The sequence below is a fragment of the Glandiceps talaboti genome, chromosome 16 (genome assembly GCF_964340395.1).
Source record: "Glandiceps talaboti chromosome 16, keGlaTala1.1, whole genome shotgun sequence".
NCBI classification, from domain to species: Eukaryota; Metazoa; Hemichordata; class Enteropneusta; family Spengelidae; genus Glandiceps; species Glandiceps talaboti.
The window spans coordinates 19,953,482-20,058,106 of NC_135564.1; the positions used below are offsets into that span (position 1 = coordinate 19,953,482).

Here is a 104,625-nt window from a genome sequence, read left to right on the forward strand (position 1 = left end):
AAAAATTCAACCACCCGGGATTTTGGACAGAAGTAAAAGCACCCCCCCCCCCCCCAATCATTATTACTATGGCAACGTGTTGTTGATATACTGTGACAAAATGAACTTGTACATGTTTTTGTTCAAATATGTTATAACTTATAATAAAGAGTGATTTCACGGAAAATTGCCAACACAAATAAAGTGCAAATATATGAAAATGTAACAGTGTATCAAACCGGAAACAGATTGGAGTAACGATTTCCGAACAAATGTCATTTCCGGTCAGTTAAAAGTTGACGGCCCGACAATACCAAACTTGGTTTGCCGATGATGCCTGTATCTCTCGTCTTGCGCTGCACCGCCAAGATGATCGTAAGTTTTTCGACCTCCTACTTTTGTACTTGTGGAATGTTGCTGCGTTATTTTCTTGGTTATTCAGTGTTCATGCCAGTTCTATTTTGATGCAATACCGACTCTTCCTGGTAACGTTGAACGCAAAAATGGCGGTTGTGAACGAACGGACTCGAAACGAACGGGACCTTGTTGTGGTGTCTATATTGTTATTAATTCGTCAAAAATGTCATCACCTGCCTTTGGAAAGATTATACATTAAATATTGTAGCGTGCAGACTTTCGTACATCTGACGAATGGGGAATTACTACGTTTTGAACCGCGGTTTGACATAACGGTCTACTAATATGAGATGCAACGTAGTGAAAGTGATTTTTATGTTTATACACGATTATCATACTTTCGATTTGCAAAATTTAGTACACTTTCGATTTGCATAATTTGTGTAAAGTATGCACCGATAACCAGAAAGACGCTGGCTACAGCTTGCAACGTGATGCAATTTTGCATTGGGTAAATTAAAGCATGCCTGTACTTCCATGGGTATCAGATCGGTATCTGACCTTTTTACTGACCTTGGATGGACAGTAATATGCTAATTTTACTTACCTCCTTGGTGAAAAGACTGGCTCTGGTTGGGAATATATATATGCATTGTTGGGCAAAGTGTTCTTCTGTCGTGTCTTGCTGCATGTGCCATTGTCAAATGTATTAATGTACATACTAGTTTTCCAACAAAACACCTGTATCTGTTAAATGTGAAGTCCATCAAGAATCAACAACTAATGACTTGCAGTAATAATATGGTAGTCTTACACTACTCTGACCTTACTACTACTAGAATCAGGTGTATTTGGCCAATTTGACTTCATTCTCAGTCAAATTCAAATTCATGTTTTGTTGCAATTATTATTTTATTTTTATTTTTACTGTTTTCTGAAACGATCGATAATGGATACTATTTCTATGACACCATGTTGATATTTTCAACATGTGTTGTTCTGAAATTAGGTAACAGTGTTTGTTGACTTTACTGAGATAGATAAAAAAAACTATAAAAAAAAAGAATCTGTCTTAGTTTTTTATGTGAATAGAATGGCCCTACAAAACCAATTCTTTCAGATATCACCAAAGAGATGTTGTAGGTTAGAATAACTCTGGAAATATGCAAATTTTCACTCCCAACTTTTCTTCATTTCAAACAAAAATGTGTCGGAGTGAATAGTGCACATATTTCCAGAGCTAAGGTTAGAACTGTACGACATGTAGCTCCTGTGTGTGAGCTATTGAAATATTCAGCTGATAGTGGAATTTAGAAATAGTCACTGCAAATACTTGTGTATAACAGACTACAATAACTGGTTAGAATTATCTAGGATTGAGTTGCATCACCATGTCTGTTACATTTGCAATGATAGTGGCATACATTTGTGTTGAAACACTTCCAGGTTAGAGTACATGTAACTCATAAAAAGACTTGTTTTATTCTGTTTACTTCATTTAGCTAGTAAACAGACAAGGTCTGCTGTAGCATGGAAAATTGTCAGGGTGGCTCAAACAGACAAAGTAAAGGTTTTCATTCAGGTACTGGAAGACGTTATGGAAGACAATATGCATATATGACATACAGACCAATGCTGTCAGGAGATAGTGTCAGTGATTGCAGTGAACACAACACAGAGGTAAAATTTGTATTTATTATGAACTATTACCAGTACCAGTAATTGAGTTTCAATACACCAGTGTGTGCCCTCTTAGGTCAAAATGATGGAAAGTGTTTGTTTTTGTTTTTTGTGGCAAGTTACCACATAGTATGAAGCTTGGGAACAGACAATATTGGTGTGCCACATAAGAAATTCCTGTGTATCAGTGGAGCGTGAAATTGGCACTACTTGTGAGTCACCACATACTTAAGTAAGACACAGGGTAGTCTGTAAGGTACACTGTGACAGGGTACCCTCACATGTGACATACGGTAGGTCAACCCCAGAGGGGACACCAAATTTTGGTGTGTCCTAAGAAAGTATCAAATTGACCTTGAGGGCACACTACAGCACACCAAACTATTGAGACAGATTGAGAACATGTTCTGATTGGTGTTGTCTCGGAACAAAACAAGGGTACATTTACCTGTTATAATGTCTGAGTACCCAGGGCATGCCTTTTGAGGCGAGCGATCGCACCGCTCGCCTACCACTCGCGCAAACTAAAATCCACGAGAGCGATTTTCCACTCGCCTGGGCCCCAACGAACCTGTACAACAGCCTGATGTTATTTTATATCATTTTTCAATATGTGGTTACCATAAAAATCAACGTTTATTCGGTAAAATTACGTGGTAGGAGCGTGGAACACTTCCATGTTCATAATCGTCGATCTCCAGCTGAAGTCAGCGCTGTCATTCATGACCTATATATGTATCTGAAATTTGCATTGCACTACCCGTATATGGGGAAAATAGTGACGTATTCGAAGCGGGACATGCATGATGTCATGGCATATCATGAATATTGATCAGCTCAGTATGCGTGGAGATTTCAACTTTCGCATCATTGCAAATTGTGCAATTACGATTGATACGATGACTGTTTGTAGTTCTCGTTTTCAGCAATCCATCGATGAGTTTTTAGTTTTAAATTCCGATCGGCCTACTTTTTGTTAAAACGGGGTTTTTGGAGACCATCCGGCATCCGGCATCCTACGTGAATGTCTCCTCCGGAACATGAACAACAACTGCGATTTATAGTCGCTACACAAAGTACATGCCCAGAGTTCCGACAATAGCTTGGCGATGTTTTGGAGGGCATTGAAAGAATGACAATAAAATAAGATCGATTATTTTACAAAATAAAAATAAAAATAAGCTGTCGATATTTTTCCCACCTTATCTTATTATTCTTGTGCAGTTTTCAGAGAAATTCCCGGGTTTTTATTTCATAATCTCCAACACGCAGTTTCATTGTTTTTGTCCGATGATCTATTCAACTGCCGACCACGTCTGTTTTACCTCCATGACTTTATCGACTGCTGTAACATATAAAATATTTGCTCGAATTTTCGCCTTGTCGTGATTTCTAAAACAAAGTAGGTCTGCTGCTTAGACGTGAATGGATCTAGCTACTTTAGTCGGCGACACCGGTCGTCGGATCCGTGTGCAGGTACTAGGTGGGGTTACGTGTTTTATTGTCTCGGATCGAGTGAATGGTTACAAATTAGCAAGCAATTTAACGTCAACGTCAAAGCTCAACATCAGGAGGCATTTGTCATCTCTGGGGTACGTTAGTTTTTGTCAATTCATTGTAGTTTTGAACAATCTCAAGTTTGAATTAGCTGCATTTTAAGCGAAATAGAAGTGGTGGTTTCTTCAATGCCCTCCAAAACATGTACTTTGTAGCGACTATAAATTGTTCCGGAGGAGATATTCAGGTAGGATGTTTTTATAAAAACGTTCTAAGAAAACAAGACCAGTTAGAATTTGTAATTAAAAACATATTTTTGTATTGTACTACTTGTAGTCACAACAAAAAACTGAATATTTTTTCAAGATTTTGATGTGCACAGACTTAACAAAATTGTTGCAATAATAATTGTTGTACAAATAACCAAACGAACTGTTACTTATAAATATATTTTTGCATACATTTTTTAAATGTGTGTTTTTTTATTCTATTTTATTTATTTGGAGCCGACTGGCCAAAATACAAATAGAAATGAAAATGAATTTTTTTTCTTCACTCGCCTGACTATTTTCAGGAGAGGTATTAAATCACTCGCCTACCACTCGCCTGGATGGTTTCAGGAGAGTGATTTTTAGCTCTCCTGCCATTTTCAAAAGACATGCCCTGAGTACCCTGTACTAATGTTTATAAAATGGAAAGAATAAGTACTCTAAAACATCATGATTTATACAAAGTGGTAACAAAACAGCAACAAGAACATAGGCAATGTTTTCCTGACCTCCAACATAGTTTTCCAGACTGGTTGAATTGCAATATGAATAAGTTTAAAATATTTCTCGACTATAATTCTAAATTGCATGCAATATTTGTTCAATTACAATTTTACATCTAAATGTGGCCATATGGATGAGAAATGGGTATTCAGTTTAGATTTTTAATTTATAAAACAATTTTATTATAGCTTCCTACTTGAAAAATCAATATGAAACAATAAAGACCTTGAGTTCTTGTTTGTAACTCAATAAATTGTAAAAGCATGATAAATGTGTATATGTTTGTTATTGTATGTACACTAACAAGCTTTTTACACATTTTTTTAGCTTTTTGCAATGTATTGAGTTACAAACACAGACTTAGTATTATTTCATATTGATTTTTCAAGTAGGAAGCCATGATAAAATTGTTTTATAAATTACTACTTAAAGATAACAATGACAATTACTGTATCTTGTGTACAGCAGAATCTTTAAATCTGATATATGCTTGGTAAGTAATATGACAGAACCCCATGACATGCGAGTGCAAGTGTGGCACGCAGTGTTCTCTGCACGTGTACACAAACATAGCAAGTGAGAGTGCAGCAGAACACACTGTAAGCACGATTGCAAATACCCCAGAGTATACCCACACTGGAACTCACTTGGCATAGAGTTCTGTTATTTTTTACATGTTTATCTAATTAATCTAAGACAAATTTCCTTAAAATCATAAAACACAATTTTGTATATAGAAAATGATCGTGTTCTCGTGTGCATATCATTTGCATGCAGGTATGCAATCAATGATTTTGTCGGTATTGCACTGCAGTAAAAAATCTCTGGTACATTATGTAATAATACTTTGTTTTTATTCTCACTTTGTAGAAAGGATCAAAATCATTGCACCAAAGTAAGACCACAGTAGAGAATGTTGCTTCAGAATATGCTCAGTTTGGAGAGTCAAGTCCAAAGATGAAAAAGAAAGAAATAAAGAAAGTTGCTAGTAAAGTTACTTCAGATGGGTCTCACAGTGGAAGTGGCATCAGCAGCCCTTCTAGACATAAAGAAAAGAACCATGTAGACAAAGATAGGGGCCATAGCAAGAAACGAAAGGGTTCCAGTGGAACATTGAAAGGACCTGCAGAAGCCAGTAATGCTGATGTAGAAATAAAAGTAAAAGGTAGAACTAAAAAGACAGGTCCTGGTGATGGAGGAAGTCACAGTTCACGATATGAAACTAATGGCCAAAGCTCTGAAAGAAATTGGAACAGTGAAGGAGGCAGGCCTAAAAGTTCAAAAAAGGGCACTGCTAAACCAAACTGTGATCCTAGGGAAACAGTTAGACATAGCAGAAGACAAATCAGACGCAAAAGAGCTGTTTCTACTAGTGAGAAACAGGAATATCCAAAACAAGTGAAACATGGTGCAAAATCTTCTGTAGCTAGTACTAGTGGGTCATCATCTAGCACCAGACATAAATCAAAAGCTATAAAAGACAGTCCGAGGAGTAGCTCCAGTGGACCAGAGACACAGAAGTCAGCCAATACTAAAAAAACAAGGAAAAATCATAGATCCAAAAGTAGTCATAGAAAATCCAAAGATGACAATCATACAGCATCAGCTGGAAGCAAGAGCTCTGTGAGAAAAAAGACAGGAAGATCTAAAAAAGTAGGAAGTGAGTCAACATCATCTCAAGTTAATCCTGCTGTAGATAGTGTTGCTTCTCTCCCAGCCTTATGTGACAGCTCTGATTCAGAATCAGATTTAGAAAGTCGTCTAATTGCAGAGGAATATGTACATAGATGTAGATATATAGATCGAGAAGAACCAAATAGGGCCACCAACGATGGTTTGGTATATCAGATGATAAGTTCTATAATGACAAATGTCGTGTTTGGTCCTGACAGTGAAAATGAGAGTGATAGTAGTATAGAGAGCAGAGAAGATTTCTTGCCAGAGTTAGTACCATTAGAATCAAGTTGTAGCTCAGATAGCTCTGACAGACACTCCGATAGAAGTCACAGTTCTTTGCCTTCTCTGTCATCTGATACCAATTCCGACTCTGATCTTTCAGAGTCTTCCTCTGGGAGCCATAGCAACAGTAGCCATGACAACGTGAGTGCAGGGGCTGCAAGTTGGAATAATCTACCTCCCCTGATTTCTGACAGCAACTCAGAAGATTCAGAACACACAGCGGAAGAAATGTCTGACATGGAGGAAGAAGAGGAATTCTACAGGTACAGTCAGGTTAAACAACTTGTTGCCAGTGATCTTAAATCCCCTTTCCCCCTCCTTAGTTTGAGAACATAATATTGCCTGCCTATGTATGTCAGTAAAAAGATATGATAAATCATATAAATATAAAACTCCAGTCTGTACAGTAATTTGAGTAAAGGCCCAGTTCACAGTAGGATCACAATTTTGGTTTGAGAAAAGGTCTTGCAGACCTATAGAAAGGTTGGTGCTGAACACCAGTATGATCCTATGCCATCCTTATGACTTCACTTATAAGATAACAATAATGTGAGTACCTAGGATTGAATAGTGGGCCTTTAACATTGTCTATCAGTTCTCCTAGACATTCTAGAAATATCACTAACCCTTTCAGTGCTATATTTATCAAGAAATGTTGCATTTTCTTGGCATGTTTTACAGAGCTGCTGCTGAAATCCATGGTGACATAGAGGAAGCATTCTTTCCTTTCATACAGCTACCTACACCAACTAATCCATTGGAGTTGATCATACAAAATCGTCTTCAGTATACTCAAGACGTTATGCAAGCATTGTTTGAGGTATGTTTTTATTTCCCTTGAAGTAATCTATATTGTGGATGGGTAGCCCAGATTTCTTCCAATACAGATTTAGTCGGAGATTATATTTATGTGATTATGCTATACTGATGTATGAGTATTTCATAGACTTCTCTGTGAAATCTAGTCTTGTAGTAAGATCTCAGATCTGTGCTTGGAAGGTTGTGAAAACAAAAGCTGAGGATGACAGTATCTCTACTCTAGTGAATAAACACCCTTGATATGCACCTACACCCTAATGTGACATTCAGTGGCCTAATATCAAAGAGAAAGCCCAATGATCTATATGGTAGACTATGTGGAATTGTGCCCTTTTTGTTGGCACCATTTCTGATCTTTTCCCCCTCTGAAAGTTGTAAGTACGAGATTGGGTTCAAGAAAACCTATGGTATTGTGTCAGATGTTGGTAACGGGTGCTCACAAATGGACAAATGACAGGAAACGTAAGATTTAAAAAGAAATCACGCCGAATACACTACATCGGTTTTTAATCAAATTGAGGAAGTGTAAAAGGCCTTAGTATCATTCTAGGTTACATTAGTATTCAAGTTAGTAATTAAGAAAATTAATTTACAATAAGATTATGTTCCTCCACCCCCCCCCCCCCCCCAACCATGTGGCTCACACCCTTTTTGGGGTCAGTGTGTATTTTTTTTGAACATTTGTTTTGTTTCAGAATGCTATTCTACAGATGTTAGCTCTACATCCCGATTTACAAGGTGATCAAGCCCCACCTGCTGCAACACAGCAAACTATTGATGCCCTACCAAAGGTTCTCATCCTTCAAAAACATATTGGTAAGTTCAAATACAATCCACAATCTACTCTTTTGCATCACAGGATTGTCAATCTTTACAGAAACCTGCTTAGTAATAAGGAACAGTAGATGTTTGTCTGCTATACATTTAGCAATTATTTTGTGTATGTCCTTTGTAAAGAAAAGAAAACAGCTATTGGGGTAGATTTTACTGTCAGTGAAAAGAAATTTATGTAATTTCCTAATTTTCTTCAATTTAAGTTTTGTGGTTTTGGAATGGCTATTTTTTTTACCAATCATTAATCATGAAACTGACAATCATGGTTGTATGCAAAAAGTATGGATGAAATGTAAAAAAACCCTGTTGGTTTTAATAACAAGAACCACAAAAGGGTGATGGTATATTAAGTAGCTGTAAGAGTTTGCTATCACACAATTTTAGTGTGTAAATCACTGATACCAGTAGAAATATTGTAGGAACATTGTATTAAACTATATTTTATAGATTGTTAGCTTCACTTACAACACTTTGAAAAGTGAGGCTGACTTTGTATGGTCGTTACCTTTACTCCCATACCCCACAACATATAAATACATGCAGGCAGGCAGGCAGGCAGGCACGCACACACACACACACACACACACACACACACACACACACACACACACACACACACACACACACACACACACACACACACACACACATGCACCTAAATATGATAACAGTAAATAATTCAAGAATGAATTCTTCTCTTATAGATGATGAGTTGACTTGTGCTATATGTCAATGTGAATACAGTGTAGATGACACAGTCAACAAATTACCATGTGAACATTTGTTCCATCCTATGTGTATCACAGCATGGCTTCAGAAGGTAAGTTAACATCAATTAATGATGAACTTTTATAAACAGTCAAAATTTCACGACCAACCCAACCCCTAAAAAATTCAATATTTTACCACCAACCTATTAAAACCCAAAAAAGTCAACATTTCAATACCAACCCAAACCCAAAAAGTCCAAATTTTCACGACCAACCCAAACCCAATAGTGAGGTAAAGTGAACTATTTTATTTTGTCAATGTAGTTACGTACTTCAAGATGTCTATTCAAAACAATTGAAAGTGTATAACATTTATTTGTTGAAGTTATAATGAAAAACAGGATATAATTGACACAATCTTGGAGGGGGGTCACGGTGTATGTATAATGTGGCTGCATCTGCTAATAAAGTATAGATTGATTTAGGAAGTCTACATAGCCTTCTTTAGACTGCTATTCAAGGAATAATTGTTGAAAATGATGAAAATCTGATAGTTTATTCTCCGGAGTAATGGAGAATTAAATTTTAAAATGTGCATTCTATAAAACAAAAAAATAATAATGTCATGATATCAAATTTGCTCTGACAAAGTTTGGTCAGAAAACTGCTTTCTCTGTTGTGAACTACACTCATCAGGTTGGTATATCATATCAATAAATAGTTCTTGTTTAGTATAATAGGGACGATCGCACAATGTCACACAAGCTCAATAAGTGAACATCATTCATTTAGGACAAAACCCCCTCCCCCTAAATGAATGTTCACAAGTACGACATCACACTTTTATATCTGCTAAAAACCATAATGCAAAATGTAGCAGTCATACCACTACGATCGATGTGATGTAAAAACATGATGGTAAACATAAAGTTCCAACCTTACGAACCTGTTTACTGAGAAGCTAGCACACATCAAAGTACTAACGGAAACTGACTATATCTCACATTAGAAGTAAATTTTTATAAACTTATCAACATCTCAGTAGTAAATACATAAGCTGTTATCATTGAAGGAGTGAAAATTTTGTCAGAATTTGGTTAGAAGTGTGTGAAAATGAAGTTCAGCAATCTCATTGACACCAGACCCCCTCCCCCTAAATGAATGAATTTTGCTTATTGAGCGTGTGTGACATTGTTACATGACTATTAGTTGACAATCATTTCATCACCACTACAACACCTTGCTGTAAAGTTAACCAGCAAAGCCAGTAAACACACAGTTTAACATAATATGTCAACTTGAACAGGTGAAACATTACTTGCAATTAATTAGAACTCTTGAACATGTAATAAGATTCACTTATTAAATGTACAGTGGTTTAAAACAAAAATGATGCAAAAGTTCTCTTTTTTCTTGTTTTTTTTTTCAGTCTGGTACCTGTCCAGTGTGTAGACACATTCTTAATGCTGACAGTTGAAGACTTCCTTGCTAAAGACAATATGCTAACATGTCAGTGGAGAAATATTTCTCACAATTATTCTGAAGGACAGTCAATGAGATGGTGCAAATTCTTCAAAAGAAAAGTTTACTGAAAACTCATAACATACACATTTCAGTAGCCATCTTGAATTTAGCTCATTTGCATAGCTATAAATATCAGCTCTACTCAACCAATCAGTAAACGACTGCAATTTGGTTGTTAATGTGACCTTCGACCTCATGCGAATAGAAGAGCTTGAAAATGATGATTGAAACATATGATGTTTGCATTGGATTTGGTACTAGCCAAATACAATAGTGTGTGTATTGTTTTCTCCAGCTATTGGCTTTGAGTTGACCAGCTGTGAGCCAGAATACTGTCAGTGGGATTAATATTATGTTGGTGTGATTGTTCATGTCAGTAAACTGTGAGGTAAAAGACTAACAAACCTTCATGTGTTGTAACAGCACCCCAAAATATCCAAAGTATCCACTATAATAATATGTATCAGAATCAACAGAGTGTTTTATGTTTACTGTAGTGTATGTACTTATTCATTAGATGTCAGTTTACATCAAATTGTGGTAGACACTGAAATCTGAACACAAGTTGTTTCTACCAATATATCCCCCACTGAAATATCAACACCAAGGATGCATTTATATATTTTCATTATTTTCTGAATTTTACAGAAAAAAAAGCATACTTCATTGTTCTGTATATTTATAGTGTATTGCTAAAACAAATTGATACATGTACTGCATGATATGAACATAATTAGTACTTACTGGTCAATAGATGATTGCACTATACAGTTTGTATAAACCCCGTTATTTGTGTAACTATGCTGTTTGTTAGTTGTTGTTGTTATTATTGTGGCCCTTTTTTTGGTATCTATACATTCCAGGACTATGTATAATCAAAGCATGAGTTTGTAATAGTACTTCAATGGTGCTGAACCATGCGTTTGAGTGAAAGAATTATTTTTAATATTTTGGCATCACCAGATTTACATTATTGTAGTAGTGATTCGTTCAATTGAAATATGAAAAAAATGGTATTCAAGCCATTAAAGTATGACAGGGATAGGTTGTGTGGTTGTCTGATTAAAATCTGATGTAGTTGGCATCTGTTTCTTTATTCTAAGTACCACCCACTCTGTGCTCCCAAGCTCTAAGCATTACCTTTGCTTTTTGCTTGAATATTGTCCTTTGTATTATGTGTTCATGAACATGAACTCCCATGGTAATTGGTCAGATGTAGGTAGGAAGGAGAAGCACACTCTCGGAACAACAAAATCAAAAACAATGGTAAACAGAGGAAATAGAGGTAGATAAAGAAATCAAACCACATTTACTATGTCAGATTTGATTGTGGGTCTTAGTGTATGCATGGAGAGTGGTCTGACATTACTACACTACTGTAGGCACATTATTGTAACTTGGTACACTTAATATGAGTCAGTGTTTTCTATGTTACAAACAACACACAATATCCAAAACTTTGGGTTTATAAAACAGTCCAGGACAGATAATGCATACTTTGATTTTTATCTCGTAGAGAATTCTTCAAATATTTCATCTACAACTTGTTCTCAAAGACTACAGGTATATTTTGTGCTGTATTGAGTCTTGTGTATTGTACAATCTGGTTCTAAAAACTATGTTATGGAATCTGTTTTCACTTTTTTGTTCGTCCATAGATAAATGGAAATTTAATGTTTTCATAGACCCTCCACCAACTTGCTCTTTGTATTTACACTCTAAAACTTGGGAGTGTTAATGTAGTATGTACCTCAAAAAATGAAATTCGTAAACTTTTACTCATACTGTATTCAAGAAAACTTTATTCCATTCTCAGTTTTAATGAAGAAGAAAATAATCATGGGGTCACCACATTTTTTTTTAGATACGGGTCAAAGTGATATCAAAAGTATGGTTACTCATTTTAAAATCCAATATGGCCTCTAGAGTACTGTAGGGAGAAAAAATGATGGTCTGTTGCCTTGAAAATAAGATAATACATCTCTAAAAATTCTTATATTACATCAAAAGGCCCAAAAACAAGCTGTTGTATCTGACAGTTAGGAGATATTTGCAGGGAAATTGGTTTGAGATGTGCATTCTAAATAACTACATTTTCATATTTTGTTCCTCTGTGTTAATAAGGAAAATGTTGTTATTGATAAACATGTTGAGGTGGAAAGTAGATATTAACTCAGTGGCTTGTATTTGTGTCATTGTAGACTTTATTTCTTACCAGCAGATCCTCAAATATGACATCATATAAGTTTATGGGGCTTTTAGGTCCTTGTATTACATATGTTTCAATTGTTTGTCCTTTGTTTACTCACATAATAAAGATGTAGTGGTACTGAAATGTGTAAGGATTTAGAGAGTGGTGCAGTGTTGTGACTGACATGAAATACATAAATATATACATATATCATTAAAACTACACTAGCTGTTACTGGAGTAATATTTTTTTGATCAGTCAACTAACAATATATTCTTAAAATACCAATAATTAGACATTGTATATGTTTATTGGAGGTTGATTTATCCATAAGCAGTACACTAACAGGTTGAAATTGTGATCAGGTCGGGAGTGCTGATTTTAAGGAGTTGACCCAAAAATCAATTTCATCGAATTCATAGTACCATATTATGCGTCAGCTATACACAAATACATTTAGCCACAGATGATTCTATACCATTTAGGGTGTAGGATACTACAAGGATGTTGTTCTTTCAAAAAGAACACTTTGAAAAATCATTCCAGTTGCAGCTAGTGCAGCCTTAAAGCTACTAGTAAACAGTAAGAATAGACATTGTCAGAACTGTGAATGTATGATAATGTATGAATTACAATGTCATGTTCACAACACACAATTATTATCCGTTTTTTTTTGCAGCATCATTTATCCTCTCCAATTTTTTTTGGCAAATTTCAAAAACCTTTGAACAAGCATTATATTATTCTCAAAATGTATTTGTTTATATAATCAGAAAGTACCTCAAACACTTAATTATTGACAAGACCTAGTTGTCACTGAATTGTATTTCCTCAGACTGGAAATATTATTTGCCGAAAATGTCTATAAAATTATCCAATGTCACAACGTAGTCAAAACAAATCACTGACTTACCTTCACAATTAAAGTAGTATGCTCCTCACGAAATAACAGATTTAAACTTTTGCTGTTACTTTGTTCAAGAATAGTCAGACCAAGATTGCAGTTGAAATCAAGAAAAAATAATCTGGGGTCACCGTACAAATTTTTGTAATAGAGGTCAAAATACTATAGACATTTTAGAATCCAATATGGCCACCAAATCCAATATGGCCACCAAGTACATTGTTCACATTGTAGGAAAAGATAGGATTTTTTATCTCCGTGAAAACAATACAGTGAACCTCCAAATTTTCATTTATTATTACAAAAGGACCAGAAACAAGCATTTGTATGTCAGATTTGGCCAGATTTAATTTAAAAACATTTTTTTTCAGAGAAATTGATCCCCAAGTTGCATTTTACTTTAAGTGTGTAGATATCAAGACATTCTTGTACTCTATTGAGGTATATGTCAACTCAACATTTAATATGTGTTTCTATGTATGACCATTTTTCTTTAAAAAACTGTGTTTATTTGATCTTTATTATTTGTTTTGATTTTGTGCTGAAGGCAATATGTACTGAATCAAAGTTTGCATTATTATTTTTTATCATATACCTAAATTATTACACCTGATGAGTGTGATCCAATTATTTTTCTGTATTCTGTAAAAAGTTGAATTGGAATTAAAGTATCATCCAAATCAGTACTTCCAAAGCAAAACTGTAATGAGTATTGTTTTATTGTTTTTATGTATTAGCACAACTGAACTGATATGGTTCAGTAGTGTTATAGGCATAGTGAGGTCTCTGTCCGTCTGTGTGTGTGTGTGTGTGTGTGTGTGTGTGTGTGCGTGTGTGTGTGTGTGTGTGTGTGTGTGTGTGTGTGTGTGGAGGACTTAAACTAGTTGCGTCTAGTTGGGAAAGTGTTCAAATGAAAATAATGATCGCATCAAAGATGTGTGTTTTGTCAAAAAATGTGATTTTTGATCAAAAACTTGTAACTCCAAAACTACTGGGCAGATTGGGCTGAAATTTGATGGGAATATTCTTTAGAGGTGTTTAGATTAAGAAAAGTTCATGAAATGTGAATAAGTGATATGCAAATTGGGGCAAAAAGATTAATTTTGGTCAAAAATCTATTCCAAAACTACTGCGAAGATTGGGTTGAAATTTAATGGGGGTGCATCAGGGTATGTGTAGATATGAAAATGTATTCACAACATGATAATCCCATCAGCAATATGCAAGTTAGGTCTAAAAATCTCAATTTTGGTCAAAAACTTATATATAAAACTACATGGTGAATGGGGCTGAAACTTAGGAATGTTTCTGGAGGTGTTATTCTGCAGTTACAGAAAACATTTTAATACAACTTGCCCTAGCAACCATGACCACACCCTTAGCAACAATGAAATGGTCGATACATATTACGAAGAAAACAGGGATGGATAGGTAAGTGAGCATTAAAGATTCACAAATTGTTTGCAAATATGCCTAGCAACAAGACCATGCCCATAGCAACAACCAAATACATGTGCTAGAATGCCATTGGTGCTATTTTTTCAATCAATGTCTATTTTTGGAGGGAGAAATTGTCCCCCCTGGACCCCCACCCTGTCTCTTTTGGTTTCAAAGTAAAATAGAAAGTAAAAAGGGGCCAAGTCAATGCAAAATGATGTATGTAATGCATGGTATATACTATGTGGAAGAATTGTTGTTGTTGTTTTAATATTAATAATGTCTTTCATTGTTGTGATAAACACATAATCACTACATTTTGAGAAACACATATTTAATTGATAGTGGATTCCTTTTCCTTTTTCACCCCTGTAATAGCGAGAGTGGAATATTGCCAGCAAGAATGCAGCAAATCAATGTCATGGAATGTGTGACATATATGTAATATCAGCGTCTGTATTGACATTGAGATAGCCATGTTTGGAATTTAGTAGTGCAAAATCACATTGCTACTGTTTGGCACACTAAATGATTGATGCAGACATTTGAAAGGAAAAGTGACATTTACTCTGATTTAAGAATGCACAAAACAATACGTATGAAGAATAACGACTCCCTCGTGCAGAAATGCAGGTCTCATCTCGACAGAAAATCATGTGGAGAGTCATTTGTGATTGCGCCCTCAATCGGTCATTTAATCGAAAATGGCGGGTGTTTCGGACGACATTGCAAGCGACTGGAACTCTTTTTCTCACAGTCTGCAACTTGCCAAACAGCTAAAGGAGCAGAAAGATAGCAAAGTACTCTGTGACATGACGGTGAATATTGAAGAGCATGAATTCGTGGCACACCGATGTGTTTTAGCTGCATGCAGTCCATATTTCGAGTCGATGTTCCGGAGCGAACTGAACGAGTCAAAATGTGGATTGGTGAAACTGCAGTGTACATCTGTGAACGGTATGAGAGCTATCTTAGATTACATGTATACTGGTGACATCTCGCTGACTTTAGACAATGTAGAGGACATAATTCAGGGGGCTGATCATCTAATAATGGCTAACTTGAAAACGCTATGTGGTCGTTTTTTAGCTAAACACATCACGATTAGAAATTGCTTTGATTTGAAAGGATTGGCAGAGCTGTATGGCCTATCTGAACTACAAAACTCTGTACAGGCAACCATCGAATGCGGACTAAATGAAATGTTGAAAGAAGCAGACAAGTATCTGATGAACTTATCAGCTGACGAAGTTCAGTCATTAGTGTCAAATGACAAGATCAAGGTCAGGGAAGCAGAGCTTTTTGAGTTTGTAATCAAGTGGTCAAAACAAGACAAGACAAGACAAGAGAAGTTACCTGCTCTGCTTGATCAGATTCGCTTTGTCGATATACAGGAAAAGTTTATGCAACAACTTCTAGGAAAAATAGATGATGAAGAATTAAAGGGAGTTATTCAGGGTGCAAAGAAAAAGAGTCTCCCTGCAAAAGTTGAAGATTCTCAAAGTGAAACTGAAAGTGCTTTACTAAAGCCACGACAAAGTAGATTGGTGGATGTAATTTTCACATGGGATGAACTTCTCATGGGAACGGAACCCTTCGGATTTGTTGTCCAGGATGGAAATTGGTCTCCTTTGCCAGGTTTGAAGGAGGGACTGCTAAGTACATTTGTAATGGATAATAAACTCATCACACTCAGTAGTCAGCATAGGTTACCACACATTTACAGTTACTGCTATGATCCACTGAAAAATCAATGGAAACCAATTGCCAAGAATGAGAGTAGTCATTTCGGTGGGTCAGCTGCTGTGGTCGCCAATAAACTATATGTTTTCGGGGGAGTTTCTAACTCAGTAGAGATGTATGATCCCGAGAATAATTGCTGGGCACAGAGATCAGCTTCACCGGGTAGCACATATTCCACTGCAGTTGCACTGAATGATAGGTATATATATGCAATACCAGGGGGTGATGGACAAGTAATGGATTGCTACGACACATGTAACGATTCCTGGGAGACTATCGAATCAGAAGCCTTCACACGGTTGAAGGAAGATGTGTCTTCTCAGATATGGCCACCACTTATCGTGAAAACAGCTGATGCAATTGAAATAACAAAACTTGGAATTTACAAGATCACAATTAGCACGAAAACAAGAGAAATTAATTGTGAAGAATCGCATGTACCTCAAATACCGGAAGACTATGCGTGGAAGGCTGGTCCTTCTGTGTGTGATGTCGAGGGTGATATCTTTGTGTGTGGAGGTCGAACCAAGGGGGCAAAGTACCCTGCAGCATATATGTTTGAATGTTCAAAGAAGACTTGGAAAGAACTTCCCAGTCAGCCAGGGCAATTGCTGTGTTCTAAAACAAAATGTGCATTACTTGAGATGCCGTATGAATACCTTTATCAGGTCGTTTCAGATGACAACGATGATGATGAAGAGGAAGAAGAAGATGATGATGAGGATGATGAGTTTGATGATGAAGGTAACAGCTTCTTTGGTTTCTATGGCCCGTTCGGTTACCACCAAGATGATGTAGAAGAAGACTGGTACTTTGATGATGAAGATGAAGTTGAGGATGATATGGAAGATTGGAATGAAGATGAGATTGTAGAGGAAGGAGGGAACAATTAGTCATAATGTGATTCACTAGATCAGAATGGAGTTTACACATTAAAGGGATACAGTCTGTAATTGAGAACCCATTTTTTTGGCTCAAGTTGGTGTATGCAATACATTAACATAATGAACATATAAACTTCTATAAGTTGACAGGGTTAGATACAAGTGGTTTGCTGTGTACAAAGAAGGTTTGAAAGTGAGATGTGTTTTTTTGAATTTATTGGTAACCAATAAATTACATCATCACATTTATCTGTGATAATCTGTATTCCTGGTAAGAGTTGTACCAATACATGTAGCTCAACGGTTCAGTATGTTTTAGTACATGTAGTTAGTATAAAGTATTCATATGCTTTACAGGTGGATTTTGGAACAATTGTATTACTAAAACACCATAAAGTTACAGACTGTGTCCCTTTAACATATCTTTCAGCTTGAAATCCTTTGTCATACAGCTGGGTTGTTTAGAGTCTAGCATGGCGATTTGTAGCCTGGAATCCATACTGTCCTGTTCTACAGTATAGTATGGCTATTTGTAGCCTGGAATCCATACTGTCCTGTTCTACAGTATAGCATGGCTATTTGTAGCCTGGAATCCATACTGTCCTGTTCTACAGTATAGCATGGCTATTTGTAGCCTGGAATCCATACTGTCCTGTTCTACAGTATAGCATGGCTATTTGTAGCCTGGAATCCATACTGTCCTGTTCTACAGTATAGTATGGCTATTTGTAGCCTGGAATCCATACTGTCCTGTTCTACAGTATAGTATGGCTATTTGTAGCCTGGAATCCATACTGCCATGTTCTTGTGTATACAACATGCATGGATTCCAGACTAAATGTACTTATATAATATCTCAGGTATTTATTAAGACTGACACACTTGTAGAATGTATATGTAAAGTGGCCAGCCATTCTTGCTTTAATACTTGCTCACATACATATTGTGTCAATTGCTTTTGTTGATTTCCTTATTTTCTGTTGAATGTCTTACACTTTAGACAATATTCCAGAAATGGATCTCTAAACTGCTTGAAGGCAAATTCTATCTGATAACATATGAAGACAATCTGATTAAAATCTGATGTAGTGAACTCGACACAATGTCTTTATTTAGCTGTTACTTTATCATAAACTGTTCTTTTCTTCATTTTTTGATCACCTGATACCTACATCTAACACAGTACCATAGGTGTTCTCCTACCACATCTCATACTTCTGTGTAGCCAATCAGAATCTGCCTGAAATTGAAAGAAAGAGAACCACCAAAGAATAATGACAACATCATTATCTGCAATCTCTGCATGTGAGCTCTTTTTGAACAGAGTGTTCTGAAGAGCTGTACTCGTATTTTTCGGAACATTACGCATTCTCATACATTGAGTAAACTCACTCATTTGACTCAAGAATACCTATGGTATTGTGTCAGATGTAGGTATCAGGCACTCACAGAACAAAACAAAGAACAAACAACAATAAACGTAAGAACTTAATAAAGAAATAGCGCCGAGTTCACTAGAACAGATTTTAATCAGATTGGTATGAAGATTGACTGTTTGATTATATAATGATATACAATCACAACTTTAGCAGATGACAATTCAGATCTCGGTCAAATTATTTAAAACGATTTATTTCAAATATATCCATTACCCATTATCAGTCTTATAGCTGTCATCCAAACTCTGCATTGAGAAAACACAGTAGTTTAGAAAATACAAATCATTATGATACAAAGTTATCTTTCATGCAAAGCTGCACAACCTGGAATGTTATATGTTTTGTTAAATATAATAATTACTTGTAATATTGTACACCCTGAACAGTATTGCATCACCTGTGGGTAAACACATTTAATGTAGCTTTATACATGATATGAATTAATTTATACAATAAATCAAATCAAATTAATTTTTGGGTCCACATCATAAAATCAGCGCCCTCAATTGATAAGATTGATCACTGATTAATATAATATGTACAAGGTATTATTGTTGGTATTAGCAGTTTTCAGTTAGTATATTGTGGTGTGACAATGATCCTCCAGTTACAATTAGTTCAGTTCTAACATGGAGACAGATTCAACAAGCTTTAGATCAAGATTTAAACTTGTCACTACACTACCTACAGATAATATTGATCCCTAAATACTAGATACAATGTCTCTCTCTAAGTAATTGACCAATTTTTAGTGAATATGTCTTTGGTTACTTGATGACAGTTGCAGCTTGTGCAGGTTTAAATCTACTCTTTTCATACTAGACTGATAGTTAGATATCTTTATACTTATATCGTGTACATCTTGAAGTAGATGATGATGTAATATTACCTTATACATTATCCGTCAGGATCATTCAGAGACAGAGTAGTCTCCCAGTAGATAGCCAGACATGTGGTGTAACTTGTTAGGTCATACTGTTACAGTGTTGTGATTAGTTATGACAAAACATTCCACTGTGGGCTGTAGCAGACTACATAAATGGTAGACTGTAAGATAAAATGTTGTGTCATTCCACCCTCTCTAGCCTCCTCTTTCCGGTGTGTGAGGGCGCCCCGTGCACAGCGTACCTTACAGAGTAGGGGTTGACGGATGTGAGAGGGCACCCCGTCACGACATACCTTACAGACTGCATAAATGGGTAATAGCAATGATGATGGAAGCTTACTGAAATTAAGATTGTGTAAAGTTTAAAGTCTGTAAAATGTACACAGGGAGTTACCCAAAGATAAAATACTGCATGGGTCTTATCATGGACTAGCTGGTAAACCCAGAAATCTTGCAGGTCTAAATGTTTATAGTTTATGTCTGTCAAAACCAAACATGCTGCTATGAATGATATCATCATGTGATTGCATGGAATTCTTTATGTATTACCAATGGGAAGTTATTATAGGTTTCCTCACAGGAGCAAAGTTTATGTGACAATTCATATTCAACACTCAGGCCATAGTAGTGCTTGAATTACTGGTAATTGCATTAGCTAATTTCCACTTTGTATCTCTTTGTTATGGTTTGTAGGCCAGATACTCAAAGTGTAAATACACAACATGCAATTATATCATTCACACTAAAGGTATACTAAGATGTGAAAATAAAGAGATTTAGTAGCAAAGGTTAGGATCCGTATAACAAGCAATTTACATATCGACAAACTGAAAGATACCAGCATTAAATTGAATCCATGCCAAGATTTTGTTTTTACCAAGTTCACAATATTTCAATTCAGTGATAGTTAAGTATCTCATACAGTATTATGAATGTAATGGGTTAAAGCGTGAACTTTGAACTGGATGTTATCTTTTCTCCAGAATGTGTATTCTTAACTCTAGAGGGCGCCATACATCAGCAACTTTATAGGTAGACAGTACACACTAGATGTAATATTGATGGTTCATACATTGAGCTATACTTCATTATAACAACCCCTCCCCCACTAAATAAATGAGTAAAAAACCTTTATTTCATTCAGTAATATAAAAACTAGACAACAAAATAGATGATTAAGTCCAAAGAAATATTCAATAGGACATTTTAGGGCCAAAGTTTGTCAATTTAATTCAAATTTTCCAGTAGTCATGTAAATTATAGAAAACTTACACATGTACAGATTGTATATGTAGTTACCATAGAAACACCTTGGCAAGTACTAGTATATCGGATATGCAGTAACATATTGATATTGAAACCCATTTTATTTCATGGCTTGTACATGACTTTTATAACTTATAAGTATCAACCAGTATTACAAATTAATAGTAAAAATTACACATCCACAAAATAGCCTAATTCTGTATTCCAATTACTCTAATACTTTTACTGGTTTGCATAAAGTGCTATGCTCCTTGTTAATGTATCATTGACATGTATAATATTATGGCTGTTTATATGTTTTTCAAATGTTTAATATTAGACTCCTTTTGTTAAAATGAGTTCAACTCTGAAGACCATCATCAATGACTTGAAGTAGCAGCCCTGCTGTGACATAGATGTAAACCCAGTTAAGCAAACTGCCACTTTGCGGAACTGATGTAGCTATATCATTATAAGTCAAAGTCTAGTTCCAATATGATCCATGTTACGTTTATCTTCTCATATTACGTATAGTCAATGTCGTTACTCTAGGCATTAAATGTTGTTAAACCCCATGCTGGGCAAAGCGTAAATAGCACGTCAGTAGTAATCCATCACAATTTGACAGGCTGTTGTAATTCAGACAATTGCTCATTAATATTCATTTGGTACAGCTGTTTTGACTATGTCCAACCAAACTCCACCTCCAGTTTATATGAATGCCGCGCTGTCAGTGGTATCACAGATTTCTGTGCTCAAGTAATGACTTTGACTAGACGTGATGTGTGAAGATAAACATATACATTGTAACATGATCAAATTGGAACTAGACTATGAGTCACAGCCTAAAGCCAAAAATGTGCTTGTTGACACATTGTGCAGCACACTTGTTATTCATAATGATTTATCCATTGATTTGCCATATGGCTGGTTAACTCATTTCTAGAATACTGCTTGTTTATTTTTTAAGACTTGAGTGTTAGTATAGTGAGTATTTAGTGGCAAATTGTTATGTATCAGTAGTGTGATATCAATTACTAAAACTGGTTGTGTCTTGAGTGTTTGCCCTCTTTTATTATACTTGTAAACTACTCTTATTGGCCATACAGATTGGTTGTTTGTTTTGCATGAAAATCAATAAATTCTTCTTTGAATTACACCATCTTGTGTATGTATGGTCCAGTTCACTTATTTTATTTTTGTTATTTGTGTGTGTGTGTGTGTTTGTGATTGCATGTGTCATCAAGTTTGTGGTATTCAAGTTCTGAATTCCATGCCAACTAAAAACTGACCACTGACCATGTATTTGAACAGCGCCCTCTTTCTTTCTGTTGGTAATGATTAGTTCAATTTGCTCCAGAATTTGCCCAATCATGATCAAGAAAATAGCTCCTTTATCTACATTGGCATTTCCTTGAACTCTTTTCTGTTTTCCATTTTAAGACAGAAACATTCAGTTAAACTAACAACTCAATAAGCCATAGTCCAGTCCTGAGAAAGACAAAAGATTGTGTAGATTGGCCACTGGGTGTGCTGTTCAGAAGCAGAGTGTGATTTATAGCCTCAATTGAAAAATCTACTATTCCTACTGTTTTACTACACAATTTGGTAGTATTCTCAGCCGCAACACAAATTACTAACATTTTTTTCAGATGACTTAATTTTTAGAAACTTGCTGAGTTGTAGTAACCACATTTTCTTGATTTCTTGTATTGTTCATGTTAATTTAGCCCTCATATGGTGCACCCTCTTGTGACACTTTTGGGAAAATAACTGCAAGATGGTAGCTGTTATATGGTGTATCAGCTTATCTCATAAAACTCCAAGAATACAGATACACAAGTCACATGGTTAGACAGTGAATTTTGGGGCTAATATCAGAGAGTATAAAAAAGCAACACTGCTGTAAGTCATACATCTTGTGTCCAGCAATTGGCATTTTTATTGACTGTCAATTACACCCCACACAATAACAATATAGGAAAAAAGAAATGTACTGAAATAGGTGTACTGTACATAATAAAAACTGTGTTACCAGCATTAAATGCTAGCAACTATTAAAAGTTTTATAAATAATAATTGTGCATTTCCAGAACATAACTTGAAAATTGAATTGACCATGTACCAAGGGTAGTTATTAACTCTCCAGTGTTATCCAACATTGGATTTACCAAGGGTAGTTATTGACTCTCCAGTGTTATCCAACATTGGATTTACCAAGGGTAGTTATTAACTCTCCAGTGTTGTCCAACATTGGATTTACCAAGGGTAGTTATTAACTCTCTAGTGTTGTCCAACATTGGATTTACCAAGGGTAGTTATTGACTCTCCAGTGTTATCCAACATTGGATTTACCAAGGGTAGTCATTGACTCTCCAGTGTTATCCAACATTGGATTTACCAAGGGTAGTTATTAACTCTCCAGTGTTGTCCAACATTGGATTTACCAAGGGTAGTTATTAACTCTCCAGTGTTGTCCAACATTGGATTTACCAAGGGTAGTTATTAACTCTCCAGTGTTGTCCAACATTGGATTTACCAAGGGTAGTTATTAACTCTCCAGTGTTGTCCAACATTGGATTTACCAAGGGTAGTTATTAACTCTCCAGTGTTGTCCAACATTGGATTTACCAAGGGTAGTTATTGACTCTCCAGTGTTATCCTTGGTTTCATAAATGATAAACATATTGCTAATACATTGTATAAGAATACTGATTATCAACTCAATTATCTAATCCCAAACCAATTGACAATTTCTATTTTTTTTACAAAATCTTAACTACTCTGACTGTTACAAGTTGTAACATTTTGATTGAAGCTCACTGACTGATCATGGAATAATTACTGTGTTCCCAAAAAATTTGCATTGTTCTCACAAATCTTTATTTGAAGTTCTGATCTCTCTCAGCATAAAACACAAAATCAGTGATGTTCATCCTGCCTGTATAAGTATCACATTATCTTTAGTTAACTATCAGTGGGGTTAATCTTGCTATATGGTAATGGATGAACTTGACCTTGGTTAGACTTCTTTTCATGTAACTATATTCTTACATGCAAATTTTGATTGTCATTCAAATTGAACCCAGCAACTTGCTCAACAATGTCTTGCAGGTTTCTGTGAAATTGATTTCTTTGAACTATTAAAACCAATGTGATGTACCAATGTCTAAGTAGTTTCTTGTTGCACAGCAAACTTTGGTGTTCCCCTATCTTTTACTATGCAGTAACCAATGTGTGTCCCCTCTAAGCTAATCTGATGCACCACTGTCACAATCATTTCTTGTCACACCAAATTTAGTGTTTATCCATCCCTTATGCTGTGATTCACAAAACAAAATCCATGTTTTGTAATTTTGACCTCTATCAATAACATTTGTCCTTTATTTAGTGGGTATATTGCTGGTCACAGTTCTATGCCCACGACAGATTTCTATTTGAATATTGCAAAAACATGGTCTGTAAACAAGGATTGATTAAACGTCATTTCGTTATCACCAGCTATATCTCACTAATATCTTACACTAACATTGTGATATTATATACAGTATGAGGTTTGGAGGTGACTTTATGTGGTCAAAGGAGGTAGAACTGATAGGATGTTACAATGTGTATACACTTAGTCTAGTTCCTATACGACGTATTACAATTACTACCATCATCACCACTCACATATAGGGAAAGTCGTTATTCTAACACAGATATCTGTGCTACCCCTGACTGCGTTCATATAAACGTGATGACGTTATTATGTCTCCACAGGATTTTAGTTTCAAACTGGAGAGGTGGAGTTCAGTTAATGAGCAATTGTCTAAATGAACTAACTAATTACAACTGTCTGTCAATTTGTGATGGATTACTACTGACATGTGTTGTTTACCTTTCACATAGTCAGGGGTAGCACATATTTCTGTGTTAGAATAATGACTTTCCCTATATGTGAGTGGAGATGATGGTAGTAATCATACTGCATCGTATAAGAACTAGACTAGTATACATCATACACTTCACTATTCATGGAAAACAGAAACAGTAGTCTTCAAGTAAATAGTATTCAAGCAACTTAAGCTTAACATGCACTGGTACAAATGAATCACAATTGCATACAATAGAATACATTTTAGAAGATACAAAACTCATGGCTTTGCCAGTGTATCTTCACCCCCTCCCCTCCCACCACCCCTGTAATGAACCGAACCTCTCAATTAACTAAGCTGTTCCATTAATTGATAAGTTTCAAAATTTGAGGGAAAAAACCATGCATATATCAATTCTCTAATTTTCTTCATTTCAAGTTGACAGAAATTTGATCTCACTGATGACAAAGTCACAGGAAATCTGATTCTCATCCTAAAATTCTTACAAAAGTAACCTTACTCTATTGAGATATTCTGAGTTTACTTCTATCGATAAACAAAACCATGTACATTGTAGATTTTGTCATGTGTAAACTTACATTATGTTCTAGTATAACAATAACCATGTAATATGTTATTTTCTAACTAACCATTCATTTCAGAGTTGAGACACTTATTTCTGGAAGGAATATAGCACAACTGTTTTGAGTAGGAGAGAATTAACAAACAAACAAGTGGGTTCAAATTCATCAGAACATTACAAAGAAAGTGAAAAGTATTCAAGAAAAAAAAATTGCCCAATTTTTTGGCAATATCTGAATGTAAAATGTGAAAGAAGAAACAGAAACTGTAGTATGTCTGTTAACTAAGGTCATTGACCTTGCCATAGCCTGATTGCTAAACTCTTCTCTTTGTGACATCACAAAATTGCATGGTCTAGGTGGGACTGGAAATCCCCGAAAACTCAAAGTAAATTAGACCAGAATCAAGTGAAAAACTTAAGGTGTTTACAGACACTTTTTTTGAGTTTTAAAAACTAGAAATAAATTCTTTACAAACAAAATCATTTCAAAAAGGATTGGATATCAATTATTCTGTTTTGTCATAAAAATCAGAGTCCCAAAAAAGTAAAATATTACACAGCTCTACTGTAACAGTAAAACTGGGAACAACAGTTTGAATAATAATACTAACATCTCTGCTTACAGGTTCCTAACAGAAATCAACATTCACTGCATTGTACAAGGAATCTATCTCTGTACACAAAATATCATGTAGAATTACTTTGTGGTAAAACTAGCATACCACACTTACCAATATAACAGTTTATTTCTGTACAAAAAATATATTACTGAAAATTAATTGTCTCAGTGTTGTGTGTAATCAAATGATGGAAAGACATTTATACATAAGGCAAAATGAAACTTTTAAAACTATTAGGTTGGATTAACAAAAATCCACAATATAATACAAGCAATTTGTCTGCAAGTAGTAAAATAAAATCAGTCTTCCTTGCATGGAATTATCACTAATTCACGGCTAGATACACAGTTGTACCTTGATCTGTAAATATTACAGTGGTACCAACAACAAGTTGGTAAAAGACAAACAAAATTTGAAGGAAAATAGTTTATTCTTGCAAAAATACTACTTTTCTTTTAAATAATCTGAATAAATCAAAACTTTTTATTAGACCAGTCGTTGAGGGCGCTCTTATCATCCCTTTCCTCAAAAGGGGAAGGGATGACAAGGATGCCCCAGTGATGTATTTTACCATCTAAACATTTACTTCAAGTTGACAAATTGTTACTGATTACAGTCCATATGCAGTAACCTGTGTGTTTACAATACTCTGGGTTACTATATTTTCAAGGGCTGAAAAGAGAAATTGGCTGTCTTGGACCTAATGTTCAGTGATTTAGGAAGGTACACATGGTATCTAGGAATAAAAAGAACATTCACAGGGTTTTATGCAAAAAACACAGCTGTGAAAATTATGAAAATAAAATTCAAACTATGTGAACATTTAGTATTTGATAGTATTGATTATCATATATTGAAGTGACGCCATTTTCTTACTAATGTTACTATTACTAGTTTCTAGTAATTTGAAATCCTTGGGTGTTATAATAATTCTTTTCCTGGTAGGCAAACAGGTATGTGATATCTTACTAAAAATAAGAGAATTCTTAACAATTACTGGGGCTGAAACAAAATGGTGGCCTTATTTGAATTGTGTTTCTATAGTAACAACACTGTTGTTAAATCAATAACTTGGACTTTGCTGAGAGGATTGTTGGATATATAAAATTGCACATCTCTGTTTAACTAAGAGTATTGTGACAAGTGACAAATAATTAAAGGTATATATGGTGGTATACAGTGGCACACAAATTGACAATCAGTCCATCAAGAATAATACTCTAACGTATATTATGTGAAAAAATAATTACTCAAATGTACCATTTTGAAAAAACGAAATTTTCAATTTCACTTTACTCAAAATTATGTGCAGTGTTTTAATTTGCGTTATCACGCATACTTTCGTCGTCAAAGACAAATCCGTGTCTTCTTGCTTCATCGATAAGTCTCTTGCTATCTAAAAGAAACGTACTGTAATGTATGCGCGGAAACCTCGTCACTAATTCTTCCACCGTTTTATGTTGAACTCGATCGCATCTGGTGAGTCCGAGGTGTTCCAGTTGTTTACACGTCTCCGATATCGCCGTCGTGCCTCTGTCCGTAACTCCCTGACACCACCCTACATCAATATGGGTAATACTTCTGCTGAACCTTCCGATATCTATCAACGCTGGCAGAGAGAAAAAAACAGAAAAAAAAGGCCCATCAAAAACGAATTCGTCTTAATCGTCGATGCTTGTACTGTAGTGAATAGTTGGAAACTTTTCCTTTAATTCCTCCAAGGTTTCCAATTTCACTTGATTGCATCTTGCAAGGCCCAGATACAGCAGCTGAGGACGAGATTTGGAAATTTGTCTAGCTCCATGGTCGGTTATATGACGGCACCAACCAACGTCAACACGTACTATGGTTTTAGTGTACTTGCCAACACTTATCAAAGCTGACAGAAAAGAACACAGAAAAGAAAGAGAAAAAACACAATCACAAAGAATCCGAAGTTTCAGGAAAGAAAACAAAATGAATTGTGTTTTCCCCTAACCACCTATAGATAGTGTGACAAGTTGATTGGTGTATCAGAAGTCTGCCGAAATTGAAAAGAAGTTATCCACGACAGGACTAAGCCAGTGTTAATGAGAACATTCCTGATTATCAAGAATATGATACATGTAAATGGAAATAGTGGAAATTGAAAAAAGAGTTCACAGCCTTTAACATATTTCATATAGTAATATATATCCAGTCTATCTATGTATTCTTATACATACATACATACATACATACATACATACATACATACGTACGTACGTACGTACGTACGTACGTACATACACACACATACATACATACACACACACACATACATACATACATACACACATACATACACACACACATACATACACACACGCGCGCGTGTGTGCACACACACACACACACACACACACACACACACACACAGACAGACACACACACACACACACACACACACACACACACACTACATTTGATACACACTTTACAACATTCCAAAACAAAAAATCAACTTCAATTTATGAATGGAACATATTCCAAACTGACCAGTTAGAAAATGTTGATATCTAATTTCTAAACAAACAATTCTAAAATGAAAACCCATGCTATGTCAGATAATACTGACAGTATCCATGGTTACGTTGACAAAACACTGAGTATTGTGATACCTTTATACTCAACATAATCCATGTAACAGCTTGAAGTAATATGGTCTTTACAAACAGACATACAGTTTTATATTCAGTACATTCAAATCAAAGCATTTCATGGAAATTAAAGAAAACATTTTAAACAGTAGAGATAGACAAACGGAAATTTGGACAAACAGGGTTAACACACATGAGTTGAAAAGTTGTCTTGGGTCAAAGGTTACAATGATGGAAGGGGTCAACATGGGATATATGTACATGTATTAAAATACTGCCATAATATCGTATTACCTTCATCAGTAACACTGCAAGACACAAGGAATAGGTTCTTCAACTTCTTGCCATTTTTAGCAATGAATGCAACACACTCATCATTAACTTGACTACAGAGACACAGGTTTAAAGTAATCATATGCTCACACTGGAAGACTACCGTTTTGATTGCTTCGGTTGTTACTGTGCGTAGATAACTCAGATCTAGACTTCTCAGATGTGCCAACTGAAAAAAGTCAAATATAGAATATTATTTTGTTACTAATACTTACTGCTATAATACATAATTCACTAAACAATGACAACTTGATGATTGTCAACAGTCACTTGTACATATTTGTACTGTACATGGTATACAAAGAGTTGCGTACTGCAATTTTGTGAAAATTCATTCACAAAAAAAATTCATTCAAAATTCAAATTCAAATTTTGTATGGCAAATAGTGTATTGTACTTGTAGGCTTGATTATTTAACATAGAATGCACTTGAGAAATAAACTTTATGAACTTTTGCTGTTACTTTGTTCCAGAAAACTCTAACATATTCTCAGTAAAAATCAACTAAAAAAAGTCTAAGGTCATAATACAAACTTTTTATATAGCGCAGGATTCTATATCCCATGGAATGATTCTATGAATACTACCAATACACTACTATCTCACCTTGGCAATTTCATGAACTCCAAATGAAGACACACCAGTGGCATGGACACACAGTGTCTGTATTTTGGGACAGCCAGCTATGAGTTGTTTCATACAACCATCAGTCACCTAACAAAGATACATATATGACAGATATAATATTAAATACATATCAAATACATAGCTGCTGAAAGGAGTCACATTCAGTGATACTGTAAAATTACTCTACAGTAAAAAAAAACTTCGACAGCTGCCAGTTATACGAATACAAAACTGGCAGTTTAGATTTTACACTAATTTCTCAATCACAATAATTTTTATTTCACATTATGGTTGTAATCTTATGCCAAAAAGAGTTGTTCCATCACAAGATTTTGTTGATGTCAGAACAACTGTCTATGGTCTATTAGTGACATACGAACTTCAATTGCAACCAAACCCTGTAAAGAGTAGTTTGCAAGGTATGCTATGACAGGGCGCCCTCATGCAACAGCTAGCAGATAGGGCTGGTCTGACCTGTCGTATCTTACAGACTATGGAAAAAGCAATCTGAAAATAATTTATGCATGCCAAGTAGTAGTTTTCTACGAGTCTAGTGATTTATACTGATGTCAAAAACTCTACACTTTTTTATAAATTAACATTGATACAACTGGGGTGGATGGAGCGGTTCTTTGAGAAATTTGGAAATAAAATCGGAAAAAGTAAACATACAGTACATGTATTCCTTGGGCATTACCATATGTTGCATGTCAACTAAGTGAAATATCAAAGTACACTGTGCAATTGTTCATGGTTTATACTTACATTTGTATTGTCTTGGCATGTTAATAGTAGTAGTTTTGGGGCATGTTTACCAACAGCTACCAGCGCTTGATTGGTGATACTGGAACAGGCATTTATTCTAAGATGTGTTAGTTTACAACAACCCTTTACAATCTGTAAAAGAAACCAATAACAAGTCAGTTACATGGTCTACAAACAAATAACAAGTCAGTTACATGGTCTACAAGCACAAAGTCTGTGAATTGAGGTACTTTTGATTTTTTTTGCCAAGACTTTGTAAGTGCCTGATAAGCAAGTTGTGCAATACTTTCTGAGTTGTGATACAGTTATTTGAACCAGAATTTTTCTTCAACTCTTCACGATAAAGATACTTCCAAATATTTATGAAACCAAAACCATGAATCTGTTAACACCTGAGGCAACCTTTGTTAGAGAAATGTCATTAAATGGCCAGTTTGAAACAACTGCAATTCATCTACTTTTGTTATCCAGATGATTCTTGGAACCTTGAATAATGTGAATGTTTCTAGACGCAGGATATCTCCCCAGGCCTAAATTACACCCCACGATTTCTTGAGAATGAGAGATATATTTGCATAACAATACATTCTTTTGTTATCAATATTTCTTATGAGGCTATCAAATGTGTTATTGGAAAGGGGGGGGGGGGGAGGGGTTGTCACCGAGACTAAAACCCAATCTAACCCCACCTTCTACATGTAAAGTATAGTATGTACTATCAAACCAGAGTGACTTTACCATTTAGGCAGCATGATGTTTCTTGTATCTCACGTATGCTTTTTTGTTACAAATTACATAAAACAAATTACAGACAGTGATAAATTGCAAACAAACAAAATATTACATTTTATCTCACTATGAACACACATCAACATCTGTGTATCTGCCGTAAATAACAAAAACATCTAAACATCTTAGTACTCCTGGTGTACATCAAAATAACATAATGCACTTGGTGTACACAAAAATAACAGTGCACCTGGTATACACAAGGAAAATTGAAACACAGTTTTACAATTTAGTTTGTGTTCACAGTGAGATAAAATGTAATATTTCATGTGTGTGCAGGCTATCAGTGTCTGTATTTTGTTTGTGTAATTTGTAAAAATGTGAGATGTAAAATCTATGTGAGATGTAAACAGCATTATGCTGCCTAACTGAAACTCTACAGTCTCTCTGGTTTGGTAGTAATGTGTAGAATACTACTATACTCTTTACCTTCCATAGATGTGGATCACACAGACCTGGACATCCTGATATGTTTAAACTCAATATCTTTGGACAGTTTTCACCAATGGCAAGAAAGCTTGGCCCTGCAAGCTGAGTGCACCTGGAATACACAAAAATAAATTAGTGCACCTGGCATACAGAAACATAATGTACCTCAATAGCTAAGTGCACCTGGTGTACATCAAAATATATTGGTGCACCTGGTGTACATCAAAATATCTTAGTGCACCTGGTGTACATCAAAATAACTAAAGTAATTTAACTTAAACTATTAGTATTATTGTATCTGACTGAAATTTATGATATTTATATACATCGTCATGTACAGGACCCCATAAAGTGACTTAGCTGGCACATTTTAATGATAATATCATTAGTGAGGTCATATCTCTGATATTGTTAATGTGAATACATGTACTGTATCTTCCTATGGACAGCTAATACACTTATGTAAATTCCTCCTTTAAAATGTTGAACTACTCCCTCCCTCTATGTTTTAATTGAATTGTACTGTACTGCACAAGTTAGGATACTAATTGTACCAACTGCTATATGAATACACATTCTTGGTCCTTTTGAAATGACACAAGAAATTCTGGACAGGAGTCTTGTTTTCCAGGAAATCAACAATTTCATATTTCCTCCAAGAATTAACACAGTATTTGGTGGCCATATTGTATTTGGTGGCCATATTGGATTTGGTGGCCATATTGGATTCTAAAATGACTTACAAGTTTACACCATTTTGACCTCTATTTCACAAATTTGTACAGTGACCCCTGATTGTATTCCTTGATTTCAACTGAGAATTGGTTTGAGTTTTCTTGAACAATGTAACAGCAAAGATTAACATTATGATACTTTATTTCTGAGGCATGTTATGCTATTTGAAAATATATGGTTAAATTGCCCTACCTTATGATCCTCAGTTCCAGCAGATTTGAACATTGTTTTGTCATGGTAACAATGCCATCATCTGTCAGCTTCCTACAGTCAGTAAGAATTAACGAGACGACATTGTCACTAATTCCAGTAAGTCTTATCAAATGAGTGTCCATCACGTTTTTATAGTCTTCAAGGTTAATTCTCCTCCAGAGTGCAGGATCAAAACAGAGTTCATTCCAATATTTACAAACTAGACAAACTTTGTTCAGTAGTATAGGTTTTGATAGGTATGAAAATATACGCACAAAGATTGATCTTGGTATTGTATTGATGTGTAGCCCTTCATGACTCGCGTCTAAATGTGAATCAGTAGTGGGCTTGGCTTCTTCTCTTCTTCTTTTCAGAGATTCAATCCTCTCTTCTTCCACTTTCCGTTTCAGAGCATCTGCTTCTGCAGGACTCATTCCGGTTATATCAGTTTGTGTTTTGACACTTCTGACGTAAATGTATTCCACAGGTTGACTCTCACCCTTTGTATCTTTTGCAGGATCCCGATTTTCATCATTTTCTGATGATGCAGTATTTTGTTTTTTATCAACATCTGATGATGAGGGAACATTTGGATTTTCATCAACATTTATTGACATTGCAGTCTGTTTTTCATTAACATCTGATGACGAGGGAAAATCTTGTTTTTCATCAGCATTCAAGGACATAGTGCCATCTTTTTCATTAACATCTGACGATGAGGGAACATCTTGTTTATCATCAACATCTATTAATGTAGTATCCAGTTTGTCATCAATATCTGATGACATCCCTTCCTGTTTCTCCTCAACACCTGATGATGTGGCTTCAAGCACATCATCTTCTACAAAACTCTCTTTGCTATTATCACTATCGCCATACTTCACACATTTTTGGGGTTTCTTTGTTTCATCCTCAACTTCACAGTCTGACGATCTCTTCTCCCCACATCTAGGGCCATCCAACTTTTGTGTTGCCATGGTAATCAGTGTTACCAACGACAACAACTACAACTGTGTGGACTGAGCAGAATAACCGATGTTGGAACTTTATGATACTTCCATTTTCTTTATTCTGTATCAGCGACGTTAGATCTTCTTACAACTTCATCATTTGATAAGGAATAACTCACTGTAAAAAGTAATAATTGAATAAAACAGAGAAAAAGCTTCTTAAGCTCAGCTGGCTATATGAACTGGTTAACTGTGTGTGTGTGTGTGTGTGTGTGTGTGTGTGTGTGTGATAGTGTGTGCATGAGTGTGTGATAGTGTGTGCATGTGTGTGTGTGCATGCATGTGTGTGTGTGCATGCATGTGTGTGTGTGTGTGATAGTGTGTACATGTGTGCGTTTATGTCGACACACTGTGTACTTAATTAAAGTGCAAGTTTGTTATCTAAAGGGGATTCTTATAAGGCAGAATTTAAACAGCCTCCTTTAACAGTAAGTCACCATTATTTGAAAGGCAGAGAGCTATACAGACAAAGTTGGTTCTATAACTTCCAAACAAAAGAATCTAATCCTTATCACATTACTGATAAGACAACACTAATGAAAGAATCTAGTACTGAATCATGGGTTTTTAAAGCGAATTAATTAAAAAATACTAGTAAATAACAAACTAAACAAAAAACTTCAGAATTTCAGCATGACTACAGTATCACTCAGACAAGTCAACAAATGAGTCATCATAAATCATGATACCTATTACATTATTTTTAATGACATGGTGAATTTACAACGTGGTATTAAATTCATGCCTTCATACCCATGGATTCCTTTCAAAATAATTTTCTGACAGTTGAAAACTGAAGGATACATAAGCAAGGTATCACTATTAGGGCCTATGACACATGACTGCTTGATTCTTTTTTAGGAGTCATAACGCTGAAAATGGATGAATTCTTTGAGTAATTCTGGGGTGGTACACCCCCCCCCCACCCCGCCAAGGTAACCTCTTATAATTAATATATTACGTTGCCATTAAGTTTTCGAACCCTACAAAAATTGGTAATATATATTACATGAATTTCTTGGCCAAAGACGTTATTCTGTATTAAACTGTAATTATTGGCAGTAATATAGTCTAAAAATTCCCACATCTTATGATCAGTGAAATAAATTCTTACACCTTCAAAATGGCGCAGTTTGTCCTTTATACCAACCACAATTAGCAAGACTAAACTCGCGAATAGCGGTACGTACATGGGGACGAATTAGATCGATTATAGTACCCTGAACTATGAATCTATTTGTACAATGTTCTATTCGTATAAACCCAACCCAAGCGTAAGGTCAACGAAATTGTACCCTTCCTATTTGTTCTACGTATTTACGATATAACATGTGCGATACTGGGAGAGTTATCTCTCCGCGCTATCCTCTTAAAATCGCATATTTCCTTATTTCGGAGAAAATATGGCAAATCTTTACGAAAACGCAAGAATAATACTCAGGCTCACCTATCCATTTGCAGTGTACGTCATAATTTTGAGGGCGTCTATTCTGATGACGTATTACACACATCCAGGAAGGCGGAAGAAACTTTTTGTAAACGACGCCTTTAAAGTTTCCTGGAATCACTCCCGTTGCGTTTTCAAAATACCACCTGTGTATTTGTGCGCTGGTGTATTTTCATTGGATTTATTGGTGCCAAGTGACTTGATACGACTTTCGGAGAAAGTTAGAGTTTGGTAAGTATAGTTTTTAAAGCAAACTGCAGGCTTCGATCTGCATACACAGACAGCTCATTTGGTTAACAATGCAAGTCGATAACAGCGCCACTACGATTAGTAAACTGTAGCTTTCACTCTCAGCTTAGTTTGTACGTCCAAGCGATCGCCATTACTGTGTTGCTCCCACTTCCTCGTCAGTGTTTTGAGTAGGCCGAAGGACTTACAACCAGAGGTCAGAATGTCCGGCCCTGGTGGATATAGTTTACCGGGGATGTCGACAGGTGGGCGAAAAATAGCGTTTGGTGGAGCATTTAAAAGAGATAAACCCGAGGTGAAGCCGAAACCTGGCACACTGTCTCCAACGCGAACGGGGTCAGCTGCGAACGAAGGGAATTTCGATGGAAATGGTTTGGAGCGGTCATCGGTCGCTTCCGGCGTGTTCAATGAACTGAACCAGAGTTTATCATCGGGACGTTCAAACACGGTTAGATAACACATTCTTCAAGTTACCGTTTCTTTGTGTTTTGCTGTGATTGACTAGAACGTAGATGTATGTAGCCCAAACCTGTTGAGTTTAGACAGGCCATCCCAGTGTCACTAAGTCAGTGTTTGTCAACCTTTGTGTTTGTTTTAGATGATAAATTCCATGATTTTGTAAACAGTAACAGCAAAATATTTATACTGATAATAACCATGGAAATATTAACCCTCACTTATGTGTACTAATCATCTGTACATCTTGTAGATCACTGAAGATATAACTTTTATAGATGTAGTAATCAAATGACAGTGAAACAAACGAGGAAACTTTCAACTGCTAAATTACATGTAACTTCTCCCATCATATTCTAATTCAGGGTACGAACACCAATATCTCCTTTGTAAGAATACCAGTGAACACAATATAATATGTTTGTGATAAATGACATGAACTAAATGCCACACATGTACAATGCCAATCATAACATTTTGGTCTCAAAAATAAAGTAAAATGAAACACACTCCGGTGGTATTACATTTGTACGTATGTAGTTCAATTTAGGGAGCATGAAAGATGTACTTTTTTTAGGAACTGAATGACAGCCGTTATCCTTCCTTCTATTTCCATGCATTAACTGTGTTTATGGGTTTTCCCTACCCTGTCATTTCCTTCACAATGAGAAGGAATACTTTGTTTTTATTATCTAACATGAAAACAGGGAAGTCCCACAAAGATGTACTTCCATATAATATTAAAACCCATATACTGATGAGAATATTTAATAGAGACACAGAACATTGTCAAAATTTCCTGTGACAGCTAACCATGGGGTGAGGGAGGGGGTGTCAGTGTTTTGTTGCTAAAAGTCCATGTCTCAACATATTAGTGACCAGAACAAAGTTTTACATAGGTTAAAGAGTACATCCTTTTATTGTTTTGGCCTTCTGTTAAAATATGTTAGTCTATTTAGGGACATCAACCACTCCTTTATAGCCATAAGTCCTCCACCATATATATATATTCCTCAGTATGCTAATTTTTTCAATGAAATGACCCAGGAGAAGTCTTGGTAAAAGCCTTCAGACAGGTTTTTCACAGAAGACAAATTTTTGCCCCTCAAAAATGAAGCATTTTATAGATTGAGGAGTGTATACACAAGCTTGTTGTGAAAACCTCAGTGATATACATGTATGGAGTTAACACGTGAATTGATTTTCATATTTACTTGAACTTTGGTATTAATGTGACTACATTGGGAACTGCATATACATGTACATATCATAATGTTATATTATAGGGTATATTTTACTCACCTAGATTTTAGCAAAAACAATGAAATTTTTAAAACATAAACTTACTTTCTGTAGTTTTAAATGTAGGTTTCCTGAAGACTTGATTTATACAATTCAGAAATTAGTAAACATAAGTTTATATTGACCTGAAAAATGTTGTCGTCTTTTACTATTAACACAAAATGTAATTCACCACAAACAAATATGATAATCAAATAAGGACATGACTAATTACATTAGCATATATTATCCAACAGTTATCTCTAATTTGTAGAGTGGTACTCATCTTTGCTGAAACAAATTAATTTTACCAGTAAATTATGTTAACTGAATTGACAAGAAAAATATGGAGATCTAGTAAAAGAAAAATTATAGGTTTTAGTGCAATGGTTGGAAGCAGTTAATATTAGCAATTGAAATTAAACCCATCTAATCTAGATAGGGTTGAGTAATTGGAACCAAACAACTTTTGCTAGGCCTCATGAATTCTCTGGAATTTTTGTAATCAAAGTTCAAAAAGTTACTGTTAAATATTCCCCTTAAATTTTATATATTCATTTCCCATATCACTGAAATCATATTTTAAATTTAAATCTACATACTACAATATAATATTCTTACAAATGTAGATATAATTCTAAATTTTGCCCCTCACCCACAAACATAGAAGTATAAAAAGAGACTGTTTGTATTTAGTCAGTCAGTCAGTCAGTCAACATTTTGATACATAATTTAATACATTTAAGAATAGAAAAGATTGTTTGATTATTGTTTGAGGGTAGACTTATTATAATGTGTCAAATAAAAGGAGAAGAATGCCAATCAATACATGTATGCCAGTGGCAGTATTTTGAAGTTGATATAAGGCCACTAATATTTAATTCTTTGTTTCTCATGGTAACACCTTAATAATTATGATTCGTCTGTCAGTTTTTTAGAAAGTATTTCGCATGAGTACATGTTTTGTTGGTGATATTTTCAATCAATAATTATATTTTAACAATCTGAATGACTTAGAAATGACAAAGTTAGAAGGAAACTTTGAACCATTTTACTTTGCAATTGTATAAAGTTCCAAAATTTCATAAATAAGCAATATTTTTTGCTGAGATACATTTGTACATGCGTGTGAGGTCACCATTGCACAATCAGTGATGTTGTCATTTCTTTGTAATCCTACATCAATAGTTTTTATTATTTTTTGCCAGATTGAAGAAAATATGTATGTAGAGTTGGTCAGTTGAGAAACATACATGTACATGTAAAAATGATTTACAGTACATGTATGGCTGCCCTAATGTACACATGTACATGTATGTACAGTACATACAGATATCTGTAATGTAGGTTAGATTGTAATACCAGGAAATAGCTGTCAGGGTATACTTCATCATTTCATTGTTATTATTATCCAGGGTAACAAATACTTGTGCCTCTTTTATTATTTATTAATGCTGTCTCACATATATTGGTTTTAGTCTACTGTAGATCTGTCCATATCTGTATTGGTTTTAGTCTACTGTAGATCTGTCCATATCTGTATTGGTTTTAGTCTACTGTGGATCTGTTCATATCTGTATTGGTTTTAGTCTACTGTGGATCTGTTCATATCTGTATTGGTTTTAGTCTACTGTGGATCTGTTCATATCTGTATTGGTTTTAGTCTACTGTAGATCTGTTCATATCTGTATTGGTTTTAGTCTACTGTGGATCTGTTCATATCTGTATTGGTTTTAGTCTACTGTGGATCTGTTCATATCTGTATTGGTTTTAGTCTACTGTGGATCTGTTCATATCTGTATTGGTTTTAGTCTACTGTAGATCTGTTCATATCTGTATTGGTTTTAGTCTACTGTAGATCTGTTCATATCTGTATTGGTTTTAGTCTACTGTAGATCTGTTCATATCTGTATTGGTTTTAGTCTACTGTAGATCTGTTCATATCTGTAGGTAATTGGCATTGAACCGATTCTAATTGAATCGATTCTAAGTTGTTTTTTCTTGCCCTAACTACGGCAAGTTAAAGCGATTCCGAACTGATTTACTTTGAACTGGTTCACAACCAATTTTTAGGGCATACAGTACATGTACATGTATGGGAACAGAACTGGATTCGATTCGGTTCAGAACAGGTTCAGAGGATAGATTGGGACATGCTAATAGATTCCTAAACTACAAATGTACAGTGAAGTAGTACAGACAATAGAGAGACTCTATGGTAGTGATGTGGGTATTGACTTGAGTTACAAGACATACAAAAATGTACCTGAAATGAAAAGAAAAGCAAACAAAACACTTATGCACCAGTTCCAGCAAGACATATGATTGGTTTGTTTGTAATTTGCCCCCCACCACACACACACACACACACACACACACACACACACACACAATTGCTCTTTTGGCACTTGCCAATCTACATCTCCTTCTGCTGTTGTTTGGGGTTACAGCTAGAAATGGACAAAATTTCACAAAATTCGAATATATGTACAAATGTTTGTACAATGTATGTATGTATGATTACAATATTTTTTTGTTGATTTGCAGACAAAGCAAAACAGATTTGAATATATATGTATTTTTGATAACTAGTTTAACATGACATGTATTACCATCGGACTACAGGCAGGTGGACAATATCTTAATAATTAAAGTAGGAAATAATTTTTTCAACAAATACAGGTATGCAGACATTGTTATCTAACTATTTCATTAATAAAATATTCTATCAGCAATGATATAGACACTGTACAGCTATACATACATGTATCTACATGTACAGCCTAGAGACTTGTCTTGGTATTAATGTATTAATAATCTCAAGATGTCTTGAATAGCTAATTAAGACCCAAGTAAGACATGTCTCTGTGTAAAGTATATACAATACATATCAGAATTCACTGTGTACAAAAATTATTGTAGTCATGGTTATTTTCCAGTAATACCGGTACATGTACATGTAGATATAATATTTCAGAGGAAATTTGTAAAACCAAACATTGAGTTATTGGGGGAGGGGGGGGGGGGTGTCGGAGGAGCTTTCAGGTGATACTCAGCAGTTAATGCCTGTATTAACATTAATAGAGATGTGTTTGCATAGTAATAATACAAAGTGAACAGTTATTATAAGTCAGTGTCACTAGTATAGTTGATACCCTCAGGAACTACTGAAGTCAAAATCAATACCAGAACAGTCAAACACCCAAACAAACAAATTACTGATATCTCATCAAAGCCTTATTGTTCAAAATGGAATGAACATCTGCCTGTTATCATTTCATCAAAATCCCAATAGATCTGTATGTGTAGAACTGTGTAAACATCCAAACATGCATTTATATAATATCGTATACACAGGTACAGTGTAAATGACAATTTTAATACATACATGTATATAAGCATGTGTGTCTTACATGTATAATGTAGTTGTTCTTTAGTTTGTAATTTGTTTAGTTACTGCTTCATGTAGCAGTTGTTACTACATGTAATTTAATATCTATATATACAATGTATATATATACATTTTGTATATGTTCTTCCAATGATAGATAGCAAGGATGGTGGCCAATTTGCATATCAATTTACTCATTAATATTATGGTAATTTGCATATTGGTATGCATAGTGATTAGTATACAATATGCATGTCTTCAACACTGGAACAAACTCTGACATGTTTATTTTAACACATGTACAGTACATTGAAATCAGCCATTTGTGTGTGTGTGAAAGTATTATTATGATATTGTCATTCAGTGATTACTAAAAGCGCCAAGAGAAATCTGCCAATTAACCTGCCTAGATGGCAAGGATGATGTTTGCACCATGCTTTCTCTATTGTGGGGGGAAAACAACTGATATGTTTCTGATTGTGGTTTATTTATCTTATCCAAATGACCATGATATCAAAAGTTATAAAAACTGTTATTGTTAAATTTTTAAAACAAAATTGAGGCATGGAACTGTTTGTGTACATTAACTCATACAAGGTATGCCATGGAACTTTGTTGAATTGTTCAGTTGTCGAGTCAACAGCTTAATGTTAGCAAAAAATATTCACCTGCATTGTAATTTATACCTGTGTATTAAATGATTTAATGTGTGTGTGGTATTTTATTAAACTGGTACATTCCTGATATTCAAATCTCAATTTAGAGATGCCTCTCTAGGGCCTAGGCGTTTATCTTTTTATTTCTATATGCCCAGGAAAGAGGACTGTTTAGTTTTGATTACCTGAACAATAATTTCTGAGTGAATATTTTTCAGAATGCACACTTGTTTAATGGAAGAATTTGGTAATGTCTAAATGTTGACTAAGTTGTGCCATAAGTAATACAACTACATGTACAATGTATTGTGGTGACCATTTATTGGGTCCTACATGTCAAAAGAGGATACACACAGTACATGTATACAAAAGATTCATTGACGGTACACGTACAATGTAGGTATACGTATATTGTATTCACGGTCCTGGACTACAGCTTTTCAACTTATTGTAAAAGAGGTTAATTTCCTGACTTTTCTAAATCTTGTCAGCAAGTCAAACTTTGTAAGATAATAATCAACTGAAACTTTTTCTTGTGTTTTCAAATAATTAAGAGCAATGACAACTTTTAGATGACAATAATATCAGAGAATTTGATTCAAAAGCTTTGAAAACAGAATAATTATGGTATAGTATTTTCAAATCCCAATAACTGACTATGATACTATTACAGGCAATTAATGAGAAATGAAGCAACATCACAGATCGTCACTTGACAGAATAGATGTGTAGGATCTACAATAATTAGTAAGATTCATTTATTGTGATATTTTTAGTGATAAACAAATTCCTCATTAGAACACTTCTTTGATGGAACATTCCCTTATTATAGAGTCTAAATCAATGAATGTTGAATTGGAGAAATAAAACAACTTTTAGCACAGAAGACTTGAATTTTCATTAAAAATGGAATTCATTGATATAATAAAATAATGTATATTTAAATAATAGTAATGTATATTTAGACTCCTTGGCATAGGGATGACAGCTTTACATTGCAGTTATACAAATTTAATCTTTGATTTGATGTCATTAGTTTTAATTACATATAATGTTTGTTGTGGATTATTCTCCAAACAACTTAATTCAAATATTATTTACATACGTACATGGAGTTCACACAACATCAATATCAGGAAATTAAATGTCTATTCATTTCATAATGGTAATTTATCAGTGAACTGTTTACAAACGTACATGTAGATATCAATTATCATATGAAGAAAAATTTCAAAAATGATTTTTCAACATTTGTACACTACAGTAGCTGCAACAGAAATGTTTATTGAAATTGTTTTGTTAGTGTAATGATTTTACCTATAATATTGTACAACCTGAACATTACTGAATCACCTGTGAGTAACTGTATTTGTGTAGCTGTTGTACACAGCCTACAGTACATCATACATGTATGGGTCAATAAATCCGATCAAACTGATTTCTGCATCCACCACCAAAAATCAGCACCCCAAATGCCAGCACCTGTTACTCTACTACTTACAGATAAATTTGACTGTGCAATGTACAATGTCTAAATATGAGTATTTTAACCTACATTGTATTTCATTGAATACATCATTACATGTAGAATATTATTGTTGGTTGTCTGGGTAAAAAAAATATATTGTATCATTTCAGTTATGGCTAGTGCAGCTATAAAACCTTGGCACTGCACATACTGTACGTATGCTACTAAAATATCACATATACATGTAAATGACATAAATTATCCAGTCTTATCTGTCTGAAGTAAAAAAAATCACATACATGTAGTTCAGACAATCTATAATAACTCACAGATCAGTCTAAATTGTAGTATGAATCATGAGTGAACTTTAACCTTTGTGGATTGCATGTACTTTATCATATTCATCAAGTTGTCAAAATCTGCCAGAAGAAAAAAATGGACATAAATACATGTAACCTGTAGGAAATAGGAAAATTATGTTTTATTGTCAACGTTTCCTCATTTGTGACCTTTGACCTTTCAAATTGAAAGTAGAGCTGGTCTATAAATTAAAGCAAACATTTATCAAAGTAAAATTTACAATTAAATGTGTTTTAGTTCCACAATTGATCAAGATTTCTTCATGGATCTTTTACTAGATTGTATAATTTCTTGCAATTTTGGTAAAATTATAGCAAATCTTTACTTGTACAATCATATTGTAATTTGATATTCATTAAGATTATGGCAATGTTCTTTTGTGTTGTAAATGACAGTCTTTATTCAAAAGTAATATAAATTCACCAGTATATGTATATGTATTGACTGTATATTCATAATTGTGTGTACGTTTTCATTCTTGTAAACCAGAGTACATATTTCTGCTGACATACACAATGTAATGAAATCATGTTTTGGACGGTGCTGTAAAGAGGCTTGTACAAAATTTGTGGCAATGCAGCTGGGGATGTACTTAGTTTTATGAACAATGAACCCAACAAAATAATAATAGAAAAATTTATATTTGTGTTTGTGTTTGTTCATATACATACAAGTTGTGTATATCTACAGTTGTATGAGGAAATATGTAGTACATATATGTATGATATTTATTTATAAGACAAAAATACATGGCCTTTTAGTTTTGTTGACATTGTATGCCCCTCAGAAATAAAAAAAAAATTCAACCTGTTCAAGAAAACTCAAACTTTTTTTTTTCAGTTAAATTCAATAAAAAATGAGGATGTCACCATACAAATTTTTGAAATAGAGGTCAAGATGACATCAAAATGTAGCCATTATAGAATCCAATATGGCCGCTGAATCCAATATGGCCATCAAATGCTACATGTTTACTACAATGTACAAATGTACATGTAATTCAGTTGGAAATAAAATATTGTTGATTTCCTTGAAAATAAGATGGAGAACCCCAGATTTCTTTTGTTATTCAAAAAAGAACCAGGAACAAGCTTCATATAGGAAAGTTAGGAGAGATTTGAGGAACTTGGCTTCTTAGGGAAATTGGAATCTGATGTATTCTACACATACATGTACATTTGTACTACATCATGTACTGTACATGTATCATATGTATATAATTGATATACATGTATGTATCCTTTGAACGTGATTCATGGTTTGGTAAAATGTCACACCAGTCACTGAAATTCAATAAATAACTTGACATACATTAGCAAATTACAGTTTCAATTGTTTTTCCTTCAATTTCAAAATGTTCACACCTCTATGGTAAATTTTGAAAACCTACATGTATGTGGTACATTACTTGTCTGTGGGTACATGTAGGTAAAAAACCCAATCTGATTACAATGGACATACAAAAAATGTACATGTACATATGATATCACTGATTCTGAGGTGTATGCACTACATGTACATGTAGCTAGAGAACACAATACATTTGTACTTTTAAACAAAGCCATTATGAATAGAAAGACATTCAACTATTTATAGTTTTATCATTTAAATTTGTTGACATGTTCAGAGTTCACTGTTCAGTATGTACTACAGACTTTGTCATTCTTACATCAGAGTTTATTATCTGCAGACTGATACAGTTACATTATATGTTTTTACTGTCAGTCTTTATAGATGAAAACATTTAGAGGTTATGACATCAACTTTAGACCATATTGCACCATAAAGGAGAGACCTGGGGTGGTTTATATGTCCTTGAGTGTATTGAATGTTCCATGGCTAACGTTTATGATATATGTATCTGCAACTGTAGCATACAACTTCTTTTACTGTATCCCAGTTTACATTTACTGTTACTGTGCCAGGCATGGATCAGTCTGATTAAAATCTGATGTCTTGCACACCTCACGATTTCTTTTTGGCTGTTACGTTTACTGTCGTTTGTTCTTTTGTGAGCACTCTTTAGATACATCTGACACAACCATTCCTGTACCAAATCTTGTACTTACGAGTAGCCAATCAGAATCCGTCTTACAATATACATTTTGTATACACTCAGTGTTTGAAATTGAAAAAAAAGAGAACCACCAAACAATAACAATAACATTGTTGTCTGTACTCTGTGCTTGTCCTCTTTTCGAACATTGTATGTTCTGAAGTACGACATGTACTGTACCTGTGTGTTTCAGTGTATGTTCTCATTCGTTGAGTGATTCACTCAGCACCAAGATTTGGTAGGGAACACCTATTGTGTTGTGTCAAATATACATGTATGTAATGGGCACTCACAAAAGAAAATAAACGACAGTAAATATAACAGCCAAAATGAAATCGCAACATGTACAATACATCAGATTTTAATCAGATTGGGCATGGATGGCCTAAGTGTTGTTGTTGACATTCAGACATTTGTACATGTACATACAATACACCGTGTTTGATCAACCTGCCAATAGCCAAAATTGCATGAAGTATTTATTCTTAACTGGCCAGAGAAAGAATGATTAAATCTCACCTTGGTATTTCAGCTATTTGAAATATCTTCAGAATTTAATGAGTTAGTGCAGTACAGTGTTACTGAGTAAACCAACAGAATTTGTACATGTACATGTATGTTACACTGTACATTGTATGTTACAAGTAAGACCCAACTTTTATAATTTCTGTCGACATTAAAGGCTTGCACATATAAACACAACTACATGTAGTACTGTAGTATTATAATGATAAAATAAATAAAAAAATAAATAATCTTTATTTATACTGGATAGTTCTTTAAGCATATAAACACTTGTCTCCTAAGAAGTCCAGTGAGGGCCATCCCTCATGGGTTCAGTGTTAATGCAGGAGGAAACAGAGTACCCAGGGAAAACCTGTTCGGTAGAGTCAAACTGAACGACACTCTCCTTACATTTTTGTACTTTAATACAGCATGGTAAATTTAATGAAACACAGAATGGGTTTGAACCCTGGCTGCAGTGGTAAGAGGCAAGTGGTTTAACCACTCGACTGCCAACAACCCTTATGATGACTGTGAAGTTGTAGATACATGTACATGTAGTTCGTAAAAATAGTAAAATCACAAATGTTTTGAATAATAATACTTTAACTAGGTGGATGTAAAATAATCATAAGCACATCTTGTTGACTACTTGACACACAGGATTGGGGTGGTTTTTTTTTTCAAGTCTTGTAAATCAATGATTTTAATTTGTCAGTACATGTAGTACATGTACATGTAGATACAGGTATGCCCTCACGTCAAGAGAACAGAATCTTTATTGTATCCGTTAAGAAAACTACATTTCTTCATTGGATTTTTTTGCAATAAGTGTTTGGTGCTAAAACAAACTAGTAAATATATAAACTACAGTAATAATAGTTAAATAAGGTTTATTCAAAAGTTTAAACTTTAGGTTAGATAAAATAAATGTAATATATAATATCTTTTAACTCTGCAGAGTATCTTTCCTTTTGATAAATGCTGATTTTATGAAAGTTGTCATATAAGTATGTGTATTTGATCAGAGTTATAAAAAGAGTAATAAATTTTGTTTCAGTTCCTACGTCTAGTTCTTTGAAATTACCTAGCCCACTGATTATACTTAGTCTGGTATACATATGTTGTCTCTCAATGTTATAGTTGTTGCATGTTGCGATGAAGTGTATTTCATCTTCTATCATAATTGCAAGTGTTACATAATCTGTTTTCTATCTCTATTTTTGGTCTTTTATCTCTTCCAATTTCAATTTGTATATCATGTGAGCTCAGTCTAATTCTTGAGATTAAACCAACTTCTTCTCTGTTTTTCATAATTTTTAAAGATAATTGTCTGTTTGTATTTTGTGTAACAATTTGTAAGTTCTGAGCTTTGAGTCTTGTCTATCATTGTCTTTGGTCCATTTCTTGGTAAAATAATCTTTACAAATGTTCAAAAAGTATTCCTTTTTGGTATTGTTGATTTCAATATTTCAAATTCCATTTCATTTTGTTTAAATTATCTAACTATGGACCAGGGTAATTGTGTTCTTGTAATTTTTTCATGGCGTGATAAATGTGTGACTTTTTTTCTAACCCCCAATATTTGTTATTGATTCACATGTCTTCAAGTAGACATCTTGGTTTACATGTATCTTGCTGTCACTTTACAATCTAACCCATCACATGAACTCTCACAAGCTATTTTTAGTTCACACTAAAACACAGTATACCAGTATTTCAATTTCATACCATGCTACAAATGTATAATCATTTAGTATCAGATCCCAGGCAGTTGATGCATATTTTTTAATTTTTAATTTTAAGTCCTTAAAGTTAATGGGGCACAAGCTGAGTTTATAAATACATATTTTGGCGTAGTTTTTACAGCATATTTAAAAGGTACTCATAGTATTGTACCTACTGAAGTACACTTTCAATTGCCTGAACTTAAACTTGGTATTTAGACACAACTCGTAAAAGATCTGATGACCTAACTTATAATGCTATAAAAAATGTTGAGGAAACCCCTACTATTCAATCAATTGTAGTTAAATACCAGAAGACAATTGTAATGTTATAAACTACATGCTTTGACAGTCACAATAATCTGGAATGTGGGTTTGTTACAGTATGTTCACACTTTTAATTAAAACTTAATAAAAGCTTATAAACTCAGCTTATGCCACTTTTAATATAAAATAAACTGGTTTTGTCAATTACATTTACTAAGCTTTCATTCATGTAATTAATATGAGCCTAGAGGGGTGTGAAGGTACATGTACATTGTAGTCTTTGTGAGATTGTTAGACCTGACAGGTCAAAGGTTACAACATTCAACTGTCTTCTGTGATTAATGCTTTTCTTTTCAGTTGACACAAAAGTTGTCATCAATTCCGCTTTCAACATCCGTGTTGTTATTGTAACTACAACTACATAGATATACAGTGTTACAGTGCAAGATATGTCTTGAGGCAATCTTTAACAGTTTCGGAACTAAGTGTAGAGGAAACCCAAACAGATTGTGAAGCTTTTTAGTAACCCCAGTAACACTTAACTTCAGACCACTATAGAGGTACATGTAGAAATCAAATGAAACTAAAATACACATGTACATGTAATTTCACAGTCATTGCAGCAAACTATTGTTTGGGAATCTCAGTAAAGTGACTGGGTAATACACACTTACATGTAAGTAGACTTGACATGCAAGTTATATTTAAACCAAACTAAATACAAAAAAAATAGTAAGAAACCCACCCCAGAATTTGAAAGACAAGTTACTGGCTAATACTGACCAGTGACCTAAATGAAAAAAAATGATTGTTTCCTCACCATCTTGAGTACTAAAATGTAGATAGATTGTGTCAAATAAAGTTGGACACTGAAGACGGATAAGTTTTTTCAAAACATGTCTGCTTCTCAATCAAAAGTGGAAGAGAAGTACTTTGTACCTGCTCAACTTGTATATACATGTATGGCTGTATAAGCCTGACATGCATGCTTGTTCCATGTATCTTGCACTATACGTGGTAACTGTCGTCAAGGCTAGGCCTAGTCAGGGCCAACTTGTTCAGACAGTGCTGTATTTGAAACTGAGTTAATCAATACATTGGTTCTCCAAAGGAGATCACAAATGTCATCACGATAGAGTTACATGTATCTTTATAATGATAGTACAAATGTAGCTGAAGTACTGGTATCAAATTTAAGCCTCTACAACAAATTTAGCATTGCACTTCCTCATCCTGATCATCAGGGTTTACAGAGATCTGTAGTATAGATGTACAATGTACAATGTACAACACATGTACAGTTTATGTCAATATATGCCACACCTCTTTGTATTGTATAGTTATCCTAACAAATCTAGATACATGTACAATGTAGTAGGATTTACGAATCATTTCAATTTAACAAGTAGGACCACTAGTACTTTACTACAAGTAGGACCACTAGTACTTTACTACAAGTAGGACCACTAGTACTTTACTACAAGTAGGACCACTAGTAGTTTACTACAAGTAGGACCACTAGTACTTTACTACAAGTAGGACCACTAGTAGTTTACTACAAGTAGGACCACTAGTAGTTTACTACAAGTAGGACCACTAGTACTTTACTACAAGTAGGACCACTAGTACTTTACTACAAGTAGGACCACTAGTAGTTTACTACAAGTAGGACCACTAATACTTTACTACAAGTAGGACCACTAGTAGTTTACTACAAGTAGGACCACTAATACTTTACTACAAGTAGGACCACTAGTAGTTTACTACAAGTAGGACCACTAGTACTTTACTACAAGTAGGACCACTAGTACTTTACTACAAGTAGGACCACTAGTACTTTACTACAAGTAGGACCACTAGTACTTTACTACAAGTAGGACCACTAGTACTTTACTACAAGTAGGACCACTAGTACTTTACTACACGTAGGACCACTAGTAGTTTACTACAAGTAGGACCACTAGTACTTTACTACAAGTAGGACCACTAGTACTTTACTACAAGTAGGACCACTAGTACTTTACTACAAGTAGGACCACTAGTACTTTACTACAAGTAGGACCACTAGTACTTTACTACAAGTAGGACCACTAGTACTTTACTACAAGTAGGACCACTAGTACTTTACTACAAGTAGGACCACTAGTACTTTACTACAAGTAGGACCACTAGTACTTTACTACAAGTAGGACCACTAGTACTTTACTACAAGTAGGACCACTAGTACTTTACTACAAGTAGGACCACTAATACTTTACTACAAGTAGGACCACTAGTACTTTACTACACGTAGGACCACTAGTACTTTACTACAAGTAGGACCACTAATACTTTACTACAAGTAGGACCACTAGTACTTTACTACACGTAGGACCACTAATACTTTACTACAAGTAGGACCACTAGTACTTTACTACAAGTAGGACCACTAATACTTTACTACACGTAGGACCACTAATACTTTACTACACGTAGGACCACTAGTACTTTACAAAACGTAGGACCACTAGTACTTTACTACAAGTAGGACCACTAATACTTTACTACAAGTAGGACCACTAGTACATTACTACAAGTAGGACCACTAGTACATTACTACAAGTAGGACCACTAGTACTTTACTACAAGTAGGACCACTAGTACTTTACTACAAGTAGGACCACTAGTACTTTACTACAAGTAGGACCACTAGTACTTTACTACACGTAGGACCACTAGTACTTTACTACACGTAGGACCACTAGTACTTTACTACAAGTAGGACCACTAGTACATTACTACACGTAGGACCACTAGTACTTTACTACAATTAGGACCACTAGTACTTTACTACAAGTAGGACCACTAGTACTTTACTACAAGTAGGACCACTAGTACATTACTACACGTAGGACCACTAGTACTTCAGTACATATATACAGTAGATGTTGCACTGAAACTTAGTTATGTGGATGTGACAATGTCAATCATTGTCATTCACCAAAGTATAACTCATAACCTTATTGTCAGCATTGAAATCCACTCTGAATTTAAAATGACTCTCAGATTTATGTTAACTCTGATAAATCAGTGTGTCAAGTCAAACAGCCAAGTCAGTGTGTCAAGTCAGATAACCAAGTCAGTATGTGAAGTCAGATAACCAAGTCAGTGTGTCAAGTCAGATAACCAAGTCAGTGTGTCAAGTCAGATAACCAAGTCAGTGTGTCAAGTCAGATAACCAAGTCAGTGTGTCAAGTCAGATAACCAAGTCAGTGTGTCAAGTCAGATAACCAAGTCAGTGTGTCAAGTCAGATAACCAAGTCAGTGTGTCAAGTCAGTGTGTCAAGTTAGATAGCCAAGTCTGTGAAAAGTCAGTGTGTCAAGTCAGATAATCAAGTCAGTGTGTCAAGTCAGATAACCAAGTCAGTGTGTCAAGTCAGATAACCAAGTCAGTGTGTCAAGTCAGATAACCAAGTCAGTGTGTCAAGTCAGTGTGTCAAGTTAGATAGCCAAGTCTGTGAAAAGTCAGTGTGTCAAGTCAGATAATCAAGTCAGTGTGTTAAGTCAGATAGCCAAGTCTGTGAAAAGTCAGTGTGTCAAGTCAGATAATCAAGTCAGTGTGTCAAGTCAGATAACCAAGTCAGTGTTTCAAGTCAAACAGCCAAGTCAGTGTGTCAAGTCAGATAGCCAAGTCTGTGATAAGTCAGTGTGTCAAATCAAACAGCTAAGTCAGTATGTCAAGTCAGATAGCCACTATTCTCTGATGACTTGTTGTGTCAAGTCATATAGCCATGTCTGAGCTTCATTAAATTTGTAGTTCAGTGCATACAATGAGTATGTATGTATCTTGCACAGTTCCCAATCCCCAAGCTATACATGTATGTACCTTAGACATCAGAGAGTAGTGAGCCAGTCTGTGATTTGTATCAGTTCCCCCCCCCCCCCCCCCCCCCGCCCCCAAGCCATGTATTAGAAAGTAATGAATCTAACTTATGAAAGTGGACTATTTATTATAATGTTATGGGTCATGCACATCTCACATCATTCTATCATCTGGACAAAACCGCAATTACAATGTACACTTAAAGTTTCATTTTCACTTTTTGTATGGAAATCAATTTGTCATGAGTTTCACATAAATTTCTTGTCTATTATTCAACATAATAGTTTCACTGTGTTATGTGAAAATATCTGTTATCAAGTTAGTATTTTAGTTCTGAAAATGTTAGTGTCTATTATGTTGTATTCTTAAGATTTCTCTTCTTTAGTCATCAAGAATCAAGTAAAGATGTCATTAGGCAATTATAAGGCCTAAAAAAAATTGTTTGGTTCCGGTTACCTGACTCCACCTAGTTATCACTGCCAACCCTAAACAATTTTTTACATATTCAAGAAAACAAAATAAAATCGTGAAAATAGCAAATTCTTGCGAGAAATAGTGGGCGTGGAAACAATATATACATGTAACACAGTTACACTGTTCTTCCAATCTGTAAATTATGGCTGTACATCTGATAGGAAGAAACCAATAACAGACCATCTGGAAAACAATGGAACTAGACACTAACACATGAAGAAAAAAAATTGACATACCACACTGATGCTAAAATTGTGTGTCATCGGAACCACACACTTTTTTTTTAAAACCGATGTACATGTACATGTGCATGTATGTAACTTTAATTGTAGAATATCCATTTATAGCTTACAGTGATATTATTGTAACACTGTTAAGGTCAAAAACTCTTGTTTCCTGTAAAGGAATTACTCATTGTAGAAAGAGAAAGCTCTAAAAAAAGAACCCTTTTATTTAATCAATTTCAATATTAAAAGTCAAAGTCTCATCTTTGTTGATGGTTTGATCAGTGAAAAGAATTATAGTAATTCTAAACCTCCCTAAAGCAAGTATTCTTGTATAAAGTGGTTTCACTTTAAGTTTAAATTGAATAGTTGGTGCCCGATCCATCAAGACCATAACACAATTAAGGTTTGATTGTGAGTTTAATGAAATTGCTGTAGCAATGAAAAAAGTTGATGGCCAGTGAAAATGAATGAAAAGGTAGAAATCTGGAGCACAGAATCAGGTCATGAAGAGAACTTATTAAAATAAATCATTTATATACAATATAGTGATGAATGAGAAAGGTACATGTAGGTAGGACATGATGGGGAAATTTAGGTCATTGAAACTGAAAATATTTGCATTATTCTTTAATTTTATAATTTTCATTTTCTTTCATCATGTTTATTTGTATGTACAAATGTAGGTTTAGTTGGGATATCTTGATGCTCAATGTGTATACTGTAAAATTAGATATTTTCATAACTATAAAATGTTACCTTTTTTGTACACTGCCAAGTAAGTGAAATTATTACATATGTACCATGATGAGATTACTGGTGCTTACATACTAGTGGTATTTTCACTGCTGTGCAATGCTGAAAACATTATTGTATACATGCATGCAAAATGAGGATGCGATAGTTCGCTACACACAGAATCGTGTGATTGTGCTATATGATGTGTATGACAATGTGCTGTTTCAGATAAACTTTGTAATAATAACAGAACCCCATGAGTTCCAGTGTGGAGAGGTATTTGCACCCATGCCTGCAACTTGTTTTCTGCTGCACTGTCACATGCGTAGAGAGTGAAAGTACAGGTGCAGAGAACACTGCAAGCACTCATGCAAATATCTTGAGTACACCACACTTGCCCTCGCATGTCATTGATTCTGTCGTAGTTGTGCTCCTGTTGTCTTCTACTACTACAAATTAGTTGTCAGTTTATTGCACGAGAAATTTTATCTATGATCAAAAAAATTATTTTAAAAAGATATATCCAGCTCTGGTACTGTACATTGTATATGTAATAATTTAACTTACTTGGCTGTACACAAAGATCTAAAAATGCTTAACAAGAATTTTTTGAATGATTTTTAGTACAAAATTTAAAATTGCAATCTTTACTGTTACATTCATTTTGATATCAATGTACTAGCCTGTACCACTAGAGGGTGCCCTTGATTTTGAAGGTCTCTCTCACTACCTGCAGACTGCAGTTATAATTAAAAATATCATGGTAGTAACTTTTACTCCAAAGTAAACAGGTGTGTTAAAACTGAATGGATAGGGAAGTTTTTGTTTCTTTTTACAAGTATATTCACAAAAGAACTTGTCATCTATCTAATAAAACAAATTTACATGTGCATATATACATTTTATACCCTCAACTCTGTAACTTGATTGCTATGTACATACTTGTACACAATAATTATGTCAGATGCTTACATAAGAAAATGCCTAACTTCTGTGAAATCCTGCTATACTGTAACACATATACATACATCTGGTACATGTAGGTGTGGTTAGTTTGTAGTGTTATACATGCAACTGGTCAAGGTCTTTCCACCCATCTATTACTCCTATTCTGTACATGTACACATCTAGATGTACATGTACCTTATAGTCACACCCACTAAGGCAAACCAAGTTTTGTTTACTCTATGATAATAATGTTTGTATTTAGTGTTTATTGTGTGTTTTAGAATCAGGGTAGTACAGATAAAGGAAATACATGTAGTTGTAAAGTGCTCAAGTCTACCATACAGTATACATTACATGTACTATTGTCTTAGAGAACTGTCTTTATTATTAAATATACAGAAGACTCTGGTGAAGGTTCCTGACTGTCCTATCAACAATGTAGGCTAGAGTTGTTTAAAGGGGGGGGGGGGGGGGGGGGGGGGTTATTATCAACAATGTAGGCTGGAGTCAACATGTTGTTTATGGGTTGGGGGTTACTACCCACAGCTACTAGTCAACAACAAGTCTTGATACTAGGCTATAGGAGAGAGGGGGTCAGTAAGGGTGTAGTTACGTAACTATTACATATTAGAAGGGACAATCACATAAACTGTATCTGTAATGTGTACTTAAACTGTCAGTATGAATTAAATACACTAATCCTGAAATGATAGCAGATACAATGTATTAAGTACAAGTTCAAAGTGTTTATCCTGCCATCAAAATTGTGGTACAATGTACAATGTACTGACTTACACACATATGCATAAATTAATATGTTTTGCTCAACTTGTAGTAGTTTTTGTGTACAAACAAATATCACCATTTTGCATGATACTCCCCCCCCCCTCACCCATATTGTCATTGACCATCCACAAACACTTTGTCTTTTGTGAGCAAGCACAGTAACTGTATAGCAGCAAATGTAACAGAACAAGTACACGTGTATGTACATCTAGTGACATGTGGGATTTGTTTCAGTCAAGCTATGGTGAGGGGAGGGGGGTCAGATCATAATCATAAATTAGATTTGTTGTATGTACATGTATGACATCTCCAATTACATCCTAGTACATACATACATACATGTAAGTTGAAATAGCAGTAATCCTAGTCTGTACACCTACATCATGTAGTGACAGTTTTTTAGGTTGAAAATATTATTGACTTTAGAGACAAGTCAAGTATTGATTTTCAGCAAGTGTTGGTAGAACGGTGACATTTATCTATAGACTGTTGTGTTGTCATTTATTGATTACTTCATCACCCCAGCTGTTGATTTATGATACTTACACACACCTACTGTACAAGATACAGGTGATCTATGATAAAGGTCAAAGGTCAAAGTCCCGCAATATGGTCAATTAATAATTATTTGTTTTAGATTAAATAAAATTCAGAAAATTCTATAAAGGTCATGTTGACATTGTATCATACATTTGTATATGTCATGTGACATGACATGTCCTTTGTAGTTTAGTGCTGTCCATGTCCTTCATCCAATCTTAAGATCTTTCTTAGATATGACGGATACCATCTTGGCATCCAGACTATTCCTAAACTCCAACATGTAGTCTAGCTGCTAGACCTTCAGGCTTTCTTCCCAATACAATAAGCTTGTCATATCATATCAGAAGAAAGCCTGAATGTCTAGCAACTAGACTTCCATGTACTTCTGTTTGATCTTTATTGAATGTATTTCAGGACAATTCTGGACCCACTTTTCTTTGTAATAACATGTTTAGCACTGAATAAACCATGCAACAATTATTTCGCCACTCTAACATTGCTAAACCCGATAGTCTAGATTCTAGATGCTAGCCATTAGGTTTGACTCTGAAGATCTTTTTACCCAACGATTGGTTTAATAAAGAGATGTTGAGATTGAAACCCAATTGATAGCCTCTAGACTATATATAATACAACTAGTGACATACAAGCATTTACAAACAAAACTTGCTGTAAACAGGGAAAATATGCATGTGAATTAGATCAGTAACATTTGGCATAGCATGTTGGAAGTACAGACACTTGTATTACATTTCATAGTTTGATAAGAACAGTTTTAACTTTTATGGCCTCTTTACCAGATAGCTCACATTCATCACCAAATGTTCCTGTGGCATTTCATGTACACATAAAGAGGCCGTAAAACTGTTTATATCAAACCATGAAATCTAGGCTAGTCTCTGTAGTTCCAACATACTGTGCCAAGTTTTATTAATCCAATTCAGTTTATTTACTTTCCCTGTTTGTGACAAGTTCTGCTTGTAAATTCCTGTTGTACTTGTTGCAAAACGGAATACATGTACAGTACACAACTTATACATTTATATATTAAGCTCAGTGTTTTTCTGTCTTAGCATGTCTAATATTCCCAGAACCTGACTGTTTACTTGTCTCTTTCATTTTGTTTTGGTTGTAAACACATCACCTGTGCCATATTTTTCTGTGTAGTCCTGCCAAGAACCTGAGGAAAAAAACACTAAAAACATCCAGATATGTATGAGACATAACTGTGAATACAATACCATTACTGTGTTACAGTAGGTTTTCAGTGGTTGATACTTGTATTAAGCATAACAAAATAAACGTGAATCTACTCAAAAAGGTAAAAGTATTCAAAGCTGGAAATATGGCACCGTTCCAGATTTTCTTGTTGATGTGATCAACAGCTGTACATCATGTACATGTATGTATTTCCAAATAAAAATGTATAACTTCCCTTTAGAAGTACACACCTGACAATGCTAACAAGATGTTAGTGGACATTTGGGCTTTGCATACAAAACATGTGACTGTGAATAGAAGTTTGTATTTCATGGATATAGTCTATGAACCCTGAGTCCATCTACATTCATTCTCATAGCCCCACCCCCACCCCCCACCCCCACCCCCTCCCATGTACTGAGATGGTCTATAAGATGTCATACTAAACTAAGCAAAGAAGAACAATATTGATGTATGTTGATTGTAGCGTCACAAATGTGTCTTGACTGTCAATGCCATCTACAGTCATGGTGGCGATGACGACACTTGTTGACGAACAGAACATTTCTTTCATGGTGGAAGTTATTCAAGTAGGTGGGCTGAGGATGTGTCGATTGTGTAGAGAAGCTGGGAAAGGGTTTGTTACCAGGAATGCAATAAAAAGAAGATAGAGAGGAGGAAAAGGAGATGATTTTTAAAAAAAAAAATAGACCAACCAATCCATTTTGTCATGAATAAGTAATGAGAAACATAAACAAATAGGGTCACGCTAGCCAGAAAATGTACTTCCCTATCATGTTGAACTATAACTAAAATTTAATTTTGGATGTACAGTAGTGTACATGTACTTACATTTTACATGCAAATTTGTAATGTCATGTGCACTTTCACTTTGTATGAGTCACTGTGTAATATGAAATATATTTTAGATTTACCAGTAGATGTACTGAGAACAATGATTTATTATTGTTTTAAATCAGGAAGTAGAACCTGCCATTTTATTTGAATGCATACATTGCTACAAACAGTCTACAACTTATATCAATGATTTACAGATTTGACAACAGCTGACATTCATTTCAACTATCATAGTTACCAAATATTGCTGTAGTCTGCAGGCTTTCTGGTGTGTATATCTTATGTAAGGCAATTTATTTTACAAACACCTAGTCATAATTCATATATATACAAAAGGTACTATATTTCATGTTAGCCTGGAATCCGTGCAGATTGGATTTTTTACAGTCATCTTTCCAATCACCGGAAGACGAAATGTACAAAATCCAAGCCGCATGGATTCCTGGCTAACTTCATGTATGTACATGTATGCTTTTATATTTTCTTTCATACATGTACATGTGTATGTTGTGGTAATACAGAGATTGTGCCTGTTCTGACCATTGTACACGTGTAATTTTAATTTGAACTTGCAATAACACTTTTTTTTTAAATTTGTCTTGGGATTGTAAAGTGTTTTGCATAAGTTGGCCTTCAACTTACAGACATTGCAAAGTTGATCACAAAGCCACAGTCACTTGTGAACTAATATTCCATTCCAGGATGGTAATATTCTAGTCTATGATGATCATAATACAAAATAATGACATTATTATAGGTATTTATGATATTCAAAAAATACCGTTGCCAGTGCATATTCCGTAACAATCACTGGCAATTTTTTTGAATATCGAAATACCTACATGTATAATAATGTCATTATTTTGTATTATGATCATCCTAGACTAGAATATTACCATCCTGGAATGGAATATTAGTTCACAAGTGATTGTGGTCAAAGCTCCTTCTCTTGTAGTATGCTGAGGTTGAAAATCTTAGCCAAAAAGCGGAACGAGAATCCCCTAAACAAATGATTGATTTGTAATTAAAACAAAAGTTGAAAGACAGTATAGTGAAACAAAATGAAAGTACCATCATGTAACATATCACAATATCTTGTAAAATGCAGACTATTAGTAAATATAGTTCTTGTTTACATATCATAAAATATACATGGTTTGAAAAGAATGCAAGTCTAACAGGAAATAGAAATACATGGACAGGTTTACTGGTAGTTGTCAGACCATAGTTGAGTCATGATGGTTGAATAGCATGCATGTACAATACATGTAGCTATAGACTATAAGATACGTCGTGTTGTTCAGCCCTATCAGGCTATGAGTACTGGCTGATACTAAGCGTAGCCTGAATGTGTATCTTACAGACAACTATAGCGGCTGTTAAAATGGATGATCAACAATCTGTAAGTTGTCAGTTTGAGCTGGGATGCTGCTATTTGTTTCAAATTAGTTTCTAAAATCCTTTGGTAAGAATAGATTATCCCCAGTCAACTCGACGACGGCTGTATAATGGGAACCCGGTAGGATAGATATATCATATTTGTATTACTGTGTGCAGGCTTTAAGTCTCAGCTCTGTGCATTTACATAATGTACAAATGTAGGCTTCAATGGAATACTTGCTCTCCAGGGTGTTAAAAGGAAGTACATGTATGAACGGCAGTTGTGCCAGCATAGGTTCTTGCCAGGGGTAATGATTTAAAAGTGCCTTGAGCTCAGTGTGAGAAAGCACTACTGTATATACACAAAACTTTACATCTATATATTACTAATCTATTATTTCTTTATCAACCCGGAAGTTACAACTTGTAGTATACCAGGAAGGACCTTTCTCTGAACTTTTAGTATGTTTTCATATTGACAACAAAATGTAAGGTGCTCCACCCTTACAATGTAATTGTAGACTAGTGCTTCCTCATCGACAAGAACTTTAACGCTGTTTATTTGGGTGGATACTTGACAAGACATTCCTTTGTATTTGTGCTATTTTTTTTCAACACAAACACATTTTAAGCTCAACGTTTCTTATTTCTGAATAATTTCAGAGAAGTCGTGCACAAATTTGCTTTATTTTTCAAATATGTTAACAGAATTTGCCGACATCTGAGCTTCTGACACATTTTAACAGAATTCAAACATGACTGTGTACAAATATTAATTGTATACGATTACAATTCCAGTTACACATTCTCAGTCTCACTCTGTCTGATCTAATGTTACTCTGTCTTTGTTCTCTTTTCACAGTTGGAGAATCGAGTTGACTCAAAGATGGGATTTGGGACAGACCTACAGAGCAAGGCATCCCATGATGCAATACTTAAACTCAGTGACAGGGAGATTCGACTCCTTGAAACTATGAAAAAATGTTTTACACTTCGCGCCAAATATGACCGTGATTATGCACAAGCGCTGAGTGGCTTTGTAACAATTGCAGGAAAATTGGACAATGATAACGATACACACAGCAGTCAGATTTTTATGGTCAGTATCCTTTTGATTACTTGGTAGTTAAAGTGTCTTCAAGTAGATATTATTCCCCAGTATTTATCTTTGTTGAGCAGAGGAAAATATGAGTGACCTAAGGGGCCCTGTTACTCTGAGTTGAAGACAAATATTGGAGAACAATGTAATTATACCTTTACAAGACTGATTTATTATTATTATAATTATTATAATTTTATTTGTCATCAAAACATGAAATTTCCTTTGTATTGACAAATAAATAAATCAATGATTACATGATATTGATGAATTGAATTGATCTTAGCATGAAACTAAACTTAAACCTGTTTGTACGTGCATGTGGTACTCTGAGGCGATGGCCACTTGGGAGACATTCCTATTCTGTGTGTGTATGTAGAGGATGTGTTGAATTTTTGATAATTTTTTATTAATAGAGTCAGTAAAAGAGTTCTTCCTTGATTTCTTTCATTTCTTATCATAATTCTTAAAATTGCCAGCATTCTGATTTATCCTTCTATCTATTTGTTGACAGGCATGGCAAACCATGGTGAAAGAAACAGAGCAAGTTTGTAGAAATCTTAAGAAAAATGCTGACAGTATAAACGACAATGTCCTTAACAAACTTACTACACTTATAAGAGAAAAAATAGACTCCAAAAAACATTACAATCAAGCAAGACACAAGATTGACAGCGAATTCTTAACTGTGAGTTTTATTTCAATAGTGGAGTTATGAAATACTTTGTGTGTATGTATAATGTAAAAAATAAAATTCTTTGGTTTTTTTTATAAAGTTTACATTTTATTCATACAAAAATAAACAGAACCCAAGACATGAATGAATGAAGAAAAAATGGGAATGGGTCACACAAGACAAATGAAAAAAACCAGATGCACTCAGTACAATTTACGTGACATTTTGGGGGATGAACAGGTATACATCAGATAACTGACTCAGTATTAGACCCAAATTTATGAATATATTCTAACTCTTTACAAATCTTTGCCTGCAGTTATCAGATGAAGTTGAGGATAATTATAATAAATATATGAAGTTTGCAAAGGAAACAAAAGATTGCAGAACCAAATATGATGATGCTCTCAACAAAGGTTAGTAAAATACTTTATATTTTGAGTAATGCTTGTGAATTTTGTTTTGTGCATGATATAGATGAAAACAGTCATGACAAGTGGCAAATAATCATCAGAAACACACTTAACATAGCTAATTTGATATATTCCGGGTATACATTGGAATGAATAATTAATACTATTCACTTTATCATCATTGGGTGAGTTTGTAACTGACAAGTTTTCCTTGACTGACTGAGTTCACAACTAGTCAAGTTCTCTTGTATTCAGCACTCTAGTGTATAGTGTGTGCTCTTCGTAAATGGGAGACACAATAGATGAAATCATTCATTTGTTTCTGGCTGTCCATCCATCTGTGAGTCCGTCATTAAGACATCATTTCTCAGACAGGAATATCGGATTTCTTGGGTCTGTGTCTTCGGCAAAGACTTGTCTTGTTTCATTTTGGAAAAAACCCATGTTATTCTAAATAGTAAAGTTTGTGACGCCATGTTTAATTACTGTAAAGTTTTAACTTTTTCAGTTGAGGACATTTATTGAGTCATATTGATAAATTATGTGTTTCAATTTTCAGGAAAAGAAAAAGACATTGAGAAAGCGAAAGAAAAGTTCAGAAAAAGCACAGTGAAACTCCACAAAATACACAACGATTATGTTTTTGCAATAATGCAGGCACAGACTCACCAAGAGCATTACAATACAACATTGCTACCACAACTACTGGACATGCATCAACAAGCACAGGAAAGCCAAGTCTCACAAATGTATGTTAAATTCAGCTCAGTATATATACCCCTAAATAATGTGTAATATTATATAATTATGTACCAATGATTACTTCCATGCATCAATGTGTGCTTGCATACTAATGGTGTTTGCACTGCAGTGCCATATTGAAAACATTATTATATACATGTGCCTGTATGCAAATGATATGTAAATGAGTACACGATTACTAACATTGAATTATCACACAGACTCAGTATTATATTCACGAAAATTTACTGTTTTTGCTAAACATTTGTAATATAACAGAACCCCATGCCATGTGAGTGCCAGTGTTGGTACTCAGGGGTATTTGCACTCTCACACTTGCAGTGTTTCTGCTGTACTTTTACTTGCTATGCTTGTTAAAATAAAAAGCTGTAGAGAACACCACAAGCACTTGAACAAATACAGGGAGTATACCGTACTTACATTCGTATATGTTACAAGTATGTATTTTTTTTACAAACTTTGCTACTTTAGGTAAACATATGTAATAATAAGAGAACCCAGTGGCTATATTGAGTGTCAGTGTTGGTACTTGGGCTGTTAACACTCATAATTGTGGTGTTTTCTGCTGCACTTTCACTTTCTTCGCTTTAAGAGAACAGCCACTTAGAACACTGTAATATGCAAATACCCCAGGTACACTACACTCACACACACACACACACACACACACACACACACACACACACACACACACACACATGAGAGTTCTGTATTTCAGTGATGAAAGGTATGTACCTAATTCTCTGTTCTGTCTGTAAAATTCACAAGAGGGCTGAGACATAAGAAGCATCAATCTATGATGACAATCATAAATTAGGCTAAAAGAATACAGGGCCTGGTGACAATTGTTCACCATTTTGACATGAAGTGTACAAGAGGGTAGGAATGTAATTGTCACTTTGTCAAGAGGGTGCTGAGATGTTTTAATAATTTGAGGGTTTCTTTATCTTCTTTGTTGACAGTAAAGAATTACTTGCCAAGTTTGCTGATCTAACCAATACAGGTAATGAGGATTACAGGAACATCCAAGAGACAATTGGAACAAGTATTTCAGAAATTCAGCCACAAACTGAGTACCTTACGTTTATTGAACAATACAGGTGAGATGATGTCATTGTCATGTACTAAGTACACACACACACACACACACACACACACACACACACACACACACACACACACACACACACACACACACACACACACACACACACACACACACACGTGCCAAAGCAAAATAGTTATTGAAGTAACATTCTGAAATTGTGAGACTTTCATACTACAAATAAAAGTATACAGGAAAAGACATTTGACCAAGTGTATTGTTTGTATTGTAGTGGTGACCCACCAATACCTACTGTCTTTGAGTTCAAGACTGAAGTCCAATCAGAATACACAGACAGCTACTTGACAGCCAATGAGGTAGTCCTGGACAACTTAACTATAGAGGGTGTCACACACAAGTAAGAAAGCAAAGTTTTTAGTTCACCCTTACAGCTAAAATGATGTAGGCTTGTTGTTTCACTCATGTAACATGACATTTATTACACACCCTCAGACAACTTCTAATGCAAAAGAAACTTAAACATAGGTGCCATACACAGTGGATGTAGAAGTTGTCAGAGTTGAAATATTGATTATCAGTTAGAAAATAAACACATTCAGCCATTAAAATTATCAAGTCTATGTATAATGTTTTCATTAGAAGCCTGTTTTTACTGCACTGTGAAAGAATAGTAACGATTATGACTATATGAGTGTTCAGTGTAATTGGGTGAAGGATTCCTACTGTGTTTGTTGTATCTCTGTTATTGTTAGTCTAGATTTGAGATGTGTCTATCTTTGTGTCAAAAATGTAACGTACCATGAGTGAAACACCAAACCTGCATCATTTTAGTTGTAATGTCCCAAGAGTGATCCATGAAGGCCACATTGATCCATTACAGCTGTATTGGTCTTAATTTACTTGAACACACACGGCAAACAGTTTTGACTCTGAAATGAAAGAATGCATGTCCAACTTGTAATGGTTTCCTCTCCACTCCATCACTAGTCCATATAAGATGATTTTCTTGTGTTTTCTTCAGACGAACAGAACTGGAAGATCTCCTGCAAAAATGCCATGACTCCATTAATGAAAAGGAAAAAGAAATAGATAACTTGAATGTTGAAATCAATTCAATCAGTCCAACAGAAGCTGAAGACAATATGATTGACGAGTAAGTATTAACAATTTTATGCAGGTTTGATTTTCATAACATTAACATAAAAATCCTTTTTGAAAAAAGTAAATCCTCTAAAGTATTGACAATAAATAATGCTATCCTGCCTAACATGAAAAGCAAATGTTGTACATTTACCTGTACTAAATTATTTCAGTCAGATATTTGAACTTTGATGTCTATCCACCCTAAAGAAAAACTATGTTGTAAGTTCTAGCGTGAAAAGTATACCCTTTCGCAAACCTGAGGGCAGTTAACAAAAAATCTCTTTCCTGCTAACCCTCCCTGTCTATGGCACTGTAGGTGTCCTATAAAAATGACAAGATGAATAACACAAAGAATTGGGAAATGTTACCAGTATTATATTTCCAGTGCTAATCATATCAAACTGTTTATGTTGCAGCCTTTTTGAAAAGCAGAAATGTCTAAGGGAAGCGATTAAAGAACTTGGTGAGTTGAAGTGTAAAGCGGCCAAGATGAGTGTGCAATTTGAAGTTGTTGACAGAAAAATAGCTGAACTTGGTCAAGCTGTGCCACCAGCAGGAATTGAATTTGCATATGCTGATGTTTCTAATGATCCAGAGCCATCAGAACCAAGAACTAAAGTGAGTACATTAACATAACCTAATATTTCACATGCAAGTCAAGTTGAACACATTTGAAAAAAAAATATGGGGTATAGACAACATCCCGGTTGCTTTACATCATGGCAATTAATGCAAATGTGTCATTCATTTTCTTCTCAAAATATAAGTTATTACTCTTCCCAATTTTTTCATGAATAATGCTTTAGTACCATCGTTATATTATATTATACCCCAATATTTTTCTTTACTCGAAAAATACTCGTGATGTAAATTTTTGTCATGTCTGATCTGTGACTCAAAGTAACACGACCCCTTAGGTCACTTGTAGTTTCTTTGGCTGAACAAAGAAAAATGTTTGAGAATAATATGTAATTATTAGGACTGTGTAGTAATAGAGTACCTTCTCATATTGTATGTTTTATTATTTTCTTGAACAGACTGACACTTTAGGGAAAATTGGCAAGAAGAAAGGAATAGCAACAATGTTCAGAAAGAACAAGAAGTCAGATAGTGGAGGAGGAGATGATACGCCACCAAAACAAGACCAAAACGATGGCGAGGAATATTCAGAGGTACCTACCACGCCAAATAATGTTAAAACTATAACTGTAGCTGAAAGATCTGAAAATAATAACGATGACCCGTTTTATTTTGATAACAGTAGGATGAATAGAACCCCTGATAAAGACACATCAGAGGATGTGTTTGATTTTGGTGGAAGTGGTGATGCACATTATAGTGATAACGCACATCATAGCGGTGCTGCACATCATAGTGGTGATGTAGCTTTTGTATCAAATTCTCCACCAGTAACACCTGTAGGTGTAGGTAAAAAATCACATAAATCATCCAAACGCAAACACAAACGACAAAACTCCACATCCAGCACTCGGAGTGACAATTCGGCAATCCAGTCCCCCACTGATAACAAAACAACAGCATGGTCTATCAGCTAAGATAAAGTTTAGAGATAATACTATCAATAACAGCATTGCGGATACAATAATATTAACCCCAAATATATTTATTTTTAATAATGATTTAAGGTTTTGAATTATGTTGCCTTGTTTTAGTTTGCAAGATATTTTTATTAGAATTGGTTTCCTTTTACCTTGCAGTACTATTCTAGATGGGTGTTAACTTAATAATTAAAATGCAGAAAATGTGCTTGGCCAATTCAATTTTATACTTTCCATGAAAATAATGTATTATTTATTGTATAAATTCAAATTTAAATTATTTTGAAATTTAAGGAAACCGTGTCTATTTGTAGTGACAAATATTAATTCTGATAGTTTCAGTTTTATTCTGGAAACGGAAATTGCTGCTAAATTTGATTTGAAGTTAGGGAATTGTATCAAGTATTGATGATACAAAGAAAAATATGGACGTGTTTTGATATGTCAAATACATACACAGTCAGTCACAGCTGACGTGTATTAAATTTGCGATTTACAATGATTTCGTTGTGGACAATTTGAAATCGCACTGCATTACAGTTAAGGTGAGTTGGTATAACAGTTTCCAGTTGAAATGTTTGCAACCACATAAGAAAACAGAAATGATATATTCAATAGAATTAGCTCTACATGTAATAAGTGTGCAGTGCAATGTGAACAACAAGGAAATTTTGGCTATAGTAACTTGTGAGAGATTTTATTGATTGGCATTGATTCCTCCAAAAAACAGCAACAACAACAAAATATATTACAACTTCCCGTTAAAATGTTTCAAACCACATACATAGAAAAAATATACTTTTGTAAGGAAACTGGAATGAACTATTCAACAGAATTAATTGTAAATGTAACTAGTTATTAATAATTATTATTATGTTCATTGTAAAAAGTATCAAGATTTTAAGAGATTCCAGAGTTCCATGCATTGACATATAATAGCTAGCCCTAAAGGGATGGTACTAGGAAGTGTACGTATATATATATCAAACCCCCATCATATTGCCATTTAGCATGACAGTGTCTTAAAAGCACAGTGCTTGTCATCTTACACAAATTTGAGAAAGAATACGCCGTATTCCGGTTATCGAAGAAGCCCCAAAAAGATAAAAGATATGATTGTTTGGCCACTAGGGGCGCTGTTTTAGAACCGGAAGTGAGGGCCAGAATTGTAGAGCATTGTTGCAAAGCATAGAGTCCATCGTAACCACTGACTAAAGATTTTCTGTCATTCCCCGTAACTTTACGCTATAATATTGCATTATCGCCCATCAAATAACGAAATAGCAAATTAACCTCTTGTTCTCCTAATATTTCGCGTAAGTTTGGCTCTGCAATTCGACCGTGAGGAAAACCCAAAAGTAGCAACATTTTGAAACGGGTAGTACACTGACATCTCACTCACGTTTTCAGTGTGACCTCGTCCATTTGCGTTACCGTTGGAGAAATTGTAGCGATTGCTTCCAGTCAAACATCGGAACGGAAAAAGATACAAAAACAGAGGAAAGAACCCTCAAAATCACAATATACGCTACAGTTATTGCAGCTTGTATAAAACCAATCTGATTAAAATCCGATGTAGATGTCGGCTAATCGTTCATTGCTATTTTACTTTCGTTATTGTGCCTGAATTGACCTTCGTGGTACATGTTTGATCGCCTCCACTACCGATCAGGACAAAAACGTAAACATGTACCTACATCGGATTAATCAGATCGGCATAAGACATGGTATGATGAGTGAACCACGTAAACGTTACATGGAAGGCCGATTCATTGAAGGGGTGGGCGGTGTGGTACATCAATCACAATAACAATATTTATGATTCGTTGCCGACTTCAATGGGGTTTTTTATACACTGATGGTCCTGAATGAAGAATAGCAAGCTAACCAAAGTGTGATAGTAAAGATGAGTATATCAATACAAATATGTTTATGCCAACTTATAACCAGTACATGAAATGTTTTTTTCCGGACAAAGTTTTATGATTTCACCCGTGGTGCTACACCACTGTTCTAATAAACAAGAAAGGCCTAAGTATGCGGCGACATCAGTTACAATATAAACATGTGGCTTGGTAATTGTCGACCGAACTCTCAATATTGCAATGACTGTAGCTGGATGCTGTTCAATCTGATTAAAATCCGATGTAGATGTCGGCTAATCGTTCATTGCTATTTTACCTTCGTTATTTTGCCTGATATTATTTTTCTTGGTACATGTTTACATTTTTTTAGCCTGATCGTAGAGGAGGCGATCAGGCAAGCTAAAAAATGTAAACATGTACCAAGAAGGTCAATTCAGGCAAAATAACGAAGGTAAAATAGCAATGAACGATCAGCCAACATCTACATCGGATTTTAATCAGATTGGAAGCTGTTGTCAGATTTGTAATTTTCTAATCGTTCTTTTGTCAAGCAATAGACACCAGTAAGGTAAAGAAATATGTTTATCATGTCTACATCGGGTATATTTCGAAGGTCCTCCGTCCAACTTTCAATGTTTCCGCTGTCGATTAGTTCTATCTTTTGATGCTTGACATCCACTATTCGTCTCCTCTTCCGTTCTCTCAGAAAATTATCATTTTCTAGTGTTTCAAGACCAAGGTTGACAGCATTTCTGGCGATATCTAGTAGATTTAGAAGTAGTAATTTTCCACTCTTTTATGAATGCACGGAGTTCTTTTACACCCATTTTGTTGACAGCTTCATACATCGCCATACTATTAGATGCCATGACGAAAATTCTGGCCCTCACTTTGTCAGATATGGTGCGCCCCCTCGCGATACTTTCCTGCGAAACAACCGGAAGTTCGATAACCGGAATACGCCGTATTGGGTGATCATCCCAACACTTGGCAAGCAAGTAACAAATGGCGCCTAGCCATGGTTGGTGGAGTCTCCCTTTTAATGTGTTGTTTCTCAAATAAACCCCCCATAAGTGTCACATTCGAGATTTCAGATATTAGGCCACCACAAAAATTAACCAATTTTAGACAGTGTACATATAAATGCCACTATTAATAGTATAGACAGTAGTGTAATATTACAGGTAAAGTAGTTAGTTATTGACAATTACAGAGACTATTAATCAGATATTTTACATTCCCTCCAGCATTCAATGTAATGTGTACTTAATAATAATATTGATAGTAGGTAGATGTTATTGACATAAATGATGATAGATATACCCATTAATACCATACATAGTTATATGGTAATTGTCTTAAAGACAGATTCATATCCATTTCATAATCCATCCAGACTTAACAGTCTATGCTTGTATTGTATTTATGATATAGGCGGTATATAATTATGTATATGTGTAATGCAATATATATAGTACCATTATTCAGTTACCATAGATGTGATAAGAGATTCCATCCAACCTTCAACATGTATATGTAGACAGCATATACCTTAATTATGATACTTGTATCCAATAGTACCAGTAACAGAATAGCTGTGATAAGAGAAAGATATCATATATTAATACATTGCATCCAGTCGTCATCATAGCATGTACTTAGATAGACAGTTTACACCTAAATTATAATTATATATCCAGGAATACTGTTACTTTATACAGTTCTTATAGTAAAAATGATAAGAAAGATGATTAAGTTTCATTCCATTCCATCCAGTCTTCTATCTGTAGTAGCTATACTTCATAATACAGTCACCTAGAAATGACAATATACCTGGTACCAGTAGTAGTAGTACTGTTCTACAGTTACAATCAGCTGTGAATAGAGAGATATTCAAATTTCCTATATTACATTCCATCCAGTCATTGTAGACTGTCTTCCAATATCCTATACTTTAATTCATGTCACTATTCTGTAATACATCTACAGTAAAGTGTAAACTTAAAGACGCTGTAATTTTTCTCTAAGTAGTAAGTGTGTAAACTTAAAGACTCTGTAATTTGCTTCAGGTATGTAAGTAAGTGTGTAAAATGAAGTGTGTAAAATTCAAGCGACATTGTTCAGAACTTTAAACAGTTTGTCTCAGTTTTAGTGTCACATGAAAACTCATCAGACAGGCTGATATACAAAGTTTTTACGTGATTTTTAGGAACTACTTTCTCTACTTCATTAAGCGATGACATATCAGTGATGGTAATGTTGGAGGTGAGAGTTCAGAAAAAACAGTCCCAGGCCTTTAGTAAATAGACTGGCATTTCTTAAGGCAAAAAATGCTGGCAAAAATCAATGTATGCAGCAAGATATATTATTGTTACAATGCAAAATGAACAAAAGAACAAAAAGCTGTAATATGATACATGCACTTTGCTTGGATAAGGTATTCTGTTTTATGTTGCCATTTCACCTCACTCCATTTTCATTTCCAATTTGATGTTGAATATTTCAAGTAAAATAATTCAATATTGAAGCAGTTAACATATTTGTTAACATGACTAATGAAATCCCTGCCTATAGTGAAAAGTCATACTACCATGAGTAGACTAAGAAAACCTTCAATTTGAAACTAAAATAACAAAAACAAAACCCTTAAAGTTCTGTACAGTGTCATTATATCTTCTGTAAATATTAAGAGATAAATAGTTCATGTTTTACCTTGATAAGCAATTTTCTGCAAATTGATTCTCTTCTTAAAAAAAGTTTATCATCATATTTCTTGTTTGCCATAAAGATATTCTGTCAAGTTAATGTTAAAAGTTAATGTAAAGTGTTTCGAAGAAAAAAAGTTTGTTGTCAAAGTTTGTGTTTACTAATATTGTGCCTAAATTACCATGGTCAGCTACTAGTTAGAAACTGTGCCACAAATGCAATCTTATGTATATATTTGCTGAAGTATTATTTGTTAAAAGTTGATGTGCAAAGTGTGGTGTTGTGTGGTGTGTGTATATACATATATATCTATGTTTTATACTTGCAACTAAAAATTAATGTAAGTTTGTCTTATAACTGACAAATTTTATCAAAAGTGACTTTAGTTGTATGTTGAGAGTTATTTGCCAAAACTGCAAAATATCCAGCAAGCCAGCATATTGTAAGACGAAATTCCATTATATTGAAGTTTTTTAGCAAATAGAAAGATGAAGCAGGGAAAAACTTTGGTAGAAATTGACACCTCAGCCAAAATAGCCTTCATACATATATACATTACACTGTTTTTTAGTTTTCTGTTTGTACATTTTAGAATGTTTCAACCAAAAACCCAATAATAATTCATTTTTGCACATTTTCAGCTTTCCAATTATTTTTCTCAGCTTTGATTGACAATCTGCTGCTCACTTCATATTTTGCTGATTTTGGTTTTAAAAAATTCATTTCTTGTAAAAAATTAAAATTTCCTATTAGACAATATGCATCGCTTGCCATGCACATGACATTTTCTATACAGTTGTATATTCCCAAAACATTCATAGTGTTTTATAATAAAATTCATGGAAATTTCACACATTTTTGCGCTTTCATTCCTCACCCAATATATAACTTTCTATACAAAAAAATTACTCTCTAACATTCCCTGTTCATGATACCAAAGAATGAAACTTTGCCTGGCATGCTTTAAGGGAATGTCTCATTTGCTTTTGTTTTCACTCTCACCATAATTTGTTATAACTGTCACTGTCTTGTTAGCTTAATGAGTCACCTGATTCATGCCGACCAATCAAGGAGCAGCTTTCAAGTAAAGCAAGCAGCAGCCAATTGGAGGCACTTTTATATCACTTAACAGTTGGCAGACTAGTGACATGTTAGAACAAACTACATTACTTTTATTCTGGTATTCTACATTTACTTCTGTCTCTGTCAATGACTCTTGACAATCCAACAATACATACATCACAAAACAGGTATGATAGAAACTTCTATATACAGCAGTTGCAGAGTCAGGTAGTTGGAATCACCATAGTTACTATCACCATGACACCTGGTGATGAGGTTAGACAGCAATAGCTGAGCAGTTCTAATCAGGTCTTTCATTAGTTGGAATCTCCATAGTAACTATCACCATGACAACTGTTGAGGTTAGACAGAGATATAGCATTTCTATTCAGGTGTTTCACCCCATGCTTCATGGAGGCAGCAGAAGGACAAAAACTCAATTTTTTGGTAAGTTGTCCTAACAATAGCCCTGGCTTGCTTGATAGTTTGCTGTGTGCACTGCATGTAGTGGAGCTAACAATACTTACCAACCAACCAACCAACCAATCATCATCCCTCACGTCCAACCTCTGACCTAAACAAACCAAGCATTGAAAATCATCCGTAGTCATTAGAATATTTGTGACCTGTGCTAATATACATGTGGAAAGTTTTCCCTGATTGGCTGATTCAAATATTTTCTAACCAATCAGCTACTCATGTGTAGTTTGACCAGGGAGAGTCACCATTTAAACATTTGTGACCTGTGCTAATTAAGGAACCCTTTTCCTGATTTGCTGATGCTGATCTTTTTTTAACCAATCAGCATTTGTATGCAGTTTGACCCGATGGATTCGACCTTCGACCTTTTAAAGAGATTTGTATATTGGTACAGGTTACACACACCATATATGTTGTCACTTTTAGTCATGTCCTGTAGTTAGTTTAGTTTTCAATAGTGAATTTATTTTATAATGTAGTTTAGATACTAGTTTCTATATTGTTACATTGGGCTAATGGAACTACTTCAAAGTGTCTTACATCTCAAAGCAAACTCCTAAAAGAAGAATTATTAGAAGAATTCTTTAAACTTCTGTAGGTTTGCCATTTTTTTAATAAGTTTCCATATTGAGTATGTCAGTGTTGTACTTGTCAATCACAAGAACATGAAAAAAAATCACAAAACTGTAGAAACAGAAGTTAAGTTCTCATTGTACAAAACTGACAATCCCATAACTGTATTGAACCCAATACTATCATAAATGTCAGCTTTTGATACCAGAATATTAATACTGCTTCCGATAATAATCATAATATCATCGTCATAAACCACAGCCTCTTTTATGGCACCGCAGAAGAAATAACATCAGAACTAGGAAAGCATTGTATCAGATTACACCATATTATAAGCCTGGTATATTATGTTATTTGTACTTAAGGTAGTATGTATCTAAAAATACAAGTTTGCTCTTTGTTCAAGAAAACTTCTACCCATTCTCAGTTAAAATAAAGAAGGAAAATGAGAGGTCATTCACCATGCAGTAGTTGTGAATAGTGTATAACAAAATATTGATCCATCTTAGAATTGCTTTCAAACACTGTTAGTTGTATGAGAAAATAATAGATTGTGTATTTACTGTGACAACAACATACACGATTTCAATGAATAAATAAGGCCCAGGCTTTCATATAGGGAAAGTCTTTGGTGATTCAAGCTATGTCAATTTTTAAACAAAATTTTCCTTGAGACACATTCTTTCTTATATAACTATGGTATGTTGTTGTTCTCCTGTTAGTTTCATTGTAGCAATACATTAGAAAATATTGTTACATGTAGAAGAGCTAGCTTCCCAGCATGTAGGTACCCAATTTTTGATTCATGGTATAACTAGTAATTCAGTACAAAAACACCTTGAATTCTTCAATTAGTTGTAGTTTTGTAGTATGAACTGCTTTTTCAAGAAGACACTTGTGATGAGGTTCAAAGATTTGGTCAGACATGAAATACTGTAAACCTAGTCTTCAGCTAGTTCTCAAAGACTAATTTGTATTATTTATCAGACTGATACATTGTGTTCATGTACAAAAAGGCATTTTAGTCACTATTCATTTTTGCATTTTTGTTTTTTAGTGAAATTAGCAAAAATAAGTCTTTGGCGGAAATTTCCAGGTTTACAGTATTTATTGTACTAAATAGCTATATGTATCTAGAGAGGAGAGAGCCCCACAAGACATGTTGCTTATTCTGTCAAACATTTGAAATTCTTACTAGTCAATTTTAGTATGACACAGTTTAATAATCAGATAGACTTTGAAAAGACAAAAATGTGTAAGGTATATATCAACAGTATGTTTCATTTTATTTTATAAATCAGATAGTTTAAATTTTGTGTTTAATTGTTTTGTTATTTTGTCAGTGTTAGATCTATTAAGACATTCTACAAATTTACCATTATTATTGTACAGTATTTGAGTCCTGAGATGATTTTTCTCACACAACAAAAACTATGATGGCATAAATCAACAATTCTTTGGTTAACAACAATTACGACATTGATTTGTTGAGAAAAAAACAGGAACAAGAGTTGATGTGGGAATGTTTTGGATGATTCAACAATAAAACCAATAATTTGGTGATGATAACAACAAATGCAAAAACCATTGACCAAAAGGGACATTGCTGTGATGTGTATATCTCTCACTTGGTTCTTCAGCTTCCACACTTCATGGAAGACATCTTTTACATAATAACCTGTGTGAATGACTAACTAGTTTCCTGATTTTCTTTACCTCATTAATACTCAACTCAAATTCCTGTCCTAACTGTTTTTGTCAGATTCCCATTTTTCAATTAATTTGGTGATCAAGCACATAGTGATGTATATCTTTGATTTCTTTAATATGATTGGATGGGACACCAGGTGTTGAGCAAAATATTCAGAAAAGATTAACCAATCAAAGTGTTGATTAGCTGTTCCATCAATAATCAGATTCTTTTATTTAACAAAGATTCATTTGTGAATTAACGCTCACAGAGTATGTGGATCAGTTTTGTAAAATATTCAGTTACCCAGTGAAAGTGGATGAAAATCTTGTACAAAGAAAACACAAAAGTTGGGTAGAGTTTACACCCACTTTATCACTCTCAGCTAAGAACTTTGTATTTGTTATTTCAGGCCTGTCAATTGATATCAAAAACCAATTTGTGAACTACATTCAAAAACTTTTTGGAAATTAAAAAGCCCAAAATGTATATAATTTGTAACAAGCATAGTACAGTTCCCAACGTACGATAAATTATTTCACGGTAAAAAATCAGAAGATAACCACATTTGACAAAATGTTATATATTACTTTAATCAGTGCAAAATGAGTACAAAATGAATCCTTGACTAGTTTTTCACTTTGATGGACTGTTTTTAATGAGTTACTTTTGTTTATTTTTTGTAATTTTAGGACCAATTTATATCATAAAGGTTTACTTTTCTTTGTCGTAATTATTATTATTAGCAAATAGATATATAGATTTAATTTAAAAGGTTAATGGTAGTTATTTTCTTGTAAATTTTCTTGACTATCCCAAATAGATGTTCTCTATTAATATTTGTATATATTTTGTGATTGTAGGTAGAAGCAATTAGAACACTAGATGATGAAGAGTGGTACCATGGCTGTATTCCAAGACCAGAGGCTATTGAACTTCTGCGAAATGATGGTGAATTCTTAGTCCGACAGCGAGGAGACGATCCAGACCAATATGTCTTGTCTGTAAAATGGCAAGATAAACATAAACATTTCCCAATTCAGAATAAAGAAGTAAGTAATGTACCTCATCTTATCTTGTAGACTGTAAGATACGTCCACCTTCACCTGCCTCCTCTCTCTCTCTCTCTCAGGGTTTGATCATTATATGAGGGCGCCCCATCACAGCGTACCTTACAAACTAGACGCTGACCATTATGTGAGGGCACCCCATCACAGCGTACCTTACAAACTAGGATTTGACTATTATGTGAGGGTACACCATCACAGCGTACCTTACAACCTAGGAGTTGATCATTATGTGAGGGTGCCCATCACAGCGTACCTTACAAACTAGGAGTTGATCATTATGTGAGGGCACCCATCACAGCGTACCTTACAACCTAGGAGTTGATCATTATGTGAGGGCACCCATCACAGCGTACCTTACAAACTAGGAGTTGATCATTATGTGAGGGCACCCATCACAGCATACCTTACAACCTAGGAGTTGATCATTATGTGACGGTACCCATCACAGCGTACCTTACAAACTAGGAGTTGACCATTATGTGACGGTACCCATCACAGCGTACCTTACAAACTAGGAGTTATTCAGTTGAATGAATAATAAGATACTTTCCAAAAAAAATTTCTTTTGTTCAGCCAGTGAAAATACAAGTGACCTAAGAGGCCTTGTCACTATGAGTCACTAGATGAGTAGTGACAACCCTTAGGTCATGAGTTTTTTCTGACTGAATGAAGTAAGATATTAGGGGAATAATAGAATTATACCTCTTCAAGCATAATGAATAAAAACTCAAGAAAAAATAATCTTGATTTTTGGACATTTTGACTCATATTTTGTGCAGAACCTGTGATGTAGACATGGGTTGTTGTAACATAGAAAAAACCAGGTTATATAATCCATATTTTCTGTTCAAAGACAATAACTTAGTTTGTGCCTGGTATAGTATCAAGTTGTCACATCTAGTGTTCAGCAGATTGTCAGCTTTATTTTTGCTGTCTATTTGTTTTTCAGGGTCAGTTCAGACTGGAAGGAGAGGCATTTGACTCAATTGGTCAGTTGATAAATTGTCAGTTAAGAACTAGTAAACCAGTGACCAAAGCATCGGGAGCCATACTCAGAACTCCCATCGTCAGACAGTGGGATCTAACACATGATGACATTATCATTGGAGACTTCCTTGGCAAGGTATTGTAATCTTGTAGTACAGATTGGACAAGTAAATGTGGAATCATGATGGTCCAGCTTGGAATCTGTAGATTGCAGCCTCGCCACTGCAATTTGTTCCTGAACGGCTAAAGTCCTTGGGGCAATGATTTGAAGATTTGCACTCCTATCAATTCAGCTGTATAATTGGGGACCTGGTAGGATAGCGGTTGAAATGTGAATGCTTTAATCCTATGTGTTTATAGAGGTTGCAATGGATTTATACACCCTCCCCCCCGTAGGTGGGAATACAGTCATGCAAATGGGGTTTTTGAATTCATTATTTGCCCGTAATTCAAAATCCCCATATGCCTGGGTTCTAGGTTAGTTCACCAGGGAGTCGAAGAAATATAAAGGGCTGCTGTGTCACTATAGGTCCATGCCATGGGTAATAATTGTCAAGTGCTTTGAGCACCGAGTGTGAAATGTTAAAGTGCTATTATATAAAAACTAACATCTAAGTGTTCATTATTTTAAAACATAAATTCAAGAATATACCCAGCCTGAACTCCCTGTCATGGTGTTTACACAAATAGACCTGTAATGTTATATGCAATAGGTAGACATGTCATGGTGTATCAAGATAAACAACTCTACAGGGGCTAGTAGGTGTTTAATTGTTGGGTGTGTGAGTCTGAAACGGGATGTGCGTTCTACATTTGTTGTGTGTGAAAGGGGTCCATACTGAAGATTCATTGTTTCCTTTGCATGGTGTTCACTATTGCTATTGTTCAGTGGTTGGGCTTTCTCTTGCTAACCATGCATACACCCACCACATAATTTCTTGGTGAGCATAGTACCCCTCTCCTGGGGTTCCAAGGTAGAAGTTAAGCAGCTACAATGAAGAACAATGGATTTGGTATACAGTTAATTTTTCATGGGTTATATATATAAATGTATTATGTTTTATTGCTTATCAATAGGGAAATTTTGGTGATGTTGTCAAAGGCATTCTGAAAAAGGATAGAACACCAGTAGCTGTAAAGACGTGTAGAGAAAATGTGGATCCCAGTGTCAGGCAGAAGTTCTTGATGGAGGCAAGAATTCTCCGCCAATATGACCACCCAAATATTGTGAAATTAGTTGGTGTTTGCACTGAGAGACATCCTATATACATTGTAATGGAGTTTGTGGCAGGTAAGTTAGGTAAAATAAGGAGACAGTGGTGTGGTTTGGATGGGTAAGTTAGGTAATATAGAGACAGTGGTGTGGTTTGAATGGGTAAGTTAGGTAATATAGAGACAGTGGTGTGGTTTGAATGGGTAAGTTAGGTAATATAGAGACAGTGGTGTGGTTTGAATGGGTAAGTTAGGTAATATAGAGACAGTGGTGTGGTTTGAATGGGTAAGTTAGGTAATATAGAGACAGTGGTGTGGTTTGAATGGGTAAGTTAGGTAATATAGAGACAGTGGTGTGGTTTGAATGGGTAAGTTAGGTAATATAGAGACAGTGGTGTGGTTTGAATGGGTAAGTTAGGTAATATAGAGACAGTGGTGTGGTTTGAATGGGTAAGTTAGGTAATATTGAGGCAGTGGTGTGGTTTGGATGGGTAAGTTAGGTAATATAGAGACAGTGGTGTGGTTTGAATGGGTAAGTTAGGTAATATAGAGACAGTGGTGTGGTTTGAATGGGTAAGTTAGGTAATATAGAGACAGTGGTGTGGTTTGAATGGGTAAGTTAGGTAATATAGAGACAGTGGTGTGGTTTGAATGGGTAAGTTAGGTAATATAGAGACAGTGGTGTGGTTTGAATGGGTAAGTTAGGTAATATAGAGACAGTGGTGTGGTTTGAATGGGTAAGTTAGGTAATATAGAGACAGTGGTGTGGTTTGAATGGGTAAGTTAGGTAATATAGAGACAGTGGTGTGGTTTGAATGGGTAAGTTAGGTAATATAGAGACAGTGGTGTGGTTTGAATGGGTAAGTTAGGTAATATAGAGACAGTGGTGTGGTTTGAATGGGTAAGTTAGGTAATATAGAGACAGTGGTATGGTTTGAATGGGTAAGTTAGGTAATATAGAGACAGTGGTGTGGTTTGAATGGGTAAGTTAGGTAATATAGAGACAGTGGTGTGGTTTGAATGGGTAAGTTAGGTAATATTGAGGCAGTGGTGTGGTTTGAATGGGTAAGTTAGGTAATATAGAGACAGTGGTGTGGTTTGAATGGGTAAGTTAGGTAATAAGGAGACAGTGGTGTGGTTTGAATGGGTAAGTTAGGTAATATAGAGACAGTGGTGTGGTTTGAATGGGTAAGTTAGGTAATATAGAGACAGTGGTGTGGTTTGAATGGGTAAGTTAGGTAATATAGAGACAGTGGTGTGGTTTGAATGGGTAAGTTAGGTAATATTGAGGCAGTGGTGTGGTTTGAATGGGTAAGTTAGGTAATATAGAGACAGTGGTGTGGTTTGAATGGGTAAGTTAGGTAATATAGAGACAGTGGTATGGTTTGAATGGGTAAGTTAGGTAATATAGAGACAGTGGTGTGGTTTGAATGGGTAAGTTAGGTAATATAGAGACAGTGGTGTGGTTTGAATGGGTAAGTTAGGTAATATAGAGACAGTGGTGTGGTTTGAATGGGTAAGTTAGGTAATATAGAGACAGTGGTGTGGTTTGAATGGGTAAGTTAGGTAATATAGAGACAGTGGTGTGGTTTGAATGGGTAAGTTAGGTAATATAGAGACAGTGGTGTGGTTTGAATGGGTAAGTTAGGTAATATAGAGACAGTGGTGTGGTTTGAATGGGTAAGTTAGGTAATATAGAGACAGTGGTGTGGTTTGAATGGGTAAGTTAGGTAATATAGAGACAGTGGTGTGGTTTGAATGGGTAAGTTAGGTAATATAGAGACAGTGGTGTGGTTTGAATGGGTAAGTTAGGTAATATAGAGACAGTGGTATGGTTTGAATGGGTAAGTTAGGTAATATAGAGACAGTGGTGTGGTTTGAATGGGTAAGTTAGGTAATATAGAGACAGTGGTGTGGTTTGAATGGGTAAGTTAGGTAATATAGAGACAGTGGTGTGGTTTGAATGGGTAAGTTAGGTAATATAGAGACAGTGGTGTGGTTTGAATGGGTAAGTTAGGTAATATAGAGACAGTGGTGTGGTTTGAATGGGTAAGTTAGGTAATATAGAGACAGTGGTGTGGTTTGAATGGGTAAGTTAGGTAATATAGAGACAGTGGTGTGGTTTGAATGGGTAAGTTAGGTAATATAGAGACAGTGGTATGGTTTGGATGGGTAAGTTAGGTAATATAGAGACAGTGGTGTGGTTTGAATGGGTAAGTTAGGTAATATAGAGACAGTGGTGTGGTTTGAATGGGTAAGTTAGGTAATATAGAGACAGTGGTGTGGTTTGAATGGGTAAGTTAGGTAATATAGAGACAGTGGTGTGGTTTGAATGGGTAAGTTAGGTAATATAGAGACAGTGGTGTGGTTTGAATGGGTAAGTTAGGTAATATAGAGACAGTGGTGTGGTTTGAATGGGTAAGTTAGGTAATATAGAGACAGTGGTGTGGTTTGAATGGGTAAGTTAGGTAATATTGAGGCAGTGGTGTGGTTTGGATGGGTAAGTTAGGTAATATAGAGACAGTGGTGTGGTTTGAATGGGTAAGTTAGGTAATATAGAGACAGTGGTGTGGTTTGAATGGGTAAGTTAGGTAATATAGAGACAGTGGTATGGTTTGAATGGGTAAGTTAGGTAATATAGAGACAGTGGTGTGGTTTGAATGGGTAAGTTAGGTAATATTGAGGCAGTGGTGTGGTTTGAATGGGTAAGTTAGGTAATATAGAGACAGTGGTGTGGTTTGAATGGGTAAGTTAGGTAATAAGGAGACAGTGGTGTGGTTTGAATGGGTAAGTTAGGTAATATAGAGACAGTGGTGTGGTTTGAATGGGTAAGTTAGGTAATATAGAGACAGTGGTGTGGTTTGAATGGGTAAGTTAGGTAATATAGAGACAGTGGTGTGGTTTGAATGGGTAAGTTAGGTAATATTGAGGCAGTGGTGTGGTTTGAATGGGTAAGTTAGGTAATATAGAGACAGTGGTGTGGTTTGAATGGGTAAGTTAGGTAATATAGAGACAGTGGTGTGGTTTGAATGGGTAAGTTAGGTAATATAGAGACAGTGGTGTGGTTTGAATGGGTAAGTTAGGTAATATAGAGACAGTGGTGTGGTTTGAATGGGTAAGTTAGGTAATATAGAGACAGTGGTGTGGTTTGAATGGGTAAGTTAGGTAATATAGAGACAGTGGTGTGGTTTGAATGGGTAAGTTAGGTAATATAGAGACAGTGGTGTGGTTTGAATGGGTAAGTTAGGTAATATAGAGACAGTGGTGTGGTTTGAATGGGTAAGTTAGGTAATATAGAGACAGTGGTGTGGTTTGAATGGGTAAGTTAGGTAATATAGAGACAGTGGTGTGGTTTGAATGGGTAAGTTAGGTAATATAGAGACAGTGGTGTGGTTTGAATGGGTAAGTTAGGTAATATAGAGACAGTGGTGTGGTTTGAATGGGTAAGTTAGGTAATATAGAGACAGTGGTGTGGTTTGAATGGGTAAGTTAGGTAATATAGAGACAGTGGTGTGGTTTGAATGGGTAAGTTAGGTAATATAGAGACAGTGGTGTGGTTTGAATGGGTAAGTTAGGTAATATAGAGACAGTGGTGTGGTTTGAATGGGTAAGTTAGGTAATATAGAGACAGTGGTGTGGTTTGAATGGGTAAGTTAGGTAATATAGAGACAGTGGTGTGGTTTGAATGGGTAAGTTAGGTAATATAGAGACAGTGGTGTGGTTTGAATGGGTAAGTTAGGTAATATAGAGACAGTGGTGTGGTTTGAATGGGTAAGTTAGGTAATATAGAGACAGTGGTGTGGTTTGAATGGGTAAGTTAGGTAATATAGAGACAGTGGTGTGGTTTGAATGGGTAAGTTAGGTAATATAGAGACAGTGGTGTGGTTTGAATGGGTAAGTTAGGTAATATAGAGACAGTGGTATGGTTTGAATGGGTAAGTTAGGTAATATAGAGACAGTGGTATGGTTTGAATGGGTAAGTTAGGTAATATAGAGACAGTGGTGTGGTTTGAATGGGTAAGTTAGGTAATATAGAGACAGTGGTGTGGTTTGAATGGGTAAGTTAGGTAATATAGAGACAGTGGTATGGTTTGGATGGGTAAGTTAGGTAATATAGAGACAGTGGTATGGTTTGAATGGGTAAGTTAGGTAATATAGAGACAGTGGTGTGGTTTGAATGGGTAAGTTAGGTAATATAGAGACAGTGGTGTGGTTTGAATGGGTAAGTTAGGTAATATAGAGACAGTGGTGTGGTTTGAATGGGTAAGTTAGGTAATATAGAGACAGTGGTGTGGTTTGAATGGGTAAGTTAGGTAATATAGAGACAGTGGTATGGTTTGAATGGGTAAGTTAGGTAATATTGAGGCAGTGGTGTGGTTTGGATGGGTAAGTTAGGTAATATAGAGACAGTGGTGTGGTTTGAATGGGTAAGTTAGGTAATATAGAGACAGTGGTATGGTTTGAATGGGTAAGTTAGGTAATATTGAGGCAGTGGTGTGGTTTGGATGGGTAAGTTAGGTAATATAGAGACAGTGGTGTGGTTTGAATGGGTAAGTTAGGTAATATAGAGACAGTGGTGTGGTTTGAATGGGTAAGTTAGGTAATATAGAGACAGTGGTATGGTTTGAATGGGTAAGTTAGGTAATATAGAGACAGTGGTGTGGTTTGAATGGGTAAGTTAGGTAATATAGAGACAGTGGTGTGGTTTGAATGGGTAAGTTAGGTAATATTGAGGCAGTGGTGTGGTTTGAATGGGTAAGTTAGGTAATATAGAGACAGTGGTGTGGTTTGAATGGGTAAGTTAGGTAATAAGGAGACAGTGATGTGGTTTGAATGGGTAAGTTAGGTAATATAGAGACAGTGGTGTGGTTTGAATGGGTAAGTTAGGTAATATAGAGACAGTGGTGTGGTTTGAATGGGTAAGTTAGGTAATATAGAGACAGTGGTGTGGTTTGAATGGGTAAGTTAGGTAATATTGAGGCAGTGGTGTGGTTTGAATGGGTAAGTTAGGTAATATAGAGACAGTGGTGTGGTTTGAATGGGTAAGTTAGGTAATATAGAGACAGTGGTGTGGTTTGAATGGGTAAGTTAGGTAATATAGAGACAGTGGTGTGGTTTGAATGGGTAAGTTAGGTAATATAGAGACAGTGGTATGGTTTGAATGGGTAAGTTAGGTAATATAGAGACAGTGGTGTGGTTTGAATGGGTAAGTTAGGTAATATAGAGACAGTGGTGTGGTTTGAATGGGTAAGTTAGGTAATATAGAGACAGTGGTGTGGTTTGAATGGGTAAGTTAGGTAATATAGAGACAGTGGTGTGGTTTGAATGGGTAAGTTAGGTAATATAGAGACAGTGGTGTGGTTTGAATGGGTAAGTTAGGTAATATAGAGACAGTGGTGTGGTTTGAATGGGTAAGTTAGGTAATATAGAGACAGTGGTGTGGTTTGAATGGGTAAGTTAGGTAATATAGAGACAGTGGTGTGGTTTGAATGGGTAAGTTAGGTAATATAGAGACAGTGGTGTGGTTTGAATGGGTAAGTTAGGTAATATTGAGGCAGTGGTGTGGTTTGAATGGGTAAGTTAGGTAATATAGAGACAGTGGTGTGGTTTGAATGGGTAAGTTAGGTAATATAGAGACAGTGGTGTGGTTTGAATGGGTAAGTTAGGTAATATAGAGACAGTGGTGTGGTTTGAATGGGTAAGTTAGGTAATATTGAGGCAGTGGTGTGGTTTGAATGGGTAAGTTAGGTAATATAGAGACAGTGGTGTGGTTTGAATGGGTAAGTTAGGTAATATAGAGACAGTGGTGTGGTTTGAATGGGTAAGTTAGGTAATATTGAGGCAGTGGTGTGGTTTGAATGGGTAAGTTAGGTAATATTGAGGCAGTGGTGTGGTTTGAATGGGTAAGTTAGGTAATATAGAGACAGTGGTGTGGTTTGAATGGGTAAGTTAGGTAATATAGAGACAGTGGTGTGGTTTGAATGGGTAAGTTAGGTAATATAGAGACAGTGGTGTGGTTTGAATGGGTAAGTTAGGTAATATAGAGACAGTGGTGTGGTTTGAATGGGTAAGTTAGGTAATATAGAGACAGTGGTGTGGTTTGAATGGGTAAGTTAGGTAATATTGAGGCAGTGGTGTGGTTTGAATGGGTAAGTTAGGTAATATAGAGACAGTGGTGTGGTTTAAATGGGTAAGTTAGGTAATATTGAGGCAGTGTGGTGTGCGGGGTAACCAGGTTAGCAAAGAGAGGCAGTTATATGGAATGGAGGAAGTATGTTAGGGATTGGAGACATAGTAGTGTTGTATGGGTATTGGGTTTAGTTAGGTGAGATCGAGAGTGTGGGTTATACTTCCATGGTGAGAGAGATTGATTTAGTTTGGAGGGATTAGTGAGGCAATATAGAGACATGTGCTTGGTATTGTGGGTAGAAGATAGTGATGTGGTGTTGAGATTGGCGTAAAGCAATATGAGTCTATGCATGACAGTGGTATTTGAGTTAGGCAACAGAAAGAGATATATAGTGATATGGTATTGAGTAGAGAGGGACAGTGTTGGGTTAGTTAGGTATATATTGAGGTGAGTGAGATGTTGGATTTAGGATAGTTCAATGATGTCATATGTATTTAAACATATAATATTCCAGTGTAACACATTGGTGATAAAAATCAGCTATTAACTTGTGTATACTTTCTATTTTGTTGATTGTTTCAACCAGGTGGAGATTTCCTGTCATTTTTAAGAAATAAAGGTGGCTCACAGACAATAGGACAGTTGGTCAGAATGAGTGAAAACGCTGCAGCTGGTATGGCCTACCTAGCCAGCATGAAATGTATACACAGGTAGGTCAATTCTCAGTACCTGTAATAGCATTTCACATCATGTTAGAGGGTCAAAATAGAACAAAGTTGACTTATTCTCTGTACCTGTAATAGCATTTTACATCATGCTAGAGGGTCAAAATAGAACAAGAAGGTTGACTTATTCTCAGTACCTGTTATAGCATTTCACATCATGTTAGAGGGTCAAAATAGAACAAGAAGGTTGACTTATTCTCAGTACCTGTAATAGCATTTTACATCATGTTAGAGGGTCAAAATAGAACAAGAAGGTTGACTTATTCTCAGTACCTGTAATAGCATTTTACATCATGTTAGAGGGTCAAAATAGAACAAGAAGGTTGACTTATTCTCAGTACCTGTAATACCATTTTACATCATGTTAGAGGGTCAAAATAGAACAAGAAGGTTGACTTATTCTCAGTACCTGTAATAATATTTTACCTCATACTAGAGAGTCAAAATAGAACAAGATGGTTGACTTATTCTCACATGCACATATAATAATGCATGTGTAGTGTGTGGAGCGGATGTTGTGTCAACCACAAAGTCGATTAGTAGTTATTTGTATGACACACCTAGGTGGAAGAATTGTACTAAAGGTACCGAGAATTGGGGGGGGGGGGGGGGGGGGGATACAGCTATGATAAGTTTTACACTGTCTGTAGATGTAGGCAAAGTTATCACGTGACCTGATCTAATGCTGTGTGCTTAAACAATAAAAACTTGGATGTTACACAAGATAAAAAATGGTGGTTTCAGCCACTTTCACATATCAGTCTGGAGCTGGTATTGATCTGAACTTAAGGTGAGAGTGACGTACGGACCATGGAAGGGAACGTCTGTTAAATATATTGTCAACTACCGTACTTGACTTTAGTGTCATACAATTGACTTGGTGTGGAAAGCTTCTTGAGATAGTAACACAAAGACAAGTCTGTAGGCTAGGTTTTATGTAATTAATACAAGACAACACAATAATCAAAAGAACACCAATATCACCTTTAGGGATGATCAGACTCAGCTCAATAAACAAATTTTGTTTGTTTAGGACAAAACCCTCTCCCCCTCCCACTATACGAATGTTCATTACTATGACATTGATATGTTTATGTACGATATAAACCATGATGAAAATTGTAGTGGTCACACCACTATGATTTATGCAATGTAAAAATATGACAAAATACATTCAAATACTACTAGAAACCCAGCACTGTATATCACATTGGAAGTAAATTTTAATCAACTTATCAGTAGTAAATACAGAACCTGTTATCATTGAAGGTGTGAAAGTTTTTGAAATTTGGTTAGAAGTGGAAAAAATGAAGTTCAGTTATCACATTGATGCCAGACCTCCCCCCCTCCCCCAACCCCCCTAAATGAATGAAGTTCATTTATTGAGCTCTGTGTGATATTGTCCAATCGTCCTTTATTCCATAAAATGTTGTAACGTCAAATTTTGATTCGCAGAGATTTAGCTGCCAGAAACTGTCTAGTTGGAGACCGTGATGTAGTCAAGATAAGTGACTTTGGTATGTCAAGGCAGGAAGATGATGGCATCTACACAGTCAGTGGAGGAATGAAACAAATTCCCATCAAATGGACAGCACCAGAAGCCATGAATTATGGTAAGAAATTAACATATTAATGATGTCATCTGTTGTCACAATGTTATCATTGAGACACTTCAAATTGACAATTTGATTTGATTTATGACATGACAAATATGAAAGGTCATTTCATCAGTATATGATATCTAACACACTAAAATTTATACCAATGGTCGCTTTCCGAATTATTTATGCATCCCCTACCTACAGAGAAAACGTAATCTAATCGGAGCAAACATCGTTAGAGGAAAGACCTATAAAAAAAAAGTCAGGGGTATGACATATACATGTAGGTTACCCAGGGCAATATTTTCAGTACATGCATTAGAAGAGTTGTGAAATCTTCTGATGTGAGTATTTGAGTCAAGAACAAGCCACAATCAGGATAAATTTCTCCTGATTAGGATACATGTTGTGAAACCAATGGTAACAATGGCAGTCAACAATTTTAATTTTAAAATGTTTATCATGATAGAGATAGATTTACCCTGATCAGGATTATTATAGATTATCCCAATTGAGGGATATCCCTGACTGTGTGTTAGAAGAAAATTCCAAAGATCTTGAGTGTCTTTTTAAAATATTAACTATGTATATACTTCATAATGTAATTTGTATTAAAGGCAGAATTGTGTCGGAGTGACCAATAAGTTTGGAAATCCAAATAAATTAATACCAGACACTTTGTCATGTGAAAGCTGGCTACTAGTACTAGTCCTCATCAAATCAATACAGACAATTGTTTACCCTCTTGTTTTCAAGAAAATAGTCAATCAAATATTTTCATAAATTTAAGTGTTTTTGTAAGAATTTTGAAGAATAAATTGTCATTTTTAGATAATTTTCTTCTCTGTTACATGTTTGAAAAAAATACACTATGATCCATTAATTTTATTCTTGATATTTATTGAGAATTCAAAGAAGTTGACTTATTTCTGAAGCACAGTCTGTATGAACTTTGACCTGTACATACTATATGAACTTTGACCTCATTTCAGGTGAATACACCATAGAGTGTGATGTTTGGAGCTATGGTATTTTACTCTGGGAAATCTTCTCACGAGGGAATAACCCCTACCCTGGATTGAACAATGCAGTGGCAAGAGAGAAAATTGAAAATGGTATGTTCCTTACAAATTTTGCTGTGTTTTTTGCTAATAAAGTTTGGGAAGCCCTATGAGGGGGATCTGGTAAAACTAGTATAGTTTGAACTTTACCATGAATATACCGTATTTTGGTGAGGAACTCTGCTAAAATACTGGGGAACTCAGGTATATTTTACCTACTTGCCACCTTAACAAAAACACTGGTATGGAACCCTCGTAAAATGACTGGGGAACTCAGGTAGATTTTACCTACTTACCACCTTAACAAATACACTGGTATGGAACCCTTGTAAAATGACTGGGGAACTCAGGTAGATTTTACTTTCTTTAACAAAAATCATTGGTTTGTAGTCAACAAAAATGTTCTACCCCAGAACATGTAAGTTTGCAATATACACATAGAATAATCTGATAACAGAAAACCATTCATTGAAGTGTATGAGATTACAATGCAGTGATTAATGATAATCAGTTGTGCTACAATACCATTGGCACTATAATATGCTAAATCAAACTGTGAATTCAATGTGTCGTCACTTTCCTTGTTTTCAGGGTATAGGATGACTGCACCTGATGGCACCCCATCAGAAGTATATGAGATTATGAAGCAATGCTGGCAGTATCATCCGCAAGACAGAATTACATTTGCTGATATCCACAAAAGTTTGAAGAGAGTCTGTAAAATTTACAAGTGAAATCCATACCACCGATATATACTGTGCATGTTTCATACGAAGTGTAAAAGTTTTGTAAAAATACGACAATGGTCGGACAGTAGAATATAGTTACTTTGGAAGAAAAAATTTGAAATGAATGTGATGATTCAGTCCCGTCTACTATGGACCTTGCATGATTAAAGTCAGTAGTAGACAAATCAAAATGTCGCATTTGTAAATAAAACCCATTCATTGCATGTAATAGATTAGAAATGATGCAAAGTTTAGATCTTTCTGCTATGGACGTTGTGTTATCGAGGTTTTTTTAGTAGATGGATAAAAACATCCCATTCATTTCTACTTTACCATTCCAAAGTAACTGTACTATAGTTTAATGTCCAATTCATTCCTGGAACTGTGAACAAAATATTCTCTGAGATCAGGGTAATTTTTCTTTTTTCCCCTGCAAATTACCATCACTGCAAAATAAGTTGTTCATGGTTCCAATAATGAAATTGGACAGTGAAACAGATCTTGAGTTACCAGTAATTTGAAACGGTAAATCTGATATGATATTCACTATATAATATATAATATTTCAATCCATGTATTGTGGACCTTGATCATGTGAATTATTGCTATTGTTTTTAATGGAAGACATATTGTTTTATATATGCAAAGACCAAGGGATCATTGTTAGCTCAAACTTGTGTAAAAGATAGAGATTTTAAAAAAGTCACCAGGTACTTCAATAAAGTTATGTTGTTTAAAACCTGTAGAAAATGAAGTATTTCTGATTACGTAGAGACAGAAATGAAGACCGCGATAACAAGCAGCTGTAAAAGTGATATTATGTGATGTCTTATGTTGTGCTGATATTTCACTTCAAGTTTGAGTCTAGAATAGTATACAATACTGAATATGAAGAAGTTGTTGTGTAGGTCCAGCCACAAAAATACAGGTAGTGATTTTAATAACAAGTATATCACATATAAAGCATAGCTGGATTGTATATTAGATTTTGAAATGTTTTCACCAGAATTTCATAATATATAATTATACTTTATTTGGGTGCAAGTATTAGACATAGAAAGCCATCAGTTATCACCACCAATCCAGTCCACAGATTCCACTCTCACACCACCCCACCCCTCACCACCCACCACCCCTTCTTACCATGCCATGTTAAGAGTAGTTCAAAATGATGTCTTGGATATGTTGTGCTGTGATGAGAGCTGAGGAAGAGTCCTTTCCTAGTTGTCAAACTTCACATCTCACAAACTCCATTCATTAATTGATGGTACACCATGTGTTAAAGCTGCACTAGCAGAGACTGGAGCATTATATTCACTAAAAGTTGTAAAATACCAACAATTATGCTGCACATGTAAATTATATGTTGATTTTTTTCTGTAAGTAGTACCAGTAGCAGTGTGAAAACTGTCATTGTGTCGGGGCACTGATTTTAGGGTGCGGACCCAAAAATCAATTGATAGGATTTATTCTACAATATGTTGTGTGTACAGTTACACAAATATGTGTACCCACAGGTGATTCAATACTGTTCACAGTGTACAACTGAGTAAAGCATTGTATAAAACAAAACCGTTTTAGGAAGTACAGTTTTAAAGTGGGATGTATGATAATGGTGACAGTGGTCAATAAATGACAAGCTATAATTGCAAAGTTAAATACCAAATAGATGCTACACCAAGAATGAGAAAGAGTACTTGATTTAAATATCCAGGTCAGAGGTTATCTCTATAGTAACTGTCAGTTCACTTTCCATATTAATATTCAGTTTACTTTCTCTAGTTCTATTGATGTTTTCTTTTTATTTACTTACAAGTCTTGTTAAAACCTAACGTCTTCATATATTGTGATGTTAACCCAAGAAACAAAACTACTGTTTCTACTCTTATAAGCAGAAAATTCAATCCATAAAAATGTATTTGAATCACGGTATTAATCAGGGAGGACCTATTTAAAATGTATCCTGACTTTCCTTAGTAAACTATTTACTGTCTTTACTCCATGACAGCATTACAGGGCACAAGTCGAAAGGTCAAAGGTCATGGGTCACATAACAACAGAACTCAAAGTTTTACCAAATCCTTTGTAGAAAAGTTTATTTTCTTGTCAAAAACTGGTCATCATAATTTTAGAACATTTTCACACTATAGACATTTCATACTGCTATATAAGCTTATTTGAATTTTTCTTGTGTGTGTTGTGTGTGTGTGTGTGATAATAATAATTTGGGATAATATGTCATCTGCCTGCAGGTTTTAGGGTGTGCCTGCATAGAACTGCAAAGTTAATGACCAGTTTCTTGGTCTTGGACAAAAAATTAGAATATACAACGTTCAGTCAGAGCGTATTTTCCACCGATGCCTTGTAGAAGTGTGGTTGTATGACGGTGAGCATAAAATATAGAGGGGGTAATTCATGTAAATGAGCACATGTATGACATAAGAATCACAATATTGTATTCAGTAGTATTTCAGATATACATAATAAAATATGCTAATCCAGTGATCAGCATCTACATATATATTGTTATGTAAATTACAGTATTTTGAATATTTACATATTTTATATAAATGATTCCCTTTTACACAGTATGTTTGAAGTAGTAGAAACATGAAAATGATATAATGGTATATGAATATTCATTAGCATTTTCAGTCACATGATTGTAATTAGCCAACCAGCATACTTTATTCAAGTCACATGATATGTTTTAACCAATAATGTCATAGGTTGTACTAAGGGGAATGTGATGACAATCATGTGTTTACTCAGATATCATAAATAATATTTTCAGTTTAATGATACTGTGTCATATTTTAGAAAAATAAATCTTAAATAAAGTAGTGTAATTTTTAAATGTGAGAAGAAACAACCGTACATTATCATGAAAATATTGTGAAAATGTCAGTTTGGTAAAATCGGAACTTTTACAGTGTTACAGGATTTGTAGATTGTTTTAAGATGGCAGCTAAAAATTGTATGGCTTCAGGGTGTCAAGGTTTTTATAACAAATGTGAAGAAAGTAAAATAATGATGCTGAGTTTCTCTTTATAAAATTGGTCTTCAAAGTTCTATGATCGACAAAATGTTAGCTTCCTCTCCTTTGATTCCTAGACAGTTGATTCCTAGACAGTAGATTCCACCAGTCTAGTGGTCAGTTTACAAAGGGACTTGACAAATATACAAAATTATTGGCCACTGATTTTTTTCTCAGTTTCGTCAAAAAAGGAAAAAGTTACAGACAAGGTGATACATGTGTACAAGGTCGGCTTTGATGTGTAGTATTGATACATAATGAAGCCAAACCAACTCTATCACAATCTTCCCTTAAGAAAATATTCTTTTTAGATTTCTTACCCAAGATCCAATCCAATATGTGTCAATAAATTTAGTAAGAACTATCAGTAGCAACTTACTATGTTAGCCATGTCTCAGGATATTTCAAAACTAGTAAAATAGAACTAAACAAACAAAAACAAAAAACATTGTAGTAGCAAAGTTACTTTATCTAGTTTTTGAAGTGACTACATAGCTTTCATCTGAATCACTCAGACATCATCAGAGTAATGATGTCATACTGTTTGGTCAGGTGACCTTCTATTGGTGTCACCTGACAGTAAACTATTGTAGATCTATGGTAGATGGTATCCACAGTCACTGTTGAGGGATGGCTGGTGTTCTCTAATTTCTAACAAAACAACATGATATAAATAAACCCTTGCAAATGTAAACTGTGAAAGAATTACTTTAAAACTGGTCAATTATGTTTTGTTATCTAGTTTGTATCTTTGATCACTGTATGTAGTGTAGTATAATTATATTGTTTATGTGGATAACTTTCAATTTTTGTGTTGATATAGACATTCCTGTTTTTACCCAAAAGTTTATTACTCACCAGGAAGAACTACAACATTATATAGTTATTGTTACAGTATCAATGACTCAGGAGTCATCTCAGATTATCTCAGAACTTGTACAATCCCATTCAGGGAGTCATCTCAGACTGTCTCAGAACTTGTACAATGTCCTTCACGGAGTCAGACTGTCTCAGAACTTGTACAATGCCATTCAAAGCAGTAAAGGGTTTTCACTTTGTGATGCAAGACAGTTTCCAAGTACTCCAATCTGAGATAACCTTTGGTCAATTTAAACCCTGATATCATAACTGCATTATGTGGTATGAAGTGTTCATATTTTTAAATAGTATATATTACTGCTAAGTTTTAGATGTTATCCTTGACTTTTAAATCTGAACATCTCTTCCAACTTCTAGTGAAATCGATGTAATCTAGCAGGACATTCCGTGGTCAATTCTGTATTCAATTCTCCACCAACTGTATTTATCCGAGGCATTACTATAAACTAAAAATGTTATCAAGTCCTCACATGACGTACTTTCAAACTGGGGGTGGAGGTTGTAGTAAACCTTCCTAGCATGTCAAAAACAATTGCACTAATTACTGGTAAATATTAATGAGTACTTATGTGAATGAAATGGCCATTTACAGTTGCTGACATCAAAGCGTTGACAAACAGAACCTATTGCAAATAGGGAAAGTAAACAACTGAATTGGATTAATAACACATGGCATGAGTATGTTGTACAGAGAAAACAAGTACATGTATTACATTTAACCATTTGATAAGAACAGTTGTGTATGACATCTTTACATAATAGTTCATGTTCACAAACAAATTTGAGTTCCCCCTGGTATTTCATGTTAGCAGGTGGTCTTTCTAGATTACAAGGATTTCACTAGATGGTGGATGGAGATGTTCAGATTCAAAAACCAAAGTATAGCCTGTAGACTAGATTTATGTGATAAGACAGTATTTTGTCAGATTAGTGCAGATTATTTCAAAAAGACTGCCAATTTGAATAAATTAAAATAATGCATTTGGTGTCACCACTGGTATGCTAACTGTTTATAAATACCGACTTTGACAACTTTGTCAGCAGCGTACTAAACTCTGAATGAAATGGGTAGTTTCCAACTTATGGTCTTCCTATTGAAATTATGCAAGTTTCCAAATCTTAACAAGATTGCATGTAACATATTTTAAACTTTATTGCATTTCTTACTCATTACCAGTTATATGGCATACAGTTGAAATCAATCTATTCTTTTTGTGAAAATGTCTTCCAAATCTTTTTTAATCACAAAGTACTGGTTTTTACGTAAATCAGAAAGTTTGTAATGTATCAGAATTGTCATAGCAACCATTATGTGTATACACTATCATTTTAGTGACAATAAAAGATACTATTAATATCATGGTGTTATTTTTTTATATAAAAAGAAAACAGGCTACCTGTCCATTACAGGATTCAATACAAAATACCACTGATTACATACAAGGCATTCAATAACACTACTCCATGGTTACTCACTGACTTTTATATACATGCACACATACATACTCACACATACCGTTACATATGCATGCGTGTACACACACATTCAAATGCATGCATGCACATACACACATAACATGTATGACATACATACATGCAGACATACATACATAATACACACATACATACATAATACACACATACATACATACATACATGCAGACATACATACATAATACACACATACATACATAATACATACATACATACATACATAATACATACATACATACATACATACATACATAATACACACATACATACATGATAGACATGCATACTTGCGTATGCAATCGCACAATGTCACAAGCTCGTGAACTTCGTTTATTTAGGGGGAGGGGGTCTGGCATCAATGTGATTACTGAGCCTCATTTTTGCACTAATAACCAAATTTCAAAGGAAAACTTTCACTCCTTCAATGATCACAGCTTTTGTATTTACTACTGAGCTGTTGACAAGTTGATTGAAATTTACTTCTAATGTGAGATATGGTGCTGGGTGTCTGGTAGTATTTTAATGTGTTTACAATCATGTTTTCACAGTATGTCAATCATAGTGGTGTGACTGCTATAGTTTTCATCATAGTTTACATATATGAACATTTGATGTTGCTCTTCTGCACGATCGTTTAGGGGAGGGGGAGGAGGTTTTGACCTAAATGAACAAATGTTCGTTTGTTGAGCTTGTGCAACATTGTGCGATCGTCCCTAACACATTCTCTAAATAGACCAAAGCAGCACTGGAACATTGGTATTACTAAATTCTCTAGTCTTTGTCTCGCATAAAAAAAGTTGCTAATCACTCGCATTCCATGATGTAACTGTTGAAGTAATCACCCACAACAGAGTAACAGACACTTGAACCTGTTGAAGCAATCACCCACAACAGAGTAACAGACACTTGAACCTGTTGAAGCAATCACCCACAACAAAGTAACAGACACTTGAACCTGTTGAAGCAATCACCCACAACAAAGTAACAGACACTTGAACCTGTTGAAGCAATCACCCACAACAAAGTAACAGACACTTGAACCTGTTGAAGCAATCACCCACAACAGAGTAATAGACACTTGAACCTGTTGAAGCAATCACCCACAACAGAGTAATAGACACTTGAACCTGTTGAAGCAATCACCCACAACAGAGTAATAGACACTTGAACAAATATCACTGTTGGAAGACCTGAGTTTATTTTAAAAACAAAAGAAATTTAACTGGTTTTCTCCGAGAAGATTTTATTTAGACAGTCAAAAACACTGATATTTGCAAATCATAACATTACAGAAAGAAAGAAAGTATATGACACTATATATAGGTGTTTGCAAACTAAACACCTTGTCATGTAGTTTGCCGCTATCAGTACTATAGTATACAATCATGTAGATACATCAAGACAGTCAAAATAACTTGTAACACAGAATACATCAAATAACAAATACCCTGTCACTGCACATCCTGAATAATCAAGGGAGCTCAATTTCATTTATTGTTAATCTCTCCCCTTAAAGTCAAAAATTTTCAAAGCTTTTTTTTATGTTAGCATGTCCTCTTGTGGTTATAAGTAGCTCTACTTGTATGGCTGTAGCAAATGCTGCACTCTCCAATCATTGGGGGGTGGGGGGAGGGGGTTGAGTGACAACAGGCAGTCTCAAGTCAAGGACCCACCATATGACATGCAAACAGGGCTAGGTTATAAGCTGCCATTACTCTGCAATAAATTGACCAATCATAGTGTTCCTTTTATACTATCCACAACCTCCCATGTCAACATTGGAATGTTATATATGTGATAAGGAATAGGTGCCATCTTTAAAACTTGTCAACATAACGAGGCAGCCAATTGGGCAAGGAGTCATTGATAGCAGGTAATCAGGTTAGCAGGGGCATGCTAATTTATAGAACATTAAACATTTTGACTTCATAAAGAGAGATGAAGAATAAGTGAAATCAAGACTCCTTGATTTTTGAAGATTGTGCACACCATGAACAAATCTCTTTTATGAAAACTCCACTCTCATGAGCTGCAGAATATTTCAGTTCTTGGGAGCAGAGTTTTCTACAATTGCTACAGAATGCCCCGGACATTTTACCATCATGATGGGGAATCAATTATTTAAAGGAAACACAAAATAGTACTGAGAAAGGGGAAGTGAAATCTAAATATTTTAGGTAAAATCATTTGACAGTATGTCATTTTAACCTTTGGGTTGCTATTAGTTTATCATTTTCAAATTTATGCAATTCTATACATTTAAACTGGTGTTACCTTCTCTAAACTTTAAAACTTTCAAAAGCAGTGACCACAATTTGACACAGATATAGTTTACATGTTCTGGATGATGGCGATTAGAAATCGGCATTCTCACTTTTCATGATTGGAATGTAAGCCTGAAAGTATTCTCGAAATTTCTAGTACAAATGTTCATCTTTTTCTGTGACAGCATTTGGGTATTTCCAATGATAACATTCAGATATTTAAATAATGTTGTCACTAAATGTGAACATAAAACAGAACAATAACTATACAATGAATAAAAGAACAAAATATTTCTCATCATAGTTTTTGCTTTATCATTTTATAGCACAAAAAAAACATTTGCATAGAAAATAGAGTAAAATTTTATACAAAATTTAGACTTTTCTTGATTATATTTACAACTAAGACCACTGTTGTGTCCAAAGTACAGTCTACATAACATTAAAATTGATTATAACTGAACCAGTCATAATTTTTTTCCTTAAACACTGCAAGTCAGTGGAAGCATAAATGGAAATATTTGTGACATGCATAAAAGATAGTTGTATTTGGCACAGACAGAGAGTTACAATGTAACACAAACAGACATGGTTTATTTGGCGGCGACAAGTGTTTTGACTAACATCTCAGACATTGGGTTTGTTGTCTGGGATAACACCAACTATTTCTGATACTGAAAAGGTTGTGTCTAGATTGATTATCGCTTTAGATAAACAATGATGCAGTTCCATCCACTCAATCACTACAGGTCCATAAATGGGAGTCTGGGCTCTCACTGAGATGAAAAGGAAATTTCAACAGTTGGTTCAATTATAGAATGGATAGCAAGCAGGCTGCACTTTTGACAAAACGGTGATCTTGGCTGTATTTCAATACTCCAGGACCTATATCTGAGGTTTCTAAAAGAAGCAGACTAAAATGTGAAGGAAACAGTGAAAGCCTTTTTAAAAAAAAACCTGATTACTATACATTTATCAAGTTCATATTTCAATCTGCAAATCAATCTTTGGATTATTTGAGTTCAATTATGAAAAGAAACGACAAATTGTTTCCTCTCTGTTTCCTATTTTTATATTTTGGTAGCAATTTTTGAGGAAATAACCTCTTTCCTTATTTTCTGTAATACTAGAAGAGAGTAAGTAACCCTCAAATCATAATTATTCAACAAAATGAAGGGGTATGCACAATTTGAAATCAATCTCATTAATTTCTATTAATTTCATGTATTATTCTGACAACCCTATCAAATGTAAATAATAATTTTTTCGATCGTCAGATTAGTAAATTTTTTTCACCATAATCAGTTTTTTTTTCACTAAAATCTCTCCTTGTCAATATGTACATCTGAATACCGGTAATAATTTTTATACAAGTTTAAATTTGCAAAATTTTTGGTACATTCTGATAATTTCTGCAGTGCATCAACATCAATTTACACTTGACAAAGATATATGCCAGTGATAATTTGAAGTTGTAACAGATGATGTGATTGATTAACTAAAGTTGTATTTATAACTTGTTATAAGCTGTAAGCCAATCAATATCAATTTTACAGGCAAATCAAACTATTACACAATTTACATATTTACGTTTTAAAGCTTTGATTCCTACAAAGATTGCAGTAATTGTAATTCATACATTTTTATGTAAATTTTTGGTTCAAAGCAAGTTGAAATTCACCTAAATTTAGTCTCTACCCTTTGTTGTCAGATATATTTCTTGGTAGTACTTTATTGAGTACCACCAGAAGTAATATTCCCACTACAAATATAGCCTACAGTCTAAAGGCGGAGCTAACAGAGATGATTGACAACTTTGTGTATTTTACATACATGACATCATACAACTACTTTGGCATAACCTATTAGAGGCACTCGACCCTGTCAATATAAGGAAACTCATGCAAAAAAAATATTATACCTAAATACATTAACAAAACTGCATCAACAAAATGAGTTTGAAGTCTGTGACACTAAACAGAGTTGGACTACAATAAGGATTTTAATAGGAATACAAAACAGCGCAGCCTAGTGTTCATTTCCACATTTACTTTGTTTTTATGTCTTGAAACCATGAGGTAGAAGATCTACACTATATTACTTGAGGGCGCTGTATTTCATCAGTTCCACCTAAAGCAAACATTGTCTCTAGTGACTGAATTGATGAATGAGTCAACATGAAATACCCAGTAAACACTCACATACAAATACCATATAATTTGTTAATTATCTATTTATATTACCATCACAGCTAAAATTTATCATCAATAAACTTTTCTTAAAATAAAACAGACATTTAAATCTCTCAAAATGATTACATATTTATTTGTTGGTAGTGGTATAAAGATACAAACACCTTCACTTTATCATCTTGATATTAGAAAATTTGATAAGATATGGTTTTATTGAGCTCCACGTTGTTCATTTGACATGTACAAAAAATGTCTGTACTGATGCTATCACTGTGAGAGCCACATGCCATACCAACCACTTTTAGGCATTTGGCATTGATTTGAAGAGTGTATCTCTCAATGTCTGCATTCTCTATCCAAATCACTAAAAAATAAAGCTACAAATATTGAAAAAAAGTGTACCATTTATATGTGTCCCATTAAACAATCACTGACAAGGTCCATAATGACCAATGAACTTTCACAGTAACCATAGTAACAAATAAGTGAACTTTCGTATGACCCCAAATTCTATCAATGTATTTCATGTCTTTCCATTATAGACTTTAAGATACATCACGTCACTCCACTCCCACTGGCCTACTCCTCCTGAAAGGTATTGACCAATAATACGTGAGGGTTCCCCACTGGCCTACTCCTCCTGAAAAGGGTTGACCAATAATATGTGAGAGTTCCCCACTGGCCTACACCTTCTGAAAGGGATTGACCAATAATATGTGAGGGTTCCCCACTGGCCTACTCCTCCTGAAAAGGGTTGACCAATAATATGTGAGAGTTCCCCACTGGCCTACACCTTCTGAAAGGGATTGACCAATAATATGTGAGAGTTCCCCACTGGCCTACACCTTCTGAAAGGGATTGACCAATAATATGTGAGAGTTCCCCACTGGCCTACACCTTCTGAAAGGGATTGACCAATAATATGTGAGAGTTCCCCACTGGCCTACACCTTCTGAAAGGGATTGACCAATAATATGTGAGGATGTTAGCATACACTACAAGGGAAAGTTAAACTGACTTCGGCTTTCCCTTATTTTCAATAACAATATCATATCGTGATCATATATCTGGGGTCACACAAGATGTCACCAAAGTGATCAATTGTAATGTTAGATTCACTGAATTTTGATAGTACAAAAATAATCACATCTCTTAGTGCAAAAATAATTATTGGAATTGTCCAACATCTACACTATGATATGAATAATCGTTAACTCCATGATTTATCATAACCTTTCCAGGACTGTGAGGGCGCTAAATACACTCGTATCTGTTTGTACATACATGTGACGATCCCTTTGTAGCCTGTTCTTGGTACACCAGCCTAGAAGAGAGAAATATTAAATTATTATGCTTTGAATTTACATAATTTAATTAATTTTCCATCCACTGTCAAAATGATGTCAGCCGTTACACAACACTGTCTACCATGCTGGAAAATACAAACACCAGGAAATGCACTCTTAGCTGCTGAAATGATTGATGAAGCCTTTATGCTAAATTAGAACCACATGAAAGGTTAGGCCAAGTGTCCTTCCAAGTTCAGGTATACCAAAATTAGACCATTCAACTTTATGGGTTGGTGTAAACTGACAATAGTAGATGTAACACAATATTTAAATCTACATCACAATACACACCTATTATCATAAAATTGCTTTCAGCATACTCAAAATATCAAAACATATACTGTTATTATTTGGTTTGTTCTCACTACTGAGGACAACAATGGACTAAATTTGGAAGTATAGGAAGTAATATGGTATTATTTCAGTCCCTGAAAATCAACTTATTACAAACATTTCATGCTATGACTCATTACCAGTGTAAAGGCTATATCAACATTGGAATTAGAGGAAACAAACAGAACCAAACAACCTGTATATGAAATAGATTGAACACACTATGCTAGTCTGTACCTAAACAAGTAATAACAGACATTTCGAGATACGGCTCATTATCAGTGTAAAGGCTATATCAGCATTGGAATTAGAGGAACCAAACAGAAGCAAACAACCAGTACACTGAATATATAGAACACACTTTGCTAGTCAGGACCTAAACAAGTAATAACAGACATTTCGAGACACGGCTCATCAGCAGTGTAAAGGCTATTATCAGCATTGGAATTAGAGGAACCAAACAGAAGCAAACAACCAGTACATTGAATATATAGAACACACTTTGCTAGTCAGGACCTAAACAAGTAATAACAGACATTTCGAGACACGGCTCATCATCAGTGTAAAGGCTATATCAACATTGGAATTAGAATAATCAAACAGAACCAAACAACCACTATATAGAATAGATTGAACACACTACACATCCATAAATCATTGGGGTAGAGATACGTACAGTGGGTTTGGGGGAACTCTGGCTAAATATAAATTAATATCTTACCTTGAAATCATTCATAATTCCTAAGACTTTGGCAAAGTTTTTAAAGGAATCCTTGTCAGAGTACTGGATTCTAACTGTCTTATGACCCAGACCACCTTCCTTGGTTAATTGGTTTATAGTGACATGTGGGGCACCATACACTTCTTCTAAAAACATTGCATCATATTTTCTCTGCAAACAGAATAGTTTTGCCATTATGGTTGCTACTCACTTCTTAAAGGGGAAGACCACTCCAGTCAGTTTAATAAAATATGGTTTCTGGAGTCATTTCATGATGTTACATCACCTACAATTACTTGCGATTTCAGAAAATCATCAAGTTGATCTTGTGCCTTTATAGGGTATCTTTGCTATAGCCTATTGCATCATGGGAGTCAGCAGAAATAATGTATTCAAGTTGCACACTGAATATTCATAAGAGCTGTATTACACTGTTAGTGTATAGGCAAGCCACCTACTGCTGTTTATACAATAGATATAAATAATGTTTTTAAGTTACAATTTTCCAAAATTATTGCAGGCTGCAGTAATGTTCCTATTTCTGGGCCAGGATAACTTTCCACTCTCTACTTTCATTTACCTCAGAAGTTTATACACATTTTTGCATTTTGTGACATAATTTGTAATCAAGGTTTTCATCATACAGCCATTCAGCTAAGGTCTGGTTTCATTCACATTTTGAAATCAATGTAGGTAGTGAGAAAATCTACAACAGTGAACTAAAAATCTAAACGACAACTAAAAATCTAAAACACTGAACTAAATATCTAAAACACTGAACTAAATATCTAAAACACTGAACTAAAAATCTAAAACACTGAACTAAAAATCTAAAACATTGAACTAAAAATATAAACGACAAAAATCTAAAACACTTAACTAAAAATCTAAACGACAACTAAAAATCTAAAACACTAAACTAAATATCTAAAACACTGAATAAAATATCTAAAACACTGAACTAAAAATCTAAAACACTGAACTAAAAATCTAAAACACTGAACTAAAAATCTAAAACACTAAACTAAATATCTAAAACACTGAATAAAATATCTAAAACACTGAACTAAAAATCTAAAACACTGAACTAAAAATCTAAAACACTGAACTAAAAATCTTAAACACTGAACTAAAAATCTAAAACACTGAACTAAAAAGCTTACCTGTGTAAGATAGCTAAGATCATTTTTGGTAAATTCTACAAACTTAGTATTTAATTTGATATATTTCAGATGTTGTTCAAAAAATAAACCCCTGTGGATAAAGAAGAAAAAAATTATTATAGCATGATTTTTTTGTGAGAGAGGAAATATGGGTGACATAAGTGGCCTTAAGTTTCTGTAACACTGGGAAATATGGGTGACATAAGTGGCCTTAAGTTTCTGTAACACTGGGAAATATGGGTGACATAAGTGGCCTTAAGTTTCTGTAACACTGGGAAATATGGGTGACATAAGTGGCCTTAAGTTTCTGTAACACTGGGAAATATGGGTGACATAAGTGGCCTTAAGTTTCTGTAACACTGGGAAATATGGGTGACATAAGTGGCCTTAAATTTCTGTAACACTGGGAAATATCATGAGTGACATGGCACAAGAGGTTAACATATAGAAGACTCCCTAGCTCCCTAGCACAATACAACAGTGACATATAATCTGTAATTGTTCAAACATTTCAGAAATATAACCTTCATTGTGTTTCAGTGAGTATATATCAAAATGTTGAATGCAATGTAAATGTACACCATTTCCAGACTACATATGGATAGACAACCCTCACAATTAACAGTAGTCCCATGTCCACAGACTACCAATTCTTGTCATAGGACTACCATGATTTTCTGCTGGTAGCCAACTCATGCAATGATTTAAAGGATGGAAGATTTACAGACATAAAAGTATTTTAATCACACACAAATTTTCAAATAGAGGAACTCTGTTTTCAGTTCAGGAATATGGGACTACTGGTCACTACCCTTGGACTACCACTTTCTGAAATTAGTAGCCCACTAGGACTACCAGAGAAAAAAGTTAAATTCGAACTCAGCAAACTTAGTCATTTTTTGACAGTGATAACAAGGCACCATAACTTTAAAAGGTACCTTGCTGTGTTCTATTTACTAAACTCCAGCTAACCATCACTTGCTATTAGAACAGTTTAACTCAAGTCAGTATTTAGTCATAATGTACAAACAATTAATGACAGAATTTTGTATACAATCCACAAAAGTCATGGAACTCCAGTTGTTCCATTGGCAATGCTAACAACACCAGAAGACAATTTTAAGGCCATCAAAGTGATTCATTGACATTAACATAATTAAAATAGGAACTTAGATTTTAGTTTTAATTTTAAGTATTTTCAAAGTTTATAAACTCAGCTTGTGGGACTTTAAAGTGATGCCTTACACTTTGTCATATGTCAAACTTTCATTGAACATCTTTAATACTTACTTGCTGACTCCTATTTTACCAAATGTATCAGTTCTAGAGATTTCAGGTCGTATACAGGCCCTGTCTTTCTTTGTTTTGGGTTCTCTCATCCAGTCATCCCAAAATCTATAGAAAACAAATTTAAATGTTAAACAGATGCTGTGAAGGCAAGAAACATGGCAGCCTCATTTACATAATTTTTCTGTCATAGAACCTTATATGGACATTTGACAATCACTACCTTATATGGCCATTTTGAAAGCTTTACCTTATATGGAAATCAAGAATCATATCTCATTTATATGTGTTGTCATATGTCCCACTGTCCCACCTAACCAAATTTTACAAAAACAATTGACTAAAAAGAAACAGCAGAATTTACAATAAAATATTTGCAAAAGAAATGTAATGAAATGTTCACATGATACAGCATTAACCAGTCACTGTAGGCTATTGCACATATTACTGACTTACCCATCTGGCCATTTAGGTTCTAATTCTTGCCATAATTCACTGGTCAACATCCATCCTAATCCTGGGAAGAAGTCTGTTCTGTATAATAGTTCTGAAAAACACAAAGATATTTTGGGATACAGAAATGTAATTTGGATATATTATTTTGAAAGCATTACCTTGCATGAACATTTGGAAATCATTATTGTATACAGACATTTGAATATCATCACCTTATATGGGCATTTGTATATCAATACCATATAAGGACATTTGAATATCATTACCTTCTATGGACATTTGGAAATCATTACTTGGCCTTATATGAACATTTGAATATCAATACCATATATGGACAATTGAATATCATTATCTTATATGACATTTGAATACCAACACCTTATATGGCAATTTGAATATCATTATCTTATAAGTTATATAGACATTTGAATATCATTACCTTACATGGACATTTGAATATCATTACCTTATATGGTCATTTTGAAAAATTATCTAACATTGAAATTTGAAAATTATTACCTCATGTGGACATTTGGAATGATTACCATATATGGACATTCAAGAATCATTGTCTTATAATTTATATGGACATTTTGATGTCACTACCTGGGTATTTGGAAATTGTAACAAATACAAATATATGCAAATATGACCAAGTATGGATGTTTGATATTATTGTTAAATAAAAATGAGAAGAGAACTCACCACTATCACTACTGATAAGTTTGTCCTTGCCATTATCATTCCAGGCAGACACACACCACAGTGTAGGGTCATCTCGTAATATTGGATAGGTTGCCAAAAAATACTCAAAGAAGTCAGGAGCTACATCTAAATCATCTGTAAATGTAGCAAAGTCACTCGATGTCAAATCAAAACTAATGAACAATGACAGCAGTAAAACTTTTTAGTCATCAATAGTGCAGAACAAAAGTTGATTAAATGATGAACATTTGTTAGACTGAAAAAGCTGTCACTAGGGGGCGATGTTTTAATTGCTCCTGATAACCATGTAAAGAGAATCAACACTGATAAATCTTGCAAGATATTGCCACTATCAACACAAAGGAATTCAAATATGTGACCAAGCATGGCCAGTAAGATGGCTCCCTAGCAATAGCAAAACCTTACCATGACTCCTTAACATGATGACAAACATTATATATTCAGTTTGGTTGTACATGTACTATTAAAATCAAACTGACAGGATCTTCTGGTCAAAGAGTGCACAGATGAGTGAACACATTTTGAAATCACAAACATCACCATGCAATTCAACAAAATCAAAATCAAGAGATTTTAACTCCATTGTAAATTTGATACACATGAATACTAAGTACATTAGTGGGTTTTACACATGTATGAAGTAAACCTTCACATGACTCATCTAGTTGGTAGTAATCATCAAAAGTAATTCCTTTATAGGTACAGAGATTTTTATGTTAGCTTCTCTATAAGGAAAGCTACTTCGTTTTGTTATATAATTTATGTAAAGTCCTGATTTCTTTAAAGTGGCTGGTAAAAGGACCTTGCTGACTGGTCAAATAAATTGCAGCACAATGGCATTATTTGACCACACGAGGGTGTGCTACATAAACAAAATCCAATCAATGTCTTCAAGGGTTTATATTGAATTACAACAAGTAACACTGAAGTAAAGCACTTTCTCTATGTGCTACACTCAGTTATAGCAATCATATCAAGTGTGAAAGTATACTGTTTTAATTGGTTTATTTACAAACCTAGCAAGTGGCATTTCTAATGTGGTCAATTAGCAAATAAAACACTATTATTATTACACTTGATATGGCTGCTATAAACGATTGTGATACATACAGAAAACAAATGCTTTACGTTGGTGTTATAGGTTGTAATATGGATTAAAACCTCTCTGATAATTCAAGATATAGTTTGATACGTAGTTCTACTAACAGTCTTTCATATTTCATGGATGAGTTCCTTACCTTCTACAATAATAACAGCATCGTGTTTAAAACGATTGAAAACTTGACTTAATGCCCATTTGTAATGTCTTGATATCCTGTAGTAACCCTGAAATTTATTTTCCTTGGGTGGAAGGTAAATATTGCTCTGGTCTGGTTGCTGCAATGGAAATACAGAATGGGAATGGTATATTTTGTTGTCAGTACTCTTGGGACGAATTCCCACAAGAGAACCTTAGGACCACAATATTAAGTCAGAAAATACAGTCATTCACAAATCTTATAGTTGACCCCTAGAACTCATTACCAAGCAGTAGTGTTATACAGCAACATCAATTAATCCTATTTCTACCAATCGCAGGACAATGGAGGGCTGGGTCTATATACCAAGGGGTCTATGTACCAAGGGGTCCCTGGGATCTATGTACCAAGGGATCTATGTACCAAGGGGTCTATATACCAAGGGGTCTATATACCAAGGGATCTATGTACCAAGGGGTCTATATACCAAGGGGTCTATATACCAAGGGGTCTATATACCAAGGGGTCTATGTACCAAGGGGTCTATATACCAAGGGATCTATGTACCAAGGGGTCTATATACC

At 34.8% G+C, this 104,625-nt stretch overlaps 5 protein-coding genes across 6 annotated transcripts in view; 3 read left to right on the forward strand and 2 right to left on the reverse strand.

Moving 5' to 3' along the window:
* Positions 1 to 267: 267 nt before the first annotated feature.
* LOC144447381 (uncharacterized) lies at positions 268 to 13,795 on the forward strand. Its single transcript, XM_078137381.1, has 7 exons — positions 268 to 354; positions 1,839 to 2,016; positions 5,157 to 6,508; positions 6,927 to 7,065; positions 7,760 to 7,880; positions 8,603 to 8,718; positions 10,038 to 13,795. Exons 2-7 carry the CDS (start codon positions 1,867 to 1,869, stop codon positions 10,083 to 10,085), a joined length of 1,926 nt encoding a protein of 641 aa, XP_077993507.1. The 5' UTR covers positions 268 to 354; positions 1,839 to 1,866; the 3' UTR covers positions 10,086 to 13,795.
* A 1,573-nt stretch (positions 13,796 to 15,368) lies between these two features.
* Positions 15,369 to 17,300, forward strand: LOC144447209 (kelch-like protein 11). Its single transcript, XM_078137111.1, has 2 exons — positions 15,369 to 17,056; positions 17,159 to 17,300. Exons 1-2 carry the CDS (start codon positions 15,369 to 15,371, stop codon positions 17,298 to 17,300), a joined length of 1,830 nt encoding a protein of 609 aa, XP_077993237.1.
* Positions 17,301 to 22,829: 5,529 nt separating this feature from the next.
* On the reverse strand, positions 22,830 to 34,978 carry LOC144447465 (F-box/LRR-repeat protein 17-like). Its single transcript, XM_078137498.1, has 7 exons — positions 34,867 to 34,978; positions 32,410 to 33,537; positions 31,483 to 31,594; positions 30,265 to 30,396; positions 29,479 to 29,586; positions 28,834 to 29,041; positions 22,830 to 27,530 (listed from the first exon to the last, which is right to left on the reverse strand). Exons 2-7 carry the CDS (start codon positions 33,384 to 33,386, stop codon positions 27,238 to 27,240), a joined length of 1,830 nt encoding a protein of 609 aa, XP_077993624.1. The 5' UTR covers positions 33,387 to 33,537; positions 34,867 to 34,978; the 3' UTR covers positions 22,830 to 27,237.
* Positions 34,946 to 92,158, forward strand: LOC144447464 (tyrosine-protein kinase Fer-like). Of its 2 annotated transcripts, none has more exons than XM_078137497.1 (17): positions 34,946 to 35,097; positions 59,157 to 59,393; positions 59,908 to 60,081; positions 60,389 to 60,485; positions 61,042 to 61,231; positions 62,207 to 62,344; positions 62,582 to 62,707; positions 63,332 to 63,463; positions 63,870 to 64,071; positions 64,491 to 64,625; positions 74,252 to 74,440; positions 75,408 to 75,581; positions 76,523 to 76,736; positions 83,374 to 83,497; positions 84,968 to 85,125; positions 86,106 to 86,228; positions 86,766 to 92,158. In XM_078137497.1, the coding sequence occupies exons 2-17, from the start codon at positions 59,181 to 59,183 to the stop codon at positions 86,906 to 86,908; spliced, it is 2,532 nt and encodes an 843-aa protein (XP_077993623.1). In that variant the 5' UTR covers positions 34,946 to 35,097; positions 59,157 to 59,180; the 3' UTR covers positions 86,909 to 92,158. The 2 variants fall into 2 exon arrangements, with proteins under 2 accessions (XP_077993623.1, XP_077993621.1); XM_078137495.1 differs by lacking the exon at positions 34,946 to 35,097 and adding an exon at positions 35,208 to 35,563.
* Positions 92,159 to 93,493: 1,335 nt separating this feature from the next.
* Positions 93,494 to 104,625, reverse strand: part of LOC144447300 (alpha-1,3-mannosyl-glycoprotein 2-beta-N-acetylglucosaminyltransferase-like) — a 53,409-nt gene continuing 42,277 nt past the window's right edge. The window contains exons 6-12 of the mRNA XM_078137231.1: positions 104,042 to 104,180; positions 102,783 to 102,917; positions 102,078 to 102,168; positions 101,625 to 101,729; positions 100,335 to 100,425; positions 99,172 to 99,342; positions 93,494 to 98,092 (exon numbers count right to left, since the gene is read on the reverse strand). Of these exons, the coding sequence (XP_077993357.1) occupies positions 97,979 to 98,092; positions 99,172 to 99,342; positions 100,335 to 100,425; positions 101,625 to 101,729; positions 102,078 to 102,168; positions 102,783 to 102,917; positions 104,042 to 104,180 (846 nt within the window). The 3' untranslated portion in view covers positions 93,494 to 97,978. The remainder of the gene's footprint in view (positions 98,093 to 99,171; positions 99,343 to 100,334; positions 100,426 to 101,624; positions 101,730 to 102,077; positions 102,169 to 102,782; positions 102,918 to 104,041; positions 104,181 to 104,625) is intronic.

Excerpts from the sequence above, each read along its gene's own strand:
- LOC144447381 (XM_078137381.1), top strand. The coding sequence starts at position 1,867 with ATGGAAAATTGTCAGGGTGGCTCAAACAGACAAAGTAAAGGTTTTCAT. Across the intron at positions 6,509-6,926 it reads GAAGAAGAGGAATTCTACAG|AGCTGCTGCTGAAATCCATG; the intron begins GTACAGTCAGGT and ends CATGTTTTACAG. Across the intron at positions 7,881-8,602 it reads CATCCTTCAAAAACATATTG|ATGATGAGTTGACTTGTGCT; the intron begins GTAAGTTCAAAT and ends CTTCTCTTATAG.
- LOC144447209 (XM_078137111.1), top strand. The coding sequence starts at position 15,369 with ATGGCGGGTGTTTCGGACGACATTGCAAGCGACTGGAACTCTTTTTCT. Across the intron at positions 17,057-17,158 it reads TGTGCATTACTTGAGATGCC|CTTCTTTGGTTTCTATGGCC; the intron begins GTATGAATACCT and ends TGAAGGTAACAG.
- LOC144447465 (XM_078137498.1), bottom strand. The coding sequence starts at position 33,386 with ATGGCAACACAAAAGTTGGATGGCCCTAGATGTGGGGAGAAGAGATCG. Across the intron at positions 31,595-32,409 it reads CTGGAACTGAGGATCATAAG|GTGCACTCAGCTTGCAGGGC; the intron begins GTAGGGCAATTT and ends TGTGTATTCCAG. Across the intron at positions 27,531-28,833 it reads TTGCAGTGTTACTGATGAAG|CGTTGATAGATATCGGAAGG; the intron begins GTAATACGATAT and ends TCTCTCTGCCAG.
- LOC144447464 (XM_078137495.1), top strand. The coding sequence starts at position 35,318 with ATGTCCGGCCCTGGTGGATATAGTTTACCGGGGATGTCGACAGGTGGG. Across the intron at positions 62,708-63,331 it reads ATAGAGGGTGTCACACACAA|ACGAACAGAACTGGAAGATC; the intron begins GTAAGAAAGCAA and ends TGTTTTCTTCAG. Across the intron at positions 63,464-63,869 it reads GAAGACAATATGATTGACGA|CCTTTTTGAAAAGCAGAAAT; the intron begins GTAAGTATTAAC and ends TTTATGTTGCAG.